General features: G+C 44.0%; 3 pseudogenes; all 3 read left to right on the top strand.

The window, feature by feature from the left end:
* Positions 1-32,919: 32,919 nt before the first annotated feature.
* LOC142748683 (E3 ubiquitin-protein ligase TRIM39-like) lies at positions 32,920-38,248 on the top strand (annotated as a pseudogene).
* Positions 38,249-56,343: 18,095 nt separating this feature from the next.
* LOC142748684 (E3 ubiquitin/ISG15 ligase TRIM25-like) lies at positions 56,344-57,935 on the top strand (annotated as a pseudogene).
* Positions 57,936-73,168: 15,233 nt separating this feature from the next.
* LOC142748682 (E3 ubiquitin-protein ligase TRIM39-like) lies at positions 73,169-105,639 on the top strand (annotated as a pseudogene).
* The last annotated feature ends 25,051 nt before the right edge of the window (positions 105,640-130,690 follow it).

The raw sequence follows: 130,690 nt of genomic DNA, 5'->3' as shown, positions 1-130,690 counted from the left end.
TTTTAAGCCACATATAACAGTACAAAGTCTGGAAAGAATCGCACACACTTGTAAGAGCGCTGTAACCCAACAGCAGAAAAAGAATGTACACTTCAATATTTCCTTCCCTGAATCCCCCAGCTGTCATAGACAAAAAAGAGAATGGCATGACCCGCTATTAGGAGGGGTAGGAACGGGATTAGGAGTATTGAATGGTATACAGTTAGAAACAGTTATGAACAAATTAAACTCAGTGGGAGACGACACATCTACTGCATTAAGGATAGGTGCCTCATGGTTACCTACTACCTTTGCCATACAACAGAAAGGGTTAACTATAGATGAACTGTTCCTAAATGTTTTTAATGAAAGTATGCTAACCGAATATAGAACATTACAGAATGTATCAACTTTTGTAAATTGGACAGTATGTACGCTTAAAACGATGTGGCAACAAGAACAGATGAATAATTTTAAGAATAAATTGTTTAGTAGTCATGTTAGGCAATGGACAGACATTCTGCCCATAGGAGAGAGAAATGATACGTGGTTATTGTTACAGCCTGAGTATACTGAGTGTACACCTAAATGGTGCGCAGGAAGACTAATAGCATTTAATGTGAAAAATCCTACTCTATTATGCAAATTTATTGTTATGCCAATGGTAATGATTGATCCGGTGACATTATTAGGACAATATTGGATGCCAGAAATAAAAGGAACACACATAGACTCTCAAAATAAGACAAGGAATATAGATTTGTGCCAGTTAACAGAGCAAGGATATGTATGTAATGAACAGTCAGGGATATATGAACCCTGTCTAATGCAGCACCAGGATAATGTATGCGCACTCACTATAATCCCAGAAGCTAACCTACAGGTTTATATTGAAGTAGGTCCACAGCATGTATGTTTAATAACTAACAACAAGCAGACCCTTAGCCAGTTTAATCTCATAGGACCATTTTCAGGATGTCTATACAATGTGACGCATTTGACTTGGGGGAACCAAACTATAGTGTTCCTGCCTACTTTAGAAGAAATAATGTCCACTGTATGGGTACCTGAACCTTTGCCCTATGGAAATTTTAGTTTGCCACTGGAAGAGTTAAAACAAGTGTTACAAAAGTCTAAAGACGTAAAGAAATTGATAGCAGCCCATAATGTAACTCTAAGTAAAGTGAAAGTATTGGCTACAATAGCAGCTAGGGAAGTAATAAATTTATCGTCAGCAATAAAAGATGCCAGTGCCCATCACTGGTATGACATATTTACAGGATTTTCCCCCACTGCCACTAAGATACTGCATGTGTTATTCCAACCCTTGATATGTTTCATAATATTGTTTATATTGCTTACATGTTTCAATTGTTATACATTTTGCAAAATAAGGGAAGCATTCAAACAGAGGCCTATACATTATGATGAAAGAGTGTTGTGAGATTACCCCACCTACATACCTGTGTGAATCAAGTGAAGAAATGGATCGAAGCCTTGCTATCAGGAGATAGAAGTAGCATTGGAATTTAGGTGTTGGTAAAATCACAAAAGGAGGGATTGTTATGGTATAAATATATGTATAATGTATCTGGGGCCCCAAGGAGTGAAATGTTATAGAGGAGAACATGTGTTACAATAGAATGGGTATTTTAGAAAGGGTAAGAGAGGAAATAGTTTGCAGCTGCTCTGCTGTCTCTTGAAATTGCGAACAGATGGCGGTCAATCACTTGACCAACCCCCCTAAGCATAAAAGGGAATACCTTGTGTTCCACCAATGGGTTTTATTGAATATACAGATGACTCATATGTTATGGAATGTTTTAGTTGTGATGCTATAAAAGCGACCACTATGGTTAAATAAAGTCAGAAGTATTTTGCCTTGAGAAACGTCTCAGTGTATCTGTTACTTCTCCGAGCAGCTCGCCCCCCCCCCCCCACCTGATTTGAACCTGCATGGAGATCAAGGCGTAACGTGACTCAAATTGCGATCACAGAAAGGAAGAGACTGAAGAGAGAGAGAGACTGAAGAGAGAGACTGAAGAGAGAGACTGAAGGGAGAGAGACTGAAGAGAGAGACTGAAGAGAGAGACTGAAGAGAGAGACTGAAGGGAGAGACTGAAGAGAGAGAGACTGAAGAGAGAGAGTCTGAAGAGAGAGAGACTGAAGAGAGAGAGAGAGACTGAAGATAGAGACTGAAGGGAGAGACTGAAGAGAGAGAGACTGAAGAGAGAGAGAGAGTCTGAAGAGAGAGACTGAAGATAGAGACTGAAGGGAGAGACTGAAGAGAGAGAGAGACTGAAGAGAGAGAGTCTGAAGAGAGAGAGACACTGAAGAGAGAGAGACTGAAGAGAGAGACTGAAGATAGAGACTGAAGAGAGGGAGAGACTGAAGAGAGAGAGAGACTGAAGAGAGAGACTGAAGATAGAGACTGAAGGGAGAGACTGAAGAGAGAAAGACTGAAGAGAGAGAGAGACTGAAGAGAGAGACTGAAGAGAGAGACTGAAGAGAGAGACTGAAGATAGAGACTGAAGGGAGAGACTGAAGAGAGAGAGAGACTGAAGAGAGAGAGTCTGAAGAGAGAGAGAGTCTGAAGAGAGAGAGAGAGAGTCTGAAGAGAGAGAGACTGAAGAGAGAGAGAGAGAGTCTGAAGAGAGAGAGAGTCTGAAGAGAGAGAGAGTCTGAAGAGAGAGAGACTGAAGAGAGAGAGAGACTGAAGAGAGAGAGAGTCTGAAGAGAGAGAGAGAGTCTGAAGAGAGAGATACTGAAGAGAGAGAGAGACTGAAGAGAGAGAGAGACTGAAGATAGGGAGACTGAAGAGAGAGAGAGACTAAAGAGAGAGAGAGAGAGACTGAAGAGAGAGAGACTAAAGAGAGAGAGAGAGAGACTGAAGGGATAGAGACTGAAGGGAGAGACTGAAGAGAGAGAGACTGAAGGGAGAGACTGAAGAGAGAGAGAGAGACTGAAGAGAGAGAGAGACTGAATAGAGAGAGAGAGAGAGAGAGACTGAAGAGAGACTGAAGAGAGAGAGAGACTGAAGGGATAGAGACTGAAGGGAGAGACTGAAGAGAGAGACTGAAGGGAGAGACTGAAGAGAGAGACTGAAGAGAGAGAGAGACTGAAGGGAGAGAGTGAGAGAGACTGAAGAGAGAGAGAGAGAGAGACTGAAGAGATAGAGAGGCTGAAGGGAGAGACTGAAGGGAGAGGCTGAAGGGAGAGACTGAAGAGAGAGACTGAAGAGAGAGAGAGAGAGAGACTGAAGAGAGAGAAACTGAAGAGAGAGAGAGAGACTGAAGGGAGAGAAACTGAAGGTAGAGACTGAAGAGAGAGAGACTGAAGAGAGAGAGACTGAAGAGAGAGACTGAAGAGAGAGACTGAAGAGAGAGAGACTGAAGAGAGTGAAACTGAAGAGAGAGAGACAGACTGAAGAGAGAGAGAGAGACTGAAGAGAGAGAGACTGAAGAGAGAGAGACTGAAGAGAGAGAGTCTGAAGAGAGAGAGAGAGTCTGAAGAGAGAGAGAGTCTGAAGAGAGAGAGACTGAAGAGAGAGAGAGACTGAAGAGAGAGAGAGACTGAAGATAGGGAGACTGAAGAGAGAGAGAGAGACTAAAGAGAGAGAGAGACTGAAGGGATAGAGACTGAAGGGAGAGACTGAAGAGAGAGAGAGACTGAAGGGAGAGACTGAAGAGAGAGAGAGAGACTGAAGAGAGAGAGAGAGACTGAATAGAGAGAGCGAGAGAGAGAGAGACTGAAGAGAGACTGAAGAGAGAGAGACTGAAGGGATAGAGACTGAAGGGAGAGACTGAAGAGAGAGAGAGACTGAAGGGAGAGACTGAAGAGAGAGACTGAAGAGAGAGAGAGACTGAAGGGAGAGAGAGAGAGAGACTGAAGAGAGAGAGAGACTGAAGAGAGAGAGAGACTGAAGGGAGAGGCTGAAGGGAGAGACTGAAGGGAGAGGCTGAAGGGAGAGACTGAAGAGAGAGACTGAAGAGAGAGAGACTGAAGAGAGAGAAACTGAAGAGAGAGAGAGACTGAAGAGAGAGAGAGACTGAAGGGAGAGAAACTGAAGGTAGAGACTGAAGAGAGAGAGACTGAAGAGAGAGAAACTGAAGAGAGAGAGACTGAAGAGAGAGAGACTGAAGAGAGAGAGACTGAAGAGAGAGAGAGACTGAAGAGAGTGAAACTGAAGAGAGAGAGACAGACTGAAGAGAGAGAGAGACTGAAGAGAGAGAGAAACTGAAAGAGAGACTGAAGAGAGAGAGAGACTGAAGGGAGAGAGACTGAAGGGAGAGACTGAAGAGAGAGAGACACTGAAGAGAGAGAGAGAGAGACAAGAGAGAGAAACTGAAGAGAGAGAGAGACTGAAGGGAGAGACTGAAGAGAGAGACTGAAGAGAGAGACACTAAAGAGAGAGAGAGACTGAAGAGAGAGAGACTGAAGAGAGAGAGACTGAAGAGAGAGACTGAAGGAACACACACACACACACACACACACACACACACACACACACACACACACACACACTATGTTAATAGGACAAACAACGCTCTGGCAAAGAGCAAGAGGGCAGAGCCCTTTTTATAGCCCCGGGCATCCTGGGCTAGATTGCAGACTTCCTGCAAAATGCATGCACTAGCCCTTTAAGACCGTGCACGCGCGGACGCTTGCGCCCGCCGGAGATAGTCTCGATGTCCAGAAGTGAGTGCCGGCGACTCACAAGAGGACGACGCTGCACGCAGATAAGATGTCCATGGCCACGGCTGTCGAGGTTTAAGTCAGAACTATGGGCCGTGGCCATAGACGTTACAATTACACACAAAAAAACTGCCGCAAGACACACAAATTCAACATATAAAACTATATAAAAGGGCAGGCGCCCAAGACAAAGATGGCACCCACAACCTCCTGAACCCACTGCACATGTGTAAAAGCAGGAGGACGCCGAAAAACTGCTCTAAGGCAATAACTTAATATATCACTGGTATAGGCAGCACAAACCTGCCAAGGCACCTCAACTCATCCTAGAGATGGAGGAGAGAAAGAAAGAAAGAAAGAATCTTACAAACGGCCAGAATCTTTGGGCAGAGGAAGTATCAAGTATTACTCTGCCTGGGGATTCCGGCCCTATGGACAGTGATGTCAGGAGTCCCCGAGCAGAGCGGCTGTGTAGGAAGCTCCAGCCAAATAACTGTCCATATATGAGCAGTTATGTTATTGGAGCTTCTCGACATATACGTTTAACATATACCTGTGACGGATGCCAGTGGCATTCATTGCCCATAGGCTCCCGTGTTGAAAAATGTGTTTGTTTGCAGGATCGCTCAGGACTGCTACGCTATTCCATCCTTCAAAGAAAAGTATACCGATGTATACCAGTCCAACCGTGGCCAAAAGGACACACTTTTGGCCTCTGTTGGGCTGATGGAGCCCTATGGACAAGTTTATCATGTATTTCGGCAGCATTTCTGACATACACGATGAACGTAGTTCATAAAAGTGATGTCAAAAAGTCCAAGACAGATATTAGTGATAAGTTTTTGTTCTGGCTGTCTCAAACGTAAAAGTTTACAGTCAATTTTAACCAAGACAGTACGTTCCCCATGTTTTATCATCTGAGCCCCTGCAGTGCTTTTACGTGGTACAGTCGTGTGGCCATGGCAGCCGGTGGCTTATAACAAAGGCTACCATGTCTACTAAGCTGATGTGTTTTAAGGACCAAACCAGTGTGGTTTATAGAGGTGTTGTTTTTTTTTTGTAAATGTTCATTTAATTTTACGCCTTCATAGCCTAGCATAAAAAAAAATTGCATTTTATAGTTTGAGAATATATTATTGCTTTTTTTATTCTTTATTACAAATTTTTTTTTACATTTGTTTACAGATATTCGGCCTCAGGAGAAAGTTTCACATCACTGCACCTCCAATTTCGAGTGGTTAAGTCGCCCATTTCGAACATTGTGTGGTGCACATGCCACATTATCTGGCAGCACTTGTTGTGATGCCTTACCCAACCAAAGAGATGTGGCTGCAGGATGTAGCAGGCTTAAAAGCTGTGGCCAATTTCCCAAACTGCATTGGCGCAGTCGATGGAAAACACATGAGGGTTGAACAGCCAGCACACTCAGGATCACGCTTCTTCAAGAAGTATTTTTCGGTGGCCCTGGTGGCGGTGGCTCATTCACATTACAAATTTGTTGCCATAGATGTTGGTTCTTTTGGCAGTACTGGGGACTCTCGGGTGCTGTAATCATCCCAGATAGGACCTCAAGTGCTGCAAGGTCGTGTGTCTCTAAATGCCCCAAGACCTAATCTGGGAACCAGGCGTCCAGTCCAATTTTTGTAATGGTATCAGATCAGGCATTTCCATTGACCACAAACCTACTGCGCCCATACCCACAAAGAGGGCTCAATCCCCAGAAACAAATTTTTAATCATAGGTTGAGCAGGGCAGATCTTTTCATGGAGTGCACCTTTGGGATCATGGTAAGTTAGTGGAGGGCCTTTACCTCGGTTATTCGATTGGATCCAGACACTGTTGATAATGTTATCAAGGCATTCTGTGTACTCCACGACTATACTAAATATTACAATCTTGCCATAGAGGTGGAGTCATACATGCTCTTTGGTGACGTAGTCATCAGCGGAAGTTCTGGAAGACCATCCAATTTGGGTATCTGTGTTAGAGAAATCTTTGTTGACTAATTTATCACTCCTGAAGGTGCCGGGCCCTGCGTTGGGGGTGTGCCGTCTGACCGGCATTGATTATCTCCTCAGAAGATTGACTTAAAAATGCTCACTACATCCTTTTTTCATTTTCACTGCCTCATTCTAATACAATCTATGAAACACCTGTGGGATCAAAATGCTCACGACACCCCTAGATGATTACCCTGAGGGGTATAGTTTCCAAAATAGGGTCACTTCTCAGCTTTTATTATTTCACCTCAGAGCCTCTGCAATTGTGAACCAATACTTTGTAAGTCGCTAAATTAGGCCTCAATTTCACATGGTACTCTTTCACTCCCGAACCCTGTCAATTGTCCAGGCAAAAGATTAGGGCCACATGTGGGGTGTTTCTAAAGCCAGGAAATACAGCACAAGAATTAGAGAGCTGTCCTTTCATGGTGGCACAAACTGGGCGCCACATATTGGCATATCTATGGAAAAATTGCAATTTTCACTCTGCAACATCGAGTGCACACTAATTTCTGGAAAACACATGCACGGTTTACATGTTCACTACACCCCTATGTGATTACCTTGAGGGTGTAGTTTACAAAATGAGGTCACTTCTGGGGGGTCTCCACAGTACTGGTTCCTCTGGGGCTTTGCAAATGTGACATGGTGCCAAAGAAACCAATCCAGCAAAATCTTCGCTCCAAAAGCCAAATGGCGCTCCTTCTCTTCTGAGCCCTGCCGTGTGCCCAAAGAGCAGTTTATGACCACATATCGGGTATTTACATACTCTGAACAAGTTGCTTTATAAATGTGGGGTTGATTTTTCTTCTTTATTCCTTTTGGAAAGGGATTTTTTTTTTAGCTGAAACGACATCTTATTGGGAAAATGTAATTTTTTTATTTTCACAACCAAATTCTAATAAAATCAATTAAACACCTGTGTGGTAAAAATGGTCACTACACCCATAGATTTATTCCTTGTGGGGTGTAGTTTCCAAAACGGGGTGTTTCCTTTGTGTTAGCATCACAAGACTTCTTCAAACCTGACATGGTTCCTAAAATATAATCTTATAAATAGAAGGCCCCAAAATCCTTTAGGCGCTCCTTTGCTTCTGAGGCCGGTGTTTCAGTCCATTAACACACAAAGGCAACGTGTGGGATATTTCTAAAAACGTCAGAATCTGGGCAATAAATAATGAGTTGCGTTTCTCTGGTAAAATCTTCTGTGTTGAAAAAAAACAATGAATTCAAAATAAATTTCTGCTTAAAAAAAAAAATTTTGTACCTTTCACCCCTACTTTGCTTTAATTCTTGTGAAACACCTAAAGGGTTAAGAAATGTTCTAAATGCTGTTTTGAATACTTTGAGGAATGCAGTTTTTAAAATGGGGGGATTTATGGGGGTTTGTATTGTATGGGCCTCTCAAAGCCACTTCGCAGCTGTAATTGTCTCAGAAAAAATAGCCTTTTGAAATTTTCTTGAAAATTTGAGAAATTTCTGCCAAAGTTCTAAGCCTTGTAACGTCCTAGAAAAATAAAAGACCGTGCAAAAAACTATGCCAATCTAAAGTAGACATATGGGAAATGTGAACCAGTAACTATTTTGTGTGGTTTAACTATTTGTCTTACAAGCAGATTCATTTAAATTGATACAAAGGCAATTTTTTTAATTTTTCGCAAAATTTTGGTGTTTTTCACAATAACATAATGAATGTATTGACCAAATTTTACCAGTAACAAAGTCCAATGTGTCGCAAGAGAACATTCTCAGAATCGCTTGGAGAGGTAAAAGCATTCTGAAGTTATTACCACATAAAGTGGGATCTGTCAGATTTAAAAAATAAGGCTCTGTCAGGAAGGCTGCAGCGGGAAGGGGTTAATATAACAAACCAATAAAACATTTTCATAGGTGGGCTTAAAGATTTTTTTTAGGAAACAATTAGCCATCTCCTTGAAAACTCAAGAAAAATTTCAATTAAAAGCATGGTAACGGGAGGTTAAAATGTCTGGTGGTATCATATTCCCGGAGGAGTTAGTGGTGAGGGCGGTCGTGTTAGTGGTTGATGAACACTTTTATTTATGAAGAGGCGGATAAGGAATAAAATAAGTACAGGTACTGGCGTTAAAGGGGTTTTCCCATTACAGACATTTATGACATAGCCATGGGATTTGTCATAAATGTCAGATAGATGCGGGTCCCACCTATCTCTAGAACGGGGCCCCCTAAACCCCATTCTAATGATCTCTGTTGTAGCTGAAAAGTGTGAATCCCGACCGTGAATTATGTTAACAGCGTAGCTCGCTGAGCTACGCTGTTTCCGTAAGTCTCATAGAACTGAATGGTAGTTACAGAAACAGCATAGCTCGCACTACAATTGGAGTTACGGAAACAGCATAGCTCAGTGAGCTTCTCAGTGTTTGTAATTCATGGTCAGGAATCACACTTTTCAGCTACAACAGTAGAAACGGGTTTAGGGGGCCCTGTTCTAGAGATAGAGGTGGAACCCGCATCTATCCGACATTTATGACATATCCGGTGGATATGTCATAAATGTCTCTGATGGGAAAAGCCCTTTAAGAAGATAAACGCAGATGGAAAAGGAGGCTGAGCGAAAGAGTGGTCAGAAGAAGGGGTGTATGAATGTGAAGGCTGGCGTTAAACAAAGTGGCTTCGCTGAGCAGCATAGAATGGGGTTTGGGATGTAGCTGGTGACGGCATAGCCCTTATACCTGCTGCATTTCTAATGGAAACGTTGATATCTCCCAAATCTGTGAATTGGTCAGAGGATTAAAACACATTGGCAATTGCAGATACGGCTGACATCAAAGACGATAGCGGCCTGCCACAGCATTCAAAAGAAAATCAAGATCATCCTCTCTTTCCACTCTCATTGACAAAGCCTTTAGGCCCTTTAACACGGGCCAATTATTGGCCAAACGAGCGTTCACAGAACGCTCATTCCCGATATAATTACCCAGTGTAAACAGGGCAATGATCAGAGGATGAACGAGCATCAGCTAATCGTATTGTTCGAAATGCAGAAACTTTTATCATTGTCGGCAGCACATCTCCCTGTGTAAATAGGGAGACGTGCTCCTGGCATGATAATAATGTATGGGGAGAAGCGATCAGAGTAACGAGCGCTCGTCCCCATACTAGCTCCTCGTGAAAGGAGCAAACGAGTGTCGATCAACGAGCTGTCTCGTTGATCGGCCCTCGTATAGAAAGCCCTCGTCGGGCCGTGTAATAGCACCCTTAGTCTCCACATTGTGCTACTTGTCTCTGATTCGGGAGGATCTTCTATTCACCCTTCGTGGTGGCTCATTCCAGGTAGTACAGTGAAGGAAATAAGTATTTGATCCCTTGCTGATTTTGTAAGTTTGCCCACTGTCAAAGACATGAACAGTCTAGAATTTTTAGGCTAGGTTAATTTTACCAGTGAGAGATAGATTATATATATATATATATATATATAAAAAAAAAAGAAAATCACATTGTCAAAATGATATATATTTATTTGCATTGTGCACAGAGAAATAAGTATTTGATCCCCGACCAACCATTAAGAGTTCAGCCTCCTCCAGACCAGTTACACGCTCCAAATCACCTTGGTGCCTGCATTATAGACAGCTCTTACATGGTCACCTGTATAAAAGACTCCTGTCCACAGACTCAATTAATCAGTCTGACTCTAACCTCTACAACATGGGCAAGACCAAAGAGCTTTCTAAGGATGTCAGGGACAAGATCATAGACCTGCACAAGGCTGGAATGGGCTACAAAACCATAAGTAAGACGCTGGGTGAGAAGGAGACAACTGTTGGTGCAATAGTAAGAAAATGGAAGACATACAAAATGACTGTCAATCGACATCGATCTGGGGCTCCATGCAAAATCTCACCTCGTGGGGTATCCTTGATCCTGAGGAAGATGAGAGCTCAGCCGAAAACTACACGGGGGGAACTTGTTAATGATCTCAAGGCAGCTGGGACCACAGTCACCAAGAAAACCATTGGTAACACATTACGCCGTAATGGATTAAAATCCTGCAGTGCCCGCAAGGTCCCCCTGCTCAAGAAGGCACATGTACAGGCCCGTCTGAAGTTTGCAAATGAACATCTGGATGATTCGGAGAGTGATTGGGAGAAGGTGCTGTGGTCAGATGAGACTAAAATTTAGCTCTTTGGCATTAACACTACTCGCCGTGTTTGGAGGAAGAGAAATGCTACCTATGACCCAAAGAACACCGTCCCCACTGTCAAGCATGGAGGTGGAAACATTATGTTTTGGGGGTGTTTCTCTGCTAAGGGCACAGGACTACTTCACCGCATCAATGGGAGAATGGATGGAGCCATGTACCGTCAAATCCTGAGTGACAACCTCCTTACCTCCACCAGGACATTAAAAGTGGCTTGTGGCTGGGTCTTCCAGCACGACAATGACCCGAAACATACAGCCAAGGCAACAAAGGAGTGGCTCAAAAAGAAACACATTAAGGTCATGGAGTGGCCTAGCCAGTCTCCAGACCTTAATCCCATCGAAAACTTATGGAGGGAGCTGAAGATCCGAGTTTTGCCAAGCGACAGCCTCGAAATCTTAATGATTTACAGATGATCTGCAAAGAGGAGTGGGCCAAAATTCCATCTAACGTGTGCAAACCTCATCATCAACTACAAAAAAAGTCTGACTGCTGTGCTTGCCAACAAGGGTTTTGCAACCAAGTATTAAGTCTTGTTTGCCAAAGGGATCAAATAATTATTTCTCTGTGCACAATGCAAATAAATATACAGTGAAGGAAATAAGTATTTGATCCCTTGCTGATTTTGTAAGTTTGCCCACTGTCAAAGACATGAACAGTCTAGAATTTTTAGGCTAGGTTAATTTTACCAGTGAGAGATAGATTATATATATAAAAAAAAGAAAGAAAATCACATTGTCAAAATTATACATATTTATTTGCATTGTGCACAGAGAAATAAGTATTTGATCCCTTTGGCAAACAGGACTCCTTTTGGTCCGGGCTCCTTTTGCATGAATTACTGCATCAATGCGGCATGGCATGGAGGCGATCAGCCTGTGGCACTGCTGAGGTGTTATCAATGCGGCGTGGCATGGAGGTGATCAGCCGGTGGCACTGCTGAGGTGTTATCAATGCGGCGTGGCATGGAGGCGATCAGCCCGTGCCACTGCTGAGGTGTTATCAGTGCGGCGTGGCATGGAGGCGATCAGCCTGTGGCACTGTTGAGGTGTTATCAATGCGGCGTGGCATGGAGGCGATCAGCCGGTGGCACTGCTGATATGTTATCAGTGCGGCATTGTTGGGTCTGGTATCTCTCATCTTCCTTTTGATAATACCCTATAGATTCTCTTTGGGGTTTAAGTCGGGCGAGTTTGCTGGCCAATCAAGCGCAGTGATACTGTGGTTATTACACCAGGTGTTGGTACTTTTGGCAGTGTGGGCAGGTGCCAAGTCCTGCTGGAAAATGAAATCCGCATCTCCATAAAGCTTGTCAGCAGAGGGAGGCATGGAGTGCTGGGAAATGTCCTGCCAGACGCTGCGCTGACCCTGGACTTGATATAACACAGTGACCAACACCAGCAGATGACACGGCCCCCAAACCATCACTGACTGCGGAAACTTCACACTGGACCACAAGACACTTGGATTGACGCCTCTCCACTCTTCCTCCAGACTCTGGGACCGAGATTTCCCAATGAAATGCAAAATTTACTTTCATCTGAAAACAGGACTGTGGACACTGAGCAGCAGACCCGTCATTGTAAAGACTTAGGAAACCTTTGAGGTGTTTTGTGTTGATTCACTGATTAGAGTGTCACCAGGAGACGACAAGCTGCAACTTTTACTCAATATTCACATTTTCTGAGACACTAAATTTTGGCTTTTCATTAACTGTTACCAGAATCATCAACATTAAAATAAATAAATGCTGGATATAGATCACTCTGTGTGTAATGAATCTATATATATATATATATATATATATATATATATATATGAGTTTCACTTTTTGAATTGAGTTACTGAAATAAATTAACTTTTTGATGATATTCTAATTCATTGAGGACTAGTATATATAGCTATTGGATCGGGGACCGTAGAGAGGGCGCCTGTGGTTTCAAGACATTGGAAAGGCCTCTAAACCCCTTCAGAACCGTTTATAATTTAATATATCGGAGGAATAAACTAATTGTTTTTTATCTGTCAGCATGTGCAAACAATACCATATATTACACTGTATACTATACTATATACTACACTGTATACTATACTATATACTACACTGTATACTATACTATATACTGCACTGTATACTATACTATATACTGCACTGTATACTATACTATATACTGCACTGTATACTATACTATATACTACACTGTATACTATACTATATACTGCACTTTATACTATACTATATACTACAAGGTGTACTATACTATATACTGCACTGTGTACTATACTATATACTGCACTTTATACTATACTATATACTACACTGTATACTATACTATATACTACACTGTATACTATACCATATACTGCACTGTATACTATATACTACACTATATACTGCACTGTATACTATACTATATACTATTGTGTACTACACTATATACTGCACTGCATACTATAACATATACTGCACTGTATACTATATACTACACTATACACTACACTGTATACTACACTATATACTACTGTGTACTATACTATATACTACACTGTATACTATACTATATACTACACTGTATACTATACTATATACTACACTGTATACTATACTATATACTACACTGTATACTATACTATATACTACACTGTATACTACACTATATACTGCACTGTGTACTATACTATAAACGACACTGTATACTATACTATATACTATATACTACACTGTATACTATATACTACACTATAAACTACACTGTATACTATACTATATACTACATAGTGTACTATACTATATACTACACTGTGTAATATACTATCTACTGCACTGCATACTGTACCATATACTGCACTGTACACTATATACTACACTGTATACTATACTATATACTACACTGTGTACTATACTATATACTACACTATACTATGCTATATACTACACTGTATAATATATACTACACTGTATACTATACTATATACTACACTATAAACGACACTGTAAACTATACTATATACTGTACTGTATACTACACTGTATACTATGCTATATACTGCACTGTATACTATACTATATACTGCACTGTATACTATACTATATACTACACTATATACTATACTATATACTGCACTGTATACTATACTATATACTGTACTGTATACTATACTATATACTACAAGGTGTACTATACTGTATACTATAATATATACTGCACTGTATACTATACTATATACTACACTGTATACCATATACTATGTGTGTAACTCTTCTACCTGTTAGATTTATAGCTTTGGTGAAATATTGATTGTATAAAACTCATTCTGAGACTTGTAATCTAATGTTTTTCATAACACAAAGTAATTGCTGGACTACAACTCCCAGCATGCTTTCCGTCGCCGCTTTATTAATCTGGATATTTGTCTACATCACACTAATGTATTATTATATTATCTCTAATAAAATCTCTTCCTGGCAGTGGTTCCAGTCATTTGTAGGACAGGCACTTTGGCGTAGCAGCCGGGCTGATTCTAGCTTTTCTGCTGCCTGAGGCGAAAATTGAAATGGCGCCCCCCCAGGCTGTTCCGCATCACTAGCGTCCTCCCCAAACTCATTCGGATGCGTCATTGCCTGATACTTCCCTGGCATGCGCGGTGCAGCAATGAAGTCGGGCAAAAAACGCCTCGCTGCCCAGTGCGTGCCCATGCAATGGCACATCCGGGAAAGTTGGAGGAGACTGGTAGTGATGTAGAACAGCCAGGGGGTGTCACTCAAGCAAGGAAAGGTGGGTTTGGCGTCCGGACTGTGTGACTCCTCAGGATAGCGGCACCGCCCATGACCCTTTATAGAGTAATTAGCAAATAGAGTGCGCCGGTTTAATCAGTTGATTTGATATATTTTGCTGCATCTGAAAAAAAACATACAAGGGAATGTTTGGAATTATTGTCAGGTCATGTATACTCCAAAATTAATCATCACTCACAAATGTGTGCGTTTTTAGGTAGGTCACTACATTTATTTTTTCCTGGAAACAAGTTCTGCACTTTTTGCTTCCGTCCAAAAAAAACTGAAAACCGGAGACAAACGGAAAGCAACTGAAACAAAAGAATTCAAATCAATGGGAATTCTAACGGACCCGTTGCTTTCCGTTTAATGTTTTGATCCCCTCCCCCACTGACAGGTAAACTGATACTAACGCTAGTGTTAAAGACGCCTTATATAGACAGGGGTTTCTAATCATAGTTAGTATATACATTATTTGGACCTATCACCATTGTGTGGGAAACATGACACGAATTGTGCATTCCCTATCATTTAGTGACCTACCTAAAAACGCACACATTTGTGAGTGATGATTCATTTTGGAGTATTATTATATACATGTGTATAGCCTAAATTTGACTCTTCTTTTTTGTACTATAATATTTGGGGTATATATCTTTTTTTGTATTTGTGTCAGTATATACTGCTCCCAGGCATTGTATTCATACATATCAAACCTGCTGTGTCCCTCATTGTCCTAATACTCTGTTGATTTTAATTGTCTGTTTACAGCTGTTCTTGTTTTTAATGGATTATTAATAAAGAGATTGAACTTCTCATTTTGTTATCCTTGGATATTTGGAAATATAGTTATAGAGATTGGTTGTACACTGTAGATATTGCCCAATAGAGCCCCCTGTAGATAGCGCCCCCCTGTAGATAGCGCCCCCCTGTAGATAGCGCCCCCTGTAGATAGCGCCCCCTGTAGATAGCGCCCCCTGTAGATAGCGCCCCCTGTAGATAATGCCACTCACACTGTTAAAGGGATTGTCCACTACCGTGCAACTAATGACATATCCACCGGATAGGTCATCAGTACATGATCTGTGGGGGTCCGACATCTGGACCCTGCACCGTTAAGCCACTCTGGCTGCCTCCGTGCACCGGCCGTACATGCCGGAAGCAGTTGGCTACGGTCACGGAATAGCGGCCGAGCTGCAGTACAATTCAAGTGAATAGGAGCAGAGCTGCAGCACGGCCGCTATTCTATGTACGGAGCCAACTGCTTCCGGCTCCGTACATCGCATAATAGGCAATAACATCCGATGCTCGCAGGCCACCGGAGCGGCTGATCGGTGCAGGGTTCAGGTGTCGGACTCGCAACGATGATATACTGATGACCTATACGGTGGATAGGTCATCAGTTGTCCGGTAGTGGACAACCCCTTTAACTAAAAAAACAAAAACAACCGTTACATGGTCACCTGATCCTGTTCCTGCACCGTCCTCTAGCAACGCAGGCCTGCTCTCTAATGAGCCGTCTGCTGGAGCTGAATGATGCAAGCGGCGTGAGGACGTCACCGCGCCGCCTGCGCTATTGAAAAGAGCAGAATAGCAGAGCAAGAAACGAATGTACAGTACATACATTACACGCTGCACATACACTACAATACATACATGACACACTACAATATACACATTATACACTACACACTATACACTACAGTACATACATGACACACTACAATACACACATTATACACTACAATACATACATGACACACTACAATATACACATTACACACTACACACTACATACATTACACGCTGCACATACACTACAATACATACATGACACACTACAATATACACATTATACACTACAATACATACATGACACACTACAATATACACATTACACACTACACACTATACACTACAGTACATACATTACACGCTGCACATACACTACAATACATACATGACACACTACAATATACACATTACACACTACACACTACAGTACATACATTACACGCTGCACATACACTACAATACATACATGACACACTACAATATACACATTACACACTACACACTATACACTACAGTACATACATTACACGCTGCACATACACTACAATACATACATGACACACTACAATATACACATTATACACTACAGTACATACATGACACACTACAATACACACATTACACACCACATTACACACTATACACTACAGTACATACATTACACGCTGCACATACACTACAATACATACATGACACACTACACATGCACTATACACTACATACTATACACTACAGTACATACATTAATACAGTACACACTACACCATACACTACAATACATACATTATGCACTAGACATACACTGTACACATACACTACACACTACACTATACACATACATTACAATACATACAATACGCACTAGACATACACTATACGCATACAGTACACACTACACACTACACACTACACCATACACTACAATACATACATTATGCACTAGACATACACTATACACATACATTACACACTATACACTACAATACATACACTATACACATACAGTACATACATACATTACACACACTTACCTTTTGTGCAGGCAGCTGCCTATATGGATCTTCTCTTGCTGTCCACAAAGACTCCAGAGGAAACCACTAGCAAGTGTTGGTGAGTCCATCACAGGATTTCCCTTCAGTTGCAGAGCAGACACCCCGCGCACCTCCCTCTCTATCCCGATACTGAGCAGGATCGTATTACAATGGCGGAGAGCAGATGAGGGGGGTCAGGGAGGGGTTATTAAGGTGGCACAGGAGAGATGTGCTGTTCTTAAGGAAAAACAATTTTTTCCAATTCAACGTTTTTTATTAGTTTTAATACAAACACGTACAAAAACATACAGAGAAAATGTGTCCCCATAATAAAAATATGACAAATAGGGCGCAGCCCAAACAAAAGAGGTAAACATCACAACCCATGAAGAGCCCCCACCACCACAGCCATCTGGGCATCATAATGGGAAGGAGTATGACAGAAAAGGGAATGGTGAGGAGAACAAAACAATGTGCAATAAGTCAACGTCCTGTATAACCTGAAATGCTATGGCCAAGCATGGGAGCACCATCACAGGGAGCAAGAACCACTCAGAGTAGACACAAGAAAGAAAGGGAAAGAATAGTATACGAGACAAACCAGGCGGCTGAGCCCTTTTTATAGCCCAGGATGTAAAGGGATTGGCTGGGGACCTAAACACAGGTCCCTGCGCTGGCCCTTTAAGGCCGGGAGGGAGTGCGTGCACACCCTACAGGACACCTAGGGGAGCTGCAGCCGCGTGTGCCGCCGTCTCTGGGAAGGGGGACGCCGACATGAAGAAAGTGTCCTGCGGTTGCTGCTGCCGGTAAGTAGGATGTGATGGTGGTCAACGACCGCGAGCACAACCGCACTCCTCCTTACGCCCCCTTTTTCTTAAGTCCTGAGCGTAAGAGGAACTTTTTAATGAGAGCTGGAGCATTGATGTTCTCTTCTGGCTCCCAAGACCTCTCCTCAGGACCAAACCCCTTCCAGTCCACCAGATAAAATGTTTTTCCTCCTACCCTTTTGCAGTCCAGGATTTCCTTCACTTCAAAGACTTCAAAAGAACTGCTGGGAGCAACTGTAGAACTAGAAGATTTGCTGCAGCGGCTCAGGACCACAGGCTTTAAGAGGGACACATGGAAGGAGTTGGGGATTTTAAGAATATGAGGCAGCCTAAGCTTATAGGACACAGGGTTTATTCGTTGTAACATCTCGAAGGGGCCGAGGAATCTGGGAGGGAATTTGTGGGAAGGGATCTTTAGACGAATGTTCCTTCAAGAGAACCAGACGTTGACTCCGGGGAGAAACTGAGAAGGAACCCTTCTCTTCTTATCGGCATATGCTTTCATGCGATCCACTGCCTGAAGAATTGCAGACTTGGTTTGCTGCCAGATGTGAAAAAAAGTCCTGAATGAAGAATTGGCTGCAGGCATTTGAGATATAGTTGGCACTGGGAAAGGAAGTTGTGGCCACTGACTGAATACAATATAGAACGGATCTTAATACAGCGCGATATAGAGCAGGAGGAGCCGCTCAGAAGAGTTTTGTGGGAAAATATTCAGTATTATTTGTAATTGTTCTAAACTCTGCTCATTCTGTATTTAGGAATCCAGCGGGCGGATTATATACTAGGAATATTTTTCCAGAACACAATATATAACACATTGGACTGCATTTTACACGTGACAGGTTCTCTTTAAGAAGTATACATATAAAAAAAAAGAAAACAAAACAACGGTCCAAAGCGTGATTTACACATTGTCTGCTGGAGTCGGGGGTGTAAAGGAACCCAAACAACGTCTACATGTACATTGGAGCTGTCAACCAGAGTTCCCAGATTTCTAAACTAAAAATGTGCCTCGTTGTACCATTCAGGGTCAAAAGTATAGGAAGTGCAGAGGTTGCGGTCACACCCGAGCCCTGGAACCTAAATGCACCCAAAAAGTCTCTGACCCTTATGTGATGGTATAGAACAGTCTATAATCAATGATATAAGTGTAATGTATGTACTACTTCAAGGTAGAAGGATAAACGTGTATATATTTTGGGTATTATTGAAAGGTTATGGAATGTGATAATCTGTAGATGTTCTGCCGAAACTGGAAATTGCGAATTCATTATATTATGAGTGTACTACCAGGATCTAGGGAGTCTGTTTACAGAATTTTTGGGTTCTGGGCGTACAGCCAAGATAGATATGGGTAGAACACCGGATTAAAAACTAGATGTAAGGAATAATAAACAATGTATGTAGAGATAAGAATAATGAGGAAAGAAACCACAAGAATGTATACGTCTAAATGACTCATATGTGTCTGCACGTAATTATATGATATTTTTACTATATAAACTCTGTGTCTCTGCAAATAAAGTCAGAAGTATTTTTGCCTTGAGAAACGTCTCAGTGTGTCTTTGCTTCTCCGAGCTCGCACCCCCCCCACCTGATTTGAACCTGCATGGAGATCAAGGCGTAAAGTGACCTCATTGCGATCACAGAAATTGGCGCCCGAACAGGGACTTGACCAGAAGGACGGCACCCCACCTGGGGGATCTCCCGGGACTTGAATGGCGACCTCCCGGACGAAGGAACGGGCAGACCACTGCTGCAGCAAGGTAAGAAGACTTAATTCTTACAAACTCTGCTCTGCACCTTCCTGTCTGGTAGGTCACCTTCCCGGTAGTACTCCTGAGGAATAGAGGGGCCACATGAGGGTATTTTTAGTGTAAAAATCTGGTCAAGTCTATATGTAATCCTACCCTCAGGATAAAGTGCCTGATCTCCATGACAGTATGTGTATGAATGTTGTAGAAACCCAGTTTTGTGTCACAAATGCATTTTAGAATAAGGAAATTGTTTTTGGAAAAAACTTCCGATAATCCGGCAAATTACCAGAAACATGTGTACATGCTTCAGGTGACTACGGGGATTATGATAGGCTAAATTTAAGGCCGGAAATCGAAAATTTTGTGCAATCTGATAATCCGGCATGTCAAAAGAACAGCTTGATTTTACGTTTGCCTTGTTATTTGGATTACCAATATTCTTATGGTGCGGAGGGCACGTACTCGAGTGGTGTCTCAGAAGAAGAAAGTAAGCTAGTTATAAAAGGAATTTAATTCTCTGGCCAGAGTAGAAGAAGGTTTAAAAGGGTTTTGAGGGGATAAGTAACTGTATAAAATAGGTGAGAAAGTTAGTGTGGGACTTTCCCTAACAGCCAATAGCCATAGTGTTTGTTAGTGAAGATAAAAACTGAGAGAGAAGGGTAACAGTCCCCTCCATCATAGCAGGGCTATGGGAAACAGTCACGGCAAACGAGAGTTTGAGGTATGGCATATGGGTGAGCAAGCACCTGTTAAAAGGGTGTAAGCTTACTAGGGGATCGTAAATCCAGAAATTCACCTATCAGGAAAACTACCCCCTACATAACTTAGGGTCTGCCTATAGGCGACCACTTATAACTAGACAATGGGGAACTGGTGTCCCTATTAAGTACGGAAATTAGAAACTGTCTAAAACAGATGAGAATGGAATTCGTCTGTCAGCTAAAATCTGTAACAGGAGTAAGTACGGAAACTAGAAACTGTATAAAACAGATGAGAATGGAATTCATCTGTCAGTAGCTAGAATCTGTAACAGGAGTACGAGATGAGCACCCCAAAGGACAAACCGCCAAACAGGTAGTAGCAGAAAGAGAAGGTAAAAAGGCAACGCAGGGAACAAAATAATTAATGAAAGCATGTGGTCTAGAATCCCATGGACGGTTAGACGCAGAAAAATGGAATGAATGTTGTGACACAAAACGTGGATGGTTGAAAGATAAAAAGTTACAGGGGAAAGCAGAAGCATGGAGAAAAGTGTCAGAAGAAGTAGTACGAGGAGGGAAAAAGAGGAGGGCAGCTCCAAGCCGCAGATTGGGTAAAAGGTATTCTGGAGAACAAAGGGAAGTTGGAAGGTAGAAAGTTGATGGAAAGTGCTTTAGAGGGATTTGCAGAAGAGGAAGTTAGGAATAAGGAATGTATTGTATGTATTAGAAAACAGGACCAGCCGACGCCCGGTAATGGCGTCCGTACCTCATGTTGAGTGTGTCCTCATTCTTGGTGGGAAACCCCCTGCGCACTGTGTTTCCAATGGGAGAGGCTGCCCCCCCCCCCTGCCCCTGATGTGGCCACGCCCGGCCCATCCAAATCAGTATGAAATAATCACCTTGTTAATTTTGTTATTTGTAGTGTTTTTTCTATTTTACAGAAGTTCCAGTCTAGTTCACTGATGAAACAACACGTCATCATAATATAGAGATGGTGGCCGACAGATTGTACGGTTAAACATTAACGTAGATAATTCCTATACAATGGTGTGATAAATGATTGCAGATACGTATGTTGTTTTGCCGGCATTGAAAGTGTTAAGATTGTGAGAAGCTGTGAGAAGTTGCAGCTGTGAGTGTGTGACCCCCCTCCCTCCCCCCTAAAGTATGCTGTGTTTGGGAGGAGGAGGAGGGGGGCTGACTGGGTGCAGTCTGCAGGGCTGATGAGACAAAGGGATCTCAATATGCACTGCTGAGAGATATATATATCAGTAATGTCTACAAACCGAAATAAATTTCTTGTCTTTTGCGCAAGCGCTGTTGGTTATAAAAGTTACGATATTTATGTGTTATGATGTGATCAGATTTCATGTGTTTTGATAATTCAGATGTATTAAACTACAGATACTGTGAGACACGGGGTATTGAAAATGTATGTGCCCCCACCGTTATACTGTTTATTGGTTTGCAGTAATTAATGTTATCAGAGATAATATTTTCTGTTTTATTGAATAACTAACTACAATTGTTCTATTTTTGATTTCACATAGAAATTATGTCATTGTAAGGATCAAATGTTTGTCAGGAAAAAGTTATTTTTGTTTCAGGCTGTTGTACATTACAGGGGGTTAAATTAGTGTTATGTTGAGATGTAGTTCTGAACTCTGCTACATCACTCTCGCAGAGTCCACAAAGGGGGGAAGGGTGAAGGAACTGATCAGGTACAATTTTGGTTTATGTGTAAGAGACCATCCCCCTCCAGCAAAGTTACACAGGAGGCGATGTGACGTCACTCACACGAGTTTTTATGGATTTAGATGAGGGAGAAGGCAAAACAAAACTTGTCTGGACATTGTTAATTTGATGTAAAGTTTTTGGGGATGTTTTATTTTTATTTGTTTTTGTATTAATCAAGTATTTGCAGAACCTGATAAAAGTGAGATTTTCAAAGTATTCTGGATTATCAGCTGAATGAGGAGGAGTTGTGTTTGGTAGCGGCTTGTGACACCAATCCATGGAGTACCTCTACGCAAGCATATACTTTGTACTGTACTGAACAAAATGGACATGCCACTGCAGTTCTCACACAAAGTCATGGACCACAGCAGCGCCCGGTAGCATATTATTCAGCTAGACTAGACCCTGTGGCCCGAGGTTCCCCATCATGTGTGAGAGCTATCATTGCTGTAAATTCAATGTTAAACAAGGCCTCAGATTTGGTCCTGGCATTTCCAGTCCAAGTTTTGCACCACATGATATTATTGCTATTTTTACTCCAGTACAGCTAAAGCATTTGTCAACAGCAAGATATTTGAGATTAATCTGTGCTCTTCTTCTTCCTGAGCAGGTTACTTTACACCGCTGTACTACATTGAACCCAGCTACCTTACTGCCTTTGGAGCAAGGGGGAGAAGACGTAGGTAAAGTATGGTCACAATTTTTGTCTGAAACTGATGAACATGATTGTATGGCCCTTATGGCCCAGGAAACAGTGGGGTTCGCACATGTAAAAGATACCCCACTCCAAAACCCAGACCTAAATACTCTTTGTGGATGGTTCAAGGTATTTTGTAGAAGGATCTTTTCTTACAGGATATGCAGTAACCACCGAAGATGTAGTCCTAGAAGCAGCCTCCTTACCAGCGTCCCGCTCAGCACAAGAAGCGGAGCTTAAGGCCCTGGCAGCAGCATGCCAACATGCAGAAGGAAAGACAGCAAATATATACACTGACTCTTGATATGCATTTGGGATTGCACACGATTATGGCCCCATATGGAGGGCAAGACAATTTTTGACCTCTGCAGGTACACCTGTAAAGAATGCAGACTTTGTAAAATACTTGATGGAGACCCTGATGTTACCCACAGAAGTAGCAGTAGTAAAGATAAAAGCTCACACCAAGGTGAGTTCACCAGAAACAAAAGGAAATGCTTTGGCAGACCAAGCCGCAAAATCAAGCAGCACAGAAGCTACCCGTGTTAGCAGCCGTATGTCAGATAAAAGATCCAGAGGAAACAAGACCAGCTGTAAGCCCGGAACTACTGCAAAAACTTCAAGGACAAGCAACAAAAGAAGAAAAAGACAAGTGGACGGCCCAAGGAGCAACGCTACGAAAAGATGGCCTCTGGCAATGCCAGAATAAACTGTGCCTGCCTAAGACAATGTTCCCAATGATGGCCCAAATAACACATGGAGAGACACACCAGTCAAAAACGGCAATGATGGACTTGGTAAACAAGGTGTGGTATGCTCCAGGGTTTAGTGTGATGGCCAGCAGTTTTACACAAGGATGCATGATCTGTGCAACACATAATATTGGAAAAACTGTAAAAGTACCACAGAAGCACACACCCAGACCTATATATCCGTTCCAGAGACTACAGATAGACTATATTCAACTACCCAAAGTTGGTGCCTATGAGTATGTGCTTGTTTGTATTGATCTCTTTTCAGGATGGCCAGAAGCTTTTCCAGTAACCAAAGCTACAGCCGTAGCCACAGCAAAGAAACTGATCAACGAGGTGGTGTGCAGATATGGAGTTCCAGAGGTGATCGAGAGCGACAGAGGAACTCATTTTACGGGTGAAATCATGAACTATGTGTTGTCAGCTCTAGGCATAAGTCAAGCCCTACATACACCATACCATCCACAGAGCAGTGGGAAGGTTGAGAGACTAAATGGGACTCTCAAATTGAAAATCCAAAAAGCAATGGTAGAAACCGGGAAACCATGGACCGAGTGTCTACCATTAGCCTTGTTCTCAGTAAGATACACGCCCACAAAAAGAACAGGTCTCAGCCCATATGAGATCTTATTTGGGTCGGCTCCCAGATTAGGATGTTATTTTCCACAGGTGCTCCAAATGCAGTATGGTAGACTAACAGATTATGTATAAACGCTGAACAAACAATTGACCAAGGTGCATGCACAAGTCTTTGCTTCCATTCCAGGTCCTGATTCAGTTGAAGGGACGTATAAGCTAGAACCAGCAGATTGGGTCGTTGTCAAAAGACACGTGAGGAAGAGCCTTGAGCCACGGTTTGATGGTCCTTTTCAAGTTTTGTTCGTTACAAGCACCTCAGTGAAGCTCGAAGGAAAGGCAAGTTGGATTCACGCCAGTCATTGTAAAAAGGTTCTTCAGACAGAAGAATGAAGATCTTTGCGGTTGTTGCGGCGGTTGTTGCGGCGGTTGTTGCGGCGGTTGTTGCGTGTGCTCTTATACAAAAAGGCAGAACTGCTACTCCTGTACACGTAATCAGTACAGAATCACTGGAACAGTTCAGGACAGGGTGGGCGAATGCCACAGTGGATAGAAAGCAGGGTAACTACACCTGTAAGGCCAATGCCCCGTGTTATACTACAAATGTGACTACAACCGAAGGGACTTGGAAAAAAGGACCACATGGAGGGACTGTGTACCTTCACATAGACAAAACAGCCAACATTAGCATACAAGAAGAGACGGCTGTTGTTTTGTTGTTATGAACCAGATTTACAGTATCTATAGAAATATACAACCAGTAAAAATAGAAATGAAATGATAAATAAGACTTATGAAAGATGCAACAAGGAGAGGCTCAACTCTACGATTGTAATAAAAGAAACTGATGGGATGATATTATGTATGAATAATAGCCAAATAAGAAATAGAATATATTTTGTATTCTTGATAACAATTTTAAGAGATAGTTTTAAGCCACATATAACAGTACAAAGTCTGGAAAGAATCGCACACACTTGTAAGAGCGCTGTAACCCAACAGCAGAAAAAGAATGTACACTTCAATATTTCCTTCCCTGAATCCCCCTGCTGTCATAGACAAAAAAGAGAATGGTATGACCCGCTATTAGGAGGGGTAGGAACGGGATTAGGAGTATTGAATGGTATACAGGTAGAAACAGTTATGAACAAATGAAACTCAGTGGGAGACGACACATCTACTGCATTAAGGATAGGTGCCTCATGGTTACCTACTACCTTTGCCATACAACAGAAAGGGTTAACTATAGATGAACTGTTCCTAAATGTTTTTAATGAAAGTATGCTAACCGAATATAGAACATTACAGAATGTATCAACTTTTGTAAATTGGACAGTATGTACGCTTAAAACGATGTGGCGACAAGAACAGATGAATAATTTGAAGAATAAATTGTTTAGTAGTCATGTTAGGCAATGGACAGACATTCTGCCCATAGGAGAGAGAAATGATACGTGGTTATTGTTACAGCCTGAGTATACTGAGTGTACACCTAAATGGTGCGCAGGAAGACTAATAGCATTTCATGTGAAAAATCCTACTCTATTATGCAAATTTATTGTTATGCCAATGATAATGATTGATCCGGTGACATTATTAGGACAATATTGGATGCCAGAAATGAAAGGAACACACATAGATTCTCAAAATAAGACAAGGAATATAGATTTGTGCCAGTTAACAGAGCAAGGATATGTATGTAATGAACAGTCAGGGATATATGAACCCTGTCTAATGCAGCACCAGGATAATGTATGCGCACTCACTATAATCCCAGAAGCTAACCTACAGGTTTATATTGAAGTAGGTCCACAGCATGTATGTTTAATAACTAACAACAAGCAGACCCTTAGCCAGTTTAATCTCATAGGACCATTTTCAGGATGTCTATACAATGTGACGCATTTGACTTGGGGGAGCCAAACTATAGTGTTCCTGCCTACTTTAGAAGAAATAATGTCCACTGTATGGGTACCTGAACCTTTGCCCTATGGAAATTTTAGTTTGCCACTGGAAGAGTTAAAACAAGTGTTACAAAAGTCTAAAGACGTAAAGAAATTGATAGCAGCCCATAATGTAACTCTAAGTAAAGTGAAAGTATTGGCTACAATAGCAGCTAGGGAAGTAATAAATTTATCGTCAGCAATAAAAGATGCCAGTGCCCATCACTGGTATGACGTTTTTACAGGATTCTCACCTATAGCTACTAAAATATTACATGTGTTATTCCAACCCTTGATATGTTTCATAATATTGTTTATATTGCTTACATGTTTCAATTGTTATGCATTTTGTAAAATAAGGGAAGCATTCAATCAGAGGCCTATACATTATGATGAAAGAGTGTTGTGAGATTACCCCACCTACATACCTGTGTGAATCAAGTGAAGAAATGGATCGAAGCCTTGCTATCAGGAGATAGAAGTAGCATTGGAATTTAGGTGTTGGTAAAATCACAAAAGGAGGGATTGTGATGGTATAGAACAACCTATAATCAATGATATAAGTGTAATGTATGTACTACTTTAAGTTAGAAGGATAAACGAGTCTATATTTTGGGTATAATTGAAAGGTTATGGAATGTGATAATCTGTAGATGTTCTGCCGAAACTGGAAATTGCGAATTCATTATATTATGAGTGTACTACCAGGATCTAGGGAGTCTGTTTACAGAATTTTTGGGTTCTGGGCGTACAGCCAAGATAGATATGGGTAGAACACCGGATTAAAAACTAGATGTAAGGAATAATAAACAATGTATGTAGAGATAAGAATAATGAGGAAAGAAACCACAAGAATGTATACGTCTAAATGACTCATATGTGTCTGCACGTAATTATATGATATTTTTACTATATAAACTCTGTGTCTCTGCAAATAAAGTCAGAAGGATTTTTACCTTGAGAAACGTCTCAGTGTATCTGTTGCTTCTCCGAGCTCGCACCCCCCCACCTGATTTGAACCTGCATGGAGATCAAGGCGTAACGTGACCTCATTGCGATCACAACACACTACAATACACACAACAATATACACATTACACACTACTCATTACACACTATACACTACAGTACATACATTACACGCTGCACATACACTACAATACATACATGACACACTACACATGCACTATACACTACAATACTATACACTACAATACATACATGACACACTACAATATACACATTACACACTACACATTACCCACTATACAATACAGTACATACATTACACACTACACATGCACTATACACTACATACTATACACTACAATACATACATGACACACTACAATATACACATTACACACTACACATTACCCACTATACAATACATTACATACATTACACACTACACACTACACATGCACTATACACTACAGTACATACATTACACACTACAACACATACACTACAATACATACAATACGCACTAGACATACACTATACGCATACAGTACACACTACACCATACACTACAATACAGACATTATGCACTAGACATACACTGTACACATACACTACACTATACACATACAGTACATACATACATTACACACACTTACCTTTTGTGCAGGCAGCTGCCTATATGGATCTTCTCTTGCTGTCCACAGAGACTCCAGAGGAAACCACTAGCAAGTGTTGGTGAGTCCATCACAGGATTTCCCTTCAGTTGCAGAGCAGACACCCCGCGCACCTCCCTCTCTATCCCGATACTGAGCAGGATCGTATTACAATGGCGGAGAGCAGATGAGGGGGGTCAGGGAGGGGTTATTAAGGTGGCACAGGAGAGATGTGCTGTTCTTAAGGAAAAACATTTTTTTCCAATTCAACGTTTTTTATTAGTTTTAATACAAACACGTACAAAAACATACAGAGAAAATGTGTCCCCATAATAAAAATATGACAAATAGGGCGCAGCCCAAACAAAAGGGGTAAACATCACAACCCATGAAGAGCCCCCACCACCACAGCCATCTGGGCATCATAATGGGAAGGAGTATGACAAAAAAGGGAATGGTGAGGAGAACAAAACAATGTGCAATAAGTCAACGTCCTGTATAACCTGAAATGCTATGGCCAAGCATGGGAGCACCATCACAGGGAGCAAGAACCACTCAGAGTAGACACAAGAAAGAAAGGGAAAGAATAGTATAGGAGACAAACAAGGCGGCTGAGCCCTTTTTATAGCCCAGGATGTAAAGGGATTGGCTGGGGACCTAAACACAGGTCCCTGCGCTGGCCCTTTAAGGCCGGGAGGGAGTGCGTGCACACCCTACAGGACACCTAGGGGAGCTGCAGCCGTGTGTGTCGCCGTCTCTGGGAAGGGGGACGCCGACATGAAGAAAGTGTCCTGCGGTTGCTGCTGCCGATAAGTAGGATGTGATGGTGGTCAGCGACCGCGAGCACAACCGCAATCCCCCTTACGCCCCCTTTTTCTTAAGTCCCGAGCGTAAGAGGAACTTTTTGATGAGAGCTGGGGCATTGATGTTCTCTTCTGGCTCCCAAGACCTCTCCTCAGGACCAAACCCCTTCCAGTCCACCAGATAAAATGTTTTTCCTCCTACCCTTTTGCAGTCCAGGATTTCCTTCACTTCAAAGACTTCAAAAGAACTGCTGGGAGCAACTGTAGAACTAGGAGATTTGCTGCAGCGGCTCAGGACCACAAGCTTTAAGAGGGACACATGGAAGGAGTTGGGGATTTTGAGAATAGGAGGCAGCCTAAGCTTATAGGACACAGGGTTTATTCGTTGTAACATCTCGAAGGGGCCGAGGAATCTGGGAGAGAATTTGTGGGAAGGGATCTTTAGACGAATGTTCCTTCAAGAGAGCCAGATGTTGACTCCGGGGAGAAACTGAGAAGGAACCCTTCTCTTCTTATCGGCATATGCTTTCATGCGATCCACTGCCTGAAGAATTGCAGACTTGGTTTGCTGCCAGATGTGAAAAAAAGTCCTGAATGAAGAATTGGCTGCAGGCATTTGAGATATTGTTGGCACTGGGAAAGGAAGTTGTGGCCACTGACTTCATACAATATAGAACGGATCTTAATACAGCGCGATATAGAGCAGGAGGAGCCGCTCAGAAGAGTTTTGTGGGAAAATATTCAGTATTATTTGTAATTAATTGTTCTAAACTCTGCTCATTCTGTACTTAGGAATCCAGCGGGCGGATTATATACTAGGAATATTTTTCCAGAACACAATATATAACACATTGGACTGCATTTTACACGTGACAGGTTCTCTTTAAGAAGTAGAAGTTTAAAAAAAAAAAAAAAAGAAAACAAAACAACGGTCCAAAGCGTGATTTACACATTGTCTGCTGGAGTCGGAGGTGTAAAGGAACCCAAACAACGTCTACATGTACATTGGAGCTGTCAACCAGAGTTCCCAGATTTCTAAACTAAAAATGTGCATCGTTGTACCATTCAGGGTCAAAAGTATAGGAAGTGCAGAGGTTGCGGTCACACCCGAGCCCTGGAACCTAAATGGACCCAAAAAGTCTCTGACCCTTATAAGCGGACGAGTGCTACAAACGACGTCATAGTGGGGGGCAATGTTACAGAAACCACTCAGATGTGGTGCTCGCTACTGATATCGATCTCACGCGTTCGAGCAGGAACGCCCCCAGCTCTCAGCTACCTCTAGTAGTTGAGAGCAGGGAGATTTAACGGCTCCCTGCTCTGTTTATTTATTCCGATGCAGCGCCGTAAAACCACTATAGGGCGGTCACTAACGGGTTAAAACTAATTTAAAATAAGTTTTCTTATTCTCTTATTTAGTCGCTTTATTAGTGTTTACTGGGGGTATTACTTTTGGTCATCAGATCGCCCACCATTGATGGAGACTTGTCCTGCTCCCTAACTGCCCCGCTCAGGAGCTGCCAAGACTTAGAGGGAACATTGACTATAGAGGGTCGGACAATCGGCCATTTCACAAGATTGCCATTCAGAAGTGGGGTAAAGCTAAGTGACAACTCTAATGTGAGATGTAATGGCAGCCATGTCCTCATGTCAATTTCAGATACACATAGAGGAGCAATAAATAAATGACCGGTGAAGCTTTGATTCCGGTAGAAATCGTTTTTAACTGTCCCCCACAGACGCCTAATGGGTAAATAAGGACTAGAGGTTTAGAAAGTAGAGTTTGTAATTGGATTGAGAATTGGCTCAAGGACGTGTCCAGAGAGTTGTGGTCAATGATTCCTACTCTGAATGGTCCCAGGTTATAAGTGATGACCCCGGGGTTCAGTGCTGGGACCCCTATTATTCAACTTATTTATTAATGATATAGAGGATGGGATTAATAGCACTATTGCAAAATGACACCAAGCTATGCAATATAGTTCAGTCTATGGAAGATGTTCGTGAATTACAAGCTGATTTGGACGCACTGAGTGTTTGAGCGTCCACTTGGCAAATGAGGTTTAATGTGGATAAATGTAAAGTTTTGCATCTGGGTACCAACAACCTGCAGCATCATATGTCCTAGGGGGCGCTACACTGGGAGTAATAATCTGCATGCATCATATGTCCTAGGGGGAGCTACACTGGGAGTAATAATCTGCATGCATCATATGCCCTAGGGGGAGCTACACTGGGGGAGTCACTTGTTGAGAAGGAACCGGGTGTAATAACCTGCAGGCATCATATGTCCTAGGGGGAGCTACACTGGGGGAGTCACTTGTTGAGAAGGAACCGGGTGTAATAACCTGCAGGCATCAAATGTCCTAGGGGGCGCTACACTGGGGGAGTCACTTGTAGAGAAGGATCTGGGTGTAATAATCTGCAGGCATCATATGTCCTAGGGGGGAGCTACACTGGGGGAGTCACTTGTTGAGAAGGATCTGGGTGTAATAACCTGCATGCATTATATGTCCTAGGGGGCGCTACACTGGGGGAGTCACTTGTTGAGAAGGATCTGGGTGTAATAATCTAGTAAACTAAATAACAGCACAATGTCAATCAGCGGCTTCTAAGGCCAGCAGGATATTGTCGTGTATTATAGAGGCCTGGACTCGCGGGACAGGGATGTAATATTACCACTTTACAAAGCATTAGTGAGGCCTCATCTAGAATATGCAGTTCAGTTCTGGGCTCCAGTTCATAGAAAGGATGAAAAATACAAAGAAGAGCAACAAAGCTGATAAGGGGCGCGGAGAATCTAAGTTATGAGGAAAGATTAAAAGAACTAAAACTATTCAGCCTTGAAAAGAGACGACTAAGGGGGGACATGATTAACTTATATAAATATATTAATGGCACATACAAAAAATATGGTGAAATCCTGTTCCATGTAATACCCCCTCAAAAAACAAGGGGGCGCTCCCTCCGTCTGGAGAAAAAAGGTTCAATCTGCAGAGGCGACAAGTCTTATTTACTGTAAGAGCGGTGAATCTATGGAATAGTCACCGCAGGAGCCGCCACAGCAGGGACAGGAGATGCTGCAAAAAAGGACGAGATCATTACCTAGAACAAAAAAATATCCGCTCCTATGTCAATGTGTGGAAATTTTTCCCATTCATTGGTTGAACTTGATGGATCTGCGTCTTTTTTCAACTGTACTATGTAAAGTCAACATTAAGGCTAAATTCATGCGGAAAATCAGGTATACGCACGTGATTCCGCAGCTAAAACCGCACCTAACGCTGCGTCTTTTGATGTGTTTTTAGGTGCGTTTTTAATATGCTAATAAGGAACCACACCATCGCTTTCATGCTTCCTCCGTACAGCACACGAGCGGAGGAAGATTAGCGCCGGTCATCAGTGGCTTTTAGTGCTCTGGTCCACAACCAGCGCGCTACTGGCAGCAAACATTACAGGGAGATCAACTCACCGGCAGAACTGCCAATTAATTTGCCCGGACTCATTTATAGAAAGTCAGGGGGATATCGGAGTGTCAGTTACAAATTGTAGATGCCAGGTTTTATTACCACCACTTTTAGTGCTATACTGCCTTGACATATACAACCCAGACTCATCCTGTGACTACAATATATGCTGACTGATGACTTTCTAATCCAATTATCAATTATTAATATAGAATTTATATTACAGCTATTGTTATACCTCCAAACACTTTTCCATTTTCCCCTTTCCCTACAACTTAGGCGCGTTTTTTACATTTTGATGCGGAAATAGATGCGGTTTTAGCTGCGGTGTTTGATGCGTTTTTCTGTAAAGTTAGTTAGACACGCAGGATAAATTGACGTGCTGCGGTTTTTTAAAATACGCACCGCAGGTCAATTTACACGCAGAAAAAATCTGCACCGTGTAGACTAGTTTTCTTGAAATGTCACTTACTTTGCTGGTACTGTATTACACTGCGGATTAGCCGCAAGAAAATCTGCTCAGCAAATCCGCACGTAATACGCAACGTGTGCAGTCACCTAAATATTCTAGTTTCTAAAGTTCTTAACCGCTAATAACCCGACTCTATGTACGTGCCGCATTGCAGGTCTGCCTTATATATACAGCAGATAGAATATATGATTATAACACGTGTCCATTAACAGGTTAATAGTGACTGATCTTGTGCTGTTCCGCCCTGTCCTGTAGACACAAGTATAAAACCCGCCCTCTGGTTCCTGAGCTTCAGAGAATTGTAGTTTCGTTTCTCTCTTCCTGTCAGTCATGGCGTCTGCTGATCTGAGAGACGAGCTGGACTGCTCCATCTGTCTGACCACTTATACCGATCCTGTAATGCTGAGATGTGGACACAACTTCTGCCGGGTCTGTATTGATCGTGCGCTGGATACACAGGACGGGTCTGGACTTTATTCCTGTCCTGAATGCAGAGAAGAGTTTCGGGAGCGGCCTGCACTGCTGAGGGACATAACTCTATGTAATATAGTGCGGAATTTCCTGTTTACTCAACCAGATAAAGAACAGACCGGGATCTGCAGCACTTACTGTGTGGACTCTGCTGTACCTGCTGTTAAATCCTGTCTGCTGTGTGAAGCTTCTCTGTGTGATAAACACCTGAGAGTTCACAGCAAGGCAGCAGAACACGTCTTATCTGAACCCAGCACTTCCCTGGAGAACAAGAAATGTTCTGTCCATAAGGAGCTATTAAAGTACTATTGTACCAAGGATGATATCTGTATCTGTGTGTCCTGCAGTTTCAGTGGCGGACACAGACTGCAAAAGGCCCCTGTGCAGATAATGTGCCAGGGCCCCCCCCCCCCCCCCCCACCCCGCAAACTTCTCATGGCCGACGGTCCGCTTTCAGCTGCATCGCTGGGTCTCCTAAGTGACCCAACAATGCAGCACTAGCAGCCGGGGCGTCACTAAGGCTGGGTTCACACACACACTATTTACGGACGTAATTTGGGCGTTTTAGCATTGAATTACATCCGAAAATGCGGCTCAAAAGCGTCGGAAAACATCTGCCCATTCATTTGAATGGGTCTTACGATGTTCTGTGCCGATGGTCATTTTTTTTTACGCGCCGCTGTCGAAAGGCGGCGCGTAAAAAACTGCCTGTCACTTCTTCAGATGTAAATGGAGCCGTTTTCCATGGACTCCATGGAAAACCAGCTTCAATTACTTCCGTAGTGGACGCAGCAAAAGACGCCTGCACATGCCATTACGGCTGAAATTACGGTGCTGTTTTCTCCTGAAAACAGCACAGTAATTTCAGCCGTAACAGACGCTGCCGTGTGAACATACCCTCAGGGCTTAAAATGTCCGGGAAATAGCCCCAATACATATGTGTCCGCCCCAAAAAAAAGTGTGTGTATAGGAGACAGCATAGCATATCTATAGCACTACGACCCTATAAACTATGGATAGGATTAGATACAGTGGCTGAGCAGACAGTATCACACATGATAGGATTAGATACAGTGGCTCAGAAGGCAGTATCACACATGATAGGATTAGATACACAGCTCAGCAGACAGTATCACACATGATAGGATTAGATACAGTGGCCCAGCAGACAGTATCACACATGATAGGATTAGATACAGTGGCTCAGCAGACAGTACCACACATGATAGGATTAGATACAGTGGCTCAGCAGACAGTACCACACATGATAGGATTAGATACAGTGGCTCAGCAGACAGTATCACACATGATAGGATTAGATACAGTGGCTCAGCAGACAGTACCACACATTATAGGATTAGATACAGTGGCTCAGCAGACAGTATCACACATGATAGGATTAGATACAGTGGCTCAGCAGACAGTATCACACATGATCGGATTAGATATAGGGCCCAGCACAGTATCATACATGATTGGATTAGATACACAGCTCAGCAGACTGTATCACACATGATAGGATTAGATACAGGGCCCAGCTCGCTGACATTGCGGCTCCAGCGCTGGACCCAGGAAAGGTAAGAATAATAATTTTGCTTCTTTATGTGTTACTGATTATTTTTGTGTGTTTGTGTTTTTTTTACAGGTTCGGTTGTTGGACTTCGGATACGAGGACTTCAATGACGGCGTTTTTTTTATTCTCAATAAAATGGTTAATGAGGGTTGTGTTTTTATTTCAATAAAAAAAATTTCTATGTGCTTGTATCTTTTTAAACTTTATTATCACCGCCTTAGTAATGGCCGCTGGCTGATTGACAACCTCCATTACTAAGGCGAGGCTTAATGTTAGCCGGTGCAGAGTCTACACTAACCCCCATTATTACCCCGGTACCCACCGCCACCAGGGGTACTGGGAAGAGCCGGGTACAAACCAGTACCCGACCAGCTGTAGTGACGGGCAGGCACCGGGGTGGCCGCAGGCTGGTAGTATTAGGCTGGGGAAGGCCAAAAACAGTGGCCCTTCCCACCCTTGTAATGCTGCCTGCTGCTGCTGTGTTGTATCTGGCTGGTTATGAAAATTGGGGGGGACCCGACATCGTTCTTTCCAATTATTTTTTAAATGACGTGGCGTCCCCCCCATTTTCATAACCAGCCAGATACAATAAAGCAGCAGCAGCCTAGCATCACCAGGGTAGGAAGGGCCACTGTATCTGGCCTTTCCCCTCCTGATAATACCAGCCTGCGGCCACCCCAGTGGCCGACCATCACTACAGATGGTCAGGTACTGGATCGTACCCGGCTCTTCCCAGCACCCCTGGTGGCGGTGGGTACCGGGGTAATAAAGGGGGTTAGTGTTAGCCTCTGCACCGGCTAACACTAAGCCCTGCCTTAGCAATGGATGCTGTCAATCAGCCGGCGGCCATTACTAAGGCGGTAGTAATATAGTTTAAAAAAAACCACAAAGACATAGAAAAAATATTTTATTGAAATAAAAAAAAAAAACACAACCCTCATTAACCATTTTATTAATAAAAAAAAAAGCTGTCATCGAAGTAGTCCTGGAATCCGCCGTAGTCCAACGACCGAACCTGTAAGAAAACACACAAAAAATGATTAGTAACACATGTGTTAGGGTATGTGCACACACACTAATTACGTCCGGAATTGACGGACGTATTTCGGCCGCAAGTACCGGACCGAACACACTGCAGGGAGCCGGGCTCCTAGCATCATAGTTATGTACGACGCTAGGAGTCCCTGCCTCGCTGCCGGACAACTGTCCCGTACTGAAAACATGTTTACAGTACAGGACAGTTGTCCCACAGCGAGGCAGGGACTCCTAGCGTCGTACATAAGTACGACGCTAGGAGCCCGGCTCCCTGCAGTGTGTTCGGTCCGGTACTTGCGGCCGAAATACATCCGTCACTTACGGACGTAATTAGTGTCTGTGCACATACCCTAAGGCTTAGATACAGGGCCCATGTGTGATACGGTCTGTGGGACCCTGTATCTAAGCCTACCACAAGGTAGGCTTAGATACAGGGTCCAGCAGACAGTAATCTTATACAGTATAAGATTACTGTGTGCTGGGGCCCTGTATCTAAACCTACAGTGTGGTAGGCTTAGATACAGGGCCCAGCAGACAGGATCACGCATGGGCCATGTATCTAAGCCTACCATGTGATTGGCTTAGATACAGGGCCCAGCAGACAGCATCACACAATCTGTGATCCTGTCTCCTGGGCCCCCTAAGCCTGCTACATCGTAGGCTTAGGGGTTGTGCAGTCCCTAAACATTGATGGCCTATCCTCAGGATAGGCCATCAATAGCTGATGTGTCGCCCGGGACCCGCAAATCAGCTGTTTTGAAGGGGCCGCAGCACTCGTACGAGAGCTGCTTCCCCTTCATTTCACTACTCGCCCACACTGTGAATCGCCGAAACCGATTCACAGTGTGACCGGAATGAAGTGACAGGAATGAAGGGGAGCAGCTCTCGTACGAGTGCTGCGGCCCCTTCAAAACAGCTGATTGGCGGGTCCCAGGAGTCGGACCCCGCCAGTCAGGGCTATCTTACCTTCCTCTTCGGCCGCGGCGGGAGTTCTGTCGTCTCGATGCTGTGCGCGGCGCATAGCGCTGTGACGTCATGTGCTGCGCACAGCGCCTGACGTCAGGACCTCCGCTGCGATCCGGAACCAGGAAGGTAAGTAAAGTATGTTACTATAGTAACAGGGGCCCGCGGCCCGAGTTACTATAGTAACTTTTTATTGATGTGGTGCGGGGGGCCGTGGGCCCCCCTGGCTTCGGGGCCCGGTCGCAATTGCGACCGCTGCGACCCCTATAGCTACGCCAGTGGTCCACGGGCCTCTGTCTCAGTCCTCAGCATCGCGCAGCTGAGAACTGAGTCGGCCAGCAGAGGAACGGGCCCCCTTCCCACGCGGGGCCCTTGTGCAGCTGCACCGGCTGCACATGCGGTATGTCCGCCCCTGTGCAGTTTGGCCGGAGAACATCGGGGACACCGGGTGGAGATGCTGGATGAGGCTTCTGAGAAGAAAAAGAAGAAACTGAGAAATGTTCTGCAGAAACTGACCACAAAGAGAGAGGAGACTGAGGAAAGAGTCCAGAGTCTGGAGGAGCGCTGGAGAAAAGATCAAGAAAAAGCAGCTGGAGAAGCCGAGAGAGTCACTGCCCTGTTTACAGACCTCAGGAGACGGCTGGACGACCTGGAGAAGAGGGTCCTGAGTGAGATCTCCAGGCAGGAGGAGGAAGAGTCACTCTCACTCTCCGCTCTGATCCAACAGCTGGAAATAAAGAAGGACGAGCTGTCCGGGAAGATGAGGGACATTGAGGAGCTGTGTAACATGACTGATCCACTGACTGTCCTACAGGGACCAGACACAGGTGACTTGTGTGATCCTGAGGAGGGGGGAGGGGATGAGGACACGGGGAGACGTGATAAACAGCTCCGTGATGTGGATGATCTGGATGTGGCTCTGATCTCAGACACATTACACACATTATGTGACATAATATCAGGTATAAGGAGTGGGATCTATGTGGAGGATCCTGCAGACATATTACTGGATGTAAACACAGCTGGTAATTATCTCCATATATCAGACGACCTGAAAACTGCAACCTGGACAGAAGAGAAGCAGAATCGTCCAGAAACAGCAGAGAGATTCCAGGATTATCCTCAGGTGATAAGCGGCAGGAGATTTTCCTCAGGGCGACATTACTGGGATGTGGAGGGCAGTAGATCAGGGGGGTGGATGGTGGGGATGTGTTACCCCAGTATAGACAGGAGGGGGGGTCAGTCATACATTGGAAATAATAACAAGTCCTGGAGTTTGTGGAGGAATAATAATAAGTATTCAGTGAGACATGACAGGAAAGAGATCCGGTTACCTGACAAGATCTCCAGTGGTAGAGTCAGGATATGTCTGGATTATGAGGCCGGGCAGCTGTCCTTTTATGAGCTGTGTGACCCCATCAGACACTTACACACCTTCACTGCCACCTTCACCGAGCCCCTTCATGCTGCATTATGTGTATGGGAAGGTTCTATAAAGATATCAGGGGGGGGGGGGCAGCAACTGGGAGAAACCATCATAACCTAAGAAATCCGGCCAGAGACTGGTGACAGACACCAGAATATGATTGGAGGATTATACAGCCAATGGGATGAATGAGAAGGTGCGGTTATGATTCCTACATGGCAGTTGTCCCTATGACTAGATCACATGGAGGGATGATCCGCTGTGCAGGTACCTGGTGATTACTCTCTGGGGGCAGCTGTATACTGGAGATGATATACTGCTGCCCATGTGTAATCCCCGTGTCTCCTTTTGGATAATCCTCCCCATGTGTCATGGCCAATATTCCCATAGTTGGCAACAGTCCAGAATTTACAGAGATAGTTCCGTCAAATTACTGTCCCGGATGTGTCCCGACAGCTGCCATATTCAATTGTATCTGCATCCTCAGGACATATATTGGCCTCAGGGGCGTCTCCAGGAGAGGAAGCCCTGGCCAGAGCATCGGCAACTCTCTACTGGGTATTCTGTTCCTAGAAGGAGCCCCAATGGTTCTATCTACAGGGGGGGGGGTGTCTATATACTATATACTGCACTGTGTACTATATACTGCACTGTATACTATACTATATACTGCACTGTATACTATACTATACTATACTATATACTGCACTGTATACTATACTATACTATACTATATACTGCACTGTATACTATACTATATACTGCACTGTATACTATATTATATACTGCACTGTATACTATACTATACACTGCACTGTGTACTATACTATATACTGCACTGTGTACTATACTATATACTGAGCTGCATACTATTCTATATGCTACACTGCATACTATACTATATACTGCACTGTGTACTATACTATACTATATACTACACTGTATAATATATACTAAACTTTATACTATGCTTTACTATATACTACGCTGCATACTATACTATATACTACACTGTACACTATAATATATACTATATACTACTGTATACTATACTATATGCAACACTGTATAATATATACTACACTTTATACTATGCTTTACTATATACTACACTGCATACTATAAACTATACTGCACTATACTATGTTATATACTACACTGTATAATATAATATATAATACACTGTATACTATACTATATACTATGCTATATACTATGTGTGTAACTCTTCTATCTGTTGGATTTATAGTTTTGGTGAAATATTGTATAAAACTCACTTTGAAACTTGCAATCAAATGTCTTTCATAACACAAAGTAATTGCTGGACTACAACTCCCAGCATGCTTTTTGTCACTGCTTTATTCATCTGGATATTTGTCTGCATCGCACTAATGTATTATTATATTATCTCTAATAAAATGTAAAGTCTAAAGAAAAACTCTGTCCGAAATACTAAGGAAAGATGGTCATGACTTTGGGAATGAGGGATGTTTACATAGTTGATGCCAGTCCTGGACAATCCCAGGATTGATAACTCCTCCTGGCAGTGGTTCCTGTCATTTGTAGGACAGACAGGAGGACAGTAAATACTAGCAGAGCACCGTGGATGTGTTTTGCTTTAAGAAAAAAAGGGGCCTGTGATGTGCAAGTAAACAGTGTGGCTCGTCCATTGTACGCTCCCCCATCCAGACATTCAGGTAAAATGTACGCTCCCTCATCCAGACATTCAGGTAAAATGTACGCTCCCTCATCCAGACATTCAGGTAAAATGTACACTCCCTCATCCAGACATTCAGGTAAAATGTACACTCCCTCATCCAGACATTCAGGTAAAATGTACGCTCCCTCATCCAGACATTCAGGTAAAATGTACACTCCCTCATCCAGACATTCAGGTAAAATGTACGCTCACTAATCCAGACATTCAGGGTCAGAGGAAGATGTACATTTACTTATCTAGACATTCAGAGTGAGGGTAAAATGTACGCTCACTAATCCAGACATTCAGATAAAATGTACGCTCACTAATCCAGACATTCAGATAAAATGTACGCTCACTAATCCAGACATTCAGGTAAAATGTACGCTCACTAATCCAGACATTCAGGTAAAATGTACGCTCACTAATCCAGACATTCAGGTAAAATATACGCTCACTAATCCAGACATTCAGGTAAAATGTACGCTCACTAATCCAGACATTCAGGTAAAATGTACGCTCACTAATCCAGACATTCAGGTAAAATGTACGCTCACTAATCCCGACATTCAGGTAAAATGTACGCTCACTAATCCAGACATTCAGGTAAAATGTACGCTCACTAATCCCGACATTCAGGTAAGAGGTACGCTCACTAATCCAGACATTCAGCTAAAATGCACGCTCACTAATCCAGACATTCAGGTAAAATGTATGCTCAGTAGTCCAGACATTCAGGTAAAATGTACGCTCACTAATCCAGACATTCAGGTAAAATGTATGCTCAGTAGTCCAGACATTCAGGTAAAATGTACGCTCACTAATCCAGACATTCAGGTAAAATGTACGCTCACTAATCCAGACATTCAGGTAAAATGTACGCTCACTAATCCAGACATTCAGGTAACATGTACGCTCACTAATCCCGACATTCAGGTAAGAGGTACGCTCACTAATCCAGACATTCAGGTAAAATGTACGCTCACTAATCCAGACATTCAGGTAAAATGTACGCTCACTAATCCAGACATTGAGGTAAAATGTACGCTCACTAATCCAGACATTGAGGTAAAATGTACGCTCACTAATCCAGACATTCAGGTAAAATGTACGCTCACTAATCCAGACATTCAGGTAAAATGTACGCTCACTAATCCAGACATTCAGGTAAAATGTACGCTCACTAATCCAGACATTGAGGGTCAGACCTTCAGGGTGAGAGATGTGGTAACTCCTCCAGACATTCACCCTCCATACTCTGGTAAGATTTACTGCAGTTCTGCTATTAAAGAGCAAAAAAACATTTCAGTTGAACAAGGTTTTGTCCTATTTGAGAAAATGAATGTTAATTTTTTTGTATAAATACGATTTATACAATTTTCCGGTATACGTTCTATATTAATTCCTCAGAATCTATTGTAAAGGCCAGGAACTGAATGGATGTGTCACGACTCGGGGGGGATGTGGACCCACTAGGCCGCTCGGCCGTAGCGGAGTAGCAGCTGTCCAAAACACAGTCAATGTGAGTCTTTAGAACTAGAGGACCTGTATAGAAGTTCTGACAGACACGTGGCATAGCAGACTCCTTGGCACAGATGAGCCATGGCGTGGCAGATGACACTTAGCATAGCAGATGACACTTGGCGTGACGGATGACACTTGGCATAGCAGATGACGTGGCACAGAGGATGAACTCGACTCCAACACTAGACTTCGCTCAGGAACAAACACAATTACTGTATACGGGATACAGGAAACAGATTATGGGAAAAGGATACAACTAGGGGACCATTTGCTAACAAACATGGATAGACACAGCAACGCTCAGGCAAGGAGTGGGAGGGCAGGGCCCTTTTTATAGTACAGGGTGTAGGGGGATTGGCTGGGGACCTAAACACAGGACACCAATCGGAGCTGCAGCCACGTGTGCCGGCGTCTAAGGGTGGGAGACGCCAGCATGAAGAAAGTGTCTTGCGGTCGTGGCTGCCGGTAAGTAGGACTGTGCCCGGGGTCAGGGACCATGGGCACAACAGGATGTGGATAGAGCTATTCTGGACTTCTCCGAGTTTATTATCCATCTGAGATCCCTCACAAAATTTGGGGTCAGACGTAAATGATGTAGAAGAATATCTTCTGACCTGGCTAAGGGAATCCCGTCGTCCAGATATGGGACTATAGAGACCCCTCTTAATCGTAGGGCTGCCCCCACAGATGTTACTATTTTTGTGAACACGAAGGGGGCTGGTGACATGCAGAAAGGAAGAGCAGTGAACTGGTAATGTCTTCCTGAACAATCACGGCCATTTGCAGGTATTTCTGAGGGTGGGAAGAGATGGGCACATGAAAGTAGGTGTCTAATGAGACCACCACGTCCTCTACCTACAATAGGAAAGGAATGGAAAGGATGGACTCCGTGCGGAAGCCCCTTTTTTTTTCTTTTTACCAGGAAGTTCTTTAAGTAGCTTAGATCTAAAATCATGTGCCAATCCCCAGAGGGTCTTGAGACTAGAAATATTTTCGAATAGAACCCCAAAGCTCATTTTTTAAGCGGGGGCATCTACCAGAACTTTCTTTTGTACCAGCAGAATAATGGAGGAATCTAGAACGGACTGTTTGCTTCTGAGTAACTATTTGGTCACTACTTATCGATCTTATGGAAGATGGGTAAACAGTATAGAGTAACCCTCTTTTTCTATTTTTCACACCAACACGTCCGAGATGTTTTTTCCCAGCTGGGAGAAGATGAAATAGGCGTCCTCCAGCAGGAATACTTCTGTTCTTTTGTGCAGTTTGGCTATAGCCCCATGTACTTTGGGGGCATGAGCCATTCCAACGCTTGTTGTTGTATCAGAGGAAATATGTATTCAAACCTCCTATGTATGGCGGGAGCCTTGCTGCGTGCCTTAGGCCTCATGCACACGACCGTGTTTTTGCGGCCGCAATTCCCCCGAAAATCCACGGGAGAATTGCGGCCCCATTCTTTTCTATGGGGCCGTGGACACGACCGTAGTTTTTGCGGTCCGTGCACGGCCCGGGAGCCCGGACCGCAGAAAGAACGGGCATGTCTTATTACGGCCCGGTTCTGCGGTCCGGGCTCATTGAAAACAATGGCATGTGCGGGCGGCCTGCGGCTGACAGTCCGCTGACAGTCCGCAGCCGGCCGACCCGAAAATCACGGCCGTGCACACGGCTACGGTCATGTGCATGAGGCCTTATTCTCCATATACATCAGAGCTAAGAGGGAGACATCTATATGGAGACGAGCTGAAGCGGAGCTGCATGCATAACTAGGACTCTGGTCTTGTGTATAAGAGAGGATCTAAGTTCATCTCTCATCTTATTCAGATAGGCGTGCACAAAGACTTTAATCCAGACTATTACATCTTTTGTAGATGGAGGGCCTACAGAAAAGCTTAAGGGGCACAATTGTGGCAATATTCATGGCCATCAGATAATGGAATGTCACATTCCCTGTAGGCTAGATGAGGTCTCTCGGAGTAGGACTTTGTCAGACCGGAATCTGAATAGTGAATACGAAATCTGAATATCTGAGACTTAAATAGTATATAATTTTTTTTTTACCAAACCTTCCCATAGACATTACTTACAGTTGTAGTATTGAAAACATACCACTAGATGGCACTTTAGATAGCAGTGTAAGCCGACATAGAAAAAGGATTACAGCACAACCCGTTCCCAAAAGGAAAGGAAGAGACTGAAGAGAGAGAGAGACTGAAGAGAGAGACTGAAGGGAGAGAGACTGAAGAGAGAGACTGAAGAGAGAGACTGAAGAGAGAGACTGAAGAGAGAGACTGAAGGGAGAGACTGAAGAGAGAGAGACTGAAGAGAGAGAGTCTGAAGAGAGAGAGACTGAAGAGAGAGAGAGAGACTGAAGATAGAGACTGAAGGGAGAGACTGAAGAGAGAGAGAGAGAGACTGAAGAGAGAGAGTCTGAAGAGAGAGACTGAAGATAGAGACTGAAGGGAGAGACTGAAGAGAGAGAGAGACTGAAGAGAGAGAGTCTGAAGAGAGAGAGACACTGAAGAGAGAGAGACTGAAGAGAGAGACTGAAGATAGAGACTGAAGAGAGGGAGAGACTGAAGAGAGAGAGAGACTGAAGAGAGAGACTGAAGATAGAGACTGAAGGGAGAGACTGAAGAGAGAAAGACTGAAGAGAGAGAGAGACTGAAGAGAGAGACTGAAGAGAGAGACTGAAGATAGAGACTGAAGGGAGAGACTGAAGAGAGAGAGAGACTGAAGAGAGAGAGTCTGAAGAGAGAGAGAGTCTGAAGAGAGAGAGAGAGTCTGAAGAGAGAGAGACTGAAGAGAGAGAGAGAGAGTCTGAAGAGAGAGAGAGTCTGAAGAGAGAGAGAGTGAAGAGAGAGAGAGTCTGAAGAGAGAGAGAGAGTCTGAAGAGAGAGATACTGAAGAGAGAGAGAGACTGAAGAGAGAGAGAGACTGAAGATAGGGAGACTGAAGAGAGAGAGAGAGACTAAAGAGAGAGAGAGAGACTAAAGAGAGAGAGACTAAAGAGAGAGAGAGAGAGACTGAAGGGATAGAGACTGAAGGGAGAGACTGAAGAGAGAGAGACTGAAGGGAGAGACTGAAGAGAGAGAGAGAGAGACTGAAGAGAGAGAGAGACTGAATAGAGAGAGAGAGAGAGAGAGACTGAAGAGAGACTGAAGAGAGAGAGAGACTGAAGGGATAGAGACTGAAGGGAGAGACTGAAGAGAGAGACTGAAGGGAGAGACTGAAGAGAGAGACTGAAGAGAGAGAGAGACTGAAGGGAGAGAGTGAGAGAGACTGAAGAGAGAGAGAGAGACTGAAGAGATAGAGAGGCTGAAGGGAGAGACTGAAGGGAGAGGCTGAAGGGAGAGACTGAAGAGAGAGACTGAAGAGAGAGAGAGAGAGACTGAAGAGAGAGAAACTGAAGAGAGAGAGAGACTGAAGGGAGAGAAACTGAAGGTAGAGACTGAAGAGAGAGAGACTGAAGAGAGAGAGACTGAAGAGAGAGACTGAAGAGAGAGACTGAAGAGAGAGAGACTGAAGAGAGTGAAACTGAAGAGAGAGAGACAGACTGAAGAGAGAGAGAGACTGAAGAGAGAGAGACTGAAGAGAGAGAGACTGAAGAGAGAGAGTCTGAAGAGAGAGAGAGAGTCTGAAGAGAGAGAGAGTCTGAAGAGAGAGAGACTGAAGAGAGAGAGAGACTGAAGAGAGAGAGAGACTGAAGATAGGGAGACTGAAGAGAGAGACTAAAGAGAGAGACAGAGACTGAAGGGATAGAGACTGAAGGGAGAGACTGAAGAGAGAGAGAGACTGAAGGGAGAGACTGAAGAGAGAGAGAGAGACTGAAGAGAGAGAGAGAGACTGAATAGAGAGAGCGAGAGAGAGAGAGACTGAAGAGAGACTGAAGAGAGAGAGACTGAAGGGATAGAGACTGAAGGGAGAGACTGAAGAGAGAGAGACTAAAGAGAGAGACAGAGACTGAAGGGATGGAGACTGAAGGGAGAGACTGAAGAGAGAGAGAGACTGAAGAGAGAGACTGAAGAGAGAGAGAGACTGAAGGGAGAGAGAGAGACTGAAGAGAGAGAGAGACTGAAGGGAGAGGCTGAAGGGAGAGACTGAAGGGAGAGACTGAAGAGAGAGACTGAAGAGAGAGAGACTGAAGAGAGAGAAACTGAAGAGAGAGAGAGACTGAAGAGAGAGAGAGACTGAAGGGAGAGAAACTGAAGGTAGAGACTGAAGAGAGAGAGACTGAAGAGAGAGAAACTGAAGAGAGAGAGACTGAAGAGAGAGAGACTGAAGAGAGAGAGACTGAAGAGAGAGAGAGACTGAAGAGAGTGAATCTGAAGAGAGAGAGACAGACTGAAGAGAGAGAGAGACTGAAGAGAGAGAGAAACTGAAAGAGAGACTGAAGAGAGAGAGAGACTGAAGGGAGAGAGACTGAAGGGAGAGACTGAAGAGAGAGAGACACTGAAGAGAGAGAGAGAGAGACAAGAGAGAGAAACTGAAGAGAGAGAGAGACTGAAGGGAGAGACTGAAGAGAGAGACTGAAGAGAGAGACACTAAAGAGAGAGAGAGACTGAAGAGAGAGAGACTGAAGAGAGAGAGACTGAAGAGAGAGACTGAAGGAACACACACACACACACACACACACACACACACACACACACACACACACACTATGTTAATAGGACAAACAACGCTCTGGCAAAGAGCAAGAGGGCAGAGCCCTTTTTATAGCCCCGGGCATCCTGGGCTAGATTGCAGACTTCCTGCAAAATGCATGCACTAGCCCTTTAAGACCGTGCACGCGCGGACGCTTGCGCCCGCCGGAGATAGTCTCGATGTCCAGAAGTGAGTGCCGGCGACTCACAAGAGGACGACGCTGCACGCAGATAAGATGTCCATGGCCACGGCTGTCGAGGTTTAAGTCAGAACTATGGGCCGTGGCCATAGACGTTACAATTACACACAAAAAAACTGCCGCAAGACACACAAATTCAACATATAAAACTATATAAAAGGGCAGGCGCCCAAGACAAAGATGGCACCCACAACCTCCTGAACCCACTGCACATGTGTAAAAGCAGGAGGACGCCGAAAAACTGCTCTAAGGCAATAACTTAATATATCACTGGTATAGGCAGCACAAACCTGCCAAGGCACCTCAACTCATCCTAGAGATGGAGGAGAGAAAGAAAGAAAGAAAGAATCTTACAAACGGCCAGAATCTTTGGGCAGAGGAAGTATCAAGTATTACTCTGCCTGGGGATTCCGGCCCTATGGACAGTGATGTCAGGAGTCCCCGAGCAGAGCGGCTGTGTAGGAAGCTCCAGCCAAATAACTGTCCATATATGAGCAGTTATGTTATTGGAGCTTCTCGACATATACGTTTAACATATACCTGTGACGGATGCCAGTGGCATTCATTGCCCATAGGCTCCCGTGTTGAAAAATGTGTTTGTTTGCAGGATCGCTCAGGACTGCTACGCTATTCCATCCTTCAAAGAAAAGTATACCGATGTATACCAGTCCAACGGTGGCCAAAAGGACACACTTTTGGCCTCTGTTGGGCTGATGGAGCCCTATGGACAAGTTTATCATGTATTTCGGCAGCATTTCTGACATACACGATGAACGTAGTTCATAAAAGTGATGTCAAAAAGTCCAAGACAGATATTAGTGATAAGTTTTTGTTCTGGCTGTCTCAAACGTAAAAGTTTACAGTCAATTTTAACCAAGACAGTACATTCCCCATGTTTTATCATCTGAGCCCCTGCAGTGCTTTTACGTGGTACAGTCGTGTGGCCATGGCAGCCGGTGGCTTATAACAAAGGCTACCATGTCTACTAAGCTGATGTGTTTTAAGGACCAAACCAGTGTGGTTTATAGAGGTGTTGTTTTTTTTTTGTAAATGTTCATTTAATTTTACGCCTTCATAGCCTAGCATAAAAAAAAATTGCATTTTATAGTTTGAGAATATATTATTGCTTTTTTTATTCTTTATTACAAATTTTTTTTTACATTTGTTTACAGATATTCGGCCTCAGGAGAAAGTTTCACATCACTGCACCTCCAATTTCGAGTGGTTAAGTCGCCCATTTCGAACATTGTGTGGTGCACATGCCACATTATCTGGCAGCACTTGTTGTGATGCCTTACCCAACCAAAGAGATGTGGCTGCAGGATGTAGCAGGCTTAAAAGCTGTGGCCAATTTCCCAAACTGCATTGGCGCAGTCGATGGAAAACACATGAGGGTTGAACAGCCAGCACACTCAGGATCACGCTTCTTCAAGAAGTATTTTTCGGTGGCCCTGGTGGCGGTGGCTCATTCACATTACAAATTTGTTGCCATAGATGTTGGTTCTTTTGGCAGTACTGGGGACTCTCGGGTGCTGTAATCATCCCAGATAGGACCTCAAGTGCTGCAAGGTCGTGTGTCTCTAAATGCCCCAAGACCTAATCTGGGAACCAGGCGTCCAGTCCAATTTTTGTAATGGTATCAGATCAGGCATTTCCATTGACCACAAACCTACTGCGCCCATACCCACAAAGAGGGCTCAATCCCCAGAAACAAATTTTTAATCATAGGTTGAGCAGGGCAGATCTTTTCATGGAGTGCACCTTTGGGATCATGGTAAGTTAGTGGAGGGCCTTTACCTCGGTTATTCGATTGGATCCAGACACTGTTGATAATGTTATCAAGGCATTCTGTGTACTCCACGACTATACTAAATATTACAATCTTGCCATAGAGGTGGAGTCATACATGCTCTTTGGTGACGTAGTCATCAGCGGAAGTTCTGGAAGACCATCTAATTCGGGTATCTGTGTTAGAGAAATCTTTGTTGACTAATTTATCACTCCTGAAGGTGCCGGGCCCTGGGTTGGGGGTGTGCAGTCTGACCGGCATTGATTATCTCCTCAGAAGATTGACTTAAAAATGCTCACTACATCCTTTTTTCATTTTCACTGCCTCATTCTAATACAATCTATGAAACACCTGTGGGATCAAAATGCTCACGACACCCCTAGATGATTACCCTGAGGGGTATAGTTTCCAAAATAGGGTCACTTCTCAGCTTTTATTATTTCACCTCAGAGCCTCTGCAATTGTGAACCAATACTTTGTAAGTCGCTAAATTAGGCCTCAATTTCACATGGTACTCTTTCACTCCCGAACCCTGTCAATTGTCCAGGCAAAAGATTAGGGCCACATGTGGGGTGTTTCTAAAGCCAGGAAATACAGCACAAGAATTAGAGAGCTGTCTTTTCATGGTGGCACAAACTGGGCACCACATATTGGCATATCTATGGTAAAATTGCAATTTTCACTCTGCAACATCGAGTGCACACTAATTTCTGGAAGACACATGCACGGTTAACATGTTCACTACACTCCTAGGTGATTACCTTGAGGGTGTAGTTTCCAAAATGAGGTCACTTCTGGGGGGTTTCCACAGTACTGGTTACTCTGGGGCTTTGCAAATGTGACATGGTGCCAAAGAAACCAATCCAGCAAAATCTTCGCTCCAAAAGCCAAATGGCGCTCCTTCTCTTCTGAGCCCTGCCGTGTGCCCAAAGAGCAGTTTATGACCACATATCGGGTATTTACATACTCTGGACAAGTTGCTTTATAAATGTGGGGTTGATTTTTCTTCTTTATTCCTTGTGGAAAGGGATTTTTTTTTAGCTGAAACGACATCTTATTGGGAAAATTTAATTTTTTTATTTTCACAACCAAATTCTAATAAAATCTATTAAACACCTGTGTGGTCAAAATGCTCACTACACCCATAGATTTATTCCTTGTGGGGTGTAGTTTCCAAAATGGCGTCTCTTTGGGGTGTTTCCTTTGTGTTAGCGTCACAAGACTTCTTCAAACCTGACATGGTTCCTAAAATATAATCTTATAAATAGAAGGCCCCAAAATCCTTTAGGCGCTCCTTTGCTTCTGAGGCCGGTGTTTCAGTCCATTAACACACAAAGGCAACGTGTGGGATATTTCTAAAAATGTCAGAATCTGGGCAATAAATAATGAGTTGCGTTTCTCTGGTAAAATCTTCTGTGTTGAAAAAAAAGAATGAATTCAAAATACATTTCTGCATAAAAAAAAAAATGTTTGTACCTTTCACCCCTACTTTGCTTTAATTCTTGTGAAACACCTAAAGGGTTAAGAAATGTTCTAAATGCTGTTTTGAATACTTTGAAGAATGCAGTTTTTAAAATGGGGGGACTTATGGGGGTTTGTATTGTATGGGCCTCTCAGAGCCACTTCGCAGCTGTAATTGTCTCTGAAAAAATAGCCTTTTGAAATCTTCTTGAAAATTTTGAGAAATTTCTGCCAAAGTTCTAAGCCGTGTAACGTCCTAGAAAAATAAAAGACTGTGCAAAAAACTATGCCAATCTAAAGTAGACATATGGGAAATGTGAACCAGTAACTATTTTGTGTGGTTTAACTATTTGTCTTACAAGCAGATTCATTTAAATTGATACAAATTTTGGTGTTTTTCACAATAACATAATGAATGTATTGACCAAATTTTACCAGTAACAAAGTCCGATGTGTCGCAAGATAACAATCTTGGAATCGCTTGGAGAGGTAAAAGCATTCTGAAGTTATTACCACATAAAGTGGGATCTGTCAGATTTAAAAAATAAGGCTCCGTCAGGAAGGCTGGAGCGGGAAGGGGTTAATATAATAAACCAATAAAACATTTTCATAGGTGGGCTTAAAGATTTTTTTTAGGAAACAATTAGCCATCTCCTTGAAAACTCCATAGGTTAAAATGTCTGGTGGTATCATATTCCCGGAGGAGTTAGTGGTGAGGGCGGTCGTGTTAGTGGTTGATGAACACATTTATTTATGAAGAGGCGGATAAGGAATAAAATAAGTACAGGTACTGGCGTTAAAGGGGTTTTCCCATTAGAGATATTTATGACATAGCCATGGGATTTGTCATAAATGTCAGATAGATGCGGGTCCCACCTATCTCTAGAACGGGGCCCCCTAAACCCCGTTCTAATGATCTGTGTTGTAGCTGAAAAGTGTGAATCCCGACCGTGAATTATGTTAACAGCGTAGCTCGCTGAGCTACGCTGTTTCCGTAAGTCCCATTGAACTGAATGGTAGTTACAGAAACAGCATAGCTCGCACTACAATGGGAGTTACGGAAACAGCATAGCTCAGTGAGCTTCTCAGTGTTTGTAATTCATGGTCAGGAATCACACTTTTCAGCTACAACAGTAGAAACGGGTTTAGGGGGCCCTGTTCTAGAGATAGGTGGAACCCGCATCTATCCGACATTTATGACATATCCGGTGGATATGTCATAAATGTCTCTGATGGGAAAAGCCATTTAAGAAGATAAACGCAGATGGAAAAGGAGGCTGAGCGAAAGAGTGGTCAGAAGAAGGGGTGTATGAATGTGAAGGCTAGCGTTAAACAAAGTGGCTTCGCTGAGCAGCATAGAATGGGGTTTGGGATGTAGCTGGTGACGGCATAGCCCTTATACCTGCTGCATTTCTAATGGAAACGTTGATATCTCCCAAATCTGTGAATTGGTCAGAGGATTAAAACACATTGGCAATTGCAGATACGGCTGACATCAAAAACTATAGCGGCCTGCCACAGCATTCAAAAGAAAATCAAGATCATCCTCTCTTTCCACTCTCATTGACAAAGCCTTTAGGCCCTTTAACACGGGCCAATTATTGGCCAAACGAGCGTTCACAGAACGCTCATTCCCGATATAATTACCCAGTGTAAACAGGGCAATGATCAGAGGATGAACGAGCATCAGCTAATCGTATTGTTCGAAATGCAGAAACTTTTATCATTGTCGGCAGCACATCTCCCTGTGTAAATAGGGAGACGTGCTCCTGGCATGAAAATAATGTATGGGGAGAAGCGATCAGAGTAACGAGTGCTCGTCCCCATACTAGCTCCTCGTGAAAGGAGCAAACGAGTGTCGATCAACGAGCTGTCTCGTTGATCGGCCCTCGTATAGAAAGCCCTCGTCGGGCCGTGTAATAGCACCCTTAGTCTCCACATTGTGCTACTTGTCTCTGATTCGGGAGGATCTTCTATTCACCCTTCGTGGTGGCTCATTTCAGGAAGTACAGTGAAGGAAATAAGTATTTGATCCCTTGCTGATTTTGTAAGTTTGCCCACTGTCAAAGACATGAACAGTCTAGAATTTTTAGGCTAGGTTAATTTTACCAGTGAGAGATAGATTATATATATATATATATATATATATATATAAAAAAAAAAGAAAATCACATTGTCAAAATGATATATATTTATTTGCATTGTGCACAGAGAAATAAGTATTTGATCCCCTACCAACCATTAAGAGTTCAGCCTCCTCCAGACCAGTTACACGCTCCAAATCAACTTGGTGCCTGCATTATAGACAGCTCTTACATGGTCACCTGTATAAAAGACTCCTGTCCACAGACTCAATGAATCAGTCTGACTCTAACCTCTACAACATGGGCAAGACCAAAGAGCTTTCTAAGGATGTCAGGGACAAGATCATAGACCTGCACAAGGCTGGAATGGGCTACAAAACCATAAGTAAGACGCTGGGTGAGAAGGAGACAACTGTTGGTGCAATAGTAAGAAAATGGAAGACATACAAAATGACTGTCAATCGACATCGATCTGGGGCTCCATGCAAAATCTCACCTCGTGGGGTATCCTTGATCCTGAGGAAGATGAGAGCTCAGCCGAAAACTACACGGGGGCAACTTGTTAATGATCTCAAGGCAGCTGGGATCACAGTCACCAAGAAAACCATTGGTAACACATTACGCCGTAATGGATTAAAATCCTGCAGTGCCCGCAAGGTCCCCCTGCTCAAGAAGGCACATGTACAGGCCCGTCTGAAGTTTGCAAATGAACATCTGGATGATTCGGAGAGTGATTGGGAGAAGGTGCTGTGGTCAGATGAGACTAAAATTGAGCTCTTTGGCATTAACACTACTCGCCGTGTTTGGAGGAAGAGAAATGCTACCTATGACCCAAAGAACACCGTCCCCACTGTCAAGCATGGAGGTGGAAACATTATGTTTTGGGGGTGTTTCTCTGCTAAGGGCACAGGACTACTTCACCGCATCAATGGGAGAATGGATGGAGCCATGTACCGTCAAATCCTGAGTGACAACCTCCTTACCTCCACCAGGACATTAAAAGTGGCTTGTGGCTGGGTCTTCCAGCACGACAATGACCCGAAACATACAGCCAAGGCAACAAAGGAGTGGCTCAAAAAGAAGCACATTAAGGTCATGGAGTGGCCTAGCCAGTCTCCAGACCTTAATCCCATCGAAAACTTATGGAGGGAGCTGAAGATCCGAGTTTTGCCAAGCGACAGCCTCGAAATCTTAATGATTTACAGATGATCTGCAAAGAGGAGTGGGCCAAAATTCCATCTAACATGTGTGCAAACCTCATCATCAACTACAAAAAAAGTCTGACTGCTGTGCTTGCCAACAAGGGTTTTGCAACCAAGTATTAAGTCTTGTTTGCCAAAGGGATCAAATAATTATTTCTCTGTGCACAATGCAAATAAATATACAGTGAAGGAAATAAGTATTTGATCCCTTGCTGATTTTGTAAGTTTGCCCACTGTCAAAGACATGAACAGTCTAGAATTTTTAGGCTAGGTTAATTTTACCAGTGAGAGATAGATTATATATATAAAAAAAAGAAAGAAAATCACATTGTCAAAATTATACATATTTATTTGCATTGTGCACAGAGAAATAAGTATTTGATCCCTTTGGCAAACAGGACTTAATACTTGGTGGCAAAACCCTTGTTGGCAAGCACAGCAGTCAGGCATTTTTTGTAGTTGATGATGAGGTTTGCACACATGTTAGATGGAATTTTGGCCCACTCCTCTTTGCAGATCATCTGTAAATCATTAAGATTTTGAGGCTGTCGCTTGGCAACTCGGATCTTCAGCTCCCTCCATAAGTTTTCGATGGGATTAAGGTCTGGAGACTGGCTAGGCCACTCCATGACCTTAATGTGCTTCTTTTTGAGACACTCCTTTGTTGCCTTGGCTGTATGTTTCGGGTCATTGTCGTGCTGGAAGACCCAGCCACGAGCCATTTTTAATATCCTGGTGGAGGGAAGGAGGTTGTCACTCAGGATTTGATGGTACATGGCTCCATCCATTCTCCCATTGATGCGGTGAAGTAGTCCTGTGCCCTTAGCAGAGAAACACCCCCAAAACATAATGTTTCCACCTCCATGCTTGAAAGTGGGGACGGTGTTCTTTGGGTCATAGGCAGCATTTCTCTTCCTCCAAACACGGCGAGTTGAGTTAATGCAAAAGAGCTCAATTTTAGTCTCATCTGACCACAGCACCTTCTCCCAATCACTCTCAGAATCATCCAGATGTTCATTTGCAAACTTCAGACGGGCCTGTACATGTGCCTTCTTGAGCAGGGGGACCTTGCGGGCACTGCAGGATTTTAATCCATTACGGCGTAATCTGTTACCAATGGTTTTCTTGGTGACTGTGGTCCCAGCTGCCTTGACATCATTAACAAGTTCCCCCCATGTAGTTTTCGGCTGAGCTCTCACCTTCCTCAGGATCAAGGATACCCCACGAGGTGAGATTTTGCATGGAGCCCCAGATCGATGTCGATTGACAGTCATTTTGTATGTCTTCCATTTTCTTACTATTGCACCAACAGTTGTCTCCTTCTCACCCAGCGTCTTACTTATGGCTTTGTAGCCCATTCCAGCCTTGTGCAGGTCTATGATCTTGTCCTGACAGCCTTAGAAAGCTCTTTGGTCTTGCCCATGTTGTAGAGGTTAGAGTCAGACTGATTCATTGAGTCTGTGGACAGGAGTCTTTTATACAGGTGACCATGTAAGAGCTGTCTATAATGCAGGCACCAAGTTGATTTGGAGCGTGTAACTGGTCTGGAGGAGGCTGAACTCTTAATGGTTGGTAGGGGATCAAATACTTATTTCTCTGTGCACAATGCAAATAAATATATATCATTTTGACAATGTGATTTTTTTTATTTTTTTTTATATAATCTATCTCTCACTGGTAAAATTAACCTAGCCTAAAAATTCTAGACTGTTCATGTCTTTGACAGTGGGCAAACTTACAAAATCAGCAAGAGATCAAATACTTATTTCCTTCACTGTAGGTGGTGGATCACTTTGAGCATTGTCCACTGTATCAGATGTAGACACCTGTAATGGTCCATGGAGATCTCCAGGGGTACCATCTGTGTTCCCTAACCAGACAGAGGGTGTTCCTCACCCTGCTGCCGCTCCTTTTCTTTGGCAAGGAGATCTGGTGGGCAAAGAACTAGATTTCCTTGAGACCTGTAAATAAAAAAATTATACTTAATGGATGCAAAAAAAATTCACATCTTTTGTGACCGCACTTATTTTTTTTACTTTGAATGGAACCTATCAGGAGTTTTTAGTTCTCAAAACTGCAGACAGCACTATAAACAGGGTGGGGAGTGCAGCATATCGATACCTATGTTATTGGTCCTGCAAGTTGCATGACCAATAAATATTCGCTCTGATGTCGCGGGAGCCGCAGTTCCAAGTGCCACAGAGGCGGCCTCTTCATGTTCAGGGCTCTGGGCTCTCTTCGCTGAACGCTGCCAGTCCCTCCCTCTGCTCTGAGTGACGGCTCTAGCTCCCCACCTTATATATGGCGCTGTCAGCAGTTTTGAGCACTTAAAACTGCTGGGAGGTTCCCTTTCTTCAATTTGTTTGTCATATTTCATGAATGTTCATTTTTTTTTTTTCAGTAGACATATCTGACAATAGCATGGCTACACCACCAATAGATCAATGGACTTCACCATTGAATGGGAAGAAACAAACAAAAAAAAAAGTAGTCCAGGTCCAATTATATTATTTAATGAATATTATACTTTTTTTTTTACTTTAGAACTGCAGGAGAGAATTGGGATAGGAAGATCCTCCAATCTCAGACAATGTAGTCTACTACGATATTCCATTGTTAAAAAAGAAAAAAAAAGGTATACCAACATGTACCGCCCCGAAGGAGGCTAAAAGGACACTCTTTTGGCCTCTCTCGGGCTAAAGGAGCCCTATAAACACTGTTATCATGTACATCAGAAAGCACTTGATAAACATAGTTCATAAACGAGATGTGAAGAGGGCCCAAGTTTGGTGTTTCATATACCAGTCTTGAAGCTTGCTGGAATAAGCAATAAATGTATTAAGAGGCGCACGCCTTTTAAATACATTTGGTGCATCTATTCGTGCACCACAAACCAAATCTACGGCTGCTATGAGCTGGCTAAGAATTCCACTAAAATTTACGTAAATTTCTGATCTTAATTATAGTAAATTTGTTGGTGAGCAGGTGGCCTCAACCTCTTCCCTCTACTGAGTTCTCACACTGCACTGACGGAATTCGGACAAAACAAAGGCACTTGTGGACAACGGCTGCACTATTTTGCAAGTAACAATGTAAACAAAATGATCTTTCAGCAAAATAGTGGTGTAAACCGCTTAATAAATCCCCCCCCCCCCTAGTGTACAGAATGCTGGGGGTTGTAGTTTCACATTAGTCAGAGGTGTGCAGGTTTCCTGTTCTTGCCAATACAGTGATGTAATTTCTACTTTTTAGATCGCTCTTCTGCAAAATACTCAAAATTTGAAATTTCTATCCGCACCTATAAATCCACAATTAAAAAATACGCTGCTTGTGGTTTGTGATTGTAAAAACCCATTTACTTTCTGTACAGTAAAATGATGCAGATTTGCTCTGTGGATTTCGCAACTGAAATCCACATAAATATACTAAACGTGTGAACAAGCGGCAATGATTCTAAAGATCTTAACTGCTAATAATAACCTGACTCTATGTACGTGCCGCATTGCAGGTCTGCCTTATATATACAGCAGATAGAATATATGATTATAACACGTGTCCATTAACAGGTTAACAGTGACTGATCTTGTGCTGTTCCGCCCTGTCCTGCAGACACAAGTATAAAACCCGCCCTCTGGTTTCCGAGCTTCAGAGAATTGTAGTTTAGTTTCTCTCTTCCTGCCAGTCATGGCGTCTGCTGATCTGAGGGACGAGCTGGACTGCTCCATCTGTCTGACCACTTATACCGATCCTGTAATGCTGAGATGTGGACACAACTTCTGCCGGGTCTGTATTGATCGTGTGCTGGATACACAGGACGAGTCTGGACTTTATTCCTGTCCTGAATGCAGAGAAGAGTTTCGGGAGCGGCCTGCACTGCTGAGGAACATAACTCTATGTAATATAGTGCGGAATTTCCTGTTTACTCAACCAGATAAAGAACAGACCGGGATCTGCTGCACTTACTGTGTGGACTCTGCTGTACCTGCTGTTAAATCCTGTCTGCTGTGTGACAAACACCTGAGAGTTCACAGCAAGGCAGCAGAACACGTCTTATCTGAACCCAGCACTTCCCTGGAGAACAAGAAATGTTCTGTCCATAAGAAGATCCTGGAATATTACTGCACTGAGGACGCGGCTTGTATCTGTGTGTCCTGCTGTCTGATTGGGGAACATAATAGACATAAAATGGAGTCATTGGATGAGGCTTCCAAAAAGAAGAAGAAGAAACTGAGAAATGTTCTGCAGAAACTGACCACAAAGAGAGAGGAGACTGAGGAAAGAGTCCAGAGTCTGGAGGATCGCTGGAGAAAAGATCAAGAAAAAGCAGCTGGAGAAGCTGAGAGAGTCACTGTCCTGTTTACAGACCTCAGGAGACGGCTGGACGACCTGGAGAAGAGGGTCCTGAGTGAGATCTCCAGGCAGGAGGAGGAACAGTCACTCTCACTCTCCGCTCTGATCCAGCAGCTGGAAATAAAGAAGGACGAGCTGTCCGGGAAGATGAGGGACATTGAGGAGCTGTGTAACATGACTGATCCACTGACTGTCCTACAGGGACCAGACACAGGTGACTTGTGTGATCCTGAGGAGGGGGGAGGGGATGAGGACACGGGGAGACGTGATAAACAGCTCCGTGATGTGGAAGATCTGGATGTGGCTCTGATCTCAGACACATTACACACATTATGTGACATAATATCAGGTATAAGGAGTGGGATCTATGTGGAGGGTCCTGCAGACATATTACTGGATGTAAACACCGCTGCTAATAATATCCATATATCAGACGACCGGAAAACTGCAACGAGGACAGAAGAGAAGCAGAATCGTCCAGAAACAGCAGAGAGATTCCAGTATTGTCAGGTGATAAGCGGCAGGAGATTTCCCTCAGGGCGACATTACTGGGATGTGGAGGGCAGTAGATCAGGTTGGTGGATGGTGGGGATGTGTTACCCCAGTATAGACAGGAGGGGGGGTCAGTCATACATTGGAAATAATAACAAGTCCTGGATATTGAGGAGGAATAATAATCAGTATTCAGTGAGACATGACAGTGAAGAGATCCGGTTACCTGACAAGATCTCCAGTGGTAGAGTCAGGATATGTCTGGATTATGAGGCCGGGCAGCTGTCCTTTTATGAGCTGTGTGACCCCATCAGACACTTACACACCTTCACTGCCACCTTCACCGAGCCCCTTCATGCTGCATTATGGGTAGGGGAAGGTTCTATAAAGATATCAGGGGGGGGGGGGGCAGCAACTGGGAGAAACCATCATAACCTAAGAAATCCGGCCAGATACTGGTGACAGAAACCAGAATATGATTGGAGGATTATACAGCCAATGGGATGAATGAGAAGGTGCGGTTATGATTCCTACATGGCAGCTGTCCCTATGACTAGATCACATGGAGGGATGATCCGCTGTGCAGGTACCTGGTGATTACTCTCTGGGGGCAGCTGTATACTGGAGACGATATACTGCCGCCCATGTGTAATCCCCATGTCTCCACATGGTTCTATCTACGGGGGTGGGGGGGGGGGGGTGTAGCTCTTTCTACAGGGGGTGAATGTAAGGGTATGTTCACACGGCCTATTTACGGACGTAAATCGGGCGTTTTTGCCCCGAATTACGTCTGAAAATAGCGCCTCAATAGCGCTGACAAACATCTGCCCATTGAAAGCAATGGGCAGACGTTTGTCTGTTCACACGAGGCGTATATTTACGCGCCGCTGTCAAATGACGGCGCGTAAATTGACGCCCGCGTAGAAGAAGTGACCTGTCACTTCTTTGGCCGTAATTGGAGCCGCTATTCATTGACTCCAATGAATAGCAGCGCTAATTACGGCCGTAATTGACGCGGCGTTCAAGCGCCTGCACATGCCGGTACGGCTGAAATTACGGGGATGTTTTCAGGCTGAAACATCCCCGTAATTTCAGCCGTTACGGACCCCCGCCGTGTGAACATACCCTAACAGTTTCGCCATATTTATCTAACATATGGCCACCATCTTTATCACAACTTTGGAATTATGGCTTAATAATAGAGAGGGTGTGATATTGTCTAAACCTGAAGAGACCCCTTTAAATGTTTGCAAAATCGGCAGTGACATCATTTCTTAGATATTGGGTAGATGCTTATAGACTTTTCTATAGTGCTCCTATCTCTAATTCAATTCATAAAGTGAAACTCATATATTCTATAGATTCATTACACACAGAGGGATCTATTTCCAGCATTTTTTTCTTTTAATGTTGATGATTATTTTAACAGGTAATGAAAACCCAAAATTTAGTATCTCAGAAAATTAGAATATTATATAAGCCCAATTTCAAAAATAATTTTTAATACCGAAATGTTGTCCTACTGAAAAGTATGTCCGGTATCTGCCCTCAATACTTGGTCCGGTGTTAGGGATCTGCCAGGTACTTCATCTAGGTATACTCCTGGGATTAATCAATCCACACCTGAGGCCAGACCTGTTAGACTGACACCGTCTCCCACCAACCAGGGTGGCAGGCTCAGTAGTGGGAGAGCCTATCGCGGCCTGGTCTGTCGGAGTTAGCTCCGCCCCCTGTCCTTTATTACCTGCCCTGTTCTCTCCCTCAGTGCTTGTAATTCTTTTGGATTCCTGGCCCCACTGCTGCTTGCTCCAGCCTGCTTCTGCCGTGCTTCTGCCTTGCTGCAGTTCTGCTTGACCTGCTTTGCTTTGCCCCTGGCTTGCTTCTGTCTCCGTGCCCGCTTGGGTGTACTCACTTCGTCCTGGTCCTGACTTTCGTTCGCCGCTCCGTTTCCTCGTGGCGTTCCGTGGCTACTGCCCTTTCCCTTGCGTGTTCCCTGTTTGTTTTCCTGTGCACTTAGACAGCGTAGGGACCGCCGCCCAGTTGTACCTCGTCGCCTAGGGCGGGTCGTTGCAAGTAGGCAGGGACAGGGCGGTGGGTAGATTAGGGCTCACTTTCCCTTCACCTCCTTTCTGCCATTACATCCGGGCTCCTTTTGCATGAATTACTGCATCAATGCGGCATGGTATGGAGGCGATCAGCCTGTGGCACTGCTGAGGTGTTATCAGTGCGGCGTGGCATGGAGGCGATCAGCCTGTGGCACTGCTGAGGTGTTATCAATGCGGCGTGGCATGGAGGCGATCAGCCTGTGGCACTGCTGAGGTGTTATGGAGGCCCGGGTTGCTTTGATATCGTCCTTCAGCTCATCTGCATTGTTGGGTCTGGTATCTCTCATCTTCCTTTTGATAATACCCTATAGATTCTCTATGGGGTTTAAGTCGGGCGAGTTTGCTGGCCAATCAAGCGCAGTGATACTGTGGTTATTACACCAGGTGTTGGTACTTTTGGCAGTGTGGGCAGGTGCCAAGTCCTGCTGGAAAATGAAATCCGCATCTCCATAAAGCTGTCAGCAGAGGGAAGCATGGAGTGCTGGGAAATGTCCTGGCAGACGCTGCGCTGACTCTGGACTTGATATAACACAGTGACCAACACCAGCAGATGACACGGCCCCCAAACCATCACTGACTGCGGAAACTTCACACTGGACCACAAGACACTTGGATTGACGCCTCTCCACTCTTCCTCCAGACTCCGGGACTGAGATTTCCCAATGAAATGCAAAATTTACTTTCATCTGAAAACAGGACTGTGGCCACTGAGCAGCAGACCCGTCATTGTAAAGACTTAGGAAACCTTTGAGGTGTTTTGTGTTGATTCGCTGATTAGAGTGTCACCACGAGTCTACAATCTGCAACTTTTACTCAATATTCTAATTTTCTGAGACACTAAATTTGGGGTTTTCATTAACTGTTACCAGAATCATCAACATTAAAATAAATAAATGCTGGATAATTTAATATATCGGAGGAATAAACTAATTGTTTTTTATCTGTCAACATGTGCAAACAATACCATATATTACACTGTATACTATACTATATACTACACTGTATACTATACTATATACTGCACTGTATACTATGCTATATACTACACTGTATACTATACTATATACTGCACTGTATACTATACTATACTATATACTGCACTGTATACTATACTATATACTACACTGTATACTATACTATATACTACACTGTATACTATACTATATACTGCACTGTGTACTGTACTATACTATATACTGCACTGCATACTATACTATATACTACACTATATACTACATTATATACTGCACTGTATACTATACTATATACTGCACTGTATACTATACTATATACTACACTGTATACTATACTATATACTACACTGTATACTATACTATATACTGCACTGTATACTATGCTATATACTGCACTGTATACTATACTATATACTGCACTGTATACTATACTATATACTGCACTGTATACTATACTATATACTACACTGTATACTATACTATATACTGCACTGTATACTATGCTATATACTACACTGTATACTATACTATATACTACACTGTATACTATACTATATACTGCACTGTATACTATGCTATATACTACACTGTATACTATACTATATACTGCACTGTATACTATACTATATACTGCACTGTATACTATACTATATACTGCACTGTATACTATACCATATACTACACTGTATACTATGCTATATACTGCACTGTATACTACACTATATACTGCACTGTATACTATGCTATATACTGCACTGTATACTATACTATATACTACAAGGTGTACTATACTATATACTGCACTGTATACTATACTATATACTGCACTGTATACTATACTATATACTGCACTGTATACTATACTATATACTGCACTGTATACTATACTATATACTACAAGGTGTACTATACTATATACTGCACTGTATACTATATACTACACTGTATACTATATACTACGAGGTGTACTATACTATATACTACACTGTATACTATACTATATACTACAAGGTGTACTATACTATATACTGCACTGTATACTATACTATATACTACACTGTATACTATACTATATACTGCACTGTATACTATACTATATACTGCACTGTATACTATACTATATACTACACTGCATACTATACTATATACTACTGTGTACTATACTATATACTGCACTATATACTACACTGTATACCATACTATATACAAGGTGTACTATACTATATACTGCACTGTATACTATATACTACACTGTATACTATACTATATACTACAAGGTGTACTATACTATATACTACACTGTATACTATACTATATACTACACTGTATACTATACTATATACTACAAGGTGTACTATACTATATACTGCACTGTATACTATACTATATACTACACTGTATACTATACTATATACTGTACTGTATACTATACTATATACTGCACTGTATACTATACTATATACTACACTGCATACTATACTATATACTACTGTGTACTATACTATATACTGCACTATATACTATACTATATACTGCACTGTATACTATTCTATATACTGCACTGTGTACTATACTATATACTGCACACTATACTATATACTACTGTGTACTACACTATATACTGCACTGTATACTATACTATATACTACACTATATACTATACTATATACTGCACTGTGTACTATACTATATACTGCACTGCATACTATACCATATACTACACTGTATACTATACTATATACTGCACTGCATACTATACCATATACTACACTGTATACTATACTATATACTACACTGTGTAATATACTATATACTGCACTGCATACTATACCATATATTACACTGTGTACTATACTATATACTGCACTGCATACTATACTATATACTACAAGGTGTACTATACTATATACTACACTATATACTGCACTGTATACTATACTATATACTATACTGTATACTATACTATATACTGCACTGTATACTATACTATATACGGCACTGTATACTATACTATACCATATACTGCACTGTATACTATACTATATATTACACTGTATACTATACTATATACTACACTATATACTACACTGTATACTACACTGTGTACTATACTATAAACGACACTGTATACTATACTATTTACTACAGTGTGTACTATACCATATACTACAGTGTATACTATACCATATACTGCACTGTATACTATATACTACACTACTATATACTACACTATAAACTACACTGTATACTATACTATATACTACACTGTATACTATACTATATACTGCACTGTATACCATAATATATACTATACTGTATACTATAATATATACTACACTGTATACTATACTATATACTACACTGTATACCATATACTATGTATGTAACTCTTCTACCTGTTAGATTTATAGCTTTGGTGAAATATTGATTGTATAAAACTCATTCTGAGACTTGTAATCTAATGTTTTTCATAACACAAAGTAATTGCTGGACTACAACTCCCAGCATGCTTTCCGTCGCCGCTTTATTAATCTGGATATTTGTCTACATCACACTAATGTATTATTATATTATCTCTAATAAAATCTCTTCCTGGCAGTGGTTCCTGTCATTTGTAGGACAGACACTTTGGCGTAGCAGCCGGGCTGATTCTAGCTTTTCTGCTGCCTGAGGCGAAAATTGAAATGGCGCCCCCCCAGGCTGTTCCGCATCACTAGCGTCCTCCCCAAACTCATTCGGATGCGTCATTGCCTGATACTTCCCTGGCATGCGCGGTGCAGCAATGAAGTCGGGCAAAAAACGCCTCGCTGCCCAGTGCGTGCCCATGCAATGGCACATCCGGGAAAGTTGGAGGAGACTGGTAGTGATGTAGAACAGCCAGGGGGTGTCACTCAAGCAAGGAAAGGTGGGTTTGGCGTCCGGACTGTGTGACTCCTCAGGATAGCGGCACCGCCCATGACCCTTTATAGAGTAATTAGCAAATAGCGTGCGCCGGTTTAATCAGTTGATTTGATATATTTTGCGGCATCTGAAAAAAAACATACAAGGGAATGTTTGGAAATATTGTCAGGTCATGTATACTCCAAAATTAATCATCACTCACAAATGTGTGCGTTTTTAGGCAGGTCACTACATTTATTTTTTCCTGGAAACAAGTTCTGCACTTTTTGCTTCCGTCCAAAAAAAACTGAAAACCTAGCGAACGGAGACAAACGGAAAGCAACTGAAACAAAAGAATTCAAATCAATGGTAATTCTAACGGACCCGTTGCTTTTCGTTTAATGTTTTGATCCCCTCCCCCACTGACAGGTAAACTGATACTAACGCTAGTGTTAAAGACGCCTTATATAGACAGGGGTTTCTAATCATAGTTAGTATATACATTATTTGGACCTATCACCATTGTGTGGGAAACATGACACGAATTGTGCATTCCCTATCATTTAGTGACCTACCTAAAAACGCACACATTTGTGAGTGATGATTCATTTTGGAGTATTATTATATACATGTGTATAGACTAAATTTGACTCTTCTTTTTTGTACTATAATATTTGGGGTATATATCTTTTTTTGTATTTGTGTCAGTATATACTGCTCCCAGGCATTGTATTCATACATATCAAACCTGCTGTGTCCCTCATTGTCCTACTACTCTGTTGATTTTAATTGTCTGTTTACAGCTGTTCTTGTTTTTAATGGATTATTAATAAAGAGATTGAACTTCTCATTTTGTTATCCTTGGATATTTGGAAATATAGTTATAGAGATTGGTTGTACACTGTAGATATTGCCCAATAGAGCCCTCTGTAGATAGAGCCCCCTGTAGATAGAGCCCCCTGTAGATAGCGCCCCCTGTAGATAGAGCCCCCTGTAGATAGCGCCCCCTGTAGATAGCGCCCCCTGTAGATAGAGCCCCCTGTAGATAGAGCCCCCTGTAGATAATGCCACTCACACTGTTAAAGGGATTGTCCACTACCGTACAACTGATGACGTATCCACCGGATAGGTCATCAGTACATGATCTGTGGGGGTCCGACATTTGGACCCGTACCGTTAAGCCACTCTGGCTGCCTCCGTGCACCGGCCGTACATGCCGGAAGCAGTTGGCTCCGGTCACGGAATAGCGGCCGAGCTGCAGTACAATTCAAGTGAATAGGAGCAGAGCTGCAGCACGGCCGCTATTCTATGTACGGAGCCAACTGCTTCCGGCTCCGTACATCGCATAATAGGCAATAACATCCGATGCTCGCAGGCCACCGGAGCGGCTGATCGGTGCAGGGTTCAGGTGTCGGACTCGCAACGATGATATACTGATGACCTATACGGTGGATAGGTCATCAGTTGTCCGGTAGTGGACAACCCCTTTAACTAAAAAAACAAAAACAACCGTTACATGGTCACCTGATCCTGTTCCTGCACCGTCCTCTAGCAACGCAGGCCTGCTCTCTAATGAGCCGTCTGCTGGAGCTGAATGATGCAAGCGGCGTGAGGACGTCACCGCGCCGCCTGCGCTATTGAAAAGAGCAGAATAGCAGAGCAAGAAACGAATGTACAGTACATACATTACACGCTGCACATACACTACAATACATACATGACACACTACAATATACACACTACACACTACAGTACATACATTACACGCTGCACATACACTACAATACATACATGACACACTACAATATACACATTATACACTACACACTATACACTACAGTACATACATGACACACTACAATATACACACTACACACTATACACTACAATATACACATTATACACTACACATTATACACTACAATACATACATGACACACTACAATATACACACTACACACTACAGTACATACATTACACGCTGCACATACACTACAATACATACATGACACACTACAATATACACACTACACACTACACACTATACACTACAGTACATACATGACACACTACAATATACACATTATACACTACAGTACATACATTACACGCTGCACATACACTACAATACATACATGACACACTACAATATACACATTACACACTACACACTATACACTACAGTACATACATGACACACTACAATACACACAACAATATACACATCACACACTACACATTACACACTATACACTACAGTACATACATTACACGCTGCACATACACTACAATACATACATGACACACTACAATATACACATTATACACTACAGTACATACATGACACACTACAATACACACAACAATATACACATTACACATTACACACTATACACTACAGTACATACATTACACGCTGCACATACACTACAATATATACATGACACACTACAATATACACATTATACACTACAGTACATACATGACACACTACAATACACACAACAATATACACATTACACACCACATTACACACTATACACTACAGTACATACATTACACGCTGCACATACACTACAATACATACATGACACACTACACATGCACTATACACTACATACTATACACTACAATACATACATGACACACTACAATATACACATTACACACTACACATTACCCACTATACAATACAGTACATACATTACACACTACACATGCACTATACACTACATACTATACACTACAGTACATACATTAATACAGTACACACTACACCATACACTACAATACATACATTATGCACTAGACATACACTGTACACATACACTACACACTACACTATACACATACATTACAATACATACAATACGCACTAGACATACACTATACGCATACAGTACACACTACACACTACACACTACACCATACACTACAATACATACATTATGCACTAGACATACACTATACACATACATTACACACTACACTATACACTACAATACATACACTATACACATACACTACATACATACATTACACACACTTACCTTTTGTGCAGGCAGCTGCCTATATGGATCTTCTCTTGCTGTCCACAGAGACTCCAGAGGAAACCACTAGCAAGTGTTGGTGAGTCCATCACAGGATTTCCCTTCAGTTGCAGAGCAGACACCCCGCGCACCTCCCTCTCTATCCCGATACTGAGCAGGATCGTATTACAATGGCGGAGAGCAGATGAGGGGGGTCAGGGAGGGGTTATTAAGGTGGCACAGGAGAGATGTGCTGTTCTTAAGGAAAAACATTTTTTTCCAATTCAACGTTTTTTATTAGTTTTAATACAAACACGTACAAAAACAAACAGAGAAAATGTGTCCCCATAATAAAAATATGACAAATAGGGCGCAGCCCAAACAAAAGGGGTAAACATCACAACCCATGAAGAGCCCCCACCACCACAGCCATCTGGGCATCATAATGGGAAGGAGTATGACAGAAAAGGGAATGGTGAGGAGAACAAAACAATGTGCAATAAGTCAACGTCCTGTATAACCTGAAATGCTATGGCCAAGCATGGGAGCACCATCACAGGGAGCAAGAACCACTCAGAGTAGACACAAGAAAGAAAGGGAAAGAATAGTATAGGAGACAAACAAGGCGGCTGAGCCCTTTTTATAGCCCAGGATGTAAAGGGATTGGCTGGGGACCTAAACACAGGTCCCTGCGCTGGCCCTTTAAGGCCGGGAGGGAGTGCGTGCACACCCTACAGGACACCTAGGGGAGCTGCAGCCGTGTGTGCCGCCGTCTCTGGGAAGGGGGACGCCGACATGAAGAAAGTGTCCTGCGGTTGCTGCTGCCGGTAAGTAGGATGTGATGGTGATCAACGACCGCGAGCACAACCGCACTCCCCCTTACGCCCCCTTTTTCTTAAGTCCCGAGCGTAAGAGGAACTTTTTAATGAGAGCTGGGGCATTGATGTTCTCTTCTGGCTCCCAAGACTTCTCCTCAGGACCAAACCCCTTCCAGTCCACCAGATAAAATGTTTTTCCTCCTACCCTTTTGCAGTCCAGGATTTCCTTCACTTCAAAGACTTCAAAAGAACTGCTGGGAGCAACTGTAGAACTAGGAGATTTTTCTGCAGCGGCTCAGGACCACAAGCTTTAAGAGGGACACATGGAAGGAGTTGGGGATTTTAAGAATATGAGGCAGCCTAAGCTTATAGGACACAGGGTTTATTCGTTGTAACATCTCGAAGGGGCCGAGGAATCTGGGAGAGAATTTGTGGGAAGGGATCTTTAGACGAATGTTCCTTCAAGAGAGCCAGATGTTGACTCCGGGGAGAAACTGAGAAGGAACCCTTCTCTTCTTATCGGCATATGCTTTCATGCGATCCACTGCCTGAAGAATTGCAGACTTGGTTTGCTGCCAGATGTGAAAAAAAGTCCTGAATGAAGAATTGGCTGCAGGCATTTGAGATATAGTTGGCACTGGGAAAGGAAGTTGTGGCCACTGACTTCATACAATATAGAACGGATCTTAATACAGCGCGATATAGAGCAGGAGGAGCCGCTCAGAAAAGTTTTGTGGGAAAATATTCAGTATTATTTGTAATTAATTGTTCTAAACTCTGCTCATTCTGTACTTAGGAATCCAGTGGGCAGATTATATACTAGGAATATTTTTCCAGAACACAATATATAACACATTGGACTGCATTTTACACGTGACAGGTTCTCTTTAAGAAGTAGAAGTTAAAAATAAAAAAAAGAAAACAAAACAACGGTCCAAAGCGTGATTTACACATTGTCTGCTGGAGTCGGAGGTGTAAAGGAACCCAAACAACGTCTACATGTACATTGGAGCTGTCAACCAGAGTTCCCAGATTTCTAAACTAAAAATGTGCCTCGTTGTACCATTCAGGCTCAAAAGTATAGGAAGTGCAGAGGTTGCGGTCACACCCGAGCCCTGGAACCTAAATGGACCCAAAAAGTCTCTGACCCTTATAAGCGGACGAGTGCTACAAACGACGTCATAGTGGGGGGCAATGTTACAGAAACCACTCAGATGTGGTGCTCGCTACTGATATCGATCCGTTCGAGCAGGAACGCCCCCAGCTCTCAGCTACCTCTAGTAGCTGAGAGCAGGGAGATTTAACGGCTCCCTGCTCTGTTTATTTATTCCGGTGCAGCGCCGTAAAACCACTATAGGGCGGTCACTAACGGGTTAAAACTAATTTAAAATAAGTTTTCTTATTCTCTTATTTAGTCGCTTTATTAGTGTTTACTGGGGATATTACTTTTGGTCATCAGATCGCCCACCATTGATGGAGACTTGTCCTGCTCCCTAACTGCCCCGCTCAGGAGCTGCCAAGACTTAGAGGGAACATTGACTATAGAGGGTCGGACAATCGGCCATTTCACAAGATTGCCATTCAGAAGTGGGGTAAAGCTAAGTGACAACTCTAATGTGAGATGTAATGGCAGCCATGTCCTCATGTCAATTTCAGATACACATAGAGGAGCAATAAATAAATGACCGGTGAAGCTTTGATTCCGGTAGAAATCGTTTTTAACTGTCCCCCATAGACGTCTAATGGGTAAATAAGGACTAGAGGTTTAGAAAGTAGAGTTTGTAATTGGATTGAGAATTGGCTCAAGGACGTGTCCAGAGAGTTGTGGTCAATGATTCCTACTCTGAATGGTCCCAGGTTATAAGTGGTGTACCCCAGGGTTCAGTGCTGGGACCCCTATTATTCAACTTATTTATTAATGATATAGAGGATGGGATTAATAGCACTATTGCAAAATGACACCAAGCTATGCAATATAGTTCAGTCTATGGAAGATGTTCGTGAATTACAAGCTGATTTGGACGCACTGAGTGTTTGAGCGTCCACTTGGCAAATGAGGTTTAATGTGGATAAATGTAAAGTTTTGCATCTGGGTACCAACAACCTGCAGCATCATATGTCCTAGGGGGCGCTACACTGGGAGTAATAATCTGCATGCATCATATGTCCTAGGGGGAGCTACACTGGGAGTAATAATCTGCATGCATCATATGCCCTAGGGGGCGCTACACTGGGGGAGTCACTTGTTGAGAAGGAACCGGGTGTAATAACCTGCAGGCATCAAATGTCCTAGGGGGCGCTACACTGGGAGTAATAATCTGCATGCATCATATGTCCTAGGGGGAGCTACACTGGGAGTAATAATCTGCATGCATCATATGCCCTAGGGGGAGCTACACTGGGGGAGTCACTTGTTGAGAAGGAACCGGGTGTAATAACCTGCAGGCATCATATGTCCTAGGGGGGAGCTACACTGGGGGAGTCACTTGTTGAGAAGGATCTGGGTGTAATAATCTGCAGCATCATATGTCCTAGGGGGCGCTACACTGGGGGAGTCACTTGTGGAGAAGGATCTGGGTGTAATAATCTGCAGCATCATATGTCCTAGGGGGCGCTACACTGGGGGAGTCACTTGTTGAGAAGGAACCGGGTGTAATAACCTGCAGGCATCATATGTCCTAGGGGGAGCTACACTGGGGGAGTCACTTGTAGAGAAGGATCTGGGTGTAATAATCTGCAGGCATCATATGTCCTAGGGGGCGCTACACTGGGGGAGTCACTTGTTGAGAAGGATCTGGGTGTAATAATCTACAGGCATCATATGTCCTAGGGGCGCTACACTGGGGGAGTCACTTGCTGAGAAGGAACCGGGTGTAATAACCTGCAGGCATCAAATGTCCTAGGGGGCGCTACACTGGGGGAGTCACTTGTAGAGAAGGATCTGGGTGTAATAATCTGCAGGCATCATATGTCCTAGGGGGCGCTACACTGGGAGTAATAATCTGCATGCATCATATGTCCTAGGGGGAGCTACACTGGGGGAGTCACTTGTTGAGAAGGATCTGGGTGTAATAACCTGCAGGCATCATATGTCCTAGGGGGGAGCTACACTGGGAGAGTCACTTGTGGAGAAGGATCTGGGTGTAATAATCTGCAGCATCATATGTCCTAGGGGGAGCTACACTGGGGAGTCACTTGTTGAGAAGGATCTGGTTGTACTTGTAGATCATAAACTAAATAACAGCACAATGTCAATCAGCTGCTTCTAAGGCCAGCAGGATATTGTCGTGTATTAAGAGGCATGGACTCGCGGGACAGGGATGTAATATTACAACTTTACAAAGCATTAGTGAGGCCTCATCTAGAATATGCAGCTCAGTTCTGGGCTCCAGTTCATAGAAAGGATGAAAAATACAAAGAAGAGCAACAAAGCTGATAAGGGGCGCGGAGAATCTAAGTTATGAGGAAAGATTAAAAGAATTAAAACTATTCAGCCTTGAAAAGAGATGACTAAGGGGGGACATGATTAACTTATATAAATATATTAATGGCACATACAAAAAATATGGTGAAATCCTGTTCCATGTAAAACCCCCTCAAAAAACAAGGGGGCGCTCCCTCCTTCTGGAGAAAAAAGGTTCAATCTGCAGAGGCGACAAGTCTTCTTTACTGTAAGAGCGGTGAATCTATGGAATAGTCACCGCAGGAGCCGTCACAGCAGGGACAGGAGATGCTGCAAAAAAGGACGAGATCATTACCTAGAACAAAAAAATATCCGCTCTTAGGGCATGACCACACGTGGCGGATTTCCTCCGCAACTGTCCGCATCAATGCCGCACAGAATCTGCGTTGCAGATTCTGCTGCGGATCTGCACAAAATGTGCAGTAAATTGATGCGGACTAGCTGCTGCGGACTGCGGGAAAAGTGCTTCCCTTCTCCCTATCAGTGCAGGATAGAGAGAAGGGACAGCACTTTCCCTAGTGAAAGTAAACGAATTTCATACTTACCGGCCGTTGTCTTGGTGACGCGTCCCTCTTTCGGCATCCAGCCCGACCTCCCTGGATGACGCGGCAGTCCATGTGACCGCTGCAGCCTGTTATTGGCCTGTGATTGGCTGCAGCCGTCACTTAGACTGAAACGTCATCCTGGGAAGCCGGACTGGAGACAGAAGCAGGGAGTTCTCGGTAAGTATGAACTTCTATTTTTTTACAGGTTGCTGTATATTGTGATCGGTAGTCACTGTCCAGGGTGCAGAAACAGTTACTGCCGATCGCTTAACTCTTTCAGCACCCTGGACAGTGACTATTTACTGACGTCTCCTAGCAACGCTCCCGTCATTACGGGAGCCCCATTGACTTCCTCAGTCTGGCTGGCTAGAAATACATAGGTCCAGCCAGAATGAAGAAATGTCAAGTTAAAAAAGCAAGACGGATCCGCAGCCCACATAACATGTGCATGACAGCTGCGGACTTCATTGCGGAAATTAGAATCTCCATTGAAGTCAATGGAGAAATTCCGCCATGAGTCCGCCACTGCATGCTGCGGACACCAAATTCCGCTCCGCAGCCTATGCTCCGCAGCGGAATTTTACGCCTCGTCTAAACGAACACTGCTAAATTAAAGTGTAAGTCAATGGACAAACGGCTCCGCTGCGGATTAACGCTGCGGAGTGTCCGCAACGGAATTTAAGTGAAATTCCGCCACGTGTGAACCCAGCCTTATGTCAATGTGTAGAAATTTTTCCCATCCATTGGTTGAACTTGATGGATCTGCGTCTTTTTTCAACTGTACTATGTAAAGTCAACATTAAGGCTAAATTCATGCGGAAAATCAGGTATACGCACGTGATTCCGCAGCTAAAACCGTACCTAACGCTGCGTCTTTTGATGTGTTTTTAGGTGCGTTTTTAATATGCTAATAAGGAACCACACCATCGCTTTCATGCTTCCTCCGTACAGCACACGAGCGGAGGAAGATTAGCGCCGGTCATCAGTGGCTTTTAGTGATCTGGTCCACAACCAGCGCGCTACTGGCAGCAAACATTACAGGGAGATCAACTCACCGGCAGAACTGCCAATTAATTTGCCCGGACTCATTTATAGAAAGTCAGGGGGGATATCGGAGTGTCAGTTACAAATTGTCGATGCCAGGTTTTATTACCACCACTTTTAGTGCTATACTGCCTTGACATATACAACCCAGACTCATCCTGTGACTACAATATATGCTGACTGATGACTTTCTAATCAAATTATCAATTATTAATATAGAATTTATATTACAGCTATTGTTATACCTCCAAACACTTTTCCATTTTCCCCTTTCCCTACAACTTAGGCGCGTTTTTTACATTTTGATGCGGAAATAGATGCGGTTTTAGCTGCGGTGTTTGATGCGTTTTTCTGTAAAGTTAGTTAGACACGCAGGATAAATTGACGTGCTGCGGTTTTTTAAAATACGCACCGCAGGTCAATTTACACGCAGAAAAAATCTGCACCGTGTAGACTAGTTTTCTTGAAATGTCACTTACTTTGCTGGTACTGTATTACACTGCGGATTAGCCGCAAGAAAATCTGCTCAGCAAATCCGCACGTAATATGCAACGTGTGCAGTCACCTAAATATTCTAGTTTCTAAAGTTCTTAACCGCTAATAACCCGACTCTATGTACGTGCCGCATTGCAGGTCTGCCTTATATATACAGCAGATAGAATATATGATTATAACACGTGTCCATTAACAGGTTAATAGTGACTGATCTTGTGCTGTTCCGCCCTGTCCTGTAGACACAAGTATAAAACCCGCCCTCTGGTTTCTGAGCGTCAGAGAATTGTAGTTTCGTTTCTCTCTTCCTGTCAGTCATGGCGTCTGCTGATGTGAGAGACGAGCTGGACTGCTCCATCTGTCTGACCACTTATACCGATCCTGTAATGCTGAGATGTGGACACAACTTCTGCCGGGTCTGTATTGATCGTGTGCTGGATACACAGGACGAGTCTGGACTTTATTCCTGTCCTGAATGCAGAGAAGAGTTTCGGGAGCGGCCTGCACTGCTGAGGAACATAACTCTATGTAATATAGTGCGGAATTTCCTGTTTACTCAGCCAGATAAAGAACAGACCGGGATCTGCTGCACTTACTGTGTGGACTCTGCTGTACCTGCTGTTAAATCCTGTCTGATGTGTGAAGCTTCTCTGTGTGATAAACACCTGAGAGTTCACAGCAAGGCAGCAGAACACGTCTTATCTGAACCCAGCACTTCCCTGGAGAACAAGAAATGTTCTGTCCATAAGGAGCTATTAAAGTACTATTGTACCAAGGATGATATCTGTATCTGTGTGTCCTGCAGTTTGGCCGGAGAACATCGGGGACACCGGGTGGAGATGCTGGATGAGGCTTCTGAGAAGAAAAAGAAGAAACTGAGAAATGTTCTGCAGAAACTGACCACAAAGAGAGAGGAGACTGAGGAAAGAGTCCAGAGTCTGGAGGAGCGCTGGAGAAAAGATCAAGAAAAAGCAGCTGGAGAAGCCGAGAGAGTCACTGTCCTGTTTACAGACCTCAGGAGACGGCTGGACGACCTGGAGAAGAGGGTCCTGAGTGAGATCTCCAGGCAGGAGGAGGAACAGTCACTCTCACTCTCTGCTCTGATCCAGCAGCTGGAAATAAAGAAGGACGAGCTGTCCGGGAAGATGAGGGACATTGAGGAGCTGTGTAACATGACTGATCCACTGACTGTCCTACAGGGACCAGACACAGGTGACTTGTGTGATCCTGAGGAGGGGGGAGGGGATGAGGACACGGGGAGACGTGATAAACAGCTCCGTGATGTGGATGATCTGGATGTGGCTCTGATCTCAGACACATTACACACATTATGTGACATAATATCAGGTATAAGGAGTGGGATCTATGTGCAGGGTCCTGCAGACATATTACTGGATGTAAACACAGCTGGTAATAATATCCATATATCAGACGACCTGAAAACTGCAACGAGGACAGAAGAGAAGCAGAATCGTCCAGAAACAGCAGAGAGATTCCAGAATGGTCAGGTGATAAGCGGCAGGAGATTTTCCTCAGGGCGACATTACTGGGATGTGGAGATCAGTAGATCAGGGGGGTGGATGGTGGGGATGTGTTACCCCAGTATAGCCAGGAGAGGGGGTCAGTCATTCATTGGAAATAATAACAAGTCCTGGATATTGTGGAGGAATAATAATCAGTATTTAGTGAGACATGACAGGAAAGAGATCCGGTTACCTGACAAGATCTCCAGTGGTAGAGTCAGGATATGTCTGGATTATGGGGCCGGGCAGCTGTCCTTTTATGAGCTGTGTGACCCCATCAGACACTCACACACCTTCACTGCCACCTTCACCGAGCCCCTTCATGCTGCATTATGTGTATGGGAAGGTTCTATAAAGATATCGAGGGGGGGCAGCAACTGGGAGAAACCATCATAACCTAAGAAATCCGGCCAGAGACTGGTGACAGACACCAGAATATGATTGGAGGATTATACAGCCAATGGGATGAATGAGAAGGCGCGGTTATGATTCCTACATGGCAGCTGTCCCTATGACTAGATCACATGGGGGGATGATCCGCTGTGCAGGTACCTGGTGATTACTCTCTGGGGGCAGCTGTATACTGGAGATGATATACTGCTGCCCATGTGTAATCCCCGTGTCTCCTTTTGGATAATCCCCCCCAATGCGTCATGGCCAATATTCCCATAGTTGGCAACAGTCCAGAATTTACAGAGATAGTTCCGTCAAATTACTGTCCCGGATGTGTCCCGGCAGCTGCCATATTCAATTGTATCTGCATCCTCAGGACATATATTGGCCTCAGGGGCGTCTCCAGGAGAGGAAGCCCTGGCCAGAGCATCGGCAACTCTCTACTGGGTATTCTGTTCCTAGAAGGAGCCCCAATGGTTCTATCTACAGGGGGGGGGGTGTCTATATACTATATACTGCACTGTGTACTATATACTGCACTGTATACTATACTATATACTGCACTGTATACTATACTATACTATACTATATACTGCACTGTATACTATACTATACTATATACTGCACTGTATACTATACTATACTATACTATATACTGCACTGTATACTATACTATATACTGCACTGTATACTATATTATATACTGCACTGTATACTATACTATACACTGCACTGTGTACTATACTATATACTGCACTGTGTACTATACTATATACTGAGCTGCATACTATTCTATATGCTACACTGCATACTATACTATATACTGCACTGTGTACTATACTATACTATATACTACACTGTATAATATATACTAAACTTTATACTATGCTTTACTATATACTACGCTGCATACTATACTATATACTACACTGTACACTATAATATATACTATATACTACACTGTATACTATATACTACTGTATACTATACTATATGCAACACTGTATAATATATACTACACTTTATACTATGCTTTACTATATACTACACTGCATACTATAAACTATACTGCACTATACTATGCTATATACTACACTGTATAATATAATATATAATACACTGTATACTATACTATATACTATGCTATATACTATGTGTGTAACTCTTCTACCTGTTAGATTTATAGTTTTGGTGAAATATTGTATAAAACTCACTTTGAAACTTGCAATCAAATGTCTTTCATAACACAAAGTAATTGCTGGACTACAACTCCCAGCATGCTTTTTGTCACTGCTTTATTAATCTGGATATTTGTCTGCATCGCACTAATGTATTATTATATTATCTCTAATAAAATGTAAAGTCTAAAGAAAAACTCTGCCCGAAATACTAAAGAAAGATGGTCATGACTTTGGGAATGAGGGATGTTTACATAGTTGATGCCAGTCCTGGACAATCCCAGGATTGATAACTCCTCCTGGCAGTGGTTCCTGTCATTTGTAGGACAGACAGGAGGACAGTAAATACTAGCAGAGCACCGTGGATGTGTTTTGCTTTAAGAAAAAAAGGGGCCTGTGATGTGCAAGTAAACAGTGTGGCTCGTCCATTGTACGCTCCCTCATCCAGACATTCAGGTAAAATGTACGCTCCCTCATCCAGACATTCAGGTAAAATGTACGCTCCCTCATCCAGACATTCAGGTAAAATGTACGCTCCCTCATCCAGACATTCAGGTAAAATGTACGCTCCCTCATCCAGACATTCAGGTAAAATGTACACTCACTAATCCAGACATTCAGCTAAAATGTACGCTCACTAATCCAGACATTCAGGTAAAATGTATGCTCAGTAGTCCAGACATTCAGGTAAAATGTACGCTCACTAATCCAGACATTCAGGTAAAATGTACGCTCACTAATCCAGACATTCAGGTAACATGTACGCTCACTAATCCCGACATTCAGGTAAGAGGTACGCTCACTAATCCAGACATTCAGGTAAAATGTACGCTCACTAATCCAGACATTCAGGTAAAATGTACGCTCACTAATCCAGACATTGAGGTAAAATGTACGCTCACTAATCCAGACATTCAGGTAACATGTACGCTCACTAATCCAGACATTCAGGTAACATGTACGCTCACTTATCCAGACATTGAGGTAAAATGTACGCTCACTAATCCAGACATTCAGGTAACATGTACGCTCACTTATCCAGACATTCAGGTAAAATGTACGCTCACTAATCCAGACATTGAGGGTCAGACCTTCAGGGTGAGAGATGTGGTAACTCCTCCAGACATTCACCCTCCATACTCTGGTAAGATTTGCTGCAGTTCTGCTATTAAAGAGCAAAAAAACATTTCAGTTGAACAAGGTTTTATCCTATTTCAGAAAATGAATGTTAATTTTTTTGTATAAATACGATTTATACAATTTTCCGGTATACGTTCTATATTAATTCCTCAGAATCTATTGTAAAGGCCAGGAACTGAATGGATGTGTCACGACTCCGGGGGGATGTGGACCCACTAGGCCGCTCGGCCGTAGCGGAGTAGCAGCTGTCCAAAACACAGTCAATGTCAGTCTTTAGAACTAGAGGACCTGTATAGAAGTTCTGACAGACACGTGGCATAGCAGACTCCTTGGCACAGATGAGCCATGGCGTGGCAGATGACACTTAGCATAGCAGATGACACTCGGCGTGACGGATGACACTTGGCATAGCAGATGACATGTGGCACAGAGGATGAACTCGACTCCAACACTAGACTTCGCTCAGGAACAAACACAATTACTGTATACGGGATACAGGAAACAGATTATGGGAAAAGGATACAACTAGGGGACCATTTGCTAACAAACATGGATAGACACAGCAACGCTCAGGCAAGGAGTGGGAGGGCAGGGCCCTTTTTATAGTACAGGGTGTAGGGGGATTAGCTGGGGACCTAAACACATGACACCAATCGGAGCTACAGCCACGTGTGCCGGCGTCTAAGGGTGGGAGACGCCAGCATGAAGAAAGTGTCCTGCGCTCGTGGCTGCCGGTAAGTAGGACTGTGCCGGGGGTCAGCGACCGTGGGCATAACAGGATGTGGATAGAGCTATTCTGGACTTCTCCGAGTTTATTATCCATCTGAGATCCCTCACAAAATTTGGGGTCAGACGTAAATGATGTAGAAGAATATCTTCTGACCTGGCTAAGGGAATCCCGTCATCCAGATATGGGACTATAGAGACCCCTCTTAATCTTAGGGCTGCCCCCACAGATGTTACTATTTTTGTGAACACGAAGGGGGCTGGTGACATGCAGAAAGGAAGAGCAGTGAACTGGTAATGTCTTCCTGAACAATCACGGCCATTTGCAGGTATTTCTGAGGGTGGGAAGAGATGGGCACATGAAAGTAGGTGTCTAATGAGACCACCACGTCCTCTACCTACAATAGGAAAGGATGGAAAGGATGGACTCCGTGCGGAAGCCCTTTTTTTTTCTTTTTACCAGGAAGTTCTTTAAGTAGCTCAGATCTAAAATCATGTGCCAATCCCCAGAGGGTCTTGAGACTAGAAATATTTTCGAATAGAACCCCAAAGCTCATTTTTTAAGCGGGGGCATCTACCAGAACTTTCTTTTGTACCAGCTGAATAATGGAGGACTCTAGAACGGACTGTTTGCTTCTGAGTAACTATTTGGTCACTACTTATCGATCTTATGGAAGATGGGTAAACAGTATAGAGTAACCCTCTTTTTCTATTTTTCACACCAACACGTCCGAGATGTTTTTTCCCAGCTGGGAGAAGATGAAATAGGCGTCCTCCAGCAGGAATACTTCTGTTCTTTTGGGTAGTTTGGCTATAGCCCCATGTACTTTGGGGGCATGAGCCATTCCAACGATTGTTGTTGTATAAGAGGAAATATGTATTCAAACCTCCTATGTATGGCGGGAGCCTTGCTGCGTGCCTTAGGCCTCATGCACACGACCGTGTTTTTGCGGCCGCAATTCCCCCGAAAATCCACGGGAGAATTGCGGCCCCATTCTTTTCTATGGGGCCGTGGACACGACCGTAGTTTTTGCGGTCCGTGCACGGCCCGGGAGCCCGGACCGCAGAAAGAACGGGCATGTCTTATTACGGCCCGGTTCTGCGGTCCGGGCTCATTGAAAACAATGGCATGTGCGGGCGGCCTGCGGCTGACAGTCCGCTGACAGTCCGCTGACAGTCCGCAGCCGGCCGACCCGAAAATCACGGCCGTGCACATGGCTACGGTCGTGTGCATGAGGCCTTATTCTCCATATACATCAGAGCTAAGAGGGAAACATCTATATAGAGACGAGCTGAAGCGGAGATGCATGCATAACTAGGACTCTGGTCTTGCGTATAAGAGAGGATCTAAGTTCATCTCTCATCTTATTCAAATAGGCGTGCACAAAGACGTTAATCCAGACTATTACATCTTTTGTAGATGGAGGGCTTACAGAAAAGCTTAAGGGGCACAATTGCGGCAATATGAATATTCATGGCCATCAGATAATGGAATGTCACATTCCCTGTAGGCTAGATGAGGTCTCTCGGAGTAGGACTTTGTCAGACCGGAATCTGAATAGTGAATACGAAATCTGAATATCTGAGACTTAAATAGTATATAATTTTTTTTTTACCAAACCTTCCCATAGACATTACTTACAGTTGTAGTATTGAAAACATACCACTAGATGGCACTTTAGATACCTGTGTAAGCCGACATAGAAAAAGGATTACAGCACAACCCGTTCCCAAAAGGAAAGGAAGAGACTGAAGAGAGAGAGAGACTGAAGAGAGAGACTGAAGGGAGAGAGACTGAAGAGAGAGACTGAAGAGAGAGACTGAAGAGAGACTGAAGGGAGAGACTGAAGAGAGAGAGACTGAAGAGAGAGAGTCTGAAGAGAGAGAGAGACTGAAGAGAGAGAGAGACTGAAGATAGAGACTGAAGAGAGAGAGACTGAAGAGAGAGAGTCTGAAGAGAGAGAGACACTGAAGAGAGAGAGACTGAAGAGAGAGACTGAAGATAAAGACTGCAGAGGGAGAGACTGAAGAGAGAGAGACTGAAGAGAGAGAGACTGAAGAGAGAGACTGAAGGGAGAGACTGAAGAGAGAGAGACTGAAGAGAGAGAGAGAGACTGAAGAGAGAGACTGAAGATAGAGACTGAAGGGAGAGACTGAAGAGAGAGAGAGACTGAAGAGAGAGAGTCTGAAGAGAGAGAGACTGAAGAGAGAGAGAGAGAGTCTGAAGAGAGAGAGAGTCTGAAGAGAGAGAGAGTCTGAAGAGAGAGAGACTGAAGAGAGAGAGAGAGAGTCTGAAGAGAGAGAGAGAGACTGAAGAAAGAGAGACTGAAGAGAGAGAGAGACGGAAGAGAGAGAGAGACTGAAGATAGGGAGACTGAAGAGAGAGAGACTGAAGGGATAGAGACTGAAGGGAGAGAGAGAGACTGAAGAGAGAGAGACTGAAGAGAGACTGAAGAGAGAGAGAGAGACTGAAGGGATAGAGACTGAAGGGAGAGACTGAAGAGAGAGAGAGACTGAAGGGAGAGACTGAAGAGAGAGAGAGAGACTGAAGAGAGAGAGAGACTGAATAGAGAGAGAGAGACTGAAGAGAGACTGAAGAGAGAGAGAGAGACTGAAGGGATAGAGACTGAAGGGAGAGACTGAAGAGAGAGAGAGACTGAAGGGAGAGAGAGAGAGACTGAAGAGAGAGAGAGAGGCTGAAGAGAGAGACTGAAGAGAGAGACTGAAGGGAGAGGCTGAAGGGAGAGACTGAAGAGAGAGACTGAAGAGAGAGAGAGAGAGACTGAAGAGAGAGAAACTGAAGAGAGAGAGACTGAAGAGAGAGAGACTGAAGAGAGAGAGAGACTGAAGAGAGAGAGACTGAAGAGAGTGAAACTGAAGAGAGAGACTAAAGAGAGAGAGAGAGAGAGACTGAAGAGAGAGAGACTAAAGAGAGAGAGAGACTGAAGGGATAGAGACTGAAGAGAGAGAGAGACTGAAGGGATAGAGACTGAAGGGAGAGACTGAAGAGAGAGAGAGACTGAAGGGAGAGACTGAAGAGAGAGAGAGAGACTGAAGAGAGAGAGAGACTGAATAGAGAGAGAGAGACTGAAGAGAGACTGAAGAGAGAGAGAGACTGAAGGGATAGAGACTGAAGGGAGAGACTGAAGAGAGAGACTGAAGGGAGAGACTGAAGAGAGAGACTGAAGAGAGAGAGACTGAAGGGAGAGAGAGAGAGACTGAAGAGAGAGAGAGAGACTGAAGAGAGAGAGGCTGAAGGGAGAGACTGAAGGGAGAGGCTGAAGGGAGAGACTGAAGAAAGAGACTGAAGAGAGAGAGACTGAAGAGAGAGAAACTGAAGAGAGAGAGAGACTGAAGGGAGAGAAACTGAAGAGAGAGAGACTGAAGAGAGAGAAACTGAAGAGAGAGAGACTGAAGAGAGAGAGACTGAAGAGAGAGAGACTGAAGAGAGAGAGAGACTGAAGAGAGTGAAACTGAAGAGAGAGACAGACTGAAGAGAGAGAGAGACTGAAGAGAGAGAAACTGGAGAGAGAGAGACTGAAGGGAGAGAGACTGAAGGGAGAGACTGAAGAGAGAGAGAGAGACTGAAGAGAGAGAGACTAAAGAGAGAGAGAGAGACTGAAGGGATAGAGACTGAAGAGAGAGAGAGACTGAAGGGATAGAGACTGAAGGGAGAGACTGAAGAGAGACAGAGACTGAAGGGAGAGACTGAAGAGAGAGAGAGAGACTGAAGAGAGAGAGAGACTGAATAGAGAGAGAGAGACTGAAGAGAGACTGAAGAGAGAGAGAGACTGAAGGGAGAGACTGAAGAGAGACTGAAGAGAGAGACACTAAAGAGAGAGAGAGAGAGAGACTGAAGAGAGAGATACTGAAGAGAGAGACTGAAGGAACACACACACACACACACACACACACACACACTATGTTAATAGGACAAACAACGCTCTGGCAAAGAGCAAGAGGGCAGAGCCCTTTTTATAGCCCCGGGCATCCTGGGCTAGATTGCAGACTTCCTGCAAAATGCATGCACTAGCCCTTTAAGACCGTGCACGCGCGGACGCTTGCGCCCGCCGGAGATAGTCTCGATGTCCAGAAGTGAGTGCCGGCGACTCACAAGAGGACGACGCTGCACGCAGATAAGATGTCCATGGCCACGGCTGTCGAGGTTTAAGTCAGAACTACGGGCCGTGGCCATAGACGTTACAATTACACACAAAAAAACTGCCGCAAGACACACAAATTCAACATATAAAACTATATAAAAGGGCAGGCGCCCAAGACAAAGATGGCACCCACAACCTCCTGAACCCACTGCACATGTGTAAAAGCAGGAGGACGTCGAAAAACTGCTCTAAGGCAATAACTTAATATATCACTGGTATAGGCAGCACAAACCTGCCAAGGCACCTCAACTCATCCTAGAGATGGAGGAGAGAAAGAAAGAAAGAAAGAATCTTACAAACGGCCAGAATCTTTGGGCAGAGGAAGTATCAAGTATCACTCTGCCTGGGGATTCCGGCCCTATGGACAGTGATGTCAGGAGTCCCCGAGCAGAGCCTCTGTGTAGGAAGCTCCAGCCAAATAACTGTCCATATATGAGCAGTTATGTTATTGGAGCTTCTCGACATATACGTTTAACATATACCTGTGACGGATGCCAGTGGCATTCATTACCCATAGGCTCCCGTGTTGAAAAATGTGTTTGTTTGCAGGATCGCTCAGGACTGCTACGCTATTCCATCCTTCAAAGAAAAGTATACCGATGTATACCAGTCCAACCGTGGCCAAAAGGACACACTTTTGGCCTCTGTTGGGCTGATGGAGCCCTATGGACAAGTTTATCATGTATTTCGGCAGCATTTCTGACATACACGATGAACGTAGTTCATAAAAGTGATGTCAAAAAGCCCAAGACAGACATTAGTGATAAGTTTTTGTTCTGGCTGTCTCAAATGTAAAAGTTTACAGTCAATTTTAACCAAGACAGTACGTTCCCCATGTTTTATCATTTGAGCCCCTGCAGTGCTTTTACGTGGTACAGTCGTGTGGCCATGGCAGCCGGTGGCTTATAACAAAGGCTACCATGTCTACTAAGCTGATGTGTTTTAAGGACCAAACCAGTGTGGTTTATAGAGGTGTTGTTTTTTTTTTGTAAATGTTCATTTAATTTTACGCCTTCATAGCCTAGTGTTGTGGATAATTCAAAGTCAAACAGTTGCTCCAGATTCATTCATATTTATTTCCTCATGAGAAGGTTTCACAGCAGTGTCATAATGATGTCACTCAGCAAGTGATGGCAGACGGCATTTTACATACATTATGAGTGGGCTTATATACAGTTTTTTAGACTGAACTTTCACTACATCAGCTGTAATATATTCTCTTGAGTTTGCACAAAACAAATTACATTCACAATATTGTCTTAGCATTGCAATATTTTCCTATCAAGTAAGAAAATGGTAAGTCCTTATCATCTTCTGTATTCTGTAAGGAGGGCGTAGAGGGTGGGGTCTTGAGTCATCAATTTTCCCTCAGCCTTTATTCTTGCTGATTCAATTCCTTAACACAGCAAAAACAGAAATGCATTCTCTCAAAATATCACTCTTGTATTGAAGTTAAAATGGAAGTATAGAATAGAAGACAAAATGGTGGAATTAAATAATTTCTTTCACATTTCACCCTTTTGATAATATCATTATCACACATATATATATATTATTCTCACTAACTAACTATCATCCTTCCTATCCTGGAAACCACCCCCGAGACAGTCCGTACTTCACAGAGTATACAGATAAGCTGCATAGACCATGAGATGTCAAACATCTATTCTTGACTGTTTCTTGGTAGCAATTTCCACTAAATCGTCCATATGTTGTATTGATAGCAAAACACACAAACAAACTCTTTTCTAACTATTGTAGATGACAACAGCCGGCCAGAGATGCATCACATCACAAGGACCACCCCGGAGAAATCCCCGGTGAAATCACTCTCAGAGCATTAACTCTTCTTTAAGGGTGGTGATCAAACTGCTGGGGTGCATCTGTGGGACCCTCTTCTCAGAGATGATGTCCTCCACCCTACTCTCAAACAGCTGAGGGGTCTTCAGGAGAGGCGGGTAGTCGAGCTGGGCTGTCAGACGATCAACTCTGTAGCTGTTTTGTCATCATGCTTAGAGAATAGTTGTATCCACATCTTTACTGCAACGAGAAATACAACACATTAATAATTTCCAGGCAATTAATAGCATTAAAATCAGTCCTATCACTACCACTATGGGTTTCAGCAATCCAGAAAGCATATTGTTAACCCAAACACCAATAGATCCCATCCAAGAAAAGGGATTCCATCCCTCCTTAGATATATCTCTAGCTTTTTTCTGCAATTCCTTTACCCTATTCATGTGTGCCTCTATGGGGTCATGTGAGTCTTCAATCCAGGTGCAACATTCTTCACCTATAACAGCACAAGTTCCACCTTCTATTGCTAACAGATAATCAAGAGCCATTCTATTCTGGAGGGCGACTTTCCTAACTTGGGCCAACTCTTCATTGATAGCATGGATAGAACTGGAGGTCTCATTAATTATCCCATCCATAATACTAGCATATTTGTTTAACTTATTTGCTAGTTCGATTCCCCAGCCTGTCCAAGAGGGGAACCACATCCAAGCTTTATCTGCTTCTGTAAACAACTCTCGTTTATATCTAGTCTCCTTAGAATACATTTCATAAATGTCAGCAATTGAGATATTTGGACGTTGTCTGATGGCTGGAACAACTCTTCCCATAGTGTAATTACCCCACGCTCCCATAGGAAGCCACGAATAGGCTCGGTTACCACAAATATAATATAGCCCTGGTGTTATTACCCTAGGAACTATTTTACCATGATTCCCCAACCAACTTTGAAACCATCTCATATTGTCATGCACTTTAGTCTTACAGTCCCATTCATCATCTCCTTTGTCAGGACAGGAACACCTGGGGGCACAAGACGCTGTCATAGTTGCACACCAACATTGGTTATTACAATTACCATGTACCTCATCACAGTTTACTTCATACTTCATATTGAATAGTAATGTGGCATTTTTACAATCTGTTTACCTTAGGTAAATTGACTTTGCGCCCATTAATTCTGGCTATGTGATCAGCATACATAGGCCCTATGCACATAGTGGGTGTATTTAGTAGGCCAGCAATTTCTAAATATGTTCCTTGGTCTGAGAGAGCATTGTGAGCAGTGTGATTTACATCTATTTCAACATCATAGCTATAGTCTGTGAGATTGAGATCATTCATAGATATTGGTCACCAATTAAAGGGATTCCTTTATGATTTGCAGGAACATGAGAACAGATCCAACAGTCAGTTCTGTTCAGCTGCTTGGCTGTTTGTTGATGTAGAAGCTAAATAGAGTTCTTCCGCCGTTCTCCATTCACCTGTGTACAATAGCATAAGATACAAAGGAACAGGCAAAACAGCAAATGCATTTTTGACATTTTCCTATAGTCAATCCTCCTGTCTCCTAGTGGCCTCACCCTTTTTACACAGATCTGCGTCACCTGACCTGAAAGTTCACCTTTTTACAGTGAGAAGCGTGAATCCAGTTGGGTTTCCCCTCTACTTTCACTGAGGTAGAAGTGGTCAGTAGTACTTGGTATGGGCCATCAAATCTGGGTTCTAGATGTTTCCTCACGTATCTTCTTATCACGACCCAATCTCCAGGTTGGAGGTGGTGAGTTCCAGTTTTGCCTTCTGGGTCTGGTAAAGAAGAAAAGACTAAGCCATGCAAATTAGTCAGCTGCTTATGGAGCTGGACAACATAGTCACTTAGAGAAGCATACTGTCCATGTAATTCCTGTGGAAAGAAAAGTCCTGTCAGCGGTGGCCTGCCAAACAGCACTTCGAACGGTGAAAGTCCATGCATTCCCTTTGGTGTATGCCTCATTGCAAATAGAGCTAACGGTAGGGCTTGTACCCAAGTAAGTTTTGTTTGCTCACAGATTTTAGCTATCTTATTTTTTACGATGCCATTTGCTCTCTCAACCTTCCCTGATGACTGTGGATAATATGGAGTGTGTAGCTGTTGATTAATTTGCAACCCTTTCAACATTTCTGCAAATACCTGCCCCGTGAAATGTGTCCCACGGTCAGACTCTACCGTCTCAGGTAGGCCGTATCTGCACACAACCTCAGATATTATTTTCTTAGCTGTCACTACAGCTGTTGCCTTAGCAACAGGCCATGCTTCTACCCAAGAGGAGAACATATCCACACATACTAAGACATACTCATAGACACCACATCTGGGTAGTTGGATGTAGTCTATCTGCAGTCTCTGGAATGGGTAATCAGGTTTTACAAGGTGTTTCATCTGTACCCTAGTCATTTTGCCTGGATTGTGCTTGGCACAAATCATGCATTTCTTGCACCATTGTGTTGCAAATTGTGAGAATCCGGGTGCAAACCAAAATTTACTTACAATAGAAACCATTCCTCCTTTGGAAACATGAGATGGAAGATGAGATAAGTTTGTTAAAAACTGATATATAGCTGGAGGGGCACACAATCGACCATCCTCATGTTTCCAAACACCATTATCTGGCTTACAACCTGTCTTCCTCCATTTACTGTGTGTCTGGGGACCTGCCTGTTTTTGCAAAGTTATGAGAGTGTCCATTGTCAGATTTTGGTCATCATTTGGGGACTCTTGGATTATCAGAAAAGAAGCCTTTTTAGCCGCTTCATCTGCCCTGTTATTACCCATAGTGATAGGATCTTTTGCTCGCTGATGTGCCTGGCATTTGATAACAGCTATAGCTCCAGGTAGCTTTACATTTTCCAGCAGCTGCTGTATGAGGTCTGCATGCTTCACAACCTTCCCACATGAAGTTAAGAAACCTCTGTGCTCCCACAGAAAACCAAAATCATGCACAACTCCATAAGCATAACGGGAGTCCGTATATATATTTACAGTCTTTCCCTCTGCCAGTTTACATGCCTTGATCAGGGCAAGCAACTCTGCACTCTGTGCAGAATGTATGCCAGGATCAAGGGTCTCATAGTATAAAACAGAGGTGTCATCTGTTACAGCAAAACCTGCAGCAAACCCTCCCTCTGGTTTTTGTTGCCTGGACCCATCCACATAGAGGGTCATTTCAGCGTTTGGGATGGGCTCATCCAGCACAGGACTGGAAGGGGTGTAAAAAAGTTCCACCACCTGCCCACAATCATGCTCTGGATCCTGTCCATCCTCATTAGTCTGGAGTGGTAAGAGGGTAGCAGGATTTAGTACATTACACCTGAGTATGGTGATATTAGATGGTGCTAACAGGGAGATTTCATATTTGGTTAATCTGGCAGCAGAGAGGTGTCTGGTGGTTAGGCTGTGAAGGACTGCTTGTACAGCATGGGGAACCATAAGAAATAACTGATTTCCCAACACAATATCAGCTGTCTTTTCAACTAGGAGGGCTCCTGCAGCTACTGATTTGACACATGCAGCTCCTGCTGAGATAACAGAATCAAGCTTGGCACTAAAGTAGCCCACTGGTTTCTGTTTCCCTCCATACTTCTGAGTAAGCACCCCTGAAGCCTGTCCCTCCTGTTCATGGCAGAACAGGTAGAATGGCTTTGTATAGTTTGGGAGTGCTAGTGAAGGGGCACTAAGTATGGCAGCTTTGAAATGATCTACAGCCTGTTTTTCCTCTGCAGACAACTCTAAGTGACCAGCCTGAGTCGTCAGAGCATAAAGGGGAGCAGCGTGTTGAGACATATTTGGTATCCATTGTCTACAGTACCCAACTAGTCCCAAAAAGGCTCTAATTTGCTTGCCACTCTGTGGGTATGGTGCCCTCTGGATCACAGAGACTCTATCAGTAGTGATATGTTTAGAGCCCTGTGAAATACAGTGTCCCAAGAAGGTAACTTTTTCCTGGCAAAACTGTAACTTACTAGGGGATACTTTGCATCCCTCAGCATTCAGGTGGGACAATAGAGAAGCAGTTGCACTAATGCACAACTCCTTTGAGGGGGCTGTTAGCAATAGATCGTCAACATACTGCACAATAGTGACCTCTGGTGGCGATCGCCACCTATCGAGGACCTGTTTCATAGTTTGACCAAATTCAGAAGGCGAAGAAATCATTCCCTGTGGCAATCTTGTCCAAGCATACTTTTGTCCCTCAAAGGTGAAGGCAAACAGATACTGAGAGTCTGGGTGCACAGGCACACAGAAGAAAGCATCAACTAAATCTATCACACTAAACCAGGAGGCATTTGGTGGGATCTCTCCTAGAATAGTGTGAGGATTTGGGACAAGTGGGGAGTCTTCCTGGATAATTTTGTTTACCGCCCGTAGGTCATGGATCAAACGGAACTGGCCTTGTTTCCCAGGCTTAGCCACTGACTACAGGGGTGTGTTTACCGGGGACTTTATGGGAACTAGGATGCCCTGATTCACCAAAGATTTAATTTGGTCTCTTACGCCATTCATTTGTTTCAGACTGAGGGGATATTGAGGGACTCGGGGTAGGTTAGCTCCAGGTCTAAGCTTGATGACCACTGGGTCTGCTTGTTTTATCAGGCCCACTGGTCCTCCTTTTGTAGCCCAGATCTCCTGGGGGACATCTTTCAGATCAGGAGGGATATCCTGCTCTGGAAGACTGCAGACCACCATCAGAGGAATCAGACTTTCCAAAGTGTTATGGTCATCTGATCCCACCGATGATGTCACAATAGGTCCATTCTCTGTGTACTGGATGTTAGCTTTCAACTTCATCAGTGCATCTCTCCCCAGCAAACTGCAAGGAACAGATTCACTAATGACAAAAGAAAGGGAGGTGCTAATTGGACCTATATTTACAGGGGTCTCTACCGTTTCCCTCAATGTAATGGGTTTACCCCCCAGTCCTACAGCATCTATAAATCCGGTAGTTTCTAAATTTGGGGCTTCTGATCTTTTAAGAACACTGCGGGCTGCACCAGTGTCCACCAGGCACTCTACTGTATAAAAAGGCATTTCAGAGAGGGTCAAATGGACAAAGGCATCACCCCCCCTGCTCTCAGAGATCACTGGTAACACTGGAAGCCCTCCTCGTCAATTATCCTCCTGTCTCCCTTTCCTCGGGGCCCTGCAATCCCTTAAAAAGTGACCCATTTTTCCACAATTGTAACATCTGAATTTGCTACGATCCCATCTATTTCCTCCCCAGCTTTTACCTCCTTCTATCTGTCTCTCTGGTACATCTACCAACATTATCTTCTGAACTCTTTTTTCCTGTACATCTTGTATATTCCTCTGGATTGAGCTAGCTAGGCTCATTAGTGCTGGGACTGATTTATCACGCCAATCGGCATGGGCTGAGATTAATTTATCATGGATATCCTTATTCAGTCCAGACACTAAGGTGGCAGTCAGCATCTTTCCCATTCCTTGGTCATCTAAATTCCCACCTGCCTCTTCTACAACCTGTCTAAACCTTTCAAAATAATCCTCCACTGGTTCTTTAACCCTTTGTTGAATATTAGTCACCCTTATCCAGGACTGTGGAGGAAAGACATCTCCAATCTTGTCCTTGATCTGGGTGACATATTGCAACGCCATTTGAGGAGTGTCTTCACGTTCCGATGGATTTTGTGGTAGGGTGAGCCTGGTGCAGATGGCTGCTGCATCTATTTGACCAGCCGTGGCCTTTATTATCTGCAACAGATCCCTCCAAGTAGGATTGTAACTCACTGCGACATTGTACAGTTCATTTACAAATCCATGTGGATTGTTCCGTGGTTTAGGGATTGATGAGAGGAATCCTTTCATTTCCCCAGGTGTCCACGGAACATGTTGAGTGATCCTCCTCTCTGTCTGGCCATTTGTACCAGGTATTAGTTGTTGTCTGACAGGGAAAGCTGAGGCCAAAGGCAACAATTGTTCCTCAGTCATCCTGTCTACTTCTTTTTGGTTTATTTTAGGGGTGATCAGGAGTTCCCCATGTACTCCGCACAAAACCTTTCCTCCCCCTGGGACAGATACTTTCTCCCATGGGGTGGGGGTAGAGTGAGGAGACATAAATTCAGGGGCAGTGGCCCTGACCTCAGGTTCAATATACACTGGGGGTGGAGAGCTATATGCAACTGACAAGTCTGCAGTGGGGTACAACGCAGCCGAGCTAGTGGGCACTTGAAGCGGGCTTTTAGATCTAGCCCCTGTGTCCACTGGAATACCCTGGGTGCTCGAGTCAGGGACCTCTAAGTCCGCTGCGGTGGGCTCCACTAGAGACATTGCAATTTGTTCTATATTTGAAATTAACTCTCCCTCTTCCTCATCTTCAACCTGCTTATCTTCACCTGACTGACTAGACCCTGTTTTAATGCCTACTGTGTATATACCTTCGGCTTTTTGTTGCTTTCTAAAAGACTCTACAATCCATCTACTCCAAGCTGCTTTCTCATTTGGCTCAGTGATTCTGGATTTAAAATTTTTATAGAAACAGACCCAGCGAGTCAGTTCATATGTTCCTTTTTTTGGAATACCTGAATCCAATCCCCTAGTAAGCTTACACCATTTTAACAGGTGCTTGCTTACCCATATGCCATACTTCAAATTCATCTCCTCCTGTGGGGTCAGAGAAGCCTGCGGACGCCCTACTCTGTGATCTGGTGATCGGCCAGACCCTCGTTTGCCGTGACTGTTGCCCATAGCCCTGCTATGATGGAGGGGACTCCTACCCTTCTCTCTCAGTTTTTATTTTCACTAACAAACACTATGGCTATTGGCTGTTAGGGAAAGTCCCACACTACGTATCTCCTACGTACCCGTATACACTCTGTATACACTACACAAATATTCCAACTGAGCCAAATTACAACCAACTAAACAATAATCCCACACAGGATCTGCTCATTATATCATCTATATCAAACAATCTAAGAAAGGTATCTTCTAAGCAGTATGATTTTTCATGAGGGAGACAAGCCAGGAGCAGCTTCAGGACACACGCACTTTTTGTCCTTCTGCTGCTCAGGCAGTGGTTAATAACAATTTACTTGACAAACACAGAAAAATAGAACAACAATCGTGTCTGAGGACGGTAGGGTCCTCTTACTTATCACTGCACTGCCCCCACCATGCCTTCTCCGTAGAGGTGCGTCTTGAGGCAGTTTCAAGCACTCCGCCGTAAAGGCCTCTTTCACGCTGATGTGGCGTGCACCAACATCCTCATTCATTCATTCACATACATATCAAAAAGAGGTTAGTACATTTAACAACTGTTTGAGGTTCTTGGCAACCGTACTCACGACAGAGAACAGAGGGACTGGGGACCAAAGGAAGAGAGAGCGAATGAGAAAAAAGTTTCTCACCTGTTTAATGGCGCCAGTTCGGTCTCCTGTCCTTGGTTCCTGTCCTGGTTCCGTTCCAGCCGCTTTCGGTTCCCGGGACTTTTCGGCACCAAAATTGTTGTGGATAATTCAAAGTCAAACAGTTGCTCCAGATTCATTCATATTTATTTCCTCATGAGAAGGTTTCACAGCAGTGTCATAATGATGTCACTCAGCAAGTGATGGCAGACGGCATTTTACATACATTATGAGTGGGCTTATATACAGTTTTTTAGACTGAACTTTTACTACATCAGCTGTAATATATTCTCTTGAGTTTGCACAAAACAAATTACATTCACAATATTGTCTTAGCATTGCAATATTTTCCTATCAAGTAAGAAAATGGTAAGTCCTTATCATCTTCTGTATTCTGTAAGGAGGGCGTAGAGGGTGGGGTCTTGAGTCATCAATTTTCCCTCAGCCTTTATTCTTGCTGATTCAATTCCTTAACACAGCAAAAACAGAAATGCATTCTCTCAAAATATCACTCTTGTATTGAAGTTAAAATGGAAGTATAGAATAGAAGACAAAATGGTGGAATTAAATAATTTCTTTCACACTAGCATAAAAAAAAATTGCATTTTATAGTTTGAGAATATATTATTGCTTTTTTTATTCTTTATTACAATTTTTTTTTTTACATTTGTTTACAGATATTCGGCCTTAGGAGAAAGTGTCACATCACTGCACCTCCAATTTCGAGTGGTTAAGTCGCCCATTTCGAACATTGTGTGGTGCACATGACACATTATCTGGCAGCACTTGTTGTGATGCCTTACCCAACCAAAGAGATGTGGCTGCAGGATGTAGCAGGCTTAAAAGCTGTGGCCAATTTCCCAAACTGCATTGGCGCAGTCGATGGAAAACACATGAGGGTTGAACAGCCAGCACACTCAGGATCACGCTTCTTCAAGAAGTATTTTTCGGTGGCCCTGGTGGCGGTGGCTCATTCACATTACAAATTTGTTGCCATAGATGTTGGTTCCTTTGGCAGTAATGGGGACTCTCGGGTGCTGTAATCATCCCAGATAGGACCTCAAGTGCTGCAAGGTCGTGTGTCTCTAAATGCCCCAAGACCTAATCTGGGAACCAGGCGTCCAGTCCTATTTTTGGAATGGTATCAGATCAGGCGTTTCCATTGACCACAAACCTACTGCGCCCATACCCACAAAGAGGGCTCAATCCCCAGAAACAAATTTTTAATCATAGGTTGAGCAGGGCAGATCTTTTCGTGGGGTGCACCTTTGGGATCATGGTAAGTTAGTGGAGGGCCTTTACCTCGGTTATTCGATTGGATCCAGACACTGTTGATAATGTTATCAAGGCATTCTGTGTACTCCACGACTATACTAAATATTACAATCTTGCCATAGAGGTGGAGTCATACATGCTCTTTGGTGACGTAGTCATCAGCGGAAGTTCTGGAAGACCATCCAATTTGGGTATCTGTGTTAGAGAAATCTTTGCTGACTAATTTATCACTCCTGAAGGTGCCGGGCCCTCGGTTGGGGGTTGGGGGTTGGGACCGGCATTGATTATCTCCTCAGAAGATTGGCTCAAAAATGCTCACTACATTCCTTTTTCATTTTCACTGCCTCATTCTAATACAATCTATGAAACACCTGTGGGATCAAAATGCTCATGACACCCCTAGATGATTACCCTGAGGGGTGTAGTTTCCAAAATAGGGTCACTTCTCAGCTTTTATTATTTCACATCAGAGCCTCTGCAATTGTAAACCAATACTTTGTAAGTCGCTAAATCTGGCCTCAATTTCACATGGTACTCTTTCACTCCCGAACCCTGTCAATTGTCCAGGCAAAAGATTAGGGCCACATGTAGGCTGTTTCTAAAGCCAGGAAATACAGCACAAGAATTAGAGAGCTGTCTTTTCATGGTGGCACAAACTGGGCACCACATATTGGCATATCTATGGTAAAATTGCAATTTTCACTCTGCAACATCGAGTGCACACTAATTTCTGGAAGACACATGCACGGTTAACATGTTCACTACACTCCTAGGTGATTACCTTGAGGGTGTAGTTTCCAAAATGAGGTCACTTCTGAGGGGTTTCCACAGTACTGGTTACTCTGGGGCTTTGCAAATGTGACATGGTGCCAAAGAAACCAATTCAGCAAAATCTTCGCTCCAAAAGCCAAATGGCGCTCCTTCTCTTCTGAGCCCTGCCGTGTGCCCAAAGAGCAGTTTATGACCACATATCGGGTATTTACATACTCTGGACAAGTTGCTTTATAAATGTGGGGTTGATTTTTCTTCTTTATTCCTTGTGGAAAGGGATTTTTTTTTTAGCTGAAACGACATCTTATTGGGAAAATGTAATTTTTATATTTTCACAACCAAATTCTAATAAAATCTATTAAACACCTGTGTGGTCAAAATGCTCACTACACCCATAGATTTATTCCTTGTGGGGTGTAGTTTCCAAAATGGCGTCTCTTTTGGGGTGTTTCCTTTGTGTTAGCGTCACAAGACTTCTTCAAACCTGACATGGTTCCTAAAATATAATCTTATAAATAGAAGGCCCCAAAATCCTTTAGGCGCTCCTTTGCTTCTGAGGCCGGTGTTTCAGTCCATTAACACACAAAGTCAACGTGTGGGATATTTCTAATAATGTCAGAATCTGGGCAATAAATAATGAGTTGCGTTTCTCTGGTAAAATCTTCTGTGTTGAAAAAAAACAATGAATTCAAAATACATTTCTGCATAAAAAAAAAAAATTTTGTACCTTTCACCCCTACTTTGCTTTCATTCTTGTGAAACACCTAAAGGGTTAAGAAATGTTCTAAATGCTGTTTTGAATACTTTGAGGAATGCAGTTTTTAAAATGGGGGGATTTATGGGGGTTTGTATTGTATGGGCATCTCAAAGCCACTTCGCAGCTGTAATTGTCTCTGAAAAAATAGCCTTTTGAAATTTTCTTGAAAATTTGAGAAATTTCTGCCAAAGTTCTAAGCCTTGTAACGTCCTAGAAAAATAAAAGACCGTGCAAAAAACGATGCCAATCTAAAGTAGACATATGGGAAATGTGAACCAGTAACTATTTTGTGTGGTTTAACTATTTGTCTTACAAGCAGATTCATTTAAATTGATACAAAGGCAATTTTTTTAATTTTTCGCAAAATTTTGGTGTTTTTCACAATAACATAATGAATGTATTGACCAAATTTTACCAGTAACAAAGTCTGATGTGTCGCAAGAGAACATTCTCAGAATCGCTTGGAGAGGTAAAAGCATTCTGAAGTTATTACCACATAAAGTGGGATCTGTCAGATTTAAAAAATAAGGCTCTGTCAGGAAGGCTGCAGCGGGAAGGGGTTAATATAATAAACCAATAAAACATTTTCATAGGTGGGCTTAAAGATTTTTTTTTAGGAAACAATTAGCCATCTCCTTGCAAACTCAAGAAAAATTTCAATTAAAAGCATGGCAACGGGAGGTTAAAATGTCTGGTGGTATCATATTCCCGGAGGAGTTAGTGGTGAGGGCGGTCGTGTTAGTGGTTGATGAACACATTTATTTATGAAGAGGCGGATAAGGAATAAAATAAGTACAGGTACTGGCGTTAAAGGGGTTTTCCCATTAGAGACATTTATGACATAGCCATGGGATTTGTCATAAATGTCAGATAGATGCGGGTCCCACCTATCTCTAGAACGGGGCCCCCTAAACCCCGTTCTAATGATCTGTGTTGTAGCTGAAAAGTGTGAATCCCGACCGTGAATTATGTTAACAGCGTAGCTCGCTGAGCTACGCTGTTTCCGTAAGTCCCATAGAACTGAATGGTAGTTACAGAAACAGCATAGCTCGCACTACAATGGGAGTTACGGAAACAGCATAGCTCAGTGAGCTTCTCAGTGTTTGTAATTCATGGTCAGGAATCACACTTTTCAGCTACAACAGTAGAAACGGGTTTAGGGGGCCCTGTTCTAGAGATAGAGGTGGAACCCGCATCTATCCGACATTTATGACATATCCGGTGGATATGTCATAAATGTCTCTGATGGGAAAAACCCTTTAAGAAGAGAAATGCAGATAGAAAAGGAGGCTGAGCGAAAGAGTGGTCAGAAGAAGGGGTGTATGAATGTGAAGGCTGGCGTTAAACAAAGTGGCTTCGCTGAGCAGCATAGAATGGGGTCTGGGATGTAGCTGGTGACGGCATAGCCCTTATACCTGCTGCATTTCTAATGGAAACGTTGATATCTCCCAAATCTGTGAATTGGTCAGAGGATTAAAACACATTGGCAATTGCAGATACGGCTGACATCAAAGACTATAGCGGCCTGCCACAGCATTCAAAAGAAAATCAAGATCATCCTCTCTTTCCACTCTCATTGACAAAGCCTTTAGGCCCTTTAACACGGGCCAATTATTGGCCAAACGAGCGTTCACAGAACGCTCATTCCCGATATAATTACCCAGTGTAAACAGGGCAATGATCAGAGGATGAACGAGCATCAGCTGATCGTATTGTTCGAAATGCAGAAACTTTTATCATTGTCGGCAGCACATCTCCCTGTGTGAATAGGGAGACGTGCTCCTGACATTATAATAATGTATGGGGAGAAGCGATCAGAGTAACGAGTGCTCGTCCCCATACTAGCTCCTCGTGAAAGGAGCAAACGAGTGTCGATCAACGAGCTGTCTCGTTGATCGGCCCTCGTATAGAAAGCCCTCGTCGGGCCGTGTAATAGCACCCTTAGTCTCCACATTGTGCTACTTGTCTCTGATTCGGGAGGATCTTCTATTCACCCTTCGTGGTGGCTCATTTCAGGAAGTACAGTGAAGGAAATAAGTATTTGATCCCTTGCTGATTTTGTAAGTTTGCCCACTGTCAAAGACATGAACAGTCTAGAATTTTTAGGCTAGGTTAATTTTACCATTGAGAGATAGATTAAAAAAGATACATAAAAAAGAAAAAAAAGAAAATCGCATTGTCAAAATTATACATATTTATTTGTATTGTGCACAGAGAAATAAGTATTTGATCCCTTTGGCAAACAGGACAAACCCTTGTTGGCAAGCACAGCAGTCAGACGTTTTTTTGTAGTTGATGATGAGGTTTGCACACATGTTAGATGGAATTTTGGCCCACTCCTCTTTGCAGATCATCTGTAAATCATTAAGATTTCGAGGCTGTTGCTTGGCAACTCGGATCTTCAGCTCCCTCCATAAGTTTTCGATGGGATTAAAGGAACAGTGTCATCGCAAATAATTTTTTTATATGTTAAAGATGTTAGTGCTTTAATAAAAACGTTTATATTCATTTGTGTGTTTGTGTTTTACTGTTTCTTATTTTTACACTTTTTCTTCCCTATGGGGCTGCCATTTTTTGTTCCATTTCTGTGTGTGTCGATTAACGACACACACAGACATGGAATACGGCAGCCACAGTCCCATAGGGACTGCGAACGGCTCCCGTCCCATTGACTGCCGTGTACGGCGTCTGTGTGGGAACTGCGCATGCGCCGCTCCCACACAGTCCTATTCGAAATTGGCGCCATCCGGCACCATTTTCCTGTGGACCGGAAGTCGCGGCCGGACAGTAATATTACTACTTCCGGTCGCGGCTTCCGGACTTGTGCACATGGAACAGCGGCAGCAAACGGAGCGGACGGGCCGGAGGGAGCCGCGGCGGCAGGAGCAGGTAAGAGATTTCAATGTATGTTCGTGTTTGTGTGTGTTTACTACTGTATGTAAACCTACTGCACTGTGGGTTACCTCAAAAAATGGCGACACACAGTGTAGGAGGTTAAACCTTTCAAACCCCTCGTTTATCCCGGCACTAGCCAGGATAAAGGAGGGGGGGATGCTGAGAGCTCACTAGAGCGAGGGCTTTTAACCCAATGTTGCAATGCTGCAATTTTGGGAACAGCCCCATCTAGTGACCAAAAATGGGTAGTATTATAAATTAGAAATAATTTATAATATTTCCTGGCTCGTGCCAAAAAAAAAAAAAAAATTTGAACAATGTTTAATCACCCACACACTAAATGTTTAATTTTTAAAAAAAAAACATGTTTTTCTGGCAACACCATCCCTTTAAGGTCTGGAGACTGGCTAGGCCACTCCATGACCTTAATGGGCTTCTTTTTGAGCCACTCCTTTGTTGCCTTGGCTGTATGTTTCTGGTCATTGTCGTGCTGGAAGACCCAGCCACGAGCCATTTTTAATATCCTGGTGGAGGGAAGGAGGTTGTCACTCAGGATTTGATGGTACATGGCTCCATCCATTCTCCCATTGATGCGGTGAAGTAGTCCTGTGCCCTTAGCAGAGAAACACCCCCAAAACATAATGTTTCCACCTCCATGCTTGACAGTGGGGACGGTGTTCTTTGGGTCATAGGAAGCATTTCTCTTCCTCCAAACACGGCGAGTTGAGTTAATGCCAAAGAGCTCAATTTTAGTCTCATCTGACCACAGCACCTTCTCCCAATCACTCTCCGAATCATCCAGATGTTCATTTGCAAACTTCAGACGGGCCTGTACATGTGCCTTCTTGAGCAGTGGGACCTTGCGGGCACTGCAGGATTTGAATCCATTACGGCGTAATGTGTTACCAATGGTTTTCTTGGTGACTGTGGTCCCAGCTGCCTTGAGATCATTAACAAGTTCCCCCCGTGTAGTTTTCGGCTGAGCTCTCACCTTCCTCAGGATCAAGGATACCCCACGAGGTGAGATTTTGCATGGAGCCCCAGATCGATGTCGATTGACAGTCATTTTGTATGTCTTCCATTTTCTTACTATTGCACCAACAGTTGTCTCCTTCTCACCCAGCGCTGGTCTTACTTATGGTTTTGTAGCCCATTCCAGCCTTGTGCAGGTCTATGATCTTGTCCCTGACATCCTTAGAAAGCTCTTTGGTCTTGTCCATGTTGTAGAGGTTAGAGTCAGACTGATTCATTGAGTCTGTGGACAGGAGTCTTTTATACAGGTGACCATGTAAGAGCTGTCTATAATGCAGTCACCAAGTTGATTTGGAGCAGTAACTGGTCTGGAGGAGGCTGAACTCTTAATGCTTGGTAGGGGATCAAATACTTATTTCTCTGTGCACAATGCAAATAAATATATATCATTTTGACTATGTGATTTTCTTTTTTTTTTTTTATATATATATATATATATATAATCTATCTCTCACTGGTAAAATTAACCTAGCCTAAAAATTCTAGACTGTTCATGTCTTTGACAGTGGGCAAACTTACAAAATCAGCAAGGGATCAAATACTTATTTCCTTCACTGTAGGTGGTGGATCACTTTGAGCATTGTCCACTGTATCAGATGTAGACACCTGTAATGGTCCATGGAGATCTCCAGGGGTACCATCTGTGTTCCCTAATCAGACAGAGGGTGTTCCTCACCCTGCTGTCGCTCCTTTTCTTTGGCAAGGAGATCTGGTGGGCAAAGAACTAGATTTCCTTGAGACCTGTAAATAAAAAAATTATACTTAATGGATGCAAAAAAAATTCACATCTTTTGTGACCGCACTTATTTTTTTTACTTTGAATGGAATCTATCAGAAGTTTTTAGTTCTCAAAACTGCAGACAGCACTATAAACAGGGTGGGGAGTGCAGCATATCGATACTCATGTTATTGGTCCTGCAAGTTGCATGACCAATAAATATTCGCTGTGATGTCACGGGAGCCGCAGTTCCAAGTGCCACAGAGGCGGCCTCTTCATGTTCAGGGCTCTGGGCTCTCTTCGCTGAACGCTGCCAGTCCCTCCCCTCTGCTCTGAGTGACGGCTCTAGCTCCCCACCTTGTATATAGCGCTGTCAGCAGTTTTGAGCACTTAAAACTGCTGGGAGGTTCCCTTTCTTCAATTTGTTTGTCATATTTCATGAATGTTCATTTTTTTTTTTTCAGTAGACATATCTGACAATAGCATGGCTACACCACCAATAGATCAATGGACTTCACCATTGAATGGGAAGAAACAAACAAAAACAAAAAAAGTAGTCCAGGTCCAATTATATTATTTAATGAATATTATACTTTTTTTTTAACTTTAGAACTGCAGGAGAGAATCGGGATAGGAAGATCCTCCAATCTCAGACAATGTAGTCTACTACGATATTCCATTGTTAAAAAAGAAAAAAAAAGGTATACCAACATGTACCGCCCCGAAGGAGGCTAAAAGGACACTCTTTTGGCCTCTCTCGGGCTAAAGGAGCCCTATAAACACTGTTATCATGTACGTCAGAAAGCACTTGATAAACATAGTTCATAAACGAGATGTGAAGAGGGCCCAAGTTTGGTGTTTCATATACCAGTCTTGAAGCTTGCTGGAATAAGCAATAAATGTATTAAGAGGCGCACGCCTTTTAAATACATTTGGTGCATCTATTCGTGCACCACAAACCAAATCTACGGCTGCTATGACCTGGCTAAGAATTCAACTAAAATTTACGTAAATTTCTGATCTTAATTATAGTAAATTTGTTGGTGAGCAGGTGGCCTCAACCTCTTCCCTCTACTGAGTTCTCACACTGCACTGACGGAATTCGGACAAAACAAAGGCACTTGTGGACCACGGCTGCACTATTTTGCAAGTAACAATGTAAACAAAATGATCTTTCAGCAAAAAAGTGGTGTAAACCGCTTAATAAATCCCCCCCCCCCTAGTGTACAGAATGCTGGGGGTTGTAGTTTCACATTAGTCAGAGGTGTGCAGGTTTCCTGTTCTTGCCGATACAGTGATGTAATTTCTACTTTTTAGATCGCTCTTCTGCAAAGTACTCAAAATTTGAAATTTCTATCCGCACCTATAAATCCACAATGAAAAAATACGCTGCTTGTGGTTTGTGATTGCAAAAACCCATTTACTTTCTGTACAGTAAAATGATGCAGATTTGCTCTGTGGATTTCGCAACTGAAATCCACATAAATATATTAAACGTGTGAACAAGCGGCAATGATTCTAAAGATCTTAACTGCTAATAATAACCCGACTCTATGTACGTGCCGCATTGCAGGTCTGCCTTATATATACAGCAGATAGAATATATGATTATAACACGTGTCCATTAACAGGTTAATAGTGACTGATCTTGTGCTGTTCCGCCCTGTCCTGTAGACACAAGTATAAAACCCGCCCTCTGGTTTCCGAGCTTCAGAGAATTGTAGTTTAGTTTCTCTCTTCCTGCCAGTCATGGCGTCTGCTGATCTGAGGGACGAGCTGGACTGCTCCATCTGTCTGACCACTTATACCGATCCTGTAATGCTGAGATGTGGACACAACTTCTGCCGGGTCTGTATTGATCAGTTCCTGGATACAAAGCACGAGTCTGGACTTTATTCCTGTCCTGAATGTAGAGAAGAGTTTCGGGAGCGGCCTGCACTGATGAGGAACATAACTCTATGTAAAATAATGGAGAGTTTCCTGTTTACTCAGCCAGATAAAGAACAGACCGGGATCTGCTGCACTTACTGTGTGGACTCTGCTGTACCTGCTGTTAAATCCTGTCTGATGTGTGAAGCTTCTCTGTGTGATAAACACCTGAGAGTTCACAGCAAGGCAGCAGAACACGTCTTATCTGAACCCAGCACTTCCCTGGAGAACAGAAAATGTTCTGTCCATAAGAAGATCCTGGAATATTACAGCACTGAGGACGCGGCTTGTATCTGTGTGTCCTGCAGTCTGATTGGGGAACATAATGGACATAAAATGGAGTCATTGGATGAGGCTTCCAAAAAGAAGAAGAAGAAACTGAGAAATGTTCTGCAGAAACTGACCACAAAGAGAGAGGAGACTGAGGAAAGAGTCCAGAGTCTGGAGGAGCGCCGGAGAAAAGATCAAGAAAAAGCAGCTGGAGAAGCCGAGAGAGTCACTGTCCTGTTTACAGACCTCAGGAGGCGGCTGGACGACCTGGAGAAGAGGGTCCTGAGTGAGATCTCCAGGCAGGAGGAGGAAGAGTCACTCTCACTCTCCGCTCTGATCCAGCAGCTGGAAATAAAGAAGGACGAGCTGTCCAGGAAGATGAGGGACATTGAGGAGATGTGTAACATGACTGATCCACTGACTGTCCTACAGGGACCAGACACAGGTGACTTGTGTGATCCGGAGGAGGGGGGAGGGGATGAGGACACGGGGAGACGTGATAAACAGCTCCGTGATGTGGATGATCTGGATGTGGCTCTGATCTCAGACACATTACACACATTATGTGACATAATATCAGGTATAAGGAGTGGGATCTATGTGGCGGATCCTGCAGACATATTACTGGATGTAAACACAGCTGATACTAATATCCATATATCAGACGACCTGAAAACTGCAACCAGGACAGAAGAGAAGCAGAATTGTCCAGAAACAGCAGAGAGATTCCAGTGCTTTCAGGTGATAAGCGGCAGGAGATTTTCCTCAGGGCGACATTACTGGGATGTGGAGATCAGTAGATCTGGTTGGTGGATGGTGGGGATGTGTTACCCCAGTATAGACAGGAGGGGGGGTCAGTCATTCATTGGAAATAATAACAAGTCCTGGATATTGGGGAGGAATAATAATCAGTATTTAGTGATACATGACGGTAAAGTGATTTGGTTACCTCACCAGATCTCCAGTGGTAGAGTCAGGATATGTCTGGATTATGGGGCCGGGCAGATGTCCTTTTATGAGCTGTGTGACCCCATCAGACACTTACACACCTTCACTGCCACCTTCACCGAGCCCCTTCATGCTGCATTAGGTGTATGGGAAGGTTCTATAAAGATATTAGGGGGGGGGCAGCAACTGGGAGAAACCATCATAACCTAAGAAATCCGGCCAGAGACTGGTGACAGACACCAGAATATGATTGGTGGACTGTTCAGCCAATGGGATGAAGGAGAAGGCACCGCTACAGATGATGTTTCCTACATGGCAGCAGTCCCTATGACTAGATCACATGGGGGGATGATCCGCTGTGGAGGTACCTGGTGATTACTCTCTGGGGGCAGCTATATACTTTAGACGATATACAGCGGCCCATGTGCAATCGCCGTGTTTCCTTGTGGATAATCCTCCCATGTGTTATGGCCAAAATTCCCAGAGTTTGAAACAGCCCCGAATTTCCTGGAACGGATATTACATTTACAGAGATAGTCCCGGAAAATTAATGTCCCGGATGTGTCTCAGCAACTGCCATATTTAATTGTATCTGCGTCCTCAGGACATATATAGACAGTGACGTCAGGGGCTCCTCCTGGAGTGGAATAACCGGCCAGAGTGTCGGCAACTCTCTGCCTGGGTATTCCACTCCTAGAGGGAGCCCCAATAGCGCTATCTACAGGGAGGGGGTGTAGCGCTATATACAGTGGAGGAGTGTGAGGCGCTATCTACAAGGGGGTGAATGAAACACTTGCGCCATATTTATCTAACATCTGGCCACCATCTATATAACGACCTTGGAATTATGGCTTAATAATAGAGAGGGTGCGATATTGTCTAAACCTGAAGAAACCCCTTTAAATTTCCCTTTTAATTGTTAGAATTGTTTTAATAACAAGTTTTATGGTCTGGGCAGAGTTGAAAAAAATTGAAGCAGACTTCTTTCCGCTGCATGTGAATGGGGTATAAAGTAGCCCACTCACTTGTAATAGATGTAGACTGTTAGTGGATTTGAAAGGGCTTTAGGTGTGGAATCAGGGACTTCATCCTAATCAAATCTTGATTGCGTGATCATGGCCTAATACTGACGTATAAAGATTGCAAATTATACCAGTATACAATGCTAAAATATCACCGTACTGTAACTAAATAGTATGATTTATATTTTATTTTCAGCCATATACACACACACACACACACACACACACACACACACACACACACACACACACACGCGCTGGAAACATGATGCAGAGATGCAACCCAGAAGCTGGACACATACTGCATTCGTGCCACTCACACCTAGGACACATGCACACGCACACCACTAACACCTAGGACACATGCGCACGCACACCACTCACATCTAAGACACATGTGCACACACACCTAAGGACACATCCGCATGCACAACTCTTACACCTAGAACACATCCCCCACTTACACCTAGGATATATGCTCCATTCTCGCCACTCACACCTAAGACATATGCTGCACGTTGTCTACCCACACCAAGGACACATGTTGAACACACAATATATTCACACCCAGCACAGATGCTGCACACACTACTCACATACTAGACACATACCACTCACTCAATAGACACTTGCCGCACGCCTTACATTGGACACATGCCGCACACATCACACAAATGCTAAACACACCTCACATAACACTTACACACTAGACCTATACCACACATTCCACTCACACTGAGAACAACACGCATACAAATGCCACTAATACATTAGAAGAAGACACAAAACTCACACAAATTCATATTTGTGCTCAGGGGGCAGTAGAAAGAGCAAGCCCATCACTGATTGGCTGATGCTCAGTCAACCAGCGTTAGGTTTGATTTGTATATGCAGACTAGGAAGGTACTGATTCTCCTTTTCCTCTGCGGCGCCAGAGATGTGCGCTAATGAGCGTCAGTGCAGAAAACAAGTCTAGAGATGATTAGCTGCGGCTCGGCCAACAAGCACTATACTTCATTTCTGCAGTGCTCCTTCCCATCATTGCAGAGTATACAGCAATAAATCTCGGAAAGATGTGGTTTTAAACACAAGGAGGCAGCAGTTATTGTAATGTTGGTGCTTGTGTTCACCACTGTCCGCAGGGCCGTTTCTAGCTTTTCTGCTGCCTGAGGCGAAAAATGTAAATGGCGCCCCCCATATTTTGATTGACATCCCCCTGGCTGTTCTACATCACTAGCAGCCTCCTCCAGCGTTTGCGGATGCGTCGTCGCCTTGTACTGGCATACGTGGTGCAGACGGGCAGAGTACACCTCGCTGCATGGTGTGTGCCCAAGTAGTACAAGGCAATGGCGCACCCAAGAAAGTTGAGGAGACTGTTAGTGATGTATAACAGCCAGGGGTTTGTCAATCAAGCATGGAAAGGTGGGTTTAGAGGCAGGACTATGTGACTATGTGACACCGCCCATGACCCTTTAATGAGTAATTAGCATATAGTGTGCGCAGTTTTAAAAGTTGATTGTATACATTTTTCTGCATCTGAAAACAACATACAGGGAAATGTTTAGAAATATTGTCAAGTGATGTATTACTGCATGGTGGCGGTTCAAGGGGTTAAAATTACCTGACAGGTTCCCGTTAAATATACAATGAATTTAAAACAATTCCATCTGCCCTGTATTTTGTTATTATAAATAAATTCTATATAATTACAGCAGAACCAAGTTCTGACATATACGGCTCCAGAACCAAGCTCATACATATATACAGCACATATATGTAACACCAGAACCAAGCTCATTGCATAATACAGCACTAGAACCAAGCTCAGTACATATATAAAGCTCCAGAACCAAGCTCATTACATAAATACAGTATCAGAACCAAGCTCAGTACATATATACAGCTCCAGAACAAACCTCAGTACATATATACAACACCAGAACCCTGCTCAGTACATATATGCAACATCAGAACCAAGCTAAGTACATATATACAGCTCCAGAACCAAGCTTAGTACATATATACAACACCAGAACCAAGCTTAGTACATATATTCAGCTCCAGAACCAAGCTCAGTACATAAATACAGCACCCTCACAAATAGAGGTCAATTTAGGGCAACCACTCCCGTATAGGTTTGTACGGCGTAAAACTACAGCTCCCAGCATGGAATGAATAATGGTAAAGATATGCTGGGAGTTGCTGTTTCACAAAAAAAATATCATACTACCCATCATCTCGCTGCAGATCATACAGTGACTACAGTGCTGATTAGAGGCAGAATAAACATTTACATTAAGTGACTCACCGGTGACTATCTCAGATTCTAGTTGTTCTTTTTCTTTTTTCTTCTCCATCTGGTCCAGACCTCTATGACGACTTCTCCCGGCCACAGCCCATTTCTGCGTTTGCCACTCAGATGTCTTCATCTTCTCATTATTTAAACAAAGATAAAATTCTCATGGTGACACACACTGTAAATGTGACACACACCCCTAAGTATAATAGTACACTGCACTTCTAATTATAATAGCACCATACACTGTGTCCTGAATTATTATAGCACCATACACTGTGTCCCCGATTATAATAGTACCATACACTGTGTCCAACACACACACACAGTGCTCCCCGTAGATAGTGCCTACCATAGAGCCTCCCCTGTAGATGGTGTCACACATATAGCCTTCCCTGTAGATAGTGCCTCACATATAGCCCCCTGTATATGGTGTCCCGTATATAGCCCCACGATATATGGTGTCCCACATATAGCCCCCCGGTATATGGTGTCCCACATATAGCCCGCTGTGTACATAGTGACCCACATATAGCCTCCACTATAGAATGTTTCCCACATATAGCTCCCCCTGTATATATTGCCCCACATATAGCCCCCGCTTAGCGTCCCACATATAGCCTCCCCTGCAGACTGTGCCCCACATATAGCCTCCCCTATAGAATGTGTCCCACATATAGCTCCCCCTGTATATAGTGCCCCACATATAGCCTCCCCTTAGTGTCCCACATATAGCTTCCACTGTAGACTCTGCCCCACACATAGCCTCCCCTGTAGTGTCCCACGTATAGCTCCCCCACTGTAGATAATGCCACTGACACTTTTAACTGGAAAAAACCCAAAACTTTACATACTCACCTTGATTCCGTTCCCACGCCGTCCTGTGTAAATGCAGGCCTGCTTTCTTCTGAGCAGCTCTGCTGCGGATGAACAACGGTGCTGATTGGCAGGGCAGAATGACTTGCCCCGCCAATCAGCGCCTTTCAACAACGGAAGCGGTGCCATGACATCATTGCGCCACTACCATCGTTGAAAGGCGTTGTTTGGCGGGGGAAAGTCACTCTGCCCTGCCAATCAGCGTCATTGAAAGGCAGGTACAATTAGTGCAGGAGCGGGTGGGGGCGGCTGGTTTCAGCGGCGCCGCCGCCCCCGTAGTGAGGCTGTTCACCGGTCCATCTGGCATTTGCCAGAACTGCCAGATGGCCAGTCCGGCCCTTCTATATACTACACTGTATACTATACTATTGTGATGGATGGTCAATTTGCTTATATTCTCTGTATTAAATTACATTGTGAATTATCAACTAGGATGCCGAATCATGCAGAGATGTAATTTGTATTCCACCTGCAAAGACCCTTTCCCCGTTTTAAGAATTATATATATATATATATCTTGTGTCTTAAAGAATCCATTTAGCGAATAAAGTCATCTGTTGCTTTAAGACAATTATATTCATGCTGATTTTGTATGTTTCTAAGTTAGCTATATATGTAATTGATTTTGTCAATAAACCTCAGAGGAGTATTTTTGAGCATACAAGCAATGTCTGTGTGTCTTTCTCCTTTCCGATGTATCGATATAACCAATGATTAGGATCTGGATAAATCTCCTGGAATGAGTGTCGGTTGAAATACTCGCCTAAATTTCAGTCTAATATATTTTGAGCCATGACTTCCGCAAAAGTTTTTGGTGCTGAAACCAGGGAGATTGATCGTCTTATAGCTGTCACTGGAGAGGTCGGGCACTGCATCTGTGAAATAAAAAAACGTGGTACGTAAGGAGTTTATTCTTACACAACCTTTCACACATGTATTGCATAAGCCTTAGAATTTAGCTGTCATGATGTAACACCTCTAGGACATTGCGAAATGTATCCAGGAATGGTATGAAAGGATGGATCCAAAAAAAGGTATGTTAAAACTTTTTGTGTGATTAAAGATTGCAAATGCATACGTTATCTTGAGTTGTTGTTGTTGAAGATGTGTAAATCTTGAATTGTTGCTTTGATTTTTGTCGGCAATAAAACTGTTAACCAGAATAAGTTGTGATGAGTGGTGACCCACCCCCTTTGGAATGCAGTGACATAGCGGACGCCTGGGAGGAGTTGTAACTTGCATGTAAAGTTAAAGGATTGCAGCTTGGACAGTGAGGAAAAAACTTGTGCTGATCTGTTGTAGTGTGTCATTTGTTATTTGGCTGTTGTGTGAAATTGTTAAGGATCAAAGGTTATCCTGTTGCCCGTCTGCTCTGAGATAGTGTCGCGCGAGGTATTGACTGTCTGTAGGCGACAGAAAGGTTGGATATTTGTAAGTAATATCCTGTAGTACCACGAGGACTTCTATGGTTAAGTCCTGATAATGGAGAACCCAGTGCAATAGGGAAAACGTTGACTGTTGTATTGAGCAGTGGCGTAAATACAAGGGTCGCAGCGGACGCAATTGCGACCGGGCCTCAAAGCCATGGGGGCCTGTGGCCCCCCGCACCACATCAATAAAAAGTTACTATAGTAACTGGGGCCCCTGTTACTATAGTAACTGACAGTACTTACTCTCCTCGTTCCGGAGCGGAGGTCCTGATGTCACAACGCTGTACGCAGCTCATGACGTCACAACGCTATGTGCCACCCACAACAACCTGGCCCTGGATGGATTCAGGACCTCCGCTGTGGCCGACCTCCGCTGTCTGGTGGAGCTGATAGGTCGGTGTCCGACTCCCGGGACCCCCGCCAATCAGCTGTTGTGAATTGGCCGCAGAGCTCGTACGAGCACTACTTCCCCTTCAAACGGATGTGTCGGCGATTCACAGTGTGAGCAAGTAAGGGAAATGAAGGGGAAGCAGCGATCATACGAGCGCTGCACCCCCTTCAAAACAGCTGATTGGCGGGGGTCCCAGGAGTCGGACCCGACCCATCAGCTATTCAATGTTTAGGCACTGGACATCCCCTTTATGCCTACCAGGCTTAGGTATAGGGCCCCAGCAGACAGTAATCTTATATTGTATAAAATTACTGTCTGCTGGGGCCCTGTATCTAAGCATCTAACCATAACCCCATTGTAAGCTTAGATACATGACCCATGTGTGATACTGTCTGATAGGCCCTGTATCTATGCCTACCACATAGTAGGCTTAGATACAAGACTCCAGCAGACAGTAATCTTATACTGTATAAGATTATTGTCTGCTGGACCCTGTATCTAAGCCTACCTTAACCGATCAAGTCTGCTGTGTTGCACCACGCCTGGTGTCTGCTGACAAGATCCCATCCGAGCCCAACCATCGCTACTGTCTTAGCTACCACAGGTACCCTTATTCGGACTATAGACATTGACTTGGTACTCTGTTTGGTCAGCTGCTATCCCTCTACGGTGATACGACCCAGTGGGACCACATACCCACAGATTGTGACAGTACGCTCAGGCCATGGACACCGCTGGTCAACCCAAGACCATGACGACATCACAAGCCATGCAAGTAGACATACGAGACCTTCGGTAATGACAGGACCAACTCCTCCTGGCAGTGAACTCCATTGCACAGTGGCTGGATGCGCAAGTGCAGTCTCCACAGCTGCTGTTCCAGCGGCTGTTCCTCCTGCTACACCTCCTGCCAGTACCAGTTCTGATCCCCGATTCTCGCTGCCACTACCGCCTCGCTACAATACGAGTACCTGCAGGGGATTTCTGAACCAGTGCCAGATCCACTTCACTTTACATGCCAGAACGTTCCCTTCTGATGGCGCAAGGATCGCTTTCATTATCTCTCTTCTTACTGGCAAGACACTAGCATGGGCGAATCCTATTTGTGAACATCAAGGACCAGAGACCCATGACTTCCAGGGGTTCCTACGGACATTCCGCACAGTATTTGAGGAGCCTGGACTGGGTTTGTCAGCAGCTGTCTCCCTGCTTGAACATATGCCAATTATATACTTCCATGGGCGAGTACGCCATTCACTTCCGCAACCTGGCGGGAGAGCTGTCCTGGAACAACGAGGCCTTGGTGGCTACATTCTGGCAGGGACTGTCGTCCGAGATCAAGGACGATCTCGCTGCTCATGATCTGCCATCTACCCTGGATGACCTCATCTTGCTTGCCACCCGGGTTGACATGAGGCTCCGGGGAACGATCTCAAGAGGTTTGTCGGGAGAGAAGATTCCCTAGGCTGGCCCCCACTTTCCAGCAATCCCTGTTTCCCTCGCCAGTTGGTCCACCTAAGGAGCCTATGCAGGTGGACCGGCTTAAGTTATCCGTCCAGGAGAAACAACGCAGACGCACTTCGAGGCTTTGTCTGTATTGTGGCCTCAGTGGCCAAGTTGTGCGTCTGTGCCCTCAAAAGCAAAGAAACTCCAATGCCAAGGATTGGTTGAGAAGACAACCCTAGACGATACAGCGCTGGATAAGAAACTCACCTCAAAACTATCCATCCCGTGACCATAGTCTCATGCGGGAAGACCCACCGAGCCTCTGCCTATCTCGACTCTGGATCCGCAGCCAATTTTATTCAACTAGACCTAGTGGACCTTCTCCAGTTGCCCACAGTTTCCCTGGAGACGTCTTTGGCTGTTGCTTCAGTGAACGATCTGCCTCTGCCAGATCCAGTCGTATCTAAGGCCAAACCTCTGAGGCTCCAAGTTGGAGCCCTTCACTCAGAGCTCATTTCTTTCCTTGTCCTGCCCAAGGCCGTCAAGGCTGTTCTGCTAGGCCTGCCTAGGCTTCGACTACATGCCCCAGTCCTGGACTGGAATTTCGGAGAGGTTCTCCAGTGGGGTCCCAAGTGTCTCAACCGATGTCTGGGACAGTTCCATCCGGCCCGATCTCCCCTACCTCGGTCGTTGACAGGATTACCCCCTCACTACTCTTCATATCTTCAGCAAGAAGGAGGCTGAGATGCTGCCCCCACACCGGGCATATGATTGCCCCATTGGACTTGTTTCTGATGCGGCCCCTCCTCGTGGACGGGTATACCCTCTCTCCTTACCAGAGACCCAGTTTATGTCTGCTTATATCAGGGAGAATTTGGAGAGGGGTTTTATACAAAAGTCCTCTTCCCTGGCCGAGGCCGCGTTCTTCCTTGTCAAAAAGAGAGACGGATCTCTTCGACCTTGTATCGACTACCGGGGTCTCAATCAAATCACGGTCAAGAACAGATATCCGTTGCCGCTAATCTCCGAACTATTTGACCGCATACGAGGAGCCAAGATTTTTTCCAAGCTAGACCTCCGGGGGGCTTACAACTTAATCCAGATCCGTCAGAATGACGAATGGAAGATGGCATTCAACACCCGAGACGGGCACTATGAATAACTGGTAATGCCCTTCAGCCTGTGTAGCGCTCCCGCGTTCTTCCAAGTGTTCGTCAATGACATCTTCCGAGATCTCCTGTCTGTGTTGTAGTCTACCTCGATGACAACTTGATCTTTTCTCCAGACCCGACGACCCATCAGAGACACGTCCGTCAATTTTTGCTGCGATTAAGGGAGAATCGCCTATATGCCAAGCTGGAGAAATGTGTGTTTGAGAGAAATTCTCTACCCTTCCTGGGCTACATCATCTCGGATCAAGGCCTCAAGATGGATCCTCAGAAGGTAAGGTCCGTTGGCCACGCCCTCAAGGCTTAAGGTCCATACAGCGCTTCTTGGGATTCGCCAACTTCTACTGGCAGTTCATCCCAAACTTCTCTTCACTGACAGCGCCCTTCTCTACCATCACCAAAAAGGGCATGAACGCCAAGGTGTAGACTCGAGAGGGAGAATCTGTATTTAATAGCCTGAAGAGTGCCTTCACGTCACCATCAACCCTCCATCATCCTGATGTCTCTACAGTTTTTGTTGAAAGTGGACGCCTCCTCTGTTGGTGCAGGCCCACTTCTGTTCCAAAGGGGTCACAAAGGCAAGGCAGTGGTATGTGGCTATTGTTCTAAACTTTTCTCTTCCGCAGAGCGCAACTACTCAATTGGGGATCGGGAGTTACTGGCCATCAAGTTGGCGCTAGAGGAATGGAGACATCTACTGGAGGGCGCAGCTCACCCCATCCTGATATTTACCGACCACAAGAACCTCACCTATCTCAAGTCGGCCCAACGGCTGAATCCCCGTCAAGCCAGGTGGCCACTGTTCTTTTCCAGGTTACAATTTGAGCTCTAGTACCGCCCTGCCGACAAAAATGTGAGGGCCGATGCCTTGTCCAGGTCGTTCGAAACAGAGGACACCATGGAGTCTCCGCAAAAAATCAATGATCCGTCCTGCATTGTCTCTGTCAACCCCCTGCAAGTTAGAGACATCCCTCCGGGGAGGACTTTTGTATGTCTGGCAGACAGAAGAAGAATTCTTCGTTGCGGACACAGCTCCAAACTGGCGGGTCAATTGGGTGCCCATAAAACCCGAAACCTGATTGCTCGTCCTTTCTGGTGGCCCACGCTGCCCAAAGACATCATGGACTTTGTCTAGTCCTGCACGGTTTGCACGGCTAACAAAATTGCTCATTCCAAGCCTACTGGCCTGCTCGAGCCGCTGCCTGTGCCCAATGCTCCCTGGCAGCATATAGCAATGGACTTTGTCATGGACCTGCCTCCCTCTGCTGGATGCAGTATGGTCTGGGTGCTGGTGGACTGATTCTCGAAAATGGCTCATTTTGTTCCTCTGATCGGCCTACCTTCTGCTTCTCGACTGGCCAACCTCTTCATCCAACACATCTTCTGCCTGCACGGCTTACCTCTGCATATCGTGTCTGATCTGGGGTTTCAGTTCACCTCAAAGTTCTGGAGAGCCCTCTGTAAACTCCTCAATGTAAAGTTGGACTTTTCCTCAGCCTGCCATCCCCAGTCCAATGTTCAAGTTGAGAGAATCAATCAGATAATGGAGAACTATCTACGACACTTCATCATCAGGCAACATGATGACTGGGTGCAGCTTCTTCCTTGGGCCGAGTTCCATTATAACAACCACACAAGCGAGTCCTCTGCTGCCACACCATTCTTCATTGTTTACGGCCAACACCCACAAATTCCTCTCCGGTGTTAGTTACGTTCCAGGTGCCCGCAGCTGACTCTGCATTCAGGGACTTACTGCAGATCTGGCAGCAAACCCGAGAAGGAGAAGAGAGCCTCCTCAGTTTCTTCCAGGTACCAAGGTCTGGCTGTCCTCTAGGAATATCCGGCTGAGTGTGCCGTTATACAAGTTTGTCCCTAGCTTCGTCGGACCCTTCAAGATCCTACTACAGATAAACCCTGTCCCCTACAAGCTTTGGCTGCCTCCCACGCTCAAGATCCCAACGCTTTTCTTGTCTCCCTCCTGAAGCCTGTCATCCTGAATCGCTACACTAAGACTCCTAGTCCTGCAGTTGCCCCCAGCGGTTCGTCAGATACATTCGAGGTTAAGAAGATCTTGGACACCAAAAAAGTAGGAGGAAGAACTTTTTATTTGGTCGATTGGAGGGGGTTTGGTCCAGAAGAGAGGTCCTGGGAGCCAGAGGAGAACCTCAATGCTCCTACCGTGTAGAAGTTTCTCTCTTGCTCCGGCCCCAGAAGTGGGTGTGTAAGAGGGGAGATACTGTAACACCCATGGCCATGGACCGTCAGGATTACTCACCCTCTGACAGCCGCAGCCAGGGATCCATGAGTGCTGGCCCGCATCTCCGCCTCAGGAGACATCAGCGGTCACTTCCACTTCATTCTACTATATCCCGTAGGGTGCACGCGCACGCTCGTGCCCGGCCATGAAGTGAGTCTTTAATTAGCCCATACCCACCCTGGACTATAAGAAGGGCCCTGCCCCTTCCTTCATTGCCTGAGAGTTGTTGTGTTTACCCCTGTTAGTCTTTGCAAATGGTCCCTTAGTGTTTTCCAGTTCCCAGTGTTCCCGTACCTGCTACCTGTATCCTGTATCCCGTGCTACCTTGTTCCTGTGCCTTAGAGAGTTGAGAGAGTTGGAGTCGAGTTGTGCCACTGACCAAGTCTGCTGTGTTACACCACACCTGGTGTCTGCTGCCAAGGTCCCATCCGAGCCTAACCATCACTACTGTCTGAGCTACCACAGGTACCCTTAGTCGGACTATAGACATTGACTTGGTACTCTGTTTGGCAAGCTGCTATCCCTCTACGGCGGTATGGCCACATACCCACAGATTGTGACAGTCGTAGTAGTATAACTACCTACATAAATTACAGTGAAGGAGATTGATATTGGCTCGCTCCAAGGGCCCCTGAAGAAATCATCACCAAAATACTTCACAGGCTGTATGAACCAAAAGCTATACCCCGGTAGCAAGTGTTTTGCATTAACTGAAAAGAAATGAGGGGTTTGTAGATGTTTGAAATGATTGTGACCAACTCTTGCTTGATTGTTCACGAATGTCGATTGTGTTGAAGAATTTGCTCTTGCAATTTGTTGATTCGCAGCACTTTGTCATGTTCTTGATGTTCAAAACAGTGATGGATCAGAGAAAAGGATACCCTACTGCTAGAATGTCTGGAGGAACGACTTTGATATTGTATTTATAGGACAGTCTAGTCCAAAACTAGTAAGATAGACTGGTCTGAGATACTGTATCTGTCAACAGACTAAGCCCGTCTGTTTGTAGGTGGGGAATTTGTCGGAAGTCACCTTACTGCTCTCCGACCATGGGGTTAGGAAAAAGTAAGACAAAAATGCGGGACAGCCTTGGTGCAAGGGGACCGGCAATCATTATAGTAGAAAGAGCAAAAGGAATTGAGGCTGTGATTGTAAAGACTGTTAAAAATGATGGGAGTTGGATCTTGTGGATTGTTGGAAGAACGTGGTTGAAAAAGGTTTATAACACACTGTAAAAAAAATTGTTTAAATAAGATGGTTGTTTGCATGTGATAAATAGAATGGTGTGAGAGAGATCTGAATACAGGTGTAGATTTTGACAGTGAGGGTATGTGCACACGTAGTGACCAAAAACTTCTGAAAATCCAGAGCTGTTTTCAAGGGAAAACAGACCCTGCTTTTCAGACGTTTTTTGACCAACTCGCATTTTTCGCTGCGTTTTTTACGTCCGTTTTTGGAGCTGTTTTCATTGGAGTCTATGAGAAAACAGCTCCAAAAACGTCCAAAGAAGTGTCCTGCACTTCTTTTGACGAGGCTGTATTTTTACGCGTCGTCGTTTGACAGCTGTCAAACGACGACGCGTAAATAACAGGTCGTCTGCACAGTACGTCGGCAAACCCATTCAAATGAATGGGCAGATGTTTGCCGACGTATTGTAGCCCTATTTTCAGACGTAAAACGAGGCATAATACGCCTCGTTTACGTCTGAAAATAGGTCGTGTGAACCCAGCCTGAGAGTGAAGAATACGGAGCAGCCAGGTACATTGCAGTGACTAATGTGGGTCAGAACGGGGTGAGTGTAATGTGAACGGGTGTAATGTGACATCTGTGTGATGTGTGAGACATGTGTGTGATGTAACATGTGTGCAGTGTGAAGTTTGATGAGACCAGTGGCCACAATATAGCATTTATTTTAGATCTATATTGTATGCGTTATAAATGTAATCAGTTCCTCTCCTCTGTGCAAAGGAATGTGCCTTATCTCTACGTGTTCGCTGTTTTTCGTAAGTGCGCAGGGAGTAAAATATTACAGCTGCATAAAGAAACAAGTTACAAAATATGGACCTTTTGGAATGTGTGGCGCTATGTTACATATTCATGTGTTACGATATGATATGATTTAACCCCTTGACGCACCATGACGCATCGGTACGTCATGGTGCGGTGGTGATGTTTGGAGCGCGCTCACACGCTGAGCGGGCTCCATATGCTGCGGGAGTCGGCTGTGTTTCACAGCCGACACCTGGGACTAACAGCCGGGAGCAGCGATCGCGCTGTTCCTAGCTGTTTAACCCCTCAAATGCTGAAGTCAATCGCGACCGCAGCATCTGGGACGTTGAAAAGCGGGGGGGGGGGGCAGCCCCCTCCGACAGCTCATCGCCCCCGAAAAGAGATCAGGGGTTGACTATGGTTGTTATGGCAGCCCAGGGGACTAATGAAGGCCCCCAGGGCTGCCTTCACTTTGCCTTTGGCAGGGCTTAACATACACCTGTAAAAATGACGATAGACTGCAATACATTAGTATTGCAGTATATTGTACCAGCGATCTAACAACCGGTGGTTCAAGTTCCCTAGAGGGACTAAAATGTGTAAAAATAAGTGATATTAAGTTTTTAGTAGTGCAAAAAAAATTTGAAAAAACAAGTTAAAAAAAACCCTTTTCGCATTTTTCCTCTAAAGTAATGTAAAAAATAAAAAAAAGTCAACAAAACTGGTATTGCTGCGTCCGTAAAAGTCTGAACTATTACAATATGTTGTTATTTAACATGCATGGTGAACGCCGTAAAAAAATAAAAATTGTAAACCGCTAAATCACAGTTTTTTGGTCACCTTAACTCCCCCAAAAAAATGTAATAAAAAGTGATCAAAATGTCATATGTACCAACAAATGGTGTCAATAAAAACTACAGCTCGTCCCGCAAAAAATAAGCCCTCACACCGCTCAATGCACGGAAAAATAAAAAAGTTCTGTGTAACGGCAGGGGGTAGGGAGACGGACAAGTGAGCCCTAATCTACCCGCCACTCTGTCCCTGCCTACTTGCAACGACCCGCCCTAGGCGACGGGGTACAACTGGGCGGCGGTCCCTGCGCTCAGTAAGTGCACGACAAACACGACAAACATACAAGGAACACAAGCAAGGAAAAGGGGCCGTTGCCCACGGCAACACCGTGAGCAACCAGAGTGGTGAACGAGCCGAGTCAAGCCAGGAGTGTGCGAGGTACAAAACGAAAAGCAGAAGAGTAGTCGGTAAGCCAGGGTCGGTATGGAGCAGGATCAAAAATAGCAGGAGCTGTAGCTGGGCCAGGAACCACAAGGAAGGAAACAAAAGCAATAACAAGCACCGAGGGACAGGAAGTGCAGGCTTAAATAGACCGAGGGCGGGAGCTAGCTGAGTCTGGCCAGGTTACGATAGGCTCTCCCACTCCTAAGCCTGCCAGCCTGAATGGTGGAAGCAGGAGTCAGTCTCAGGGATGTATTCTCAGGTGCTGACTGATTAGTTCTGGGAGTTAACCCCGCAGTGCCTGGCAGATCCTTTACAGTACCCCCCCTTTTATGAGGGGCCACCGGACCCTTTCTAAGTGGACCTGGCTTACTGGGGAAACGCAGGTGGAACCTCCTGACCAATACCCCAGCGTGAACATCCCGGGCGGGTACCCAAGTCCTCTCCTCGGGCCCGTATCCTCTCCAATGGACCAGGTACTGGAGGGAGCCTTGGACCATCTTGCTGTCCACAATCCTGGCCACCTCGAATTCCACCCCCTCCGGGGTGAGGATGGGAACAGGAGGTCTCCTCGAGGGAGCCAAGGACGGGGAGCAGCGTTTGAGGAGGGAGGCATGAAACACGTCGTGTATCCGAAAAGACGGGGGTAACTCCAGCCGGAAGGAGACAGGATTGAGGACCTCAATGACCTTATACGGCCCAATAAACCGGGGAGCAAACTTCTTGGACGGAACCTTGAGACGTAAGTTCCTAGACGACAACCACACCAGATCCCCGACCATAAACAGGGGGTTAGCAGAACGTTTTTTATCAGCCTGGGACACCTCTAGGTTTTTCTGAACCTGGGCCCAGACTGTGCACAGTTCCCGATGAACGACCTCTACCTCAGGATTGTTGGAACTACCAGGTGAAACGGAGGAGAACCGTGGATTAAACCCAAAATTACAAAAAAAAGGAGAGACCCCTGACGAGTTACTGACCCGGTTATTAATGGAAAATTCGGCGAGGGGAATGAAAGAGACCCAATCAAATTGACAGTCAGAGACAAAACACCTTAAGTATTGTTCTAGAGACTGATTAGTCCTCTCCGTTTGGCCATTGGTTTCAGGATGGAAGGCAGAGGAGAAGGACAGATCAATCCCCAACTTCATACAGAAGGCTCTCCAAAACAAAGAAACAAATTGTACCCCTCTGTCCGAAACAATATTGACAGGGACCCCATGGAGACGCAGGATGTGTTTGACAAACAAGGTAGCTAACGTCTTGGCGTTGGGTAGTTTCTTGAGGGGCACAAAGTGGCACATCTTACTGAAGCGGTCCACCACCACCCACACCACCGACTTGCCTTGGGATGGAAGCAAATCGGTGATAAAATCCATGGAGATATGTGTCCAAGGTCTCTGGGGAATGGGCAACGAACGCAGTAAGCCCGCTGGTCGGGACCTGGGAGTCTTGGACCTAGCACAAACCTCACAAGCGGCGACGTAGGCCTTAACGTCTTTAGGCAACCCAGGCCACCAATAATTTCTGGTAATGAGGTGTTTGGTACCCAGGATGCCTGGATGGCCAGATAGTGCGGAGTCATGATTTTCCCTAAGTACCCTTAGCCGGAATTGCAGGGGAACAAACAGCTTGTTCTCAGGAAGGTTCCCGGGAGCTGCACCTTGATCCGCAGCAATTTCAGAGACTAAATCAGAATCGATCGAGGAAATGATTATACCTGGAGGCAAAATACAAGCAGGATCTTCCTCCGAAGGAGGGCTGGCCATGAAGCTACGCGACAGTGCATCAGCCTTAATATTTTTAGACCCAGCCCTATAGGTAACCAAAAAATTGAATCTGGTAAAAAATAACGCCCATCGAGCTTGTCTCGTGTTTAGCCTCCGGGCAGATTCTAGGAACACCAGATTCTTGTGGTCGGTAAGGACCGTTACCTGGTGCCTAGCCCCCTCCAGGAAGTGGCGCCACTCTTCAAATGCCCATTTAATGGCTAAGAGTTCGCGGTTGCCAATATCATAGTTACTTTCAGTTGGCGAAAACTTCCTGGAGAAGTAGGCACAGGGGCGGAGATGGGTGAGGGACCTGGTACCCTGGGACAAGACAGCCCCCACTCCCACCTCAGATGCGTCAACTTCCACGATAAATGGCTCCATTTGGTTGGGCTGAACCAGCACCGGGGCCGAGACAAAGCACTTCTTAAGGACCTCAAAAGCCTGGACAGCCTCAGGAGGCCAGTGGAGGAGATCAGCACCTTTGCGAGTGAGGTCCGTAAGGGGCTTAGCGATGACCGAGAAGTTAGCAATAAATCTCCTGTAATAATTAGCAAACCCCAAAAAACACTGTAACGCCTTCAGGGAGGCAGGTTGGACCCATTCCGCCACAGCCTGAACCTTGGCTGGGTCCATGCGGAATTCATGAGGAGTGAGGATTTGACCCAAAAATGGAATCTCCTGTACCCCAAACACACATTTTTCGGTTTTGGCAAACAGTTTATTTTCCCGAAGGACCTGGAGCACCTTCCTGACATGCTCCACGTGGGAGGACCAGTCCTTGGAAAACACCAGTATGTCATCAAGGTACACTACCAGAAAAATCCCCAGGTAATTTCTCAAAATCTCATTTATGAAATTCTGGAAGACCGCAGGGGCATTACACAACCCAAAGGGCATGACGAGGTATTCGAAATGGCCTTCGGGCGTGTTAAACGCAGTCTTCCACTCATCCCCCTCTTTGATGCGAATAAGGTTATACGCCCCCCGTAGATCCAATTTAGAAAACCATTGGGCCCCCTGAACCTGATTAAAGAGATCAGGAATCAAAGGAAGGGGATACTGGTTCCTTACCGTGACCTTATTCAGGCTACGGTAGTCAATGCATGGCCTAAGACCACCATCCTTCTTCCCCACGAAGAAGAAGCCAGCACCTACCGGAGAAGAAGAGGGACGAATGTAACCCTTGGCCAGGGATTCCTGGATATACACTCTCATAGCTTCACGTTCGGGACAAGAAAGATTAAATATCCTACCCTTAGGAAGCTTAGCTCCTGGTACCAATTCGATAGCGCAATCGTATTCTCTATGAGGAGGTAACACTTCGGAGGCCTCCCTAGAGAAAACATCAGTGAAGTCCTGAACAAACTCGGGTAGCGTATTCGCCTCCTTAGGGGGAGAAATAGAATTAACAGAAAAACATGACGTACAACATTCATTACCCCATTTGGTTAGCTCCCCAGTATTCCAGTCAAACGTAGGATTATGCAACTGCAACCAGGGAAGACCTAGCACCAAATCGTACGATAATCCCTGCATCAACAGTACAGAGCATTGCTCCAAATGCATGGAGCCAACAAGGAGTTCAAAAACAGGGGTATGCTGTGTAAAATAACCATTAGCAAGAGGAGTGGCGTCGATACCCACTACCGGGACAGGTTTAGGCAAATCAATAAGAGGCATAGCAAGGGACATAGCAAATTCCACAGACATGATATTAGTAGAGGACCCTGAATCCACGAAAGCACTGCCGGTAGCAGACCTACCACCAAAAGAGACCTGAAAGGGAAGCAAGATCTTAGTACGATTCATATTTACGGGAAATACCTGTGCGCCCAAGTGACCTCCCCGATGATCACTTAGACGCGGAAGTTCTCTGGCTGCAACCTTACGCTTAGGACAGTTGTTCACTTGATGCTTGTCGTCCCCACAGTAGAAGCAGAGACCATTCTTCCTGCGGAATTCTCTACGTTGTTGGGGGGACACGGAGGCCCCGAGTTGCATAGGTATCTCTGAATCTTTCGGGGAGGAACGAAGCAACGGAGCTTCGGGAGGCATCATGGGGGAGTCGGAGGAGAAAACACATAAACGTTCACGTTGTCGTTCCCTGAGACGTCGGTCAAGTCGTATCGCTAAAGCCATAACCTGGTCTAGGGAGTCAGAAGAGGGATAGCTAACTAGCAGGTCTTTCAGGGCATTCGACAGACCCAACCTAAACTGGCACCTTAAGGCAGGGTCATTCCACCGAGAAGCTACGCACCACTTCCGAAAGTCAGAGCAATACTCCTCAACAGGTCTCTTACCCTGACTTAAGGTCACCAGCTAACTCTCGGCAAAGGCAGTCCTGTCAGTCTCGTCATAAATAAGTCCGAGAGCAGAAAAGAAACAATCAACGGAGGAAAGTTCAGGGGCGTCAGGAGCCAAGGAGAAGGCCCACTCTTGGGGCCCTTCCTGGAGCCGGGACATAATTATACCCACCTGCTGGCTCTCAGAACCTGAGGAATGAGGCTTTAAACGAAAGTAAAGCCTACAACTCTCCCGAAAGGAGAGAAAAGTCCTCCGGTCCCCTGAGAACCGGTTGGGCAACTTGAGGTGGGGTTCAAGAGGTGCGGTGCGGGGAACTACCAGGGTAGCATCAGGCTGGTTGACCCTCTGAGCCAGGGCCTGGACCTGTAGGGAGAGACCCTGCATTTGCTGAGCCAGGGTCTCACGGGGATCCATAGTGGTGTCAGGGACCAGGGGTAGACTAGGTATGGGCTTGTTATTATGTAACGGCAGGGGGTAGGGAGACGGACAAGTGAGCCCTAATCTACCCGCCACTCTGTCCCTGCCTACTTGCAACGACCCGCCCTAGGCGACGGGGTACAACTGGGCGGCGGTCCCTGCGCTCAGTAAGTGCACGACAAACACGACAAACATACAAGGAACACAAGCAAGGAAAAGGGGCCGTTGCCCACGGCAACACCGTGAGCAACCAGAGTGGTGAACGAGCCGAGTCAAGCCAGGAGTGTGCGAGGTACAAAACGAAAAGCAGAAGAGTAGTCGGTAAGCCAGGGTCGGTATGGAGCAGGATCAAAAATAGCAGGAGCTGTAGCTGGGCCAGGAACCACAAGGAAGGAAACAAAAGCAATAACAAGCACCGAGGGACAGGAAGTGCAGGCTTAAATAGACCGAGGGCGGGAGCTAGCTGAGTCTGGCCAGGTTACGATAGGCTCTCCCACTCCTAAGCCTGCCAGCCTGAATGGTGGAAGCAGGAGTCAGTCTCAGGGATGTATTCTCAGGTGCTGACTGATTAGTTCTGGGAGTTAACCCCGCAGTGCCTGGCAGATCCTTTACATTCTGGCTCTCAGAATGTGGTGAAACAAAATTTTTTTTTTTTTAACAAAAATTTTTAGCCACAGAATAAAGTTAATTTGTTGTTTTTACCAGGCGGTGAAAGACGTAAAAATGTAACCCAAAAAATAATGGAGGAATCGCTGTTTTTTCAAATTTCAGCCCGCAAATATTTTTTTTTCTGTTTCCGAGTACATTATATGGCACTTTAAATGCTACCAGTAGAAACTACAACTCCTCCCGCAAAATATAAGCCCTCACACCGCTCTATTGATGGAAAAATAAAGACGTTATGACTCTTGGAAGGCAGAAAGTGAAAAACTAAAATGAAAAATAAAAAAATGGCTCTGACCTTAAGAGGTTAATGTTGTAATGTTTTGAAGTTAATTCAAGGAGGTCTACAAAACGTGTATGAGAGCCTAATGAATAACCTAGATTAAATGTGTAAGAGAGTAACCCAGATTTTGAGTTTTTCTGTGTAGATGCTTCCAGAATGGTAAATATGGCACTGGGCATGCTGTTCTGTAGTCTCCACCCAATATGAAGTATTGTGTAAGAGACCATCCCCCTCTAGCCAATCTGCACAGGAGGCCGAGGTGACGTCACTCACAGATGAGTCTTTACAGAGTTGGAAAGAGGTGAAAATTGCCTGAACTTTGTTAGTTTTATGCCAGATTTTAGTCAAATATTTTTTTTTGTTTTTGTATTAATTAGGTATTTACAGGACCTGGTGGGGGTGGGATTTACAAGTGTCCTGGATTATCAGATGAGTGTGGAAAAATAAGACTTCAACCTTTGGAAATAGTCTATCTATATGCGACATGGGTTTCTAATGTAAATTTGTAATGTAGAAATACGTCATCATATACAGTATGTACAAGACAGGATACGAGGCACAAGGTCAATTATCCAGAAACCGCTCGCACCTTCTTGTTCATCTCAAGGAGCGGAGCTGGAGGTGCTCGCTGAGGCTTGTAACCTGGCAGAAGGTAAGCCGGCCGACATTTACACTGACTCTAGGTACGCTTTTGGCATCGCCCACAATTATGGGCCCATTGGTAGTAGGAACTTTATTGGATCATCGGGTAAGCCAATTGAGAGTGTAAGAGATGACAGACCTGGCAAGGAGAGCATCTGCAGCCAGGTATCAGTAAATTGGCTTGTCCCTGGATTCAATAATGCCAACACTAGGTTTGTAGCAGCCGGCATGATGTGTGCACGGCATGACATAGGTAAAACAGCAAAGGTACCTGTGAAAAGTGCAGCCCGGCCAGATTACCCGTCCCAGCGACTGCAGAACATACAACTAGCCGAGGTAGAAGTGTATGACAATGTGTTCGTGTGTGTAGACCTGTTCTCAGGGGGGCCTGAAGCCCGGCCAGTATCTTCTCCACTGCAGACGTTGTGTGTAGTGACAGGGGAATAGTTTTCTAACAAGTATTGAACTGGTGTTTGTACAATAAGATATCAGCAGTTCTCCAGATGTTATTCCAAAGTTAGTTTGTTTAATAACTTTATTCAAGAAGTGTTGAGGGAATATTAAATACTCAGATTAAGTTGTATGTAAAGTTCTATATCAGCCTTAGCATTGGACTATTGGAGGCGTCAGTGTTATAACCTGTAAATGATAAACTTCTCAGTGGAAGGATATTCCCATTGCACAATATTAGTTTTTCTGAGGATTGAACCAGCTGTTTGATAAAAGATTTCTGTGCAGTATATATAAAAAGAAAAACCAGTTTGTATATTTCACTTCTAGTTAGTGCTCAATGTGAATGTTTAATGTAAAGATGTCACTGTTAATGTTTTTGTTCAATTAAATTATCTGATTAAGATAAATTAATGATTATGCGATGTAAAAGATTGTTTTCCATAGGAAGTGTCCAACGGGGAGTAGAAGGCGTGAAAACCAGATTCTAACAGAATGTGGACGGATAAGGAATGTAAACCGGTAGCACCCAAGGCACTCTTGATGGCAGTTTCATTGATGGTGTGTGATCTCACATATGCCCCAAGACTTCTAATTGGTATGTCCCAGGTTTTTACAGCTGTTGCTGCTAAATTCTATTAGAGCTGTTTGATTTGCCTACAGAACAGTCTTGGCAGACCGGTGCCAACTTTATCATACCCGCCTCCCACGAAAAGACCTTGAGAGGCCTGCCTTCCCAGGTAAAACAAGTTGTTTTTAGCTTCCTAAGATATTAGGTATATGTATAAGGGTGTTAATTTAAATCTTAGAGTAGGTAAGAAAAAAATTGGTTTGAGACACCTGTCAGATAAAACGTATGGTATCTGTGAATATTTCTGTGAGTAGGAGCTGTTACAGATAATCAGCTCAAGGTACAAATCCTGCTGAAAAGAGTAACAACAAGTGTGGCATAAAATTTACCCAGTAACTACATATTTTCTAGGTGCCCTGTCCAGAGGGACAGAGAAGTTTGTCTTACATAAAGGTATTTTGGTGATGTTGTTATCACCAGAAGAGCATTTATTTTAACAATTGATAAAGGTTGGGTCCCCAGCAAGTGTCAATTTTTTATGCATTTTGCGTCATTAGGAGACTATGGGAACATTTGGCGCGCTTTACGTGCCACCACATGGGCTTCCCTCTTGACTTTCCTCATTCTTAGCCTTTTGGTGTGTCCTATAACTTCTGCCAAAAACACTCCCAAAATGGAAAATGCTTAGCAATTTGAAGACACCTTTTTCTGGCTTGTAGCCAAAAATAGGGATGGTGTGTCATCCTCCCACATTTACAGCAGCTGTATGTCAGTTTGCTTTTCCTGATTCACCTTGCTCCCTCTGGTGGCCAATACGGTATGAGGTGCTGTGTACAGCCCGGTGACGTATACTCTCAAGAGACAATGTCTGACAGATGAGAAGGACCAAACCAAGTCCTGCTGACATCAGCAATTGTCAAAGTACAGCAAAGGCTAAAGACCTGAGTGAACCCGTCAGCAGCATCCAAGTGTTTTACAGTGGAAGATAAGTAAGTGACCAGGAGGAGGGTCATAATAAATCCCCCACTGGACACCACCATACAGTCCTACTCCACAATTGTGTGGGTTACCACAAGGGTGACAGTCAGTGAAGAGCAGAAGACAGAAGAGGATGAAGATGTACAGGACTTGTCAATGCACTGATGGGACCCAAAACCCAAACCTGGGAGGAAATGCATGAGATTGGTGATAGCATTATATTATTAAGTTGTGGCCCTATTGATTATATTGTTTGAGGTTTATAATCATAATATATAATCTCTGAAATTTAATATGAGAAAAAGGGGGTTTTGTGATGGATGGTCAATTTGCTTATATTCTCTGTATTAAATTACATTGTGAATTATCAAACAAGATGCCGAATCATGCAGATATGTCATTTGTATTCCACCTGAAAACACCTCTTCCCCCTGTTTTAAGAAATATATATTGTGTCTTAAAGAATCTATTTAGCGAATAAAAGTCATCTGTTTCTTTAAGACAAGTATACTAATGCTGATTTTGAATGTTTCTAAGTTAGTTATCTTTGTCCTTAGTTCTCATGCGAAGTTTGTTGAAAGAAGGAAAGGGAGAGTGAGATAAGATACTTTTAGGGGGAGACACATTCACATATGTATGTGAACGTAACTCCCTCACCTTAGAGGAACAAACTATTGTATTCTTGCCAAGAGAAATAGTCCAACTGAAAACCTAATGGAGAATTGTAATAATGCATTTGAAATGTATTGTATGTCTGTGATTGGCTCAATATGAAATATTGTCATTGTATTCTATTGGTTAAATCAGAATTATTGTCACATTGCCTCTGATTGGTTAATATCAAGCCTACGCCCCTTTTGAATGATATTATTATCATTGATTTTGGCAATAAACCTCAGAGGGGTATTTTGAGCATACAAGCAATGTCTGTGTGTCTTACTACTTTCTGATATATCGATATAACCAATGATTAGGATCTGGATAAATCTCCTGGAATGAGTGTCGGTTGAAATACTCGTCTAAATTTCAGTCTAATATATTTTGAGCCATGACATCCGCAAAACTATATACTACACTGTATACTACACTATATTTTAAAACATTAATTTTTATTGGTTTTAAACACAGAAAAACACTGTTGTACATATGCATATAAAATGTACCATCAAAAGATGATCAAAGAACAAAATAATACCATCCAGTACAACTGAGGTAGGCAAAATGAAAATACAATCTTGGAAGGGAAGGTGAGAAGGGAAGGGGAGGGACAGGGAAACATGGAAAATTTCAGTAGAACATTCTTAAATCCTTTATTGTGTTACACCAACATTAACCACAGCACCAACTATAGTCATAGTGTGGAAGCCCCGAGTTACCGTCATCTGCCTTAACCTGGGAACATGTCAGTCCACCTTTGCCACTGGGCCTTAAACCTACTTATTCTGTTCTGTCGGAGTGCAAATAATCTTTCATATACACAATGGGATGAGACCTTTTCTATAATCTCTCTCAAGGAAGGGACCGAGACTAACTTCCAGTTTTTGGCCACCAATAGTTTAACTGAGAGACATATATGGCAGACTAGGGCTCTATCTTCCGGTGAAATTGTGCCCATATTTAGGGACAGAAGGGCTATATCTGCGCTTGGTGTCAGCTGAACCCCCAACAGTCTAGAACCAAGATTGAAAACTGAGACCCACACTGGAGCGATAATGGGGCATTCCCAAAAAATGTGATGTAGGGTCCCCACTCCTCCGCACCCCCTCCAGCATCCAGGGCTAGCCCCGGGAAATATCTTGGATATTTGAAGGGGAGTATAATACCATCGCAACACAAGTTTGTGATAGACTTCCAGGAGGTTTGAGTTCATGGTAGACCTAAGCGTCCACTTAATAGCCCTGGACCATTCCTCTATGGTGTAAGTGGATCCCAAGTCTCTCTCCCACTGTACCATTTGTGGATTTTTGGCCATCATCGTATCCCCTAGAAGCACTTCATAGAAGGACTTTGTTAAGTTAGACTCTATTGCGGAGGATTCGAATAGCAGATGATATAGCCTGGAGGGAATGCAGACCTGGGTGTGGGCCCGTGACGGGAGGAGATGTCGAATCTGTAAGTACTTAAAAAACTCGGAGTGAGCAATGTCAAATTCTGCCCTTAATTCTGAGAAGGATTTAATACGGTCCTCCCGATAAAGATCTTCCAGCGTTGCCACTCCCAACATAGCCCAATTACGCATATTCAGATCAGGTGTTAAAAGCTCAAGAGCATCCAGTGGTAAGAAAAGCTTGCACACCGAAGTAGAGGAGGGTATCAATGTCAAAATATGTCTCCATGCTTGTAGCGAAACTCGTACTGTGGGGAATTTAGGAAGTACCTTCTTAGGAAATTTTGCATGGATTAAAAGTAGCGAGGGAAGAGGAACATCCCCCATTAGATGTCGTTCAATCGTAGGCCAACTAGAGCCAGGGAATGTAGTGCACCAATATCGCAATTGTCTCATCACTATAGCCTTATGATAAGCCTCTAAGCTCGGCACCCCCAGCCCTCCTCTCTGCCTATGTATGTAAAGGCGGTGTCTAGCTATCCGAGGTTTCTTATCTTTCCATATAAACCGCATCAGCTGATCCTGTAACTTCCGAAGGATAAAGGCCGGCAGAGGCACCACCACTGTTCTAAAAACATAGAGTATCTTGGGGAGGATAAGCATTTTATACAGAATTACTCGGCCCATCCAGGACGGTTCTGTATCCGACAGGCGTTTTAATTTGTCTTGCAATTTATCGTGGAGAGGGAGAATATTAATATGGGCTAGTTTAGAGGTCGGCGAGCACAATTTTATGCCTAAATATGGAATCGACATCTCCTCACAGCCAAACGGAAACTCCCTCTGAATAGCTTGTCGCAGTGTCAATGGTATGGCTACTCCCAATAACTGAGACTTAGAGGCATTCACTTTATAATAGGATACTTTGCCAAATTGTGTTAAAATCTCTGCAACTCTGCGGAGAGAGGACAGCGGGTCTGTAAGGGTCAGTATGACAGCATCCGCAAACAATCCAATTTTATGCTGTCTATGTCCTACAGATATCCCCCGTACCCCCATATCCATCCGTATCAATTCTGCCATTGGCTCCATTACCATGGTAAAAAGCAGGGGAGACAATGGGCAGCCCTGTCTCGTTCCATTAGTGATATTAAATGGCTCAGACAGCATCCCGTTAGCCAACACCCGGGCGGAAGGTGTAGAGTACAGAGCCCCAATCGCCCCCAGTATGGATCCAGAAAACCCAAATCGCTTCATAGTTTCAAAGGCAAATCCCCAATGGATCCTATCGAACGCCTTCTCCGCATCCAGAGTAAGGAGAACAGAGGGCGTCCGAAGAACCTCCACCCTAGATATTAAATTTATAATGCGCCTTGTGCCATCTGGAGCCTGTCTCCCTTTAGTGAAACCCACTTGATCATTATGAATTACTGTGGGAAGTATCGTCAAGAGACGTTGGGCCAATAATTTTGCATAAAGCTTCGTATCACAATTTAGCAATGAGATGGGTCGGAAATTAGCCGGGAGAGTCGGAGGCTTCCCTTGTTTTGGGATCGTTACAATAGTAGCCTGCAACATCTCGGCCGGGAGGCTTCCCCTAGCTATGGCCACGTTAAAAATACGAGCTAAATAAGGGGCCAAAGTAGATTCATTAAATTTGTAATATTCAGATGAGAACCCATCTGGCCCCGGGGTCTTACCTGGTTTAGCTAGTCTTATAACTTTGGACACCTCGTCCGGTAGGATAGGAGCGTTTAGTTGATCAAGTTGAAGAGAAGTTATTTTAGGCAGCTGAATCTGATCTAGGAATGCATCTATTGCCTCTGCCGTAGGCAGTACTATAATGGGGTCGTCTTGTAAATTATACAATTTGGAGTAGAACTGGCTAAACCTGTCTGCAATACCTTGAGGATTCGAGATCTTTGGCTCATTTCCTTCTGCTATCAAAAACGGTATCCTAGACTTCTGCCGTTTTTGTTTAACTCTATTCGCCATACATTTACTCGCCTTATTATGTGAGGTGTAGTATGTCATGCGAAGGGAGGTCAAACTTTTGTCAAAGTCTGCTATCAGTATTTCTCTCAATTCCTGTCTTAGTTTAGCCAGAGCGTCATGAACCGTGAGAGACGGGGAGGATTGCTGTTGCATCTCTAGGGTCTTGATCTGTGCTAATATGCGATCTGCGTTCATCTGTTTTTGTTTTTTATAATGGGAACTCTGTTGGATCAAGAGACCGCGCATCACCGCCTTATGGGCATTCCACAACACAAATGGGTCTATGTCCGGGGAGTCATTTAGGTCAAAGTAATCCTTTATCTGAGAGGAAATACGTCCTCTATATTGGGACAAGGCCATCAAAAAGGTATTGTTCCTCCATGACCTGCGAGGGCGAGTCCAGGGTGACAACGCCACCTGCATGGAGATCGGGCCATGGTCCGACCAAGTAATTTCTCCCACATTAGCTTTTATCACTGAATTCAGCAACCACTTATCTACCAGAAATAGGTCTATCCTAGAGAAGGTGTGGTGACAAGGCGAGTAAAAGGAAAATTCTCTAGTCGAAGCATTATGACATCTAAATACATCGTATACTTCCTGTTGCTGAGCCCACGTCGACAAAGTAGGGAGAGATCTCTTGCTCCTACTGGTGGAATCTAAAATTCTGTCTGGAATGATATTGAAATCTCCGCATAAGATAAGCTGCCCCTGTTGGATTTTGCGGACTTTCCGTATGGTTTTGTTTAGAAATCTAATCTGAGAAACATTAGGAGCATATATATTGACTAGTGTGATTAGGGTATCGTTAATGGAGCATATCAGAGCAAGAAATCTCCCCCCAACATCCACCCGGGAGTCCACTAATTTAAAATCTATCGTATCCCTGATGGCTATCAAGACCCCCGCCTTTTTCCGTTCAGCATTAGACATAAAAACATGGGGAAATCTAGCATTTGCTGCAAAGGTCGGACATTTCAATTGCTGAAAATGTGTTTCTTGCAGACACATAATATCCGCACCAGACTTCAGAGCCTCCTTCCAGGCCGACGACCTCTTAAAAGGACTATTCAGACCCTTAACATTAAGGGACATTATCTTAACCGCCATAATCCTTATTACAGAGCTGCAATATAACATAGGTAAGGCACTGTATCAATTCTACATTGCGTACTTGGACAATACTGAAAAGGATATTCTTGAAAAAGCTGTTTGGGTAAGACAACCGGGAAGACAACCGGGAAAAACAGAAACACAAAAATCTGTATTCGCATTGGAAAAACAACATTCTCCGGAACCAGGAACAGTTCCAGTAGGATCCCATCAACCTTGGCGATCCCGTAAAGGTTTCGGGGGTGAAAGTTCGACCAGATGAGACTCGACCTCACGTTTAGCCAATAAAGCCCGTCTTTCAGCGAGTTTCAGTATTCCTTGACCATTCTGGGGAGATCCTCGCAGGTCCCCTAGGAGATACTTTCCGCTGTGGGCCAGAGAGCAGGAAACCCCAGTCCGACATCAATTTATCCCCATCAGCAGGCTTGATCAGGACATGAGTACGATCGTCTTTCCGTATCAACAGCTTAGTAGGGAAGCCCCACTTATAGGGTATTTTATGATTCCGTAGCAACAGGGTTACCGGAGAGAAGGCCCTCCTTGCTTGTAACGTAGCCTGCGAGAGATCCGCATAGAGATGGACGCCATCATATGGATCTGGTAAAGGCTGCCTTTTCCGCGCAGCAAACATCAGGGCCTCTTTCACATGAAAAAAATGAATGCGGGAGATCACGTCACGTGGGATGTCAGCCGGCAGAGCCTTGGGTTTAGGCAAACGGTGAGCATGATCAATAATCCAATCCGGAGGGTGAGTGTCGGGCAATAGGGTTTTAATCAGCTTCTGGAGATACCCCTGAAGATCCGCTTGTGCCACCGATTCCGGAATGCCCCGAAACGTAACATTGTTCCGTCTGTTTCGATCCTCCATATCCGCCATTTTATTTTTCATAGCTTCCATCTCCTCCTCTAACACATAATGCGCATCAACCAGATCATTATGGGCCTGTGTGAAATCTCCCATCTTGTTCTCCACATGATCCACTCTAGTACCCAGATCCTCTATGGAAGTATTAATCTTGGCAGTGATTTTGGCCATATCCTGTTGCAAAGATCCTCTGAGCGCCATTACAATGCCTTTAATAAACGTTTCTGACGCCACCTGGTCTGTGGTGGGCAGATCAGATATGGGGTCTCCTTCCTGTGCAGAATCTTCCTCCGAGAGCCATGATCTCTGTCTATCAGGGTTTCCTATAGTCCCTTCTTCCTCCCTCTCCAGCCTCTGTTCCTCTGCCCTGTCAGCTTGGGGTGTTTGCAAAGGGCTATATGTGGATAGCGTTTCTCCCTCTCTCTCCTTAGATCCCTGTCTGGGGCACACCGGAGTGCGTGAAGACTCACCCAGAGAGGCCGCAGGGGAAGTTGGTCCTGAGTCCCTGCCACAAGCGCCAGAATCTCCTGGGGAGATCGAGCCGGCGCCATCTTGGATGACGTCCCGCCTCATGCTGCGGGTAGAGAAGAAGTCTGTCAGGCGCTTCGGGCCGGATTTATTGCCCCTCTTCCTGGTCATCATCTCACCTGCACCCCGGGGATCCGGGAAATGCCAGGTAAGTCGGTTTTACCGTCGCTTCGAGGTCTGAGGACG

Source organism: Rhinoderma darwinii, chromosome 3 (assembly GCF_050947455.1).
Source record: "Rhinoderma darwinii isolate aRhiDar2 chromosome 3, aRhiDar2.hap1, whole genome shotgun sequence".
Classification (NCBI taxonomy): domain Eukaryota; kingdom Metazoa; phylum Chordata; class Amphibia; order Anura; family Rhinodermatidae; genus Rhinoderma; species Rhinoderma darwinii.
This window is presented reverse-complemented; position numbering and strand designations above follow the sequence as displayed.